Source organism: Rhipicephalus sanguineus, chromosome 2, assembly GCF_013339695.2.
Source record: "Rhipicephalus sanguineus isolate Rsan-2018 chromosome 2, BIME_Rsan_1.4, whole genome shotgun sequence".
In the NCBI taxonomy this organism is placed as follows: domain Eukaryota; kingdom Metazoa; phylum Arthropoda; class Arachnida; order Ixodida; family Ixodidae; genus Rhipicephalus; species Rhipicephalus sanguineus.
This window is the reverse complement of record NC_051177.1, coordinates 238043265-238187443: the sequence shown is the minus strand read 5'-3', so window position 1 is coordinate 238187443 and position 144179 is coordinate 238043265. Positions and strand designations below refer to the sequence as shown.

The 144179-nt window shown below is 48.5% G+C and overlaps 2 protein-coding genes and 1 long non-coding RNA gene across 3 annotated transcripts in view; 2 read left to right on the top strand and 1 right to left on the bottom strand.

The window, feature by feature from the left end:
• The window catches only part of LOC119382320 (putative nuclease HARBI1), a 9326-nt gene extending 4379 nt beyond the window's left edge, over positions 1-4947 (top strand). Inside the window, exons 2-3 of the mRNA XM_037650021.1 lie at positions 4442-4499; positions 4604-4947. Of these exons, the coding sequence (XP_037505949.1) occupies positions 4442-4499; positions 4604-4947 (402 nt within the window). The remainder of the gene's footprint in view (positions 1-4441; positions 4500-4603) is intronic.
• Positions 4948-45605: 40658 nt separating this feature from the next.
• On the top strand, positions 45606-86171 carry LOC119382319 (elongation of very long chain fatty acids protein 7-like). The gene is made up of 3 exons (XM_037650020.2): positions 45606-46006; positions 74938-75138; positions 86127-86171. Exons 1-3 carry the CDS (start codon positions 45611-45613, stop codon positions 86169-86171), a joined length of 642 nt encoding a protein of 213 aa, XP_037505948.2. The 5' UTR covers positions 45606-45610.
• Positions 86172-88757: 2586 nt separating this feature from the next.
• LOC119381503 (uncharacterized) lies at positions 88758-98316 on the bottom strand. The gene is made up of 4 exons (XR_005181488.2): positions 98069-98316; positions 95558-95696; positions 91066-91186; positions 88758-88997 (listed from the first exon to the last, which is right to left on the bottom strand). It is a non-coding gene; the product is annotated as an uncharacterized LOC119381503 (long non-coding RNA).
• Positions 98317-144179: the final 45863 nt, after the last annotated feature.

Below are 144179 nucleotides of genomic sequence, written 5' to 3'. Positions count from 1 at the left end.
TCTACTCGTTAGTTATACTACCGATGGACACCGATGGGTTCCAGTTTCCACGTTCGCTACGTCACCATGACCTCGAAGCCTTCACGACGACCCATGTGCAGGCCACTTGGGGTTCCACAAAACATACAGCCGCGTCAGGAGACGTTTTCTTCTGGCCTGACCTCTCTACCTTTGTAGCCAAGTACGTTGCATCTTGCCCTCTGTGCAACGACGGAAGAGACCTACATCGTGTCCTGCTGGCCTATACAGCCCATCCATGTTCCGAGACACTTTCGCCATCGTTGGAATCGATTCTAGTCGGACCTTTCCCAAACACCAGCAGGTCATCGATGGATCGTGACAGCTGTTGATCACCTGACACGGTACGCAGAGGGCTCCTTACGTACTAGTTCTGCCTCAGATGTTGCCGATTTCTTTCTAAAACGCCATGTGTTCGTCATGGGGCACCTCGCGTCCTGCTGAGTGATCGCGGCAAGACTTCCTGTCCACCATCATTGAAGACCTATGCGGACTTGTGACACAGTGCATAAGACGACTTCAGCCTACCACCTCAAACAAATGGGTTGACAGAGAGATTTCATCGAACACTAACAGATATGTTATCCATGTATATCGGACCAAACCACGACAAACTGGGATACAATTTTGCCATTTGTGACGTTCGCCCACAACACCGCTGCCAACGAACTACTGGTTACTCTCCTTCTACCTCGTGTATGGCCGCACACCGACGTTCACCATCGACGTCTCTTTCTTGAATACTCCACATAACGCCTCGACACCATATCCGAGCAGTTCGTCTCAGACTTTGCGAACGTCGGCAACGTGCTCGCTCAATACAGAAGCCAGTCAGAAAGATCGCAAACAACGTTAGGATAGTTCTCATCGCGACGTCACCTTCAGTCCTGGGGATGAAGGCTGCTTGGACCCCTATTCGTACCCCAGGATTGTGCGACAAGTTCCAGTCATGCTTCATTTGACCATATAAAATAGAACAAACTTCCCTGAACTATCGTGTTACTCCCGCCGAGCCTCTTTCGGATCGTCGTTGCCGTGGTGTGAAACTAGTTCATGTTTCGCGTTTGAAGCCATTCGTTCGACTTCCCTTTTCCATCTAAGCCGCGGCCGGGCTGGCCGCTCGCGGGGAGGAAAGTTAGTGTGAGCATTATTCATGCGCTTCATCTTCTCTCTGTATATACTCTCATCACCACTCTGGCCCTGGGTTGAGGGGCTCCCGCTCGGTGGATAAAAAAGAAGAGTTGTGTGACCTAAACGTTGCTTCACAATAATATATATATATATTTATATAGAGCTGAGTGAAGTGGACGAACCAATGAAAAACGATGCTTATTGCCAACGTTGCGGCCGGGGCCGGCGTTCGTCAGGGCACACATGCATATGACTGTAATGCGTACGTCTAAATAAGGACATGGCAGGGGGCGCCCCATTGTGCATTTCACTGCTAACAATTTTTACACAAAGGCATTCACTGTTAACAGACAGATATCAGACATGCGCAGTATTTGTATAGTGATAGCATAAATAGCGAAGTAGCAGTACATATTGAAAATGTGACAAAGCAAACCCAAACATAAAATAGCGATAGTATGTAGGGTGTTGAAATATCACCACACTTGTGACACAATGAAAAAATAAAAAAATAAAAATAAATCTATACAATGTTGATAAGTCACATTTGTTTGCAACGAAATGTACACGAGCAAAATACCAGCGTCGACGTCACATTATGATAGCAAGTTTACATGCGCATTCTGGTCACCTGAATGATTGGGCTGATGTCACCGAAGATTCGATCACGGCAGCAAACAACCGTGCACGCGCACTACGATGATTAATTTATCTCTTTTACTGGCAAAAATGTTAACCTGCCCGGATTCTCGTTGATCCGAGATGCTATGGCATTAAACTATAAATCAAAAAGATTCGCGAACCTCCCTTTCGTAGTGCGATTTAAACCCGGATTCGAGTATTGTGGCGGTTAGGTTGTCAAAAGAGTGGCCTGGCGCAGCGACGTGCTTGAACAGGGGAAGGCTAGGCAGGCCCAAGACATGCGACTTATGATATTAAAGCGCAATCGGTAAGGGGTCTCCGTTGGCCAATGTATTGGGTTACACGTTTGAGCATTCTAGCAAGTAAATTACATTGCTCGTGTCGCAGTCGAAATTGCTTTTATTCTTAAAGTAACGTTTGATGCAGCGCTCCTAACTATTTGCGATGTCGTCATTTGGGGGCACATCTTGCAACGTGTCTTGTTACACGGAGACATCCCACATGGACAGGCGTGTTACTTTAGATGATGTTAGTATGACCCGTAGGTTTCTTGATCGTCGATAGACTGCTCGTGGAGGCTCCGGAAAGACGTCTTTGAGACGATTACTCTGCATAGTATGTTATAGTGCTTTTTAAGAATGACGTTAACATTTGGAATCGACGCGGAATGTGTCAAAACTAAATTGGTGTGTTTTCGTTGCACAGTTTGTTCACCCGGTTTTAGAAGCGCCCTGCGGTCCATCGCATCGGCGCGCATGATCGCGTCATTCACTATCTGAGGCGGATATTTTGTTCAGTTAGGGCATCGCGAAGCCTATCGCAGTTTTTAGCAAAGTCCGCATTTTCAGAGCACAGCTCTTGAAGCGAAGTGCTTGACTGTAGAGGTATACTAGTTACAATTTTAACATGGCTGCTTTTAAAAAAAGATATCGGTGAACGTTGGTTGGTTTCCTGTATACCTTGGTAGCTATTTTCTCGCCACATAGCGACACTGTGACATCCAGAAAACATATGGATTTCATTGAGTACGATTGCGAGAAAGTAATGGACGGATGAACGTTGTTGAAATCTGCAATAAAGTCAGGAGTTCTGCTTCGCCATGGTGCCAGATGAGGAAAATGTCGTCTATAAAACGTTTATAATAGTAGGGCTGTAATTTACGCGTTGAAAGAAACGAGTTTAGTTGGCCCTATATATTCGCGTAATGGGACCAATTTTGGTGCCCACTGAAGTGCCACTGACTTGTAGTGTACACCGTCGAACTCCGAATTGTTAGCTCTAGGATGAGTTTTAGTAATGTGGCTAACGTAGAGCTATCAACAGATTTGTCAAGGGATGAGTCGTCGTAAGCATCTACCACTGCACGAATGCCGTCGTCATGCGGAATGTAGGTAAAGTGAGGCGAACATCTAATGTTACCAGCAGTGAATCACCAGGCACATTTAGGTCGATAATGCAGCCAGAAATGGGAAGTGTCCTTAGATAAGATGGAAAAGTGGGAGGAAGCATACTAATAAGGGCTATCGACATAGCTTGAAAGCAGTTCAGTGACACTACCAATGCCTGACACAATAGGGCGACCGGGTTATTTGGCTTATGTATTTTAGCAATAAGTAAAACCTTCCTGGAACAGGGCTGAGAGGGACTAGTGAATGCTTTGCTTTATCGGGAAGTGTCGTCCAATATTAAGTGTTTGATTGCGTCATTAACAATGTCCTTAAACTTATCGGTCGGGTCGTCATCGAGTCGTTTGTAAAATGTGTCATCATCTAGCTGCCTCCGAGCCTCACAAATGTAGTCCGTCGTGTCATTATCACTACTGCGCCTCCCTTATCGGCGGGTTTAATTACGATGTCTGGGCGTTCTTGTAAGTTTGTAATTGCATTTCGTTCTTTGAGGGTCAGGTTCCTTTTGAATGAAATGCGGTTCCCATAAGCCTGTAGTATGTCACGTTGGACAGAAGAAATGTACATATCGAGGAATTTATCGCGCTAGTTGGCGGCGTCCAGTGTTGACGGGAAGACACATAGTGCTCTGGAAGACGAACGTTGATGGAAAATTCGCTAATCTCATATTTCGTGCGAATCATCTAAGTCTTTTACCAAGTTAATTCATTATATCCCCAGTAGCAGGGCAGAAATTTAAGCCTCGAGAAAGCACACTCATTTCCGAGTCGGATAAAACCAGCGTTTGAACGTTTACTACGTTAGGACTAGGTGATGGGCTATCTCGTCTAGAATGGGATGGTTCGACGGGAACTGAAACATCACTCGTCAGTGGCTGCGGAATTATATGGTCACGTAGCAACTTTCGCTTCTTCTCTTCAATTCCAACTGTTTCCTCTGTTCGTACTTAACGAGCGAGGCCGATTCAGAAGGATCCAACATGTGAATTTTACGTAACTGTGTTCACTGTTTAGTAGCGTTTTGACAGCAGAATATAATGGTCGATGATGACGCGCATGAGAGCTAGAGAGGCGTTCTTTAACGTTTCGTTCCATTTTTCGACGTTGCTTTGTGACATTTTGGGAGTTGCTGGTTGGAGCGAATCAGAAGTCCTTTTGGCACAGTCAAGGCATTAAATAAGTATTTAGCGTAGATGCGTGAAGTTTGTATTTTACGCGTTTTTTCTATTATTTTCTAATTTTAAGGAAGCCACGACTGTGGACAGCGTTGTCGGTATCAGATGGTATCAGTCATCCTTCGAAGGTACAGTACGTTCTCGCGTTACAATTTCGTAAAGGGTAGCGGTGAGTCTAAGAAGCACTTCCAGACCTTTTTCGTGGTGAGCGTCCTGATTCTTGGTTCAGCAGCAACTGCGGCGTATGTAGGGTTCCGTTGCGCAAGTGGCTCGGTGCAGCATTCTGGCACAGCAGTTCACGAGGAGAAGGTACACGGGGCGAGGACGCATGTTCCCAAGGACCAGGTTGGCAGGCGTCAGAGGCTTGCTCATCGGACCACTGGCATGTGGTCTAGCCAGGAGGAAGACGAAGCATCAGTCGCTTCCGGAAGCACAGCTGTTGCTGTGGCCAGCCATCAGTGCAACACCCTCGAAGTTTGGGTGAAGGCCGTCCGCCGCGAGGACGCGCCCGACGGAAGCCATACCAAGGCATGGTCCAGAAAGAACCCGGGGAGAGCGACGGCAGAAGCTCCGTAGGCGGTCGTTGAAATCGCATGCTTCACGGTTGCAATGGCGGACAAAGGCTTCATTATGCTTGTCGTGACGGCGGTTGGTACCAGTGGGAGTAACAAAGTTGCATAAATCCTGCTTATCTTTGGGTGTTCCGCCAGAATGAGTTCCAGCCGGGTCTTGTACTTGTAGAATGTTACCGTCCGGTACTTTGAACCAAATCGTTGTTCCGATGTGAAGAACCAGGTTCTGTTGAAGCGGCACAAAGTCTAAAAGGCCTTGTACATCGCGTATCACAGCGCCAAACTGTGTGATGAACGCAGGAGTACCTTCCCGAGAGGGTCAAAGTGCTGGAACAGTACTTGGTTTGGGAGTCGCCTATCACAGCAGTAGAAACTCTAGTCTTCGGAAATTTTCCACTTGATCGTTTTCGATGTCGCTGCCAGAATCCATAGATATTGGTATATGTAGAAGGTCTTCCTGGATTCGGTAGAATTATAGATGCTGAAGTGAAGTGGACGAACGAACGAAAAACGATTCTTATTGCCAACGTTGCCGCCGGGGACCGGCCTTCGTCAGGCACACATGCATATGACTGTAATGCGTACGTCTTAAATAAGGACAGGCAGGGGGCGCCCCCATTGTGATATTCACTGCTAACAAATTTTTACACAGAGGCATTCACTGTTAACAGACAGATATTCCGACATGCGCAGTATTTTGTATGGTGATAGCATAAATAGCGAAGTAGCAGTACATATTGAAAATGTGACAAAGCAAACCCAAACATAAAATAGCGATAGTATGTAGGTGGTGAAATACACCACACTTGTGACACAATGAAAAATAAAAAAAATAAAAATAAAATATACAATGTTGATAAGTCACATTTGTTTTGCAACGAAATGTACACGAGCAAAATACAGCGTCGACGTCACATTATGATAGCAAGTTACATGCGCATTCTGGTCACCTGAATGATTGGGCTGATGCCACCGAAGATTCGATCACGGCAGCAAACAACCGTGCACGCGCACTACGATGATTAATTTATCTCTTTTACAGGCAAAAATGTTAACCTGCCCGGATTCTCGTTGATCCGAGATGCTATGGCATTAAACTTATGAATAAAAAAGATTCGCGAACCTCCCTTTCGTAGTGCGATTTAAACCCGGATTCGAGTATTGTGGCGGTTAGGTTGTCAAAAAGAGTGGCCTGGCGTAGCGACCTGCTTGGACAGGGGAAGGCTAGCAGGCCCAAGACATGCGATTATGATTATTAAAGCGCAATCGGAAAGGGGTCTCCGTTTGGCCAATAAAGTTCTTCAAAGCAAAAAAAAAATGTATTGAAGGTTACACGTTGAGCATTCTAGCAAGTAAATAACATTGCTCGTGTCGCAGTCGAAATTGCCTTTTATTCTTAAAGAAAATTTGATGCAGCGCTCTTAACTATTTGCGATGTCGTCATTTGGGGGCACACCTTGCAACGTGTCCTTGTTACACGGATGACATCCCTCATGGACAGGCGTTGTTACTTAGATGATGTTAGTATGTCCCGTAGGTTTCGCGATCGTCGATAGACTGGTGGAGGCTCCGGAAAGACGTCTTTGAGCGATTACTCGGCATTAGATTTATATTATTAGTATGTTACTAAAACTGATCCTAGAGCTTAACAATTTTGAGTTCGACGTGTACACTACGTAAGTCAGTGGCACTTCAATGGGCACCAAAATTGGTCCCAATTACGCGGATATTTTATGGGCGAACTAAAACTCGTTTCTTTGTGGAGATAGGTTGCACTAGTCTTACCTACGAGCGCGACCGTTAGGGACGCGACGGCTCCCTGCCGCTGCGTGCGACGACGCTGCGTGCCGGGTTTCGTCGTTTCTCCGACACGTGCGCAGAAACCACGCACGAGGCAGGGTAACAACAACAACGGTTATTAACCCGAGATGCAGCACATGCGACACTCACGCGGCTTGCAGGCGTATAGGAACTCCCAAGACCGAGCAAGTACGCTTGCATACGGCGCCACGACTTCACACAAAGGCAGCAGTCGAGCACACGAACGAGAAGCCGCCTGCTAAACAGCGCGTCAACCTCTCGTCAAGGCCTGAGAGCTCTCCTGCGGAGCCATCCGTCGCCAGACAGAAGCGAGCTCAAGGGGGAACGGGTTGTCACTCGCGGCCAATGAGAACACCCGCGTTCGCATGACGTAAGCTAGCTTGGTGGCCTGAGCATGAGCTGCCGAGGCATGCCCGGAAGCGCTCGCGCGCCGAGAAGCCGACGCATGGCTCGCACCACAAGAGGCCTGGCGCTGGCCGTGGTCGCCATACTGCCAATTAACGGCGGTCCCCGGCGCTCGAGCCGCGCGAGCCCATCACAGGGAACGCGCTAGCTGGGGTAACGAGGCGCCAAAGGGGTGCGCGCTCGATTCCCACCATTCCCCCCTCCTAAAGACCAAGGCCGCCTGTGAAAGAGGCTGTCCGAGGCCAAGTGGCAAGGTCAGCTCAGCCGCAAGGTGGCTGGCCAACGGGGCAAAGTCAACGGGGGGTGTCGTCTTCCCGGAGGTCACAAGTCCATAAGTCGGCGGCATGGCCACGCAAAAGTTCCACCGAATTTCCACCACAGTTCACCAACGGGGAGAGCCCATGCCGGGAGAAGGTCCGCAGCCAAGGAGGAACGGGAAATACCGGCACGAGGGCGGTCAGCTAGCCCGCTTGAAGTTCACCGGGCTGAGAGGTTGTCAGCCGGGAGTACAGCGGTGGCTGCAAGTTGCTTGCGGCAGCCAACCGCCGAAGTCGCTGGGACGGGGGCCACACAGGAACAGCAAGCTGGAACAGCAGGCAGCCAGGACGGAGGCCGAAGCGACCACGCTCGGACCTGGGCCACCCACTTGCGTGGGCGTACCAGCCGCCGAGGGCGGCCGCCGAAGCTGCCAGGTGGATCAGGCCAGTGGTGTGGTGGCGTCACGCCTGAAGGAGGAACGAGCCACAGCAGGAAGGACCAGGAACATCAGCCACAGGTTCAGCGACAGGCTGGGCGGCCCAGTAGAGCCAGGCGCATGGAGACGACAGGGCGACGCAGGAGTGGACAGAAATGTCCCCGGCATAGCCGGCTTGCCAAAAAGGGTGCCTGCCTGACAGTGCTGCCCCAACAGGAGGCGCTTGCTAGGTTATGGCTTGGACAACACGTCAGAGGGTATTTTCGGCCAAGAGGGCCTCTACCACTTCCAGACGTGTGCCACCGCACCTTAGCGCTTATTCTCCATTCACTGTCATGGTGTGGAAAAAGTCCAGCTATTTGTCAGTGGAGAAAGGTTGCTTACGTGCGTTCCGCAGGTTGTACCGATGGCGTGGCTTGGAGCCAGCCTTCTCACGGTTCTCCTGCGTTCGGCGACCGCCTCCCCCCCTCCCAAGTCGTTGCTGCGGGCAACGAAAGGTTGAGGCCGGACGTTAACTGGACCGCGACTTGGCTCCCTTGGGAGTCAGCCAGCTTGTACACCAGAGGCGACACTTTGGTCTGCACTCGGTATGGGCCCAACCACTTGGCCGACAGGGAGGCAGAGATGCCTTTGGCGGCGTCACTCAAGACGTGATTACGCTGGGACGAGGTCGCCGACATCGTAGTGCACTTCCCGATGCGACCGGTCGTATTGAGCCTTCTGTCCAGCTCGCGCTTTGCCAGGTTGGGAACGCGCCAGGTCGAGGGCTGCGTCCATCCGTGAGCGCAGTTCCGCCGCGTAGCCAGACGGGCCCGCGTTCGTGGCGGACGCCCCGCTACCGCCCCGCAGACACGGTCCATGGGGTTAGGCAGCTCTCTCCCGAAGTTGGGAAAGCGGCGTGTACCCGGTTGAACGGTTCACCGTGGACCGCAAGGAGAAGCCTATCTCGTTAAGACAGGCATCCCAATCCCTGTGTTGCTGCGCAAGGCGGTCAGCAAGGGCTTGAGGCCTTCGTTTTATCCGCTCAGTCGGGTTGGCCTGTGGGTGATACGTGGTTTGTCTTGCGGGTGCCTTAATGTCTAAAGGCACCACGCATCCACAAACACCTTGGCCGTTGATATTTTATTTATTTTATTTATTTATTTAACATACCTTACAGGCTCTCGTTAGAGCATAGGGTAAGTGGGGCTTACAGAAAAAAAGAAAGAAAAATGAGAACGTATACAGTTCAAATATACAAATAAATGCAACATAACAGCGACACTAATAACAGTAATAGAACATTGATTACAAGGAAAATACAGTCACCAAGTATATGCACATCCATAGCAAATGTCTAATGAAATGATGCTAGGTGTAGTGAGAGAGTAGTTTCTCGCGGAACGCGTTGTTGTGAGTGACTGAAACATATCACGTCGGGAAGATCATTCCACAGTGAGATTGCCTGTGGCAAAGCAGATAAGTTGAACGCGCGTGTTCTGCCAAAAATACGCCTAAAGCTGCGCTGATTTCGCATGCGTGCAGACATGCGATCCGGTGTGTGTAGAGGGAAAGCGCATGGATTTCTGCTATTAAGTGTACTTGTGAAACAACACAAGGAGCGCTATCTTGCGGCGGATATCCAATGGTTGTAAACCGATCTCGCGTTTAATTTGTGATACACTGCTGTGACATTGGTAGTTCTGAGTGATGAAGCGGGCTGCTCTGTTTTGAATGGCTTCGATCATCTGTATTAAATAGTGTTGATAAGGTGACCAAACTGGTGAGGCATATTCTAACTGTGGACGTACGAATGTTAAATAGGCTATTTTGCGGACGCTCGATGTGGAGTAATGGAGATTTCGACGTAAATAACCTAGTGTTTTGGATGCCTTGGAACAAATGGAAGTTATGTGGGAAGACCATGAAAGTTTAGAGTCAATAATAACCCCTAGATATTTGTATGATGTTGTTCGAGATACTTCGCTATTTTTAATTTTGTATGAAAAAGTGGAAATCGAGGTTTTTCGGGAAACCGACATTAGTTTACATTTTGAAGTGTTCAAGCTCATTAACCACTTATTACACCAACTGCAAACGAGGTCTAGGTCCACCTTGAAGGGCCTCATGATCAGAGGAAGATGTTATGATTCGATAAATGACACAGTCGTCTGCGAACAGGCGTATACGGGATGAAATGTTAGTCCGGCAGATCGTTGATGAAGATTAAGAAGAGTAGAGGGCCAAGGACGCTACCCTGCGGCACTCCTGAAGTGACTTCTGCGATATCTGAATGAGAATCATTTGCAAATGTGAGCTGTTCACGAAATGAAAGAAAATTTCGGAGCCATGATAGCGTTAAGGAGTCCAATTTAAGAGGAGACAGTTTGGAAATTAGACGACAATGGGCGACATGGTCAAAGGCCTTCGAAAAATCGAGGAAAGCGCAATCTGTCTGTGTGTTCATGTCCAAGTTAGTCTGTAGATCTGTGGTGAATTCAAGTAGTTGTGTATCGCAAGAGAAACCTTTCCTAAAGCCATGTTGGGTGGAACTAAAAAAATCGTTTGATTCAAGATGACTGTAAATGTAAGAAGCAATGATATGTTCTAGTAATTTACAGCTGATAGAGGTTAACGAGATGGGACGATAATTTTCAACCTGATCTTTACATCCTGCTTTAAATATGGGAATAACTTTTGCGACTTTCCAGTCCCTAGGAAGCTGACCGGTACACAAAGACTGTCTGAAAATGGGAAATAATATTTGAGAGGACGTGGGAATTGTATTTTTTAGTATCTCTGAATTGATATTATCTAGACCACTAGAAGTAGAAACTTTGAGGTTGTTGATTAGTTTAGTGATGCCCTCTATGTTAATATCTACGGGTGCCATGAAAGGGTAATCAAGTTCCGGAAACTCAGGAATGCTAGAATGATCTTCCCGTGTGAAAACAGAAGAAAAAAATCTGTTAAATGCACTTGCACACTGGTCTCTTGGGAGAGGTAATTGATTTTTGCCTTTCAAAGTAATATCTGTCACAGCAGAAGCTGGTGATAATTGTTGCCAAAATTTTCTGGGATTGCATTTTAATAATGAAGGTAGGTCATGTTTAAAATACTTGTCTTTAGCAGTGAATAACGCAGAAGTATAACTTTTAAGACATTCCTTATATGAATTCCAAGCAGAGGCACTACAAGCGTGCATCGCGGTCCTATACAGCCTTTTTTTTCGATTCCTCAAAGTTCGCAAATATTTGTTAAACCATGGGTTTCTCTTATCATTAGATATGGCAATTTCAGGGACGTATTTGTCGACTAATAAAGTAATCTCATCTCTAAACAATGACCAATTTTCATCGACGGTACGACTTGGCAATGAGGGCAAGAATGTGCTGTGATAGAATTCTTCCAAGTCAGAATTCATACAACTATAATTGGCCTTACTGTAGTCTCTAATCACTTTTTTAGTTTTATCCGCGACTTTGAGAGGAATGTTTATTGATAATTGAACGAGCTTATGGTCACTAAACCCTTCAAGGCAAGAGATTTCACCTACATTATCGGGATCTGTGGTAAGTAATAAATCCAAAATATTATTGCCCCGTGTTGGCTGGTTGATTATTTGAGCAAATTGAGCAAAATTAAAATCAAGGGCAAAATTCACAAAGTCAAGAGACATTTTTGAGGTGGATGAACAATTGGTCCAGTCAATTTGTGGTAAATTGAAGTCACCAAACAGATAGACATTATTAGTGCGGCATTTCTCAATAGCTAATGTGGTGCTGCTGCGAAGGTGATCTATAAATTATGGTTCAGAATCGGGAGGACGGTAACATACGCCTACTAGTATTTTAGTGGCACAAATCGTGCACGCGACCCAGACAATTTCTAAGTTTGAGTTTGTATCGATGACAAAAATAGGTATCGATTTTTTTATAGCAATAAGGACACCTCCCCCACGTTTGCTTTGACGATCACGCCGGAAGACGTTATAATCGGCATTCCCGTGAAGAATTTCACTGTCATGAACATCCTGAGTAAGCCATGTTTCAGTGAACAGGAGGACATCAGTTAGGCTATCTTCTAAGAATGAACAAATGAGATCACGCTTGCGCAGTAAACTGCGAATGTTAGTAAAGGAAACACATACAGCCGGTGCAGATTTACTCCGAATTTCTCTAGAGACATGCGCACGCCTATGCCTCAGCTATCTAGCAGACAGCTTGACTGCGTGAGTAGCACTATCATATATGTACGTTTTATCGCCCATGCGCAGACGATCAACGACTAACTTGTAGGGCTTGTTTTCATTTTTGGCAAATTCGATTAGCTTTCTTCTGGCTTGTAGCGTGGGTAAAGAGAAATCTTCACGTACTGAAAATGTCGATCCCTTTAGTTTATAAGCTGAAGCAATAACGCTCTGCTTATCTTTAAAAAAAGCATATTTTGCTATTATAGGCCGGCAGGGCCGTACCCAGGAATTTTTTTCGGGGGGGGGGGGGGTTTGCGTGTAGAACGGCTGCCATTTTTTAGGATTTATACTGGCTTATTTTTGTGAATAAATCAAGTACATCGCTTACTTGTAATAATTCGATGGTACTTTTCAATTATTTGTACCCAAATAAAGAAATTGGTTTGTCAACCTCAAATTCTGGTTAAAGCAAGAAATAAGTTTGGACAATAGCACCACCAAAGCCGGGGACACCGCGACCAACGGCTCCTGATGAAGTAACACAATGTAACCACGGTACAAAAACGGTATGTATGTGTTACAAGCTGCCACTCTAGCGTCGCCAGCGCGAAGTCGGCGACGGGAATGGCAGCAGGTTAGGTCGTTCCGTACGTAAGCAGAGACAGTGAAGAGATCAGAGACGTGTGTGGGGAAAAACAAAACTCTAGTGATATTGCAGCACGAGGAATCTAGTACAACACTTAATACCAACAAAATACATATAAAATCAATAAATCAGCTTACAAGAGAGAAGTATTACAAACTACACAAAACTAACCAACAATAAAACTACAGATGAGAAAGTCCGAAGGTATAAACAGGTGAAGGGATACCTGTGATGACCGGCAGCGTTGAGTCCACGACGATCGGATGCAAGAAGTCAGAGAGAGTTCTGGCACAACTGCGATGTCGGCGGTGTTGCAGCGCTGGTGTTTCCGGTAGGCTAGTGCTTGAAGCCGATCTCGGGCAGGTTGAACTTACTCGAGATTCAAGTACCGATGCCTACGTTACAGACGTTAATTTCGCGTCACAACTAGACGAATGGCTAAGTTTAGGTGGCCAGCCGATACGGAGCCACAACCACTTAAGGGATACTTCTTGATCTCCTTCTACACCATGTTGGTCAGCAACTAGACTGCTTAGCAAGGCGAAATCCTGCGCTTAAATCGACCTCCGTGTCCCCTCATTCTCGTCCTGGGGGAAAAGAGACCTCTACATGGGTCCAATCATGCACGTTTCATTGTTAGAAAACTCCACCCTAAAAATATATTGACCGCGTCCCTTTTAATTAGGAGAGGGTCCTCAACTGAGCGAGAGTGACAACCTGTTGGGGTTCTCTCATACGCTGTCCACAAGCAGTTTTGCCCGTGGGAATGGTCAGTTTCCTTGGTTTCAGCCGGTGCGTCTTGCAGTCTACAGCTGGTTCGGGGTGCATCGCGGCCTTTGACGACCCTGCCGACGCCCGCCGTAGGTACAAAGGATCAAACATCGGCGACTAACGTTTGAAGAGAACCCCCATTCAGTACTTCCCTGCACTAAAGACCAGTCTTTTCATGAGCGAACGGTTCCACCGGTCAGCGGGGGAGTGGCGGCGCCCGTTAATTTGCCGTTACGCCGGGTCCGCAAAAATGGCAGTCCGTGACAGTATGTATGCAAGCAAACAAACCAGTCGCCCGACATTCCGATCTTCTTGTTACCGTTCGCACATTCTGCTTGCTGGATAGTTTCCTCGTAATTGCGAAAGAATAGAAGGGTTGAAGCTTGGGCTAGCTGGTTTAGCTTTTAATCGACTCTTGAAACATAGAGGGAAGTTCAAACGAGGAAGTTTTCCTTCTCGGCAACTTGCAAATTCGGTGAGGACTTGTTCTGGGGTCACTTGAAGTTCTCGATGGATGCTGAGCAGTGCTAGTCCGGTCAATCTGTCGTTGTTCATATGATTTCGAAGGTAGCTCTTCAGCCTTCTCAGTGTGGAAAAGTCCGTTCCGGGGTCGACGTCGACAACGGGTAAAGTCGCCAGGATAGAAAGTAGGCTGTGGATGTTCGGAAAAAAGTCGCGGTTGCACATCTCTAAGGCCTGTAAAGCACAAGCTGGGCGATTCTTTTCTTCGATCTGGCAGCATTTGTTCACCCACAGTGTGAACTCTGCTTCGATGACATTAGCGGAAGGAATGTCGCCAAGGTACAACTGCACTGCATCATCAATATCAGAAAGGCTAGCCGATGCGCAGAATTTCGGCAGCAGCATGTTAAGGCCAACCACGACCTTCTTATGGGCATCGACGGTCTCTTAATTGATTTTCGAAGTCAGCCAGCAAAGGCAAATACACATTCCTCCGGTAGTACTCTTCGGGAGTAGCAGAAGGTACGTTGCTTCTTTGCATCTGCCTTCCAGTGATGCGTGGTAGGGCCATCTCAACATTTGTGATCTTCAGCAAAGAGAGCGACTTCAGAAAAATCTTATTAAATTCCGTTTCCGCACTAGCCCTTTTTGTGGAAAGAACGTCTATAACATTCTTTACGTGATCGCACGCTTGAGCCGCCAAGTCACAGTCAATTTTTTGAAGAAACTTGCAAAGTGGCAGTGTCAAAGAGAAGAGGTCGCTACAGATCTGAAGCGAAACGACAAACTCGGGCTTCGTAATGGCATTGAGCAGTTGAGAAGCTTTTGATGAAGTATCAGATGACGCGGCCTCTTCTTCCAAATATTCGAGGAATTGTACAATAGGCACGTACAGTTCAAGGAAACGCTGAAGTGCATCGTGACTCTCTACCCACCTTGTGTGCAAAGGAGAGAACTGATTTCTTTTTTCTTGTGTTAAATCTTCTACTTTGTCTCGCAGTTGGTTCGTCCTCTGTGGCGAAGCTCTCACAAAACGTACAGGTTGAGGATACAGTTCCCAAACAGTTGCGGATGCTGGGGAGTTTGGCATGCGTGAAGCAGAGCAAGGTTCAACGAGTGGGCGCTACAATGCACGTACAACGCTTTGAGCGCTGTTTGACGAATGAAGGCTTGAACACCGTTAAGGTGGCCGCTCATTGATGCCGCGCCGTCGTATCCTTGCCCGCAAAGTAGGTTCAGGTCAAAGCCATGACCTCTAAGGCTGTTCAGGATTGTGCTCGCCAGCTCCTTGCCAGTGAGATCGTACACGGGAACGAAATCTACAAAATCTTCTTTAAGTATGGGCACTCCCGACGTGTCGTGTCCAACGTACCTTACACATAGGGAAATGTGGGCGGTGCGAGATATATCAGTGGCCTCGTCAGCTAGAACTGAAAAACACGAACCTGAGTTGACGTTTTCAACTATCTTTCTTTGTATGATTTTACCACAGAGGGTGATCAACTCATTTTGAATTTTTGGGCTCGTGTACAGCGCATTCGCCGGAGATGTTTCCATGTGAGCTCTCAAGGCGGCATCTCCACATTTTGCTCTCATCCTAAGCAGTGCGCGGAAATTTCCATCATTTTCAATGGCAGCACTTCAGACATATTTATCGGACCAGAGTCGTCTGTGCCGCGAAGCGGGTACTTCTTGCCTGCCACAGAAAAAGATTGTTTCTATTATTGGCAGCAAGTTCTTGCGGTTTTCTTCCGCCTGCTTTTTAAGACCGTGGTCAAGTTGTGTTAAGATGTCATGCTGTGAGCGGGACCGGACTGCTAAAAAGTTCTCCGATAGCGTTGTTGACATGGCGTGATAACTGCTGGATGCGTGGCTCTTAAAGGCGTCCATGGCTTTCTTGTAATTGGTGAACTCCTTAGTTACAAAACAGCCCAAGCGCTGGTGCTCCCCTTTTCCTGCACACTCGCTTGCGAAGACTACGCAATATTTGCATAATGCTCCTTGAAGCTTCTCTGAATAAACAAGCCATGGGTAACGATCTACCCAGTGAGGTTGGAACTTCAGATTCCTTTTCCCTGTGGCTGGATAATCATAGTTAGCCGGAGGGGTCCACGGATTGAGCAGCAGCTTCTCCGTCGTCTCTGGATCATTACTTATTGCTTTTCGAGACAAACAGTCCCAAGTCCAAAATATTCGCACTCGTCGCACAGAGGGGAGGCGAACCAGAATGTGTAGGTGCCCATGCCACTCACCTTCCTTGGGCATTGCCCAGTGGTAAAGGCGTCACTTTGCCCAGCGTTGACTGTAGAACAAAGGTCACTTGGAGTTGCACTGCGGCCACCATCATTTTCCGGTGGCGCATGGGTGTCCTGCTTGTGTTCGTTCTCAGGTGATTCACATAAACCGGTGCATTCTCCTGAGTCGCTACAGAAGTTCCGACGCGCTTGGCTTTCCACCAGTGCTGAGGAGGGCGAAGTTTTATCCTTCGAAGGAGGCGGTTCTTCTCCGTCCGCTTCATCGGTTCGAACTTTCTTGAAGTAAGACGCAAGACTCCTTTGCTTCGTTGTTGCAGAGTGTCTTTCATTTTGCTGCCGCAATCCTGTGCACGCACACAGAAGTGGCCAGTGGCTCCAAAAAGACGTTTGCGACTGCTTCGACTGCCTGGCGTGAACGGCGGGCGATGTTTTCTTCCTCTCTTATCCACTTTACAGTGGCTAGAATGTAGAAGTGTGATGAACGCGCCGGCTCCCGCGTGGCGCATGTGTTTTCTGAACGCCGCTACAGCTGGTGTGCATGCAGGACCATTATTGTACTCCCGCTGCAGCAAACTGGATTAACGCTACTTAAAGACCTTTTCACAGAAGACTCCATGGGCACTCCATACTCCCCTTAATATACGTGAACCCCCCAAGAATGCACTGCCGAGACATTTGCACTCCCGTGGTACAGTCCAGAAAGCAGGTGTTGCTCCGTTCCTGTGAAAAAGTCACCTTTTCACAGACGGCTCCCTGGGCGCCTGCATAATTCTCTCTGGGCTGCGCTAATTAAATAGCCGTGACCCCCCAAAAATGCACTTTGTAGGCTGTGACGTCAGCCTCTGTACTCCCGCGCGCAGCCCAGCTTGGGCGGCGTTTTTTCTCTCCTGTGAAAGTTGACCGCTGGTGCCGGATTGTGTGCCGGCTGTATCCTCGCTTTGTGTGCTTTGTAGGAGGCGCATATACCTTGTGTGTACAGAAGAGGTAGATTTCCTTGCGTGTGGTTAAGGTTGTTCGAAGTTGCTCGGATATGCCAGTCTTTCAGTAGATGTCATCTTCGATGATTCGTTTCGGTGGCGAAGACTACAGTTTGAGAAAAGTTACCCTGCAGCCTGCGTCCTCGGAATGCGCCGCTGAGTTTTTCCGCTTAGGGGTTTCGTTCCCTGGCAAATTTGCGCACGTCGTGTTGGTGTTGCCGTTGCTGTCGAACTGTTTACTTTCACAGAAGGAGACGCGCTTTTCGTAGAAACCCAAAGCCGACACGTGCGGTCCGCACAGACGGATAACTTCTCCAGCGGCAATGCACAAGGAAAGCATCTGGAATCAATAAAGGAGCTGCTACGGGGTGAAAGACGAAAAAGGAAAAGACTCGAATGAACGCGAGGGCGAAGTGCAAAGCTGTACAAATAGGGCAGGTGCGCGTGCGGGGGAGGGAGCGCTGAGGTGTTCTGGTAGGTTTGAAGAAAGGAAGAAGAGGGAAGCAATGCCAGGAAAGTTGCAGTGTAACTTTGGCAGCTGGGGGTCGCTGTGAAGGCGTGTAAATATTTTAGTATCACCCGAAAAGTTAAAGCATCAAAAAAATTTCGGGGGGGGGTCAGAACCCCCTCAACCCCCCCCCTAGTTACGGGCCTGTAGGCCGGTGTTTGCCAACAGCAAAGCGACCAAGTCTGTGAACTCGTTCAAATTGCGCGGCACTTGTATTCTTCTGTAGTTTCTCCGAGCAAAATTTAATCACCTTCTGCTCAGATGCATTCCAGTCCTCGTTTTCATCATCTTCTATTCCAAAAAATAGCAAGTTACAGCGCCTGAGTCTGTTTTCCGTGTCATCACATCTGGATGTGATTTCCACGAGTTTCTTAGAGATGGAGGACATAGCGGAACTCGAAGTGGCATCTGTGGTACATGAGGAGTGTAGACTGCCTTCCAGCTTCGACACCCTCTCTGAAAGAAGCTTGACCTCAGCGTTCGTGTTTATATGGCCTTGTTTATGCCCCTGACCTCCTCAAGTAAAGCAGTTTGAGTAGCTTCAATTCGACGCACTGTATCGAGTACCGCACTATTCGACTTGGGCTCAAATGTAGGAGAACCGGTATTACCTTCGAGTACTGACACTATCCGATATGCTTCTCAAATCAGCTTCTATGCGCTGCACGAGTCGACAAAAACACTACTCACATATTTTTCCATTTGGCTCCAGGCCCGGGATTTAACTCGACATCACCCGACAACACAAGCAACAACCCTAAGTAACGCTGAGTGCACATTTGACAGCCCAAGATAACACTCGTTTCATAGCACTGCAAAGTTCAGTGGGCACGACAACGCAACAAGACAGTAGTCATTGCTTTTACAACATGAAGCATTTGCGAAATATCTAACCTGGAAGAGCAGCATAGGTAAGTGCGCCGTTTTCGCTGCGGTGCCGTGCCCAAGGAAGGTTGGTCTCGGTGTGCGTATATATGTGTTCGCTGCGGTGCACATCCCAATGGACGCGTCACTGTAGCGACCAGGGCTGCTTGGCGACGCTCGTGATGTCGAATGAACTTGGCTGCACGGGTAGATCCGATGCTGCAGGCGTCAGTAGATCCATTCGGCTATTAATCCAAGCATTTGAAAGTCGAAGCCAAGTTGAAGCAGGGCAGGACACAGGAGAGCATCGCCTGGAAGAGCGCATAGGTAAGTGCGCCGTTTTCGCTGCGGTGCCGTGCCAGGACGCATTGGACGCATTGTCCGTGATCAACTCCGCCGGAAAGCCAAAGCGGGTAAAGACATCGGTCAACTTGTCCCAGATTGCGCGTGCCGTTAGCTTCCGAAGGTGAAACAGCTCGACCCACTTCGTGAAGTGATCTGTGACAGCCAGGAGAAAAACATGGCCTCTCCGGCTTCTTGGGAAAGGTCCCATAATGTCGCAGGCCGCGACTTGCCAGGGTTGTTAGCTGTCGATCGGCTGCATGAGCCCGGGAGGCTTGCCACCACGAGGCTTCACGCATTGGCACACGCGGCATGAGCGAGCGTAGTGAAGGGCATCACGCTTCATGCCAGGCCAGGTAGCAGAGCGGCACAACTTTTGAAAAGTCTTAAGGCCACTCGCATGTCCGGCCAACCGCGAGTCGCGGAAATAGCCGAGGGTGGCTTTCCTTAGACTGCGGGGTATCACCACCTTGAAAGACTCCTGGGGAGCTTCTTCAGATGGGACATAGCGCAGGAGAACGCCATCAGCATCAAGCAGATACGAATCCAACATGCCCGCAGCAATATCAGTCTGCGTCCGGCACTCGGCGCCGACAGCAATACCAGCTGCCCGTTTGCGCCCGGCGGCTTGACCACCACGCTCCTCTGGGGAGCTCAGCTCTGTGAGCCCATCAGCACATTTGCTAACAAAACGGATCGTCCTGCTGTGCCTTGAGTAGGTCCTCTCTGCTGAAGATGATACCTGCGGACGTGACAGGGTCTACCAGGTATGCGTCCTCACCCGAGGCGGTCGACTCGAAAGTCACTTTCGGCCGTCGGGTTCGCGCCTTTCGACCCACTGGAGCCAGGGGCCCGGAGTCTACTTGGTGCAACTGCTCATGGGAGAGGCGGACACAAGTGTCGGACGCCAAAACGGGGGCACGCGACAAGGCGTCGGCCACGACATTCGAACTCCCTTTCCGGTAGCGCACAACAAAGTTGTACCGCTGCAAGGTCAACGCCCAGCGCGCGAGGCGGCCCGAGGGCTCACGCAAGCACTTAAGCCAGGTGAGTGCCATGTGGTCTGTCTCCACCACGAATGGCACACCGTCGACGTAGCAGTCGAACTTCCGGAGAGCAAAGACTATAGCGAGACATTCCCGTTCAGTGACGCTGTAGTTGCGCTCGGCGGCGTTAAGTGACCGGCTCGCAAAGGCGACTGGCCGGAGGACGCCGTCGTGCTCCTGAAGCAGTACCGCCCCGAGACCCAGGTCGCTCGCGTCCGCTTGGACAACGAACTCCCTGTTGAGGTCGGGCAGCTTCAGATCGGCTGTGGCCACTAGAACATGAGATAGAGCCTTGAAGGCTCGCTCTTGCTCTGGCCCCCAGCTCCATCGTGCCGACTTTTTCAACAGTGCGGTCAAGGGCGCTTGGAGGTCCGCGCAGTTTGGGATGAACTGTCGGTAGTAGTTCACCATGCCCAAAAAGCGCCTCAGGCCCTGAATGTTCGCCGGCGCCGGGTACTCCACAATGGCACGTACCTTCTCCTCGCACGGAAGAACGCGACCGCTCTCGATGGTAAAGCCCAATAGTGAAATGCGAGTCTCAGCTATTTGAGCTTTCTTCGGGTTCAAGGTCAATCCGGCGGCACGCAACCTCTCGAGACGTCCTCCAAGTGGCGGAGGTGCTCCTCGAACGTTCGAGAGAAGATGACGATGTCGTCGAGGTACGCCATGGCGTGTTGCCATTTAGCGTCCCCGAGAACGCGGTCTATCAGTCTCTGGAACGTAGCTGCAGCTCCAGAACAGCCAAACGGCATGCGGGTAAACTCGTACAAACCTCTGTGGGGGTGAACGCAGTTTTCTCCGCGTCAGCCGGCTCCATCTGAACCTGCAGGTAACCGCGGCTAGCATCCAAGTGCTGAAGTAGCAAGCACCGCCTAGCGCAGCCACGATCGAGTCAACGTTAGGCATAGGATAAGCATCCTTCCTCGTGACCTCGTTCAGCCGGCGGTAGTCCACACAGAGCCGGTGAGAGCCGTCTCTTTTGGGAACCATTACCACCGGTGAACCCCAGGGACTGTTTGAGTGTTGGACAACTCCGGTCTCAATCAACTCATCCAATGCCTGGTCAATTGCTTTCCTTTTTGCCGCACTGACGGGGCGAGGATTGCATTTCCACGGTTGTGCGTCGCCTGTGTCAATCCGGTGCCTCACCAGAGAGGTGCAACCCGGGCGTTCCGTGAACATGTCACTGAAACGTGTCAACAGCGACGACAGGCGTGCCTTCTCATGTGTCGACAAGCTGTCCGGTAAAGGCGGCAGCGAGCGATCCGAGCTGCTGCTTACCGGGGTGGTCACCGGCGTAGCCGAGACCTCGTCCACCACGGTAGCGCTATGCTCGAGAGAAAGCGGTAGGCACGGACCGTTTTCCGCCGCGCCGGCCAAAGGGCCAGTCTTGGCGCCGGAGTGAGAGACACGGTGAGTAGCACTGACAATTGGGCGAGTTGGTACAGATGCATGGCTTCAGAACGGCGCAACAAGGAAGACGAAAATACGAAAGATCACACGAGACACAAGCGCCGACTCACAACTAAAGTTTATTCAATATCACAGAGCAGATATATACACACACGTGGCCACACACACGTCAAAAAAACAAAAAACAACCAAAAACCCAAAGCACGTTAACCTTCAGGTACGAAGATTTCTTATCCTGTAGCGCAATCGAGGGACAGCTGACACAAGCTGTTTTTTAGTTTGAAGTTCCATGCCTCGATTACTTCCCGAGTCGCCTTAGCATGATGCCTTGAATGATGCTAGTGAGGCTAAACTGAGGCGCGCAGCCGCACTTCTGACATGCTGAGAAATGTGCGAAAAAACTATCACAACGTAGGTTGGCCGCATGTTCCCTTAATCTCACGTTAACACATCGGGCCCGTCTGGCCTACATAAGCAGAGCCGCAAGACAAAGCGGCAGACTGTAAACCACATTCGTGGCACAACTGATAGCCGGATTTTTGTGCTTAACAACCTACACCTTCTCTCTTTTCTTTTCTTTTTTGCCTCTTGCCTGTCTCTCTACACGTTCGCAATAGCCCCTAATTTGTTTGGTACCGAAAAAACCACTTCCACCCCAGATCTACGTGCGACATTTTTCAAACCATGGGACAAAGCATGAACATACGGTACAACGGCCCACACATTTCTTCTTTTTCTCATCGATTTGTTCTTTCTTTGCTTCCTTGCCCTCCCCTTGTTTTACTGCTCGAATTAACTTTTTCACAAGTACGTGTCAAAACATGATCCGGGAACCCCGCACTTTTTAACCTACCGACCCTGTCTTGACACACTGTCATTATTTTATGAAGGCACGTCTTATTAATAGCTGACCGTAGAACAGAGCCAGCAATGCCATCTTTCACAATTTTTGAATGGCCAGTACGAATAGCTCAAAATTTCTTTTTTAGAACGTGGCCAAAACTCCCAACAAATGTGATCATGAGAGGCGGACAACATCAAATCAAGAAACCGCAGCTCGTTCTGCTGAGGAGCCTCATACGTGAATTTTAGACCCTTGCCAACCCTCTTGAAAACGTCAAGTACGTCACCCAAGTTCTGGAGCTTTTACTTTCATCTACGATTACAAGATAGTCATCAACATACCTAAAAATTTTTACACCACACCCACCAAGTTCCTGTTCAATATCTTCATCAACGCAACCCAAAAATATATTGCTCAGAACCGGGGCAATCCTCGACCCGATACAAATACCTCTCTTTGCAAGTACAGCTTACCCTCAAAACCTATAACAGTGGATCTTAAATAACAGCTTAATAATTCTAGGAAGGAACTGACAGAAACACAGCACTTATTGACAAATTCACACTCATCATTGTACAAATCAAAGCATCTTTGCACACATCCTATCAATTCCCTCTGCGGTATAGAATAATATAATCTTCTGCATCAATACTAAACATACGGAATTTGCCTGGTTTGCAGTTTTTCAAGTAATGCACAACTTCCTCTGAATTAGACACCATGAACGGATCCTGAACGTTTAAGTGGTTTAAGCATTTCTGAAGAAACTGAGACAAGCACAACTGCCAAGACCCTTTTTCAGAAACTACCGTTCTGAGCGGCAAAGCGTCTTTATGTGTCTTTACAGTGAAAAAAACCTTCAAGTGCAAACTTTTTGCCTTCCTCACACTAGAGGCTACTTTTTCAATACCATTAGCTTCCAACAATTCAACAGCCTTCTTCTTAACCCCCTCCAATTTGACAGACACCGCTTTAAAGTTCTTGTTTATAGCCACAAAGGCTTTGTCAAAAAACATGCTTTCAGGTAACACAACAAAAAAGCCTTCCTTGTCCGAGACAAGCGCTCTAAGATCACGTTTAACCAGGAAATCAACCACGGGCTTAGTATTAACTTTTCTACGGCGACTTTTTCCTGAATTGGCAATAACATCAACACTTCATCGATGAACCGAGGTCTAACATCTTCTGGCACAAGTCGAGCAACCGACCTGGAAACTGTCACCTTTTCTGCCGGGGACAGCGAAGGCTCCGTAGCAAACTTAGGGCCTTTTTTCAGAACTTCTAAAATGGATTCCGGAACAGTCTCACCCCCAAGCACCAGGACTTCTTTTCTGGACCAGGATGTCTTCTCCTGGAAGGTAGACCCGACGGACAGCATTCCATAATTGGTCGGCTGTTCTGTCGGCGATAATGCACCATTCTCGATACCGTCGGTACCCTGGCCCAGTCTCTGTTTCACCGCACGCCACACGAAGGAAATCCTTGAACAGGCGGCTTTGATGCCACCACTCGGAAATGGCGATCTTGGTAACCCTCCTGATATGACCTCTTGAAGGCACGTAGAATCCACACAACGACTGAACCTCGGGAGGGCATATGTTGTATCGGGCGTGCCAAGAGAGCACTCGTGCCTTGCACATACATATGGCGATGAGTGAAGCCACGTATGCTGGGTTAGAAAGATTAACTTTGTTAAACAAGTAAGAGCCCGATGTACTAGAAATCACGTTGAGTAGCACTGACAATTGGGCGAGTTGGTACAGATGCATGGCTTCAGAACGGCGCAACAAGGAAGACGAAAATACGAAAGATCACACGAACACAAGCGCCGACTCACAACTAAAGTTTATTCCATATCACAGAGCAGATATATACACACACGTGGCCACACACAACGTCACACAACGTCAAAAATTCACGTATGAGGCTCCTCAGCAGAACGAGCTGCGGTTTCTTGATTTGATGTTGTCCGCCTCTCATGATCACATTTGTTGGGAGTTTTGGCCACGTTCTAAAAAAGAAATTTTGAGCTATTCGTCTGGCCATTCAAAAATTGTGAAAGATGGCATTGCTGGCTCTGTTCTACGGTCAGCTATTAATAAGACGTGCCTTCATAAAATAAATGACAGTGTGTCAAGACAGGTCGGTAGGTTAAAAAGTGCGGGGTTCCCGGATCATGTTTTGACACGTACTTGTGAAAAGTTAATTCGAGCAGTAAAACAAGGGGAGGGCAAGGAAGCAAAGAAAAGAAACAAATCGATGAGAAAAAGAAGAAATGTGTGGCCGTTGTACCGTATGTTCATGCTTTGTCCCATGGTTTGAAAATGTCGCACGTAGATATGGGTGGAAGTGGTTTTTTCGGTACCAAACAAATTAGGGGCTATTTGCGAACGTGTAGAGAGACAGGCAGAGGCCAAAAAGAAAAAGAAAAGAGAGAAGGTTGTGGTGTTAAGCACAAAAATCCGGCTATCAGTTGTGCCACGAATGTGGTTTACAGTCTGCCGTTGTCTTGCGGCTCTGCTTATGTAGGCCAGACGGGCCGATGTGTTAACGTGAGATTAAGGGAACATGCGGCCAACCTACGTTGTGATAGTTTTTCGCACATTTCTCAGCATTGTCAGAAGTGCGGCTGCGCGCCTCAGTTTAGCCTCACTAGCATCATTTCAAGGCATCATGATAAGACGACTCGGGAAGTAATCGAGGCATGGAACATTCAAAATAAAAAACAGTCTTGTGTCAGCTGTCCCTCGATTGCGCTACAGGATAAAGAAATCTTGTACCTGAATGGTTTAACGTGCTTTGGGTTTGGTTGTTTTTTTTGTTTTTTGACGTTGTGTGTGGCCACGTGTGTGTATATATCTGCTCTGTGATATGGAATAAACTTTAGTTGTGAGTCGGCGCTTGTGTTCGTGTGATCTTTCGTATTTTCGTCTTCCTTGTTGCGCCGTTCTGAAGCCATGAGAGACACGGGCCGAGGTGGCCACGCTTTGTCTCCTCTCCTCCTGCTCTCTCGTGGCGCCCGGCGACTTACGGGCAGCCGAGACCACGGGAGGTGTAGCGAATGGCCGTAGGGCGCCGGAAGGGCGGTCCCTGTAGCCTCCGCTCGCGACGTCTATCACGATACCCGTGTGCGCGAGAAAGTCGTGACCAAGAATCACGGGCACGGAAAGACCCGGGAGATGCACGAAGCGCTGTCGGCGCGCGCGATTCTCCCAGCGCACAACCAACCGCGCAGCGCCGCACGAGGTAGCGGTACCGCTAGCGAGATGGAAGGCAGTGTCGCAAGCTCGAATGCGGACAGAGCGGTCGCGCAAATGAGCCATAACCTCTTCGCCGAACAGCGAGATCGAAGCCCCGCTATCCAGCAACGCCGCAAACTCTCGACCAGCGATCGTAAGGGCGATGAACGGCGCCGGCGTGGCTGGAAAGTCATGTCCAGCGCGACACGCCATCGGTGCCAGAGGTTGGGTTACACCCCCATGCTCTCGTACTGCTGTAGCCGCCGGCGATGGGGAGCTCACCGACGGCTCACCCCGTTTCCCGACGGGCGAGCAGGCCGTTGCGTCGGTTGGGGCGCGTTGCATGATCGCGTGGTGTGGCCACGCTCATGACAACGGTAGCAGACGACGCCTTTTCCCCCATCAGTGGGGGATTTTGGCGACCCTTGAGAGCTAGGAGGCCTCCGTTCGCTAGCCGCAGGGGGGGCTCCGCGATCGGATCTCTTCTCGTGCATTGGGGCACGGGGGTTCCGTCCTCGTTCGCCCTGCAGTGCAAAGGGGCACGCCCGGACGTACGAGTACGGGTCGAGAGCGCGGTCCGAAACGTCCGGCGCGTCTCGTTGCTCTCTCACGGCCGAGGCCACCTCGTGATTAGGGGGATTACGGGGTGACGAGTCGCCACCAGCCCACGCACAACGAGGCTCGAGAGAAGCGGACGGCGGTGGCGGCGGGCGGTAGGCTCTCGCCGCCAGTATGTCGCCCTGAATGCGCTTCGCATCGGAGGCCAGCTCGTTTAGGTTACGATAACGGGCGCTCCGAAGGAAAGCGGCGAAGGTTGGATGAGCCTGGCGAATGGCTCGCTCTACCTTCTCAGCGTCTGATGCCGTAGTGTCGGCAAGGAGGTAGAGCTCCTGCAAAGCCCGGACGTACTCGAGAAGAGATTCGTCGGGATGCTGTGTTCGAAGCTCTAGCTCGCGACGCATGCGGCGCTCGTAGTCAGGAGGAAGGAATTCGCTACGGAAGAGCGCCTTAAACTCCTCCATCGAACGAGCCTGGTGGCCGACAAGTCGGTACCACCACGCCGCTTGGGCTGTCAGCGATACAGGCAATACGCTACCGAGCATAACGCTGTCGCTCAGCCCCATCGCCCGCTGATAGCGGTGCAGCGCCTCGAGGTACTCTGTGGCACTCATGCGGTCCGAATACCCGCTGTACTCAGGCAGAGGTACCCTTAAGCTACTCGGTACGCTTGGCTGAGGGGACTCGGGGTCTCCCTTCAAAGCGCAAGGCTGCGAGCGCACCGCTTCAAACAGAACGTTTAGGAGCTGCGACGCAGCTGCGTGCAGCGGTGATTGCTCCGAGGCGGGCGCGGCCGTAACAGGTGGGCGCGCCTGTTCCCCAACATGCGCGTCCGACCGAAAAGGGCCAGTACACGGCATGGAGGAGGGTAGGGTTTGCGCTCCGACTGGTGCTGGAGGCCTCACGCGACTGGCAAGCGGGTCGACAGCGGAGCACGGTGGCCAACGTCCGTCGAAAACGTCGCCTACGCGAGTCTCCGGCCAACGAGCGTCGGTGAACGCGGCGACGTTGTCGGTTAAGCGAGCAGGCTCGCGAACGACATCGTCAACCCTTCGCGCTCGCGACCACGGCGGGTCAGTAAGCGCGTTCCCGCCAACACCTGAGTGCCCCCGGTAGGAAGGATCGGGTGCGGCGATTTGAGCTGTCAACCGTGCTGCTGACGGGGAAAGGCCAGCGAGCGGAGACTGCGCCGGGGACGGGCCCGTAAGCGCGTGAGCCTCGAACAGCTGATACAGCCCGTTACTGGCTTGGCTAGGACTGTGGTACTCGTTCAAGCGGCTCGCATCACTGTAGGGGGCCCCGAAAAAGGGATCTCTCCCGGTGAACGCAAGCAGAGGGTCGCCGAGAGGGCCGTACCCCGTGCTGTCGCCGCCATCCGCCTCGAACGAGATCAAGTCCGTCGCCACAGGATCGAACACGAACGAGCGCCTCGAGGGGGTCTGCTCTGAGGCCATGCCGAAACCAAGTTGGGCGCCAGTTATGTGGAGATAGGTTTGCACTAGGCTTACCTACGAGCGCGACCGTGTAGGGACGCGACGTTCTCCACTGCCGCTGCGTGCGACGACGCTGCGGCCGGGTTCGTCGTTTTCTCCGACACGGCGCGGAAACCAAGGGTAACAACAACAACGGGTTTATTAACCCGTTGTTGTTGTCACCGGCTGCCACAGCGACGCTACTCGGACAAAGCCAACGAATTTTCTACGAGGGGCGTGAACCATCATTTGGCAGCAGCGGCACGACCAGCGAGCACACGCCTAAGATTTCACTCCATATTTTACAGCCGCAACAGGAGAAGGCGCTGTGACTGAAAGCACTGCTGATCCGGGCCGGCGCACATCGGTATTCGTGTTGGCATCATCCTTTCAACGAAAAGAGAGGCACAACGACAGATTGCGCTGTTGACGTCACCGGCTGCCACAGCGACGCTACTCGGACAAAGCCAACGAATTTTCTACGAGGGGCGTGAACCATCATTTGGCAGCAGCGGCACGACCAGCGAGCACACGCCTAAGATTTCACTCCATATTTTACAGCCGCAACAGGAGAAGGCGCTGTGACTGAAAGCACTGCTGATCCGGGCCGGCGCACATCGGTATTCGTGTTGGCATCATCCTTTCAACGAAAAGAGAGGCACAACGACAGATTGCGCTGTTGACGTCACCGGCTGCCACAGCGACGCTACTCGGACAAAGCCAACGAATTTTCTACGAGGGGCGTGAACCATCATTTGGCAGCAGCGGCACGACCAGCGAGCACACGCCTAAGATTTCACTCCATATTTTACAGCCGCAACAGGAGAAGGCGCTGTGACTGAAAGCACTGCTGATCCGGGCCGGCGCACATCGGTATTCGTGTTGGCATCATCCTTTCAACGAAAAGAGAGGCACAACGACAGATTGCGCTGTTGACGTCACCGGCTGCCACAGCGACGCTACTCGGACAAAGCCAACGAATTTTCTACGAGGGGCGTGAACCATCATTTGGCAGCAGCGGCACGACCAGCGAGCACACGCCTAAGATTTCACTCCATATTTTACAGCCGCAACAGGAGAAGGCGCTGTGACTGAAAGCACTGCTGATCCGGGCCGGCGCACATCGGTATTCGTGTTGGCATCATCCTTTCAACGAAAAGAGAGGCACAACGACAGATTGCGCTGTTGACGTCACCGGCTGCCACAGCGACGCTACTCGGACAAAGCCAACGAATTTTCTACGAGGGGCGTGAACCATCATTTGGCAGCAGCGGCACGACCAGCGAGCACACGCCTAAGATTTCACTCCATATTTTACAGGTTGGTGAACATCTTTTTGTGCCATTGTTCTGCCCTCTGCCGCTGCTGCCAAGCGTTGGTGTGTAGTTGAAGTGTGAAACTGCAGTGACATGTCACAATTACGTTGTTGTTCATGCCGTCTTGAACCAGAAGACGGACGCCCGCTTCTTGCTTGTTCAGAATGTAAATTCGCATTCCACCTAGGTGCATGCTCAGGCGTTTCGGAAGAAGCGTACAAAAAACGGGGGAAAAAAACATGGAAGTGCGATAAGTGCAAGACCGGTGGCCAGAAATCTGGTACTGATGCGGAAGGGGTGTCAACTGATAGCATAGTAGCGCAACAACTCCACTCACTAGAACTTAAGATTGATGCACTCCTAGCTCTGCCAAGCAAGCTCCAGGCAATGGAAACAGCTATGCAGCTTCTGTCAAACAAGTTTGATGAATTCAGTGAACGACTGCACGCCCAAGAAACAGCAACGAAAGACTTGTCGAAGAGAGTCGATAAGCTAGAGAAAAGCAAGGTAGATAAAGATGTGGCTGTGATGGCACAAGATTTAGACAAGCTAGAATATCGTAGCCGACGTATGAATCTAGAAATACATGGCATTAAGGAAACTGAGGGTGAGGATCTTCTGGCAAAATTGAATGAAATTGCGAAACAAATATCACTTCCCTCCCTGACCCGAAGTGAGCTAGAAACCATCCATCGGCTACCCGCTAAACCAGGCAAGACTCGTGGCATTATTGTGCGCTTCTTGAATCAGGAAACGAGGGACAAGTGGCTCTCAAAGCGGCGACAGCTCAAAAGCGAAAACAGTAACACGTACATTTGTGAGAACATGACTCGACAGGCGCGTGAACTGCTCACTATGACCAAAGAATGGGCTAGGAAATCGGGTTTTGCATTCGTATGGCATGCCAATGGTAAGGTGCTAGTGAGGCGAACAAATGGCGAAAGAGCAGTGGTCATTCGAGGAAGCGAGGACATAACACGTTTATCATGAAGAGTGGTATCAGTTGTGTACTTCTCTGGTGATCCAGTCCCAAGATGTCGTACTCACCATCCGAATTCCTACGCGATCTTCCAACCTTAAGAAGCTGCTCTGCGCTTTCGGTTTTTCATTTAAATGCCAGAAGTTTAAGAAAGAACTTTGATGAAATAAGCATGTTGTTGTCGGAAACTAATTATCCATTTGATATAATTTGCTTTACTGAAACATGGCTCTCATCAGATGATGATTGTATTTTGATTGACGGTTATGAGTGCATTTCTGCATGCCGATTACGAAAGCGTGGTGGTGGTGTTTGTGTGTATGTCCGTACAAACCTCCCATATAAAATTGTTGCTGAGTTTAAGGTCGTAGGTGATAGCTATGAGTGTATAATGTTAGAATGTTCGAATGTGTTATTTTCTGTTATTTATCGCCCTCCTTCTGGTTCAATAGAAAGTTTTTTGAATTTCATTGAAAAGTTACTGGAGAGATCTCTAGATTCTCGCTTACAAACTGTCTTAGTAGGTGATTTTAACATCAATGTGTCACTAAATAACCCCAGCTACGTACGCCTAAATGAACTAATCGAAGCATATGGTTGTATGAATGTAATTAGCACTCCAACAAGAATAACCGCCACGTCGGAAACAACGTTAGACCTATGCATTACAAGTTTCGATTCTACTGATGTCAAAGCAGGTGCAATTACTGCCGACATCAGCGACCATTTTCCAACATACTGCTTCCTACCAGGCAATCGTGTAATCAAAAGTAAGGATGAAACGCTTTTTAGGAGTTACTCTAGCCGCAACATTAAACTTTTTGAGAACCTTATCTCTAGAATTGACTGGAGCACGGTAATAGAAGAAACAGATCCTAATAAATCATACAACACTTTTTTAAAACACTTGACATCTCTATATGACGAGTGCTTCCCTCTTAAGCCATGTAAGAAACACGGAAAATGCAGAAAACCATGGGTGACAGTGGAACTATACAACAGAATTAAAGTCAAAAACAACCTTTTTCAAGTTTTCCTGTCTTCCAGAGATGAAAACGATTTACGTAATTACAAAAAATTTCGTAATACACTGAACAAAGATTTGAAGATAGCCAAGACGGAATACTATATTAGCAAGTTTACCACTCATTCAGGAGACGCGCGCCTGCTGTGGGACACAATAAATCAGCTTATTAACAAAAAGGAGGTGTCCAGACGAATAAAATTTGAAAAACCGGGAATGAATAAATCAGAAATTGCTGACACTTTTAATAAACACTTTTTAACAGTTGGTGAGTTTACAACAGACCGCACGGAAACGTATTGCGAGAACTATATAGCGTCAAATCACCCGTCTAGTGTATTCCTCTTTCCTACTGATCAACATGAAGTGGTAAAGCTAATCTCGTCATTAAAGGATAACTGTGCTTGCGGCCCAGATGACATTAAGCCAAAACCTTTAAAGGCTATAAGTCACTTTATCGCTACACCACTAACGCATATTTATAATTTGATGCTATCTTCAGGTGTTTTTCCCGATCAAATGAAACTTGCGAAAGTAACTGCCATCCATAAAGGTGGGTCATTTGATGAGCTCAACAATTACAGACCTATATCTGTACTCTCTGTGTTCGCGAAAATGGCTGAACGAGTAATATATAAGAGGATTACGGGCTTTCTAAACGCAAACAATATAATAGCAAAAGACCAATATGGATTTTGCAAAAACAAATCTGCTGAGTCTGCTCTACTCAGCATCAAAGAATACATACTAGACAACATTGAAAACAAAATCTATACACTAGGAATATTTCTGGATTTTAGAAAGGCATTCGACAGCATACAACACGATCTTCTTTTACGAAAACTTCCGTATTACGGCATTCGGGGTACCACTGCTCAACTAATACAAAGTTATCTTTCGTCTAGAAAACAATATGCCGTTGTAAATAATACACACTCTCAAGTTGAACACATTAAGTATGGTGTCCCCCAGGGATCGATTCTTGGACCTGTCCTATTCCTGCTGTTCATTAATGATATCGTAAATATCGAGGGACACAAGAAAATAATATTGTACGCTGATGACACAAATGTATTTTTCGCAGGTTCAAACGTATGTGAGCTATATAAAGAAGCTAACGTTTGGATGGAAAAGCTAAATTTATGGTTAAACGCAAATAAACTTCAACTGAATATTGCTAAAACAAAGTACATGTTCTTCAAGCCTAAAGGAGTAACTCATATACCATGCACTCCAATTTACTTCCAGAGCACCGAGATTCAGCGCACAAAAACGATAAAATTTCTAGGAGTTCTATTCCAAGAACAACTTTCTTGGTCTCCACACATTGACGCGATAAAAAAAGATCTTTCCAGGAGAATCGGCATTTTAAATAGACTGAGATACTACGTCCCAACAAATGTCAAGCTACAGATTTACTACGCTCTAGTACATTCACGACTAACATACTGCTCCTTGGTGTGGCTCACAACGACCGCCACAAACCTTAATTCTCTGTTGATATTACAAAAACGTGCTATACGTGCAATATCTAACACTCCCCTTTGCGAAAGCGCTCGACCATATTTTAAAATGTACAAAGTATTGCCTATAAAACTGTTATACAGACATAAGCTTTGTCTAGAGATATTACACCAGTATAGACTAAATGCATCACTATTCTTGGAAACATATTATGTGAAACAAACACCATACGAGCTGAGAAAGAGCTTAATATACAAATATAGATCACGAACGAACTACGGTGACCAACGATTAGCTTCACAAATTCCAGACATATTAAACAAACACCCAACTATACTACATTTACTGGAAGATAGAACTTCAGCTAGAGCATTTAAAAAAATAACAAAAGAGTTTCTAGTTGAACAAAGTGATGCTTTTCTCGATTTTTAAAATTTGTTATTCATTGATGTTTTGTACTCGATGCACCTTGTTCATTATTGTCCCTTCGCCTGTTGTTTGTTTGTTATATTCTAATTTGTCTTGTAGAGCAACTCGAAACCCTAGTCAAGAAGTTTCTTGTTAATTTATTTGATAAAAAACATGCATTAGTTTGTATTTGCCACCACTCGAATAAGGACTCTGTTTATATTTCAATGCTTTTAGTCATACTTCTGGTAGTTCTGTTCCACTATGGTACCCGTGTAAGAATTTTCTGCGTACTGTGCATACTGTATGTTTCTGCTTTGCTGCCAGGGTGGCACGACCCAGTCAGGCATTTACTTAGCCTTTAGTCGTGTCCCCCAAGGCAACGTTGTTCAATTTTGCCTTGAATAAAGCAAACCAAACCAAAAAACCAAAGATGCAGCACAGTGCGACACTCACGGGCTTGCAGGCCGTATAGGGAACTCCGCAAGACCGAGCAAGTACGCTTGCCTACGGCGCCACGACTATCACACAAAGGGCAGCAGTCGAGCACACGAACGAGAAGCCGCCTGCTAGAACAGCACGTCAACCTCTCGTCAAGGCCTGAGAGCATCTGACGCGGGCAAGCCCGCGCCAGACAGAAGCGAGCTCAAGGGGGAAGGGGGTTGTCACTGGCGGCCAATGAGAACAGGCGTTGCGCAGTGACGTAAGCTAGCTTGGTGGCGTGAGCATGTGAGCATGTCGAGGCATGCCCGGACGCGTGCTCGCGCGCCGGGAAGCCGACGCATGGCTCGCACCAGACAAAGAGACCTGGCGCTGCCGCCGAGGTCGCCATACTGCCAATTAACGGCGGTCCCCGGCGCTGGAGCCGCGCGAGCCCAACACACACGCTAGCTGGGGAACGAGGCGCCAAAGGGGTGGGCGCGCTCGATTCCCACATCTTTCAACACGTAAATTACAGCCCTACTATTATAAACGTTTTATAGACGACATTTTCCTCATCTGGCACCATGGCGAAGCAGAACTCCTGATTTTATTGCAGATTTCAACAAGGTTCATCCGTCCATTACTTTCTCGCAATCGTACTCGATGAAATCCCTATGTTTTCTGGATGTCACAGTGTCGCTATGTGGCGAAAAAATAGCTACGAAGGTATACAGGAAACCAACCGACGTTCACCGATATCTTCATTTTAAAAGCTGCCATGTTAAACATTGTAAGACTAGTATACCCTACAGTCAAGCACTTCGCTTCAAGAGGCTGTGCTCTGAAAATGCGGACTTTGCTAAAAACTGCGATAGGCTTCGCGATGCCCTAACTGAACAAAAATGCCCGCCTCAGATAGTGAATGACGCGATCATGCGCGCCGATGCGATGGACCGCAGGGCGCTTCTAAAAGCGGGTGAACAAACTGTGCAACGAAAACACACCAATTTAGTTTTGACACATTCCGCGTCGATTCCAAATGTTAACGTCATTCTTAAAAAGCACTATAACATACTAATGCAGAGTAATCGTCTCAAAGACGTCTTTCCGGAGTCTCCACGAGCAGTCTATCGACGATCGAGAAACCTACGGGACATACTAACATCATCTAAAGTAACAACGCCTGTCCATGTGGGATGTCATCCGTGTAACAAGACACGTTGCAAGGTGTGCCCCCAAATGACGACATCGCAAATAGTTAAGAGCGCTGCATCAAACTTTACTTTAACAATAAAAGGCAATTTCGACTGCGACACGAGCAATGTAATTTACTTGCTAGAATGCTCAACGTGTAACCTTGAATACATTGGCCAAACGGAGACCCCTTTCCGATTGCGCTTTAATAATCATAAGTCGCATGTCTTGGGCCTGCCTAGCCTTCCCCTGTCCAAGCACGTCGCTAGGCCAGGCCACTCTTTTGACAACCTAACCGCCACAATACTCGAATCCGGGTTTAAATCGCACTACGAAAGGGAGGTTCGCGAATCTTTTTTGATTCATAAGTTTAATGCCATAGCATCTGGGATCAACGAGAATCCGGGCAGGTTAACATTTTTGCCAGTAAAAGAGATAAATTAATCATCGTAGTGCGCGTGCACGGTTGTTTGCTGCCGTGATCGAATCTTCGGTGATATCAGCCCACTCATTCAGGTGACTAGAATGCGCATGTAAACTTGCTATCATAATGTGACGTCGACGCTGGTATTTTGCTCGTGTACATTTCGTTGCAAACAAATGTGACCTATCAACATTGTATAGATTTCATTTTATTTTTTTATTTTTTCATTGTGTCACAAGTGTGGTGATATTTCAACCGCCCTACATACTATCGCCATTTTATGTTTGGGTTTGCTTTGTCACATTTTCAATATGTACTGCTACTTCGCTATTTATGCTATCACCATACAAAATACTGCGCATGTCTGAATATCTGTCTGTTAACAGTGAATGCCTCTGTGTAAAAATTTGTTAGCAGTGAATATGCACAATGGGGGCGCCCCCTGCCATGTCCTTATTTAAGACGTACGCATTACAGTCATATGCATGTGTGCCCTGACGAAGGCCGGTCCCCGGCCGCAACGTTGCCAATAAAGCATCGTTTTTCGTTCGTTCGTCCACTTCACTTCAGCATCTATAATTCTACCGAATCCAGGAAGACCTTCTATATATATATATATATATATACGGTGAATGACGGCGGCCGCTGACGGCGAAAATCAGCTGAGACTCCATATAATTGCTATCGCAATAAAAAGTTATTTCAGCTCTGGGTCCCCCTATTAAATACTTTTTTGTTGGCCTACCACCTTAATGTGCAAGGTCTTATTTAGCATGATCTTATCTTAATTATGATTTTCTTAAATAGCATTGTTCTAATTACGGACAGCTTAATTAGCATGATCGGTTCGAATTAGAACTGTCCTAATTAGCGCGATACTAATTGGCAAGGCCTTAAGCGAGGTTTCAGTTAGCATGACCTCAATTAGCGTGATTATTATATGGCTTGGCTTAATTAGCTGGATCTTAGCATAGCTTGGCTTTAATGGCTTGAGTAAGCATGCGATTGACTAAAAGCATGAAGGAAAAAACGAAGAAAGCCAGAGAGCGTGCTGGCCACTGATAGTTTCTCGTCGACTCCAGACGGCATAAAGGCTTAAAGGGACCGACAACTGATTTTTCTCGACCCATTTTAGGGGCGAAGCTCCTTAAAGCGGCACCCGTTCGTCCCCGTCGTAGTGCGTAACCAGTCTTAACGCTAGTACCAGATCTTGACCTCCAAGGTGGTGCCGGTGGGAGATTTCTCCTGTGCGTTGTTGAACAATAAAAAATTCGCAGCGTGCGCGTTAACTAAAAGCCGAATTTTTCTGTCTCTCATTCCCCATTAGCAGCCATTGGCATGTTCCAGTAGGAAACGTTAGTAGAAGTAGAAATGTAAGTGTTAGCTAAAAGCCGACATATTCTGTCTCTCATTCCCATTAGCAGCCATTGTTTACCTCCAAGGTAGTGCCTAGTGAGATTTCTCCTGTGCGTGATTAAACAATAAAAATTTTGTTCAAAACGCCGTTGATTGATGAAGTAAACCAACGAAAGACGCCAGATGTTTTCTAAAAGCAAAACGAAAAGACGCCAGATGTTTCTAAAGCAAAACGAAAAGATGCCAGCTGCTTAACGAAAGACGCCAGATGTTTTCTAAAGCAAAGGTTTTCTTAACAATGAAAATTCACAGCGTACATGTAAAATTAAAATGAGCTGAAAGTCGTCATAACTCTCATCGAACCTTTAGTATAAACGCGCCCGATCTCACGTCGGTGTTGATGTACCGGGCAGAATTCACGGAGGATTCACGGTTTACCGATGAACCTCCGCAGCTTCGCCCACTCATCATCATTCACTCCGTGGATATGCTGCGATTTTTTTTTACGACTCGACGGAAAGCTCACCCTTCGCACTGTTTGTAGCCGCAGTAGTTAATCCCAAAAGCACGTAGTTATTTTACAAGCGGTATTTTAACTGCGAAACATTTCTTAGCGAACTTCTGCGACTTTGAGCGTATCTATCTATCTATCTATCTATCTATCTATCTATCTATCTATCTATCTATCTATCTATCTATCTATCTATCTATCTATCTATCTATCTATCTATCTATCTATCTATCTATCTATCTATCTAGCCGCCTAGGAATTTGTGCTCTCCTGGCCGTTTCGTTCATGGGGTGCATACCAAAATTGGTATGGCATAACCTGACTGTATGGCAAACATAAATGACAGGTCATAACATGAAAATCATGACATGCATGTCATGTAGAGCATGATTTACATGCCACAGTCTTGGTGCTCTTGCGGCCGTTTCGTTAAGTTGATATATACCAAAATTGGTATGGCTTGACAAGAGTGTATGGCGAACATAAATAACAGGAGTTATTATGAAAATCATGACACGCATGTCATGTATAACATGACTTATATGCCACGCTCATGGAGCGCTGGCGGCCATTTCGCTAGCTTTATATACACTAAAATTGGTATTGCGCGACATGACTGTGTGACAAACATAAATAACGGGAGTTAATATGCAAATCATGACAGGTATGTCATGTACAGCATGACTTACCAGCAACGCTCATGGTGCGCTGGCGGCCGTTTCGTTAATTTCATATATACCAAAATTGGTACGGCTTGACAAGAGAGTATGGCGAACATAAATAACAGGCGTTATTATTAAAATCATGACACGCATGTCATGTATAACATGACTTATATGGCACGCTCATGGTGCGCTGGCGGCCGTTTCACCAGCTTTATATACACTAAAGTTGGTATTGCGCGACATGACTGTGTGACGAACATAAATAACGGGAGTTAATATGAAAATCATGACAAGTATATCATGTATAAGAGGACTTACGTGCAACGCTCTCGGTGCGCTGGCGGCCGTTTCGCTAGCTTGATATACACCAAAATTGCTATTAAGCGACATGACTGTGTGACGAGCATAAATAACAGGAGTTAACATGAAAATCATGCCACCCGTGTCATGTACAGCACGACATGGTGCGCTGGCGGATGTTTCGCTAGATTGATATACACCAAAATTGGTATTGCGCGACATGACTGTGTGACAAACATAAATAACGGGAGTTAATCTGAAAAGCATGAGAGGTATGTCATGTATAACACGACTTACGTGCAACGCTCATGGTGCGCTGGCGGCCGTTTCGCTAGCTTGATATACACCAAAATTGGTATTGAGCGACATGACTGTGTGACGAACATAAATAACAGGAGTTAACGTGAAAATCATGGCACCCGTGTCATGTACAGCATGACATGGTGCGCTGGCGGCCGTTTCGCTAGCTTGATGTACACCGAAATTTGTATTGCGCGACATGACTGTGTGACGAACATAAATAACGGGAGTTAATATGAAAATCATGAGAGGTATGTCATGTACAGCGTGACATACGTGCAACGCCCCTGGTGCGCTGGCGGCCGTTTCGTTAATTTCATATATACCAAAATTGGTACGGCTTGACAAGAGTGTATGGCGAACATAAATAACAGGCGTTATTAAAATCATGACACGCACGTCGTGTATAACATGACTTATATGCCACGCTCATGGTGCGCTGGCGGCCGTTTCGCTAGATTGATATACACCAAAATTGGTATTGCGCGACATGACTGTGTGAGGAACATAAATAACAGGAGTTAACATAAAAATCATGACACCCGTGTCATGTACAGCGTCACATAGTGCACTGGCGGATGTTTCGCTAGATTGATATACACCAAAATTGGCGTTGCGCGACATGACTGTGTGACGAACATAAATAACAGGATTTAATATGACAATCATGACGCGCATGTCATGTAGGGCATGATTTAGACGCCACGCTACTGGTGCGCTCGCGGCCATTTTGTTACCTGGATATATACCAAAATCAGTATGGCATGACAGGAGTTCGTGTCGAATATCACGCATCGTATACGTATACCAGAATGTACGTTTCATTAGCATGACATATACCAGATTGTACATGCATGCATTCATGACAAACTTGCTATATATAGTGAACTAGATGTCACGACATAAATGAGTTCGTTTGCTTCAATGACAAACAAGACTGTATATGCAGCTCTTTGCTGGCTCCTTCGCATTTCATCGATTCCCACATTGCGTGGGATCTGCCGGCTTTTTACTTCTTTTTTTTTCTTATTTCGTGCGATAGTGGTTAAGGACACCGGCGGCGGCGGCGGCAGACAACTACGTCGTTAACAACGGCCGTTGAAATGATCTCATACCAGCGTTCACTGTAACATTTTCATGGCGTCATCTGAGTCGTTTCTTGCGCGGCTGTGTTGTGTGCGAAGGTCACGCACGGAAGGATGGTGTCCCACATCTTGTGTTCAACGTCGACATACATGGCCAGCTTTTCGGCGACGGTCTTAGTTAGACCTTCGGTGAGGCCATTGGTCTGCGGATGGTAGGCAGTGGCTTGTTTGGCTGTATCTCAAGATCGCCTGAGTTCGGTCAGCAGTAAAGGCCGTACATCTACTGGTGATGGGTACCTCTGGGGCGACATGACGCAGGATGACGTCCTCAACGAAGAACTTGGCTACCTCGGTGGCACTGCACTTGTACAGGGCACTTGTTTTGGCGTAGTGGGTGAGGTAGTCGGTAGCTACGACGATCCATTGATTTCTGATATGTCTACTATTTTTTAATGAGAAATGAACGCTATTATTATTATTATTATTATTATTATTATTATTATTATTATTATTATTATTACTACTATTATTCTGCAAGTTCACAACGGGGACGGCCTCAGTAAGTCTACCTCGATTTCTTGGAAAGGTCGGCGAGGAAGTTCGATGGGCTTCAGAAGTCTGGCTGGCTTAGAGGGTGGTGTTTTCCCTCACTGGAAGTCTCGGGAAGTCCTTACTTAACGGGCGACGTCGGCAGTGAGGCCAGGCCACTTGTAGTTTTCTTGTGTCATCGCGATCGTGCGTGCAAATGCCAGGTTTACAGCCGTTGGCTCATCGTGCAACGCTTTCAGAACCTCTAGACGTAATGCTGAATGCTGTAGGGGGTCTGGGCCAGCAGCCGTCCAGAATCCCTCAGGGACGAGGCAGACACCGAGTGACACGTCTTCTCTGTTCACAGGCCCGGCCACGACTGATCGTCAGTGGCCGCTGAGCCCTCCCAGCTATTCCTCTTTGTCCTATTCTCTAGGCCGGCTCCGCCGCTTCCGGCGCTCCCCATACTGCCCCCTCCCGCCCCGGTAAAAGTTGGGAGAGCGAGGTCATGGTGGCCACTAGTGGCCATGGCGGACCAGGCGTTGCGCACGCAACAAAGCGCCTGCAGAGTCTGTCCATTTTCTGGCCTCGGCAGCCATTGAGGCTGCCGTAGCGCGGCTGCCCTGCATGCTCCGTGCGCTGGGCTTGGGATGCTCCTTGGCGGGCGTCTTGCCAACTTCGACTGCTGGCTTGTGGTCGGCGCGCGTTTCGAAATTAGTTTTGGTTTGTGAACCTTCCGTACCTCCTGTGACGGCCATTTGATTATTCGAGCGGCCGTCACAGACTTACAAAGCCATTTGTTAGTGAAATTCGACACAAGCTCCCTCGGCGAGTTGTTGGAAAAGCTGGAAAGTGACGAGTGCTCACCTGAAGACGAAGACGCCATTTTGACTGTGAGGGGCACATAAAAGGTGCGACGTTTACACAGGTGCAAAAACGCGAAATGACACTGCATAAAGCAAAACAAATATAAATATCTCTGTGGTGCGCGATGACGCTCTTTTCAAACAGCGTCCCGTAGAAAATAAAGTAATGCTGTCTTTTCTTTTATTCTCACGTCGGAAACACGGACGCAATTGTGGGACTATAATCTTCAGCGGTAGCACATGCGCAGTTTGGCTCTCTAGCCTTCCCTTCATTGCCATGAAAAGTTGTCCGCGAGTATAGCAGACGACAGCTGCCCAGGACTGCTGACAGTGTGCATGCGCGTATTCTCGTTCATTTCGCCGCTGTGCTCTGTTGTACAGCGCTTATCAGCTCGGCGGTCGATGCTCGCGCGTTCAGGTTAAAAAAATTGGCGGCTGTACATTGAGGTCTGTGGTTCGTCGTCGTGCGTTACGGTTAAGGCCTGAACACACGTACGCGTTGCAGCGCGTCAACGCGTGACTTTTTGACGCGGCGCCGCGCCGTCTCCCTATGGAGCGGGAGGGCGCGCAGCTTCGCGTAGCCGCGCGCCCTCTCCCTATGGGGAGACAGGGCGCGCGGCTACGCGAAGCTGCGCGCCCTCCCTCTCCATAGGGAGAGGGCGCGACGCCGCGTCAAAAAGTCACGCGTTGACGCGCTGCAACGCGTACGTGTGTTCGGGCCTTTAGGTCGTAGCGTCGAATCACGGCTGCGTCAATTTTCTTCGATGCTGCCTCGTCATGTTGTCAGGTCTTGTTTCGGCAAAGTGTCCTCACGAAGGCGTTGTCTGGTAGGCGGCGAGCTTATATGTGATGATTCCCGAATCGTTGTCGTTGTCGGCAGAGGCGAAGAAGACGGCACCATTAAAGACGAAATTCTTTATTGGGCGAACTCGTGCCAAGGAAACGAAAAGTCAAAGTACACGCGCTGTACACTGGTAGCGCCGTACAGAGCGTTGGCCGCCGGCAGTCTGATCTGCGGTAACGCGCGTCGGCATTTTGCATGCGGCATCGAAGATTCCAGCCCTATCGTTGGTGGCCGCGTTAGTTCCAGAATAAACTCTACTGTTCGCATTGCGCGTTGAAGCTTATCAGAAAATTCTAAAATAATCTGGAAGGCTCCTGGATAGTCGGGCGCGGTTTGCGCAAGGCGGTGGTTATTCGTGTAACGGACCGGTTGCATAAAAATAGAAAAACAAGCGCGCGTGGCAATAATATCCCCACGTCGTCTTCTCAACTCTCAGGGAGCCCTCTGATGCAGAGGACGTGTTCATTGAACAGCAGTTTATAGGATTTCCTACTTCTACCGTCACTAAGGCAAATCATGGCAAATCATGGCATAGGTGAACTCCTACCAATTAAGTCTGTGAAAGCTCTTTTAGCGTTGCTTTACTAGAGATGATGCGCGTGTTAAGCGTTGCCAGGTTCAACTTTCCTTCCGGCATATTGCTGAACTCCCAAGGAGAGGCACCATCGGAGGGATCGTCTGCACGTGCCCTGGGGAAAAGGCACACGAGGAAATAGAAAGGCAATAATGAAGACGAACTGCGAAGGAGTAGTAGTTTATGCGCTCTCGAAAATGTGAATAAGTCAGGGATTTTGCAAAAAATAAATGGATTAGAATTGTTGCAAACGTTCCCAGATAAAACCTGCTAAAGAGCTTTTTCACAAATATGAAGTACTTCCGGTTAAAAAATTGTATGCATATTGTTTATCCGTAGCCTTCAAACATGAAATTTTCAAAACACATTCTTTTTGCGACAGGTTTCGAATTTATGAAAACGCGAACGCACGCACACAACTAGTCAAACTGGTGAATGGCTTGTTCAAACGTATAAAGAACAATACGGTTGACACTTGTTAGAAATTGAATTGCCACGACTTCTAAATAATTTGTGTAGAAAGAACGTCGTTCTTGAAAACACTACTAACAAAGCAATTTTCGAACATTTCCTTTACCAAGATGTTCAATATTACTACATAAATCATTATTTCTTGTTTGAGTACAGTATTAACCTACTGTTATTACGTTATATTTCTATAATATGCTGACCGTCTACTCTAGTACATTGTACCTGATGTTGCATTTTACTTTCATCCATTTTGTGTCCGCGAAATTAATTACGGAGTCGTATATCGAAGAACAACTTTGGGCCGTCCAGCGAGCCGAGGAAGCTGCCCGAGCCCAAGGGCTCGCGGCCGAGGCCTAGGCCGGGGTTGAGGCCTACCCCAAGTAAAGTTCGCTGGACTTTATAAATAAAGTTATTTCTCTCTCTCTCTCTCGTATTATTATGTCTAGCTTTCTTTTCTGCTTATTGATGTATTTCCTTGTATTATACTGCTTACATTGTATTACAGCTTTCTACCATGTCAAATGTTCATTATGCCTTCTTTCATGCGGCTGCGATACCTCCAAGGTGTATTTTTGTTTGAGGTGTCCACGGCATTGTAACAAGCTATCGAAAGATAGCTTTTACCGCGGCCTACTCGGCTATTATGTTTTGTTTCGATGGCGAAAATATACTGAATTGTAACTTTCAGTGGCAGTCTGTCCGTGTGCAGTGGTTTTTTGCACCCTCTGCTGTGTTACGATTCTCACCACCGTGGCCGCCAGGTACACTGCAGCTGTTGCAGTCTGAGGGCCAGAGTGTCATTACTGGCATCATTCGAACGGTGATTGTCCAACAATTCATGAGAGAGTCCAGTTTCTGTTCGGCGAGATGATTAGTTGCAGGAAGAAAGCGTAACATGTGCATTCCTTCCGGTATATTGTTGGACTTCCAAGGAGAGGTAACATCAGAGGGATCGTCTGCACGTGCCCTATGGAAAAGGCAGACAAGGAAATAGATAGGCAAGCATGAAGACGAACTGCAAAAGAGTATCAGTTTATGGGGCTTCGAAACTGTAAACCTCTAAATTTGCCGAGCGAACCTGACCTATACTCGCTGACAACTTTTCTTGGAAATGAAGGCAAAGCTGCGGGGGTGGAGCTTCTGCACATGTACTTCTAGGCGAAGTAGTCCGGTTTGCGCGCGCACCTCGTACAACTGTGGAATGCTATCGCGTCGCGGCATAAGTGTTGCACATCTGCTTAGGCGAGCGTTTGTGGGTAAAATTCGTCACAAGTCTCTTAAGGCGAATAGACGAAAGAACCAGAATGAGGCGGACGCTCACGAGAAGACGCAGACGCCATGTAGAGTTTGAGGTACACGTGAAAGGCGCGACGCTCTCACGCGTGCAAAAGCGCGAAATGACAACTTCTAAGTTTAAACAAATTATCTCACCGGTGTGTGGTGCATCGTGCCTCAAGGGGCTTCCTGTGCATAATGAGGAAGTTTTCATTTATTTCTTATCATATAGAAAGCATGGACGCAATTGTGGGGCTACAATAATTAGTGGTAGCGTTCGCGCAATTCGGCTCTGCAACCTTCGCTTTATTGCCAATAATGTCCGCGAGTACAGTTCGTTCGATGGTCGCGTGTCGGAGGCGCTTGAGGCTGGATATCGTTGACCCGCCTTAAAGCACTGAGCTGCCACCGGTTTAATATAGTAGGTAGGAAAGTTGTGGTAGCTTTTAGGCTGGCGGCACGCCATGGTGGGCCCGTTTTCGCTCAGCTATTTCGCTTTGCTTGTTAATGCGTTCTCCGACATGTCGGTAATAGCTGACGAGTGCTGTTGACAACATATCTCTTCGTCAGAACAATGCCAGAAGGCCGCATAAATAGCTTTAGTGTTTTAGGGAGGAATAGACAGGGTGAACGAGTCCAGCAGGTTACGACGCAAGCAGAGGAGGAGAAACGTACTGGACAAAGGCTGGATTTACAAGTGAAGTTCGATAAAAGACGGTATTCTCTAGAACACCGCCGCGCGTGCGTTGAAAACCAACACAGCAGGAATCATGTGAACATAAAGACTAACCCGCCCCATCTCCTTTCTAACCGGGCCTTAACACGTGCAATACGTGATGACATTAGAGTATTGTCAGATATTGAAATTCCTCATCTCTGCGATGCCCCTAAGAGTCACTCACAAATAATTCAGCGCCCAACTTCCTCACATGGAAAGCATGGCTTATTTCTTTTTCCAGCGTATTTGCAGCCTGCGCGAAACCATAAGACTGTCATCGTGTACTAACTGGCCTAGAAAACTACGCTACTAGGGGGGAAATACCGCGCGTTGTTGGAGGCTGAATTCTTGGTCGGGGTGCCATGGTGGACTTCGTTACATGCACAAAGATGCGCATAGTTACACGCGCATTACGCGAAAATGACGCTGCGATCTGTCGCGTGTGTTTATGGCGATTTCTGAGAGGTCTCACTGAATGTTCGGAATGCCATGTTTAAGAGGCCCAAGGAGACTGCGAGAAACCACATGTAACCTCCTGAGAGTGATCTTAATTGCGCGTAAGCGCTGTGTTTGAGGGAACTGCGAGAAACACCTTTGACGGAAGCACGATAAGACAAGCATGGTCTTCCAAAAGGACATGCTTCTGGGATAGGTGGTGCGTATATTGCTTAGGTACAGAAGACCGAGGCGCGAAATACATTTCTTGAAAAAGGGAGAAGCAGAAGAGAAGACAGAGAAGCGCCGGCGCTTCTCTTGTCTTTTCTTCAGCTTCTCCCTTTTTCAAGAAATGTATTTCGCGCCTCAGTCTTCTGTACACAAGCACGGCCGTAGCACTGGATGACCGAGTGAGATCAGCGTGAGGCAGTGCAGTATAGGCCGGAAGTGTGCAGCTCCTCGCCGGGCCAAGCACCTACTTTCGAAGAGGCCAGCCACCCTGGCATTAGCACCCATGCTTGCAGGTGCACATCTTTGAAGTACATAACTGTGCGTACCGATGACAAGGATACTAAAACGGAAAAGGGGAAATACCTTGTATGAGGGCTTCTTTCGAGATTTAGTGATGAATAAGTGTCCTACCTAGGACAGCATATGAAGTGAACAACATGTCAAGCCACGGAGGACTGTGAAAATACGCACTACGGTGGCCGTGCCATGCGCCTCGTATTCAGGTGTTCATTCACCGACAGACGTGTCGCTCGGCAGCGGGTAAGTTGACGCGGTGAAGCACCTGAAGGCGATCCCAAAGTAATTCGAAAAAATATTGCCGAAAATGTTGGAAATGTTGTACATTAATTAACGTAATTGAGGCTAGCGATTACGCTGCTGTGTACACTGAGCTATGTTTAAGGTGCTGGCGCAGTGAGTAAACATCTTTTGCTGTATGTACATGTTTTCTACCGCCACTAGAACGTACAGCAATGGCAGTAACTATGTTTACCGCGCAGCCCTCAGGCATGACGTCGTCGCGCTGGTTTCCGGATCCCGACCGAAGATCAGAGGGCTGGTTCCTCACAGGCAGCGCAGCACCGCTGATGGCACTGCTAGCAGTCTACGTGTACACCGTCAAGGTACTGGGGCCACGGGCCATGAAGGGCCGAATGCCGTTGCACATCAAGCCACTGGTGCTAGCGTACAACCTGTTCATGGTGCTCAACTGTGCCTTCTTCCTAGCCGAGTTCGTGCGGCTAGCGTTTATCGAGAACGGCTACAGCTTGTTGCTGCAGGAGGTCGACTCGTCTCTGCGGCCAGCCACCATGCGGCTCGTGAGCCTCTCGTGGTGGTACTACATGTTTCGCATCTTTGAGTTCACGGAGACCATCTTCTTTGTACTGCGCAAGAAGTTTGGACAGGTATGTTGGCCTTACTGTTTCAACTCGATTCGTCAATAGAAGGCACTTGAGGGCCAGAAATTTTGAAGCGCGTGGTTGCTTGCTCTTTGGTGCGACCGAGGCAGTCAGTTGTCATATTTGCAAAATGATTGCACGTAGGACAGGCCGAAGCACTATAATATACATTTTCTTGAAATGATTAAAAGTAAAAATACGAAACTTACAAGACAAATTAACATCTTAGGGACATCTCTTTCAGGCTATATCGCGTGCGGTAATTATTTTCTAGGAAAGCAGACCGCCTGAAGTGTTTTGACGTTTTGCTCATTCTACTTTTCGAAGCTTATGCACATTGGGCATTTAAATCGCTGGGAACCTTTTCATGCTGTCACACAAGGTAAGCAAATAAATTATCGTGCCCATATTCTCTGCACGGATTGTAACTGTGAGAGAGAGAGAGAGAGAAACGAAGGGGAAAGGCAGGGAGGTTAACCAGTTGGCTACCCTACACGTGGGGTGGGGTAATGGGGCCATGATAGATAAGATAGGAGGAGAGATAGAAAGGATGGTTGATCCCTCCGTCATAAGAATCGGAATAACACGAAAGTAAAGCCTGCCCTTACAGAAGCAACTGTATGTTTACTGTACATTGATATAAGAGTTTGTACAATGTATATTGATGTCTGGCAACTATAGCACCGTCTAACGTGGATGCACCCACTTCGATGACTGGTGGTACATCTCCATTCCGACGACTAACGTCCATGTTAAATGATTAAACAAAGCCTTGTGGTAGCTGTAGTAGTTAACGGTGAAAGCGTAATCAGAGAACGAGGTGCGATAGCCAGAAGAGCGTCGCATATTGGACGCAGAACTTAAACGCCATCCCGCGGCATGTTAAAATGTGATTGAACACCACGGCCGGACTAGAGGGAATCGCAAAGCGCGTCGTGCCGCCCTGATAGCCCGGTCCCGATTTTTCTCGGGACGAGCGCGTGAGCGGGGAACGCGGTGTTACAGCCATGTGAGGCAGGCGTGCGTCGCAGAGCTATTTTTGGTTTGGATTAGCGTGATGCTATGAGCGCGGCCGACGCTTTTACGATGCTTCACAGCCATATATACCCTTTAGGAGAGTGGTGGTAGGGGTTCGTTAGGAAAGGAAGAAGGCACCTAATTTCTGCAGCCGGGAGCACGGCGCAGTGCCTTGATGGCCTGGAGATCTTGGAGGGGCACCTTCTCGCGTGTGACGTCAGAGCGGGGACTCCGCTCTCAAGCGCGCTGCAGCAGCCACTGCTCCTGTATGCGGATCGTCTGCTTCAGGCGGGAACTTCATCGAACGAACAGCCTCGCGACGGGTAACTTACGCCTGCAACGAATGTTTTCGAGTGTAATGTTGAACTTGTTTTAGTTGCGGCCCAATCGACAGGGCCAAGAAATCCCCCGGATGGCCGACGAGCGCGCCGATGCCACCAACCGCATTGCTGCAAAGAAGGGGAAACTATGTGTGAGTGTTCTCGCTCATTATCTTGTCTTCGCCGGCCGATACTAATTAGCTGGGTGTTTCTTTCGATATTTCAGTAAGCGTGCCGTTCTCCAGCATCTACAAATATGTAGAAAAGCTTGTGAAAGGTCGCGGTGCCTCATCGAGGGCGAGGCGGTGTACGACGCAGGCCACGTTGTTGAATGCGTGGCCGAGAACGTCAACGGAGATCGCATCCCCGTCGCAGCTCTCGTCCTGCAAACAAGCGCGCAAGTGCCGCCTTGTTGCATGCACCCTCTCCCGCCTGACGATGCCCATGATCACAGTCTGTCCCCTAATTTTGGTTCGGTAAGCACGATATTACGTCGTAGTTCATAATAATATCACACAGGGCCGTCTCATGGGTACTAGAATATAACAAATAGTTAATCGCTGATTATAACACGCACAGGGCCACAGAGATTAACGTGGCAAAGGCAAGCTGGGTCCAGTTTCACGCCACGAAGCCTAACGAGTAGCTTAAAGAGCTCCGCTTTTAAAAAAGTGTCTGCACTGCTTCAGGTGAAGACTTTTAGAGAATTTGCATTAAACAGCGGCAACAGGTTTCGCTTATGATATTATGATAAGCAGTCCGCTAGGCGCGCGCTTGCCTTCACAAGTAAAATACGTATGTACACCATCCAAATGCAGCCGTAGTATCAGATATCCTGCGCCGCTCAGCTGAGCTGACGAGGCGCGCTTACGTGCGAGGCGATTCGGAGGCCGCGTCGTCGGCTGCTTGTCTAGGGGCCTTCGCGGCAGGTTGCTACACAGCACTTGCTGCACACGGTCGATAAAGGCGTGGGGCGCATTCCCATTCTTAGATTGACGATCCACTCCTTCTTCAGCTTCGGGTCCCTAGGGTAGTTGTGAAAGCTAACGCCTTTTTCACGAGCAGACGAAGTACACTGAGGCACAGAGCAGTACTTCACCACTGCGCAGCACTCGCCGCGGAGACGTAGCCGACGAAAGCGCGCGAATCCCCGCTCTGACGTCATACAGGCGCCGTTCGCAGCGCCGCCATCGGTCGCACACAAGGCCAATAGGGGTGGGGGTAAGGTGATTCTTCATCTCGCCTCTCTTCGCGCCCCGCCCAAGCACCGCCCTCTTTTCGTGACGTAAAGCCCTCTCTCCTCGCCGGCGGCGGCAGGCGGCAGTGGCGGAGTTGCTCGCTGAATTTCGTGGAAAACGGATGTGTCGCCCGCGATGCCTAACGGACTAGTCCTCGTGCCTCTCGCCGTCGACGCCCTGTGACGGTTCCTTCGACCGCTATGCCATGCGCGTCTCATCGGCAGGACCTTCGCCGCCTCATCACCGACGCGTATCGTGCCCCTGGCTGAATCGTGGTCCCGTCCCTCGAACTCCTGTGACCAGCTCCATCTCTCCTGTCTTCTCTTCGTCGCGCCTGCCAACTTCCTATCACTTCCTTCTCCATTTTCTTCTACTTGTCTTTTATTCCCTCCTTACTCCCACCCCCTACAAGGCGCTGAGCCGTGCTCCCACAAGGGCTGCAGAAAAATAGTGCCTTTTTCCTTTCCTCCAACCACGCATTCATTCGGCAGTGGCGGCAGCGCTTGAATACCCTACGCTTGCAGCGCGCGGATGCCACGGCTGCGAGTCTGTGCGAGGAGCCGGCGGCGCGCCGCATTTACACGATTGCTGAGGAGCGCGCGTAGGTCCGGTCTCGCGCGCGTATTCATGACGACTGCTCCTCGCATTCATGCGTGAATTTGTTGCGTGCGATAGGCCGTTGTTGCGCGGTGGGCTGCTCAAACAGCAGCGCGCAGGGTTTCCGCTTTTTTAGGCTTCCCCAAAAAAAGGAGAGACGACGCCTTTGGATTAGAAACATCAGACGCAGCAAATGGACCCCGACCGACTGCTCCGTGTTATACGATATACGTTCTTGAGTATTTCGCTTGAATATTGCTGGTATTGCAAACAGCATACCATTAACACAAACTTATTGTTCGTTGTGCAATGGAGCCCTTTCAGGTGCACGAACTTTAAAAATCATTTGGTCACGCTGAAAAAAGGAGTTTTATGGTTCGCGTTTCAAACGCTTGGGCACATGGAATTTTGCAGCGATCACGCTATAAGCCTGATGTGTTGCGTTTACTTAATTTATCTCCCGTTCTGAGCACGGGCTTGGGATGTTACCGTGATGTTGTGAGGGGAAGATTTCTTTCGATATCGCGGGTTAGTGCTGCCGCGCGTCAGCTGCGGCAGTTATCTGGCATGTGTTGTACGTTATGTGGCCTGCGTTTCTATAACTCTCAGCCTATGGTGTCATTTACCGCTGTGTTGCCGCTTGTGTACATGCTACCGGTTTCACGCTTAATTCGCGCATGCAAATCAATCCGCGCCTCAGTGGTATGCGAACGTGCCTTGCGCTTTTTAGTCATGCACGTATAGTGCACAATGTCTGTGCTCGTGCAGGAAGCTCTTCACTATAGCAAGGGGCCCTCATGTGCTGGAGGAAATTTCGTGATTAGGAAGTATACAGCGTGACGAAGTTGAGCAGAAAAATGATTTTCTAAAGTAAACCAACATGATGTCTGCTATCACAGACTAGCAGAACGAAGTATTGTTATTATTTAACACTCGCCTTCTAGGGGCCCTGCAGCTGCTCTGGCGAAAACCTTAAATGCCACAGAAAACGTGAAAATTGACCGCCGGCGTCGGCGGTGTCAACACGAGAGATGTGAAAAATCATCACGCAATGACGTCACCGTATACGACCAAAGCGTGTGACGTCATGATGACGTCGAGTAACGTGACTTTACGCGATTTGCACTGCCTCCGTGATCGGCCCACCGATCACGGAGGCTGTGCAAATCGGCGAAGTCATGTGATGGCATTATCAGATGACGTAACGTAAGCTGACGTCAACGTGAAGCCATTGTGACGTCACAAATTCTAGCTATCTATGACGTCCTAGGGAAGTCATCACATGATTTTTACTGCCTCCAAAACCGGAAGCGTTGCAAGCTTTCTGCTCGTCCCAAAGTCTTGCACTGCCTCCGTGATCGGCGGGCGATCACGGAGGCTGTGCAAAACGCCGATATCATGTGATGACAATATCACATGACGTAACGTAATCTGACGTCAGCATGACGTCACTGACACGTCACAAATTTGAGCTTCTATGACGTCCTGGTTACGTCATGACATCATTTTTACTGCCTCCAAGATTGGAGGCGTTGCAAGCTTTCTGCACGTCCCCGGTTCTTGCATGCCTCCGTGATTGGTGGGCCAATCACAGAGGCTGTGCAAAGCGCCGATGTCATGTGATGACAATATCAGATGACGTAACGTAATGCGACGTCAGCATGACGTCGTTGACACGTCACCAGTTTGAGCTATCTACGACGTCCAGTGACGTCATCACATGACTTTTTGCCTCACTCGTGTTGGCGCCGAAGCCTCGGGACTCCAGTCAATTGCCGCGTTTCATGAGGCATCTAATGCGTTCGCCCTGAAAGCAATGTTTTAATGACCATGACGTCAACAGCGCGAATTCTGCTAGCGTGAAGACCCCCATACTGTTGAAAGCGCGAGCATGAGAGATCCGATTTGGACTTCAGTGATCTTGCTCACTCGCCGGTACTCCGCTTCCGAAGCAAGTAAAGAAACCAATGTTATATGTATAGTACTCTTCACAGTTCAACTCCAACTTCGGAGCGAGCATCATCGCAGGGTCGAAAAACTTCTCACGAGATCACTGTGCAGAGTAGCGCTAGCCGAACCGTACTAAACATCTTCAGCGTCAGAAACAATTCTAAGCGTCGTTATTATTGAACCTAAGTTCAAAAAAATTAATCAAGAAAACAAACCAAAATAGACACAAACCCACAGGTCTTCGTAGCACGATAAGTCGCCGATGATTACGATACTCCCTCATGCGAATTCTGAGCACAGCTTTGTGTTGGGGCAACGCCAACTGTGTTTGAAGTTCTGACTATCCGCATTGGAACATTCGTTACATATTGCCACAGAAACTGCCAGTGCTCGAGTGCTATACGCACATCATTCTGTGCATTGGAGGCGTCACGAACCGAGCGAAACGTTGACATCGGCATCCCGGTCACGACAAGCGAGACAGTCGCAGCGCACCCGCCAGCCTTGCATGCGCACGAGCTCCGACCGAAGGGCGAGCGGGCGTGACGGAGGAAGAAAGCAATTTTAGAGGCCAGTGGCTCGTAATATTGACAGACCCCGCGTTCGCTGTCTTTGGTTCTCGTTCCCTCTATCGGTTACGCCAACGACGTCATCGGCGACGCCGATCAACGCAGGAACGGACGCCTAAGAGCCGCGCTCTAAAAGCACAGCGCGTTGCGTAGAATGTCGTGGACTCGAATCGGCATAAACAACTCTAGAAGTCAGTTTCTCGATGATTTGGACACAGATAATTCTCTCCAAATTCTTCATTAAACTTGTATAACAATGTCCTTGCACAATTTGTTTCGCCATTTGCTTAGTAGCGCTAGATTTCACGAATGAACAGCGCGTACATAACCTCAGCCGTGCGCCCGTAGCGCGGGAAGACTATATATGGCGGACGGCGCCGGAGCGGAGGCGTGGCGGTGACGTGAGCGTCGTCGTCGCCGCGCCGCAACGTCACTGCCCCGCCCATTCGCGAGACTCTCCCCATATACGGCTCTGCAACGCTTGGGCTAAGATCGCCACCTCGCGCTGTGTTAAGGCATTGACAAAATTTAACTTCTTTTGAAAACGTGCCGAATGGGACGGACGTGTAACGCGTTGCAGGTGCTAATCGCGGAGGCCGCAGTAATGACGAATTACTTTACTTTACCGCTCCCAGAGGGCATCACCACCCGCTGACCGGGAGAGTGGTAGTTATAAAAGGCGCGTTTGTAAAGCATCTAGAGTATGTGACCGTGGCGCAGTGAATAGCGTGCCCGGCGTCTCCTGTTGCGGTCCGTGTGTTCGTGGGTTCGATGCCCGTTGACGGAACCTTTTTTCTTTGCCATCTGATCGCGTAAATTTTTTCGACGTCATTTCTGTGACGGAAATACGTCACTGAAGTCTTGGCGAACCCCGGCATAAAACACTTTCGTGTTAAAAGAAGAAACGAACAGTTAGTGAGAACACGAGCTCGCGCTGGTAGCTCACGGACGCTCGTCAAGTCCGCTCGCCTTGAAGTAGTGCAGCAGGGCTTTCGTGCCCTTGTGCATGCACGAAATCGCGGGCCAAGGATTTTCTTTTCTAATAACCCTCTTGCATCCGGACGATCTAGTTTGGCTCCTAGAACACGTCATTGAGTTTGGTAGGATGGGCAGTGGCATAGAATGTGCTCAATCGTCTCCTCACAGCCGCATAAGTTGCATGCCGCACTGTTGGCCATTCCGAAGAGATACGAATATGCATTCGTAAATGTCACACCCAACCGCGTGCGACACCGCGAAGTTGCATCTCGACGGGAGAGTCCCCATGGAGTAGGCTTATCTACGGGGGGGGGCAAGGCGGGTGCTAGCCCCCCCCCCCCCCCCACTTTCAACAGTTGTCGCTGTCTGCTGCACACTGGGGAACGAAACATTGTGGCGAAGTTTTCGTTGAACACAGCAATAACTTCATTATATAGAACAATTTGTGCTACGCTTCTTCTGTGAAAATTGTCTTCCGCGTCTCACGACCCCGCACTGTAGGCTCTCTGCGGTGCAGGCCGCCTATGCGAATGTTACGCGCCTTGTGCTCCAGCATTCTAAGGGAGGCTACCGCTGAGCAGGGGCACTATAAAGTTAGAACAGTCTGTGAGGCTTTCATTCTGCTATACCGGGCCTGAAATTTACATCGTCGCCGACGCGAATACGGGCGGGGACCAGTAAGCGCGTTATGGACTGATGAAACGCTCTTCCAGTTTCTGGATATTCATCTTTATTCATCGAAAAGGAATAGCATCGCCGCTGCTTTGGGTCGTTCAGAGTGCACAAGTGTTAAGCATGTTAAGTGTCTTTGCTGGGCCGAACTGGGACAGCTAAGAAAGGTTTCCGCTTTAGTCTCCGATCAACCTGCTTCGCCTTGCTTATCATATGGTAGATTACAGCGATCGCGGCGGCTTGCAACAAATCGACGACGAATGAGGCCGTGCATGGTCTTGAGCACATTGAGAAGTACAGCTTTCAAGCTTGCCCCGCAACTTTTTCTACCGGACCAGGAAGATCGTAGAGGTCCGCGGTTCTCTGGACTAAGGAGACTGAATTGACAGCCGGGCCTTCATGAAATGCGTTCAAAATGAGACACTTTCCGGCTATTTCGAAAAAGTTTAGCTATAGTTCAGCATAATAATGCGATGCTTAATGGGCATACGTCATTTTAACGCTGCTTGATTTCACAGGTTTCTGACGTCCCGTAACAAGCAGGCAATATTATGGCATACCAAAAAATTTTCGACCAATCGCCAAGAACCAATGATCAAAAATATGCTGCATTGAATATAGTGTGTTCGCTAATTTTTTCACGCGGTCGTACATAAGTGGTCACTACGCGACTGATCATTTTCGCGTAATTTGTTGCACCGCGTTGCGAGCAGGTGTTGTGTGCATGAGGCGGAAAATTTCGACCAACCATAAACAGCTAACGACCAATGCAGAAGGAAACGATTCGGGGTATGTTAACGTTAGTGGGAGCGCTCGGCGGCTGCGAGCATTCATAGAAGAGAACGATGATCACGTGTGCGCTCGTGGCACGCGGCGGCCGCTGGCAGCGGGCAGTTGCGGCCGAGGCTCGGACCAGTAAAGATGTGTCCACTGTTGTCTTGGTCTCCTTCCTGAGGGGTTCTGGGCTCCGAAACCCCTACATCTGGCGCCCAACGGGTAGGACCCCGCCCCATCATGTTCCGCCTGGTCATCGCCCGCCGGATCCCAGCAGCTCCTGATTTCGGCCCCCGGCACGGTGATATCGCCTTCGAGCAGCTATGGGCGCTGAAGCGGGCGTTCCTGGACATGGCCGCCTACGGGGTCTACGACCTGGTCCCCCTCCATCAGCCGGTCGAGACCCTCGTGTGCCTCTGCCTTTCCGGGAAAATGACCCCCGACGAGCAGCGGCGTGCCATCATCGCCCTGGAGCACCTCGGTGCTTCCATCGGCATCCCGCTGCCCGTGCAGGTCAAGGAGGCTCTGGAGCGCTCGTGTGGCGAGGCGGCACTTAAGGCCGACAACGAAAGCGCCGACGCCGCGCGCGCTGATGAGGTCGGCGTCGAGGCTCGTGCGGGCTCGTGCGGCCGGACGGCACCGCGGGAGGACAAGCGACGCGGTGGCGACGCATCGACCGCCAACGAGGGTGCAGAGACCAGGAACGACGAGCAGCACACGACGGTGGACGAGGAGATCACCGAGGAAGAGGCCGAAGACTCCCAGGACGGCGAAGGCGAGTGCGACCGGGGAAACATAGAAGAGATTGCCGAGGAGATTGACGCGAAAGAGACAGGCCAGCTGAAAAGGTGGGCGCTGGTGTTGTGCTGGTGGATTTCCGGAACGACGACGATGGCGTGAAGGAAATGGACGGTGCGAAGGAATATCTTGGAGGGCGAGAGGAAAATGATGGAAAGGCGGAGGAGCTGAGAAAGAAGCGTAAAACGAAGAAAAAGAAAAACAGCGACGGGAGAAAAACAGCACACGAACCGCCGCATGGTGACGAGGAAACCCGAGAGTCCAAGGACTGTGCAGAGGCCAAGGGGTCTCGATGTGGCGAACGGAAGGTAGCCAGGGTCGTTAAGCAGGAGGAATACGAGGAGAAGTGGGAGGCGAAGGCACGGCCCAAGACGGCGAGTGGGACGAGAATATGGAGTGTGTGAAGGCAGATGATGCAGAGGTCATGGATGACGTGAACGATGTCGAACATGTTGAGGGGGTGAAACCCGAAATCGCTGAGCCGACACCGGTGTACGCCGAGCGGGTCAACAACGGAAAGTACAAGGACGAAGAGGAAGACCGAGACTACGTCGAGATGGAGATGCATCAAAGACGACCTGGTACCGACATCGACGAGGGACGAGAAATGAGCGCCGCAGGGATCTTCTACGGGAACGTCGCGCCCCCATGGCTGCCGAGGCCGCCAGCGTTCGAAGATTACTACGCGGAGGAGTGGCCGCCACCCAGACGCGAATGGTCCGAGCGGCTACAACGGCAAAACTCGACAAAGCGGTACGTCTACTACGACAACAGCACCATGAAACGTCAGCGCCAGGAGGCCTACTATGACTACTCTGGGCTCACTAGCTCGGTGGGATCGGCTCTGCACCAAGAGCATCGGCGTCCCATCATGCTACGGCAGCCCATGAGGTCCCACAAGGAGTTGTGGATTGACACCGCTGGGATGTGGTCATATGTGCCACGTGCGGTCCGCCGTGGCCAGGGCTAGTTGCTCCATCTCCGTGGCACCTCCTTTCCCCTATTTCACCGGAGGGGAGGGGGCAGTGTGGGAGCGCTCGGTGGCTGCGAGCATTCATAGAAGAGAACGATGATCACGTGTGCGCTCGTGGCACGCGGCGGCCGCAGGCAGCGGGCAGCTGCGGCCGAGGCTCGGACCAGTAAAGATGTGTCCGCTGTTGTCTTGGTCTCCTTCCTGAGGGGTTCTGGGCTCCGAAACCCCTAGACGTTATAATCGCCCACATTTTTTCAGCAGAAATTTGGGCTTACACTATTAGCATAGGTGCATTTCCTTCGTGGGGCCAGAACGCCCTCCAAGCAACGTCGCAAATGCAAATACGTTGAGTATGATCAATCTTATACGCCTCTAATACCATAAATTCTTATATTTTAAGGGAAACTTGTGGTTTTTAAGTTAAGAACAATGGTAATATAATAATAATAATAATAATAATAATAATAATAATAATAATAATAATAATAATAATGCTAGAAACACTATTTCGACTAAGAGCGAACAAGGCAATATATAATATACGCAAACCTGAATATGCACAAGAATGTGCAGTATAAATTAATGCAAAAAAATCACACCATCTCCCGCTAAAGGGGACCATGAGGCGATGCGAAGCAGTGTTTCGACATGAAGAGCCCGCGTTTCAGAGGGGTAGTGGTGAAGGGAAAAGGAGAGAGGGGGAAGAGAGAATGGGAGGGGAGAGGAACGAGGAGAGGGGAGAGGTGGAGGAGAGAGGGGTAGGGTAGGGGAGAGTGGAGGGGGAGGGGAAGTAGAGAGGGTTGTGCATGCGCAGTATTGGTGGTCAAGCCGCACACCACCACCACCACCGGATTGAACTCCGCTATAAGATGCTTCACATCTAAAAGAACAGGTGCACTCATTGCTACCTACATTATAAACCCAATTATCAGTGAGCAGCTATTAGACAGTAAAGGAATGCCATTGAATGATGCGAATCTATTAGTGGAAAGGCCACCATGAACTTAATTGTATTCATGCATAAAATTGCGTGGTTAATGCATAAAAAGTGTTGTTTGTAATACTATTACACGCATAACGCGCATAGAATATGTATGGTTGTCCCAGTGTATGCTACGTAAAACTGACTGTACTTTGTGGTGTCTGAGATTATCGCCGCTCTCGGAACACACGGAGACAGTTCACGCGGTCGTGCAACAACACGTACACTTGTATTAAACACTTTTACAGACGGCTAGCTCGCCTGCCGAATCTAATACACAACTAGTAACTTGCTAAATAACCTTATACAATGCTAATGAATACCCGGAAAACATAACACACACTCAAGACAACATAAGACATACAATTCACCGCGAATGCGGCGTCGCCGATGCACGACTCACCACGAGGGGCCCGCGGGAAACGAGCCGTGGTATCGTCTCCGACGGACCCACCGCGGGAGACGTCCATCCACGCACGCCGCCAAACCCAAAGAGACTTGCTGCTGTGTTCTGTCCACCGGCCTAGCTTCTCCCGCAGGCGGCGCCACCGCGCTAACCCTAACCCGCGCGAACACAGCGCCACTACTCGCTAGGACGCCATTTAAACTACCTGCGGCCTATACGTGATACGCGCATGCGCCTTGAGGCGCAAACGGCTTTACAGGGGCTGATAGCACCCCCCACAACTTCTTCTATAGTGTTATTAAACACAGCCAAGTAAATTATCATTGTATATGAACATGTATATGAACAGTGCATGTCCGCCAGTGACAGTCTCCCATAATCGTCTATTATTGAAGCTAGACTGCCTTAACATAAACCGAAACGTTACCAGCTGGATAAATAACTTTTTGTGTAAGCGTTATCAATTCGTGACTGTAAATGATCCTTCATCTACATTGATTGAAGTTAAATCCGGGGTACCACAAGGCTCAGTACTTGGACGGATACTGTTTCTCATCTACATTAACGACATTGCTAAAAACCTGACATCTATTGCTCGATTATTTGCCGACGATTGTGTGATTTATAGACAGATTACTAACCGAGACGACCACACTGCTTTACAAAAAGACTACATTTCTACTTGGTGCGATCAATGGCAAATGAAAATTAACACTTCTAAAACAAAAGTTATAACGTTTACAAATACTACCAACCCCCCGCTGAATTCCTATCTAATTAACGCAATGCCAATAGAACACGTTTCATCAATAAAGTACTTAGGCGTTCACCTTCCCGCCGATCTGACATGGAATGCCCGCATTGACGCAATAACATCTAAAGCATCTAAAACACTTGGATTCATTAGACGCCACTTACATCAAGCTAACTGGAAGACAAAACTTACAGCATACACCTCACTGGTTCGATCTAAAATAGAATATGCCTCATTCATTTGGAATCCGCACCAGATATACTTAATTAACCAACTTCAATCTCTCCAAAATAAAGCTGCCCGATTCATAACGAGAAACAACTTACGTCATTCGAGCATCACTAATATGAACCTCCCATTACTAGAGAAAGAAGACTTCTAGCACTGCTATGTCATTTTCACAAGCTTTATCATAATCATTCGTCATTTGCTCCCACTTACATATTGCCTGCTATTTCGCTATTTCCGCGCCTAGATCACCCTTTCAAAGTTTTAGCACCATATACGCGCACTAACATTTTATATAACTCGCCCCTGTTGTGTGCCATCCGTCATTGAAATGATCTACCACACGATGTTGTGTCTATAAAAAACCACGACGCGTTTGTAGAAATGTTAAAAAATTCGATTAATATTGTATAAAAAGACAAAGAAAAAAATGTTTTTTATCATTTATTTTTTTAAGACCTGTATGCCGAACCTTGTAAATTATTTTGTGTGCGATAGTGTTCATTATTGTTTGCCTCGCTTATGCTGGTGTTAACAAGTGTATTTCTATTCAAATGTAACCTCACCCTCACCCCGTTTACTGTAACCTCCCCTATGTAATGCCCGGCAAGGGCCTTTACGGTATGTGAATAAAAAAAGTCACATCAAACTAAGTGCGAATGAAAAGTCCTCTCTAACGTACCAGCAGCGCTTGTGTCCGTGTCGTCTCTCTTGTGGGTGTGTGTTCGCGCTGTTGCCACCTTAACCTCTCTAACAGTCTCTCTCTCTCTCTCTCTCTCTCTCTCTCTATATATATATATATATATATATATATATATATATATATATATATATATATATATATATACCGGGTGTCCCAGCTATCTTTAGCCAAGGGTGTAAAACTACAATATTAGAGGCAGGCGAGTGAAATCACTTGCAAATTACTGACAGGCACCTTGCGCACTACAGACAATATTTTGTTTGGTAATTAACTAATTTGTTAATTAAGATTATTTAATTAAATTGCTGAATATTGACTGTAGGCAAGAAACGCGGCTTCCAAAGTTCGAGGGCGTCTTCAGAAACCCCAATTCCATTATTTGCGATAAAGAAAGTCTCACGTATACCATTTTTTCCAAGCTGCAAAGAAAGCCCGCGAAATACAAAAAGAACCACGTGACTAGCGCATTCGCCCGCCGCGAGAATGCTGCCCTCAACCATGGTTTGAGAGAACGAAATCAGCTGCGGCCGCGACTCGCGGCGGCTCCGTTGCAGCGGTAGGGCGATAAGTCGACGGTGGTTTTTTTGGCCCGCGCCAGCCAGTTGGCGCTCGTGACGGTGCAAGTTGTAGCGAGCGCGGGCCAAGAAACCACCGTCAACTTATCAGCCTACCGCTGCGACGGAGCCGCCGAATCGCGGCCGCAGCTGATTTCGTTCTCTCAAACCATGGCTGAGGGCAGCATTCTCGCGGCGGGCGAATGCGCTAGTCGCGTGGTTCTTTTTGTATTTCGCGGGCTTTCTTTGCAGCTTGGAAAAAATGGTATACGTGAGACTTTCTTTATCGCAAATAATGGAATTGGGGTTTCTGAAGACGCCCTCGAACTTTGGAAGCCGCGTTTCTTGCCTACAGTCAATATTTAGCAATTTAATTAAATAATCTTAATTAACAAATTAGTTCATTACCAAACAAACTATTGTCTGTAGTGCGCAAGGTGACTGTTAGTAATTTGCAAGTGATTTCATTCGCTTGCCTCTAATATTGTATTTTTAAACCCTTGGCTAAAGATAGCTGGGACACCCGGTATATATTAAAGATACAGCGACAGTCAAGGCGGGGCCGACTCTCAGCGCGAGTTGCGTTCTCTTCGAAAAGAGCCGAAGAGGGCGACCCACTAGAAGGTGTTCGAGAGGACGACCCATTACCAAGTTCGATCGCTTCGCTACAATTACCCCTGGTACGAAAAGGGAGCCGCCTGGTGACCTAGCAACTTGTCACTATGAGGGGGTCGTGGTAGGGCTTCAGGCGCTCCACGTTGACAATGTCGCGCCCTCGACGGTGCATGTCCGAAGATGGTTCTATGCGTTTGATCAGGTAGTTGACCGGGGATGTGCGTTCGACGATACGGTAGGCGCCTGCCTATTTGGGCAGTAGTTTGGAAGAGAGGCCAGTTGCAGTGGTAGGGACAGAGAGCCAAACGAGCGCTCCAGGGAGGAACGGGGGCGTAGAAGTGGTGGTGTCACCACGAATGCTCTTCTGCCGCTCTTGGTTATGCGTAGTGAAGGTCTTGGAGAGCTCACGACACTCCTCAGCAAGTCTGGCTGTGGCAGAAATAGGCGCACATTCAGAGCTATCCGGCTTGTAGGGAAGGATTGTGTCGATTGTGTGCGACGGGTGCCTGCCATACAATAAGAAAAAGGGTGAGAAACCAGAAGTGCTCTGAGGGGCGGTATTGTAGGCGTACGTAACGAAGGGCAGAATGGCATCCCAATTTGTGTGGTCGGCGGCGACGTACATCGAGAGCATGTCGCCGAGCGTGCGGTTAAAGCGTTCGGTGAGGCCATTCGTCTGCGGATGGTAAGCAGTAGTTTTGCGGTGAACAACGTTGCACTCTTTGAGAATGGCTTCGACGACTTCCGACAAGAAGACACGGCCTCGATCACTGAGCAGCTCCTGGGGTGGACCGTGACGCAGCATGAATCGGTGGAGCAAGAAGGAGGCCACATCGCGCGCTGTAGCCGCAAGGAGGGCGGCAGTTTCAGCGTATCGCGTGAGGTAGTCGATGGCCCAGCGGTTACCAGCGGACGTCAGAGGAAGTGGCCCGTACAAATCGATGCCAACGCGCCCAAATGGCCGGTCAGGGCAATGTAGTGGTTGCAGACCTGCCGGCGACAGGTGCGTTGAAGTTTTGCGGCGCTGACAATCGATGCAGGAGCGAACAAACTTCTGCACGTAGCGGTACATTCCTCGCCAAAAGTACCGTTAGCGAATGCGGTGGTAGGTTTTCGGTACCCCAGAGTGTGCACACTGCGGATCAGAGTGGAACGACTCGCAGATGTGAGAATGCAGACTGCGGGGTATTACTAGTAGCCACTGGCGACCGTCGCCGTGGTAATTGCGTCGGTGGAGGAGGTCGTCGCGAACGGCGAAATGGTGGGCTTGACGACGCAATGCGCGAGAGGATGGTGTGGCCGATGGATCGGTCAGCAAGTCTACCAGTGAGGCAATCCATTGATCCTTGCGCTGTTCGGTAGCGATGGTGTGAACGTCGATTGAAGCTACAGCTATGTGAGACACTGAGCTGTGGGCATTGTCGTCAGGCAAGGGAGAGCGGGACAGGGCGTCGGCGTCAGCATGCTGGCGTCCGTTGCGGTACAGCACACGGATGTCGTAGTCTTGCAGGCGAAGTGCCCACCGGGCGAGACGGCCTGAGGGATCCTTCAAGGACGATAACCAGCACAGGGCATGATGGTCGATGACGACATCGAATGGGCGACCATACAAATAAGGTCGCAACTTCGTAAGGGCCCAAATGATTGCCAGGCATTCTTTCTCAGTAACGGTATAGTTGTTCTCAGCTTTAGTAAGCGTACGACTTGCATATGCCACGACGTATTCCGGGAACCCAGGTTTGCGCTGCGCAAGGGCAGCGCCGAGGCCAACACCGCTGGCGTCCGTGTGTACCTCTGTAGGGGCCGCAAGGTCGTAGTGGCGTAGTATCGGAGGAGACGTCAACAAACTACGGAGCTTTGCGAAAGCGTCATCGCACTCTGACGACCACGAATTGAGGGGCCCATTGCTGCTAAGGAGCTTCGTCAGCGGCGATATAATAGTCGCGAAGTTGCGGATGAAGCGCCGGAAGTAGGAGCATAGTCCTACGAAACTGCGCAGTTCTTTGACCGACGTAGGTTTGGGGAACTCTGACACGGCCCGAAGCTTGGCTGGATCGTGGATAATTCCGTCCTTGGACACGACGTAGCCCAGTATTGTCAGCTGCCGTGCTGCAAATCGGCACTTCTTTAGATTCAGTTGTAGCCCGGCGTCACTCAAACGCGTCAACACATGCCGTAGGCGTTGAAGATGCGTGGAGAAGTCCGGGGCGAAAACTACCACGTCGTCGAGGTAACACAGACACGTGTGCCATTTCAAGTTGCGCAGAACGGTATCCATTATGCGCTCAAAGGTCGCGGGCGCATTACACAGCCCAAACGGCATGACGTTGAATTCGTACAAGTCATCCGGCGTGACAAAGGCTGTCTTCGGTCGAGCGTCATCAGCCATGGGGACTTGCCAGTACCCTGAGCGCAAATCAAGCGATGAAAAGAATTCTGCTCCTTGCAGGCTGTCAATGGCGTCGCGTATTCGAGGTAGGGGATAAACGTCCTTACGGGTGATCTTATTTAGTCGTCGGTAGTCCACACAGAACCGCACAGAGCCGTCCTTCTTCGCAACAAGAACGACAGGAGACGCCCACGGACTGTTTGAGGGTGGAATAACGTCGCGGCGAAGCATGTCATCGACTTGCTCGTTAATTACATGACGCTCTGCTGGAGATACGCGATATGGACGTTGCCGCAGTGGTGGTTGAGCGCCAGTGTCGGTGCAATGGGTGACAGTAGACGTGCGGCCGAGAGGAGTTTGCGAGACATCGAACGAAGAATGAAATTCTTCCAACAGGCATAAAAGCTGGGAACGCTCGACCGACGTAAGGTTGTCAGCAATCCAGGAACGAAATACATCAGCGGATGAGGAATCAGATGTGGAAACAGCACTGAGCGTACGGGAGCTGGCGCAGTGCGTGTCACCCGGTGCGTCCATAAGTTGTGCGTCTTCGAGGGGTTCCGCTCTGCCGAGACATTCCCCTCGCACCAACGTAACCATGAACGGGGATGGGTTGGTCACAAAAATATCCGTGTCGCCCTGAGTGATTTCCACAGTCGCAAATGGCACCAGCAAGCCTTTCCTAGTGAAAACGCGGTCACATGGAGAAAGAAGTGCAACGGCGTCGCAGAGACCGGTGCAATAGACTGACATAGCCGTTGACGAATTCGCAGGAACTGTGATGCCGTCTTTGACGAATACCTTGGTCGCAGCCGATGAACTGTCTGCCGGCGTCAAATGTGAGAATGGTGAGAGCTCTAATTTGGCTGGTGCGCAATGAATGACGGCGTCGTGGCGTGCGAGAAAATCCCATCCCAGGATGACGTCGTGAGAGCATGAAGAAATTATGATGTATTCGACGGCGTACAGAGCGTCCTGACTGATGACACGGGCTGTGCATACCGCCGTCGGGTGAATACTTTGGGCGCTGGCTGTACGCAGGGAGAGCCCGGAAAGCAGCGTCGTCACTTTTCGTAGCAGGCGGCTTAGTTTAGCGTCCATAACGGATACGGCGGCTCCAGTATCGAGAAGGGCAGATGCGCGAACACCGTCCACAAAAACGTCTATCACGTTCGATGGTCTTCGCTGAGGGCTTTCGCAGTTCGATAGCGTCGCAGCCCTTGCCTCGTGGACTGCGACGACTAGTTTTCCTTGTCGCGTAGGACCGGACGTGGCCGCATCGGTGACAGCGAGCGGCGTCGTGGTGACGGTGAACGGCGGGTAGTTGCAGCTGGGCGAGACGGCGGCGACGTAGGCGTAGGTGGGTCGTAATACGGCCGGTTCGACTGGATGGTGGCAGGCGGCACGTCTCTAGGCGGCTGCACGCGATTGCAATAGCGCGCCACGTAGCCGGCGTAACCGCATGCGAAGCATATGGGGCGGTTGTCAGGCGTGCGCCATCGGTTCGCTGGGGCAGGGCCCGCCCATGGTGCAGGACGGGATTGACGGGGCGGCAATTCATAGGACTGCATGGTGGGCGGCAGCCGTGGCCTGTGCGTGACGTCGGCGTAGGCTACCGGTACATCAGCTTCGAAAGAGTGAGGTCGAGTGGAGGCTTCGGCGTAAATGTGTGGGGCAGCCGTAGCGATTGATTGGGGTGGTCTTGCGGCAACTTGGGCGTAACTCAAAGGTGCAGGAGCCGGATGATGCTGGTGGTACTCGGGCATGACCTCCGCGATTTCCTGCTCAATTGCTCGGCGGAGGGGAGGCAGAAGGGTGGTCGACGGCTGTTGAGCGTACCGAGGGCGAGCAAAGTCCAGCAGAGAGAACTGGCGCGCGATTTCCTCGCGCACGAAGGTCTTGATCTCTGCGAGCAACGCGGAGTGGTCGGGTATGGTCGACAAGCCAGCAAGCTCGGCGTCGCGTGATGGAGAGCGACGGGTCATCGATCGCTGCCGGCGCAGCTCCTCATAGCTTTGGCAGAGCGTTATGACCTCTGCCACTGTGCTGGGGTTCTTGGCGAGCAGCATGGTGAAGGCGTCGTCGTCGATGCCTTTCATGATGTGCCTGATCTTGTCAGAATCGGACATGGTGGCGTCGGCTTTCTTACAGAAATCGAGGACGTCTTCAATGTAACTGGTGAATGATTCACCGGCCTGCTGAGCGCGTTCACGTAAGCGCTGTTCGGCCTGGAGCTTACGAACGGCAGGTCGGCCGAATACGTTGATAATGGCGGTCTTGAAGTCGGACCACGTCGTAAAATCGGATGCGTGGTTGTCGTACCACAGGCCCGCCACACCCGCGACGTAGAAAACCAGGTTAGTCAATTTTCCGGCCTCGTCCCATTTATTGAGGGCACTAACGCGCTCGTAAATGGCGAGCCAGTCCTCCACGTCGGTACCATCGGCGCCAGTGAAGACTGGAGGGTCGCGAATACGAGGGACACCGGGACATGTCGGTGCGGGCGAGGTCGTTTGCTGGGAGGCGTCTTGAGACATGGTAGGCGGCAGGGTACGGGATCGAAGAGCCAGGGGCATCGAATGAGGGCCGAAGTTGTTGTGAAGGCTTAGCACTCTCCACCAAATTATAAAGAGGTTTATTAGCGGCGACGATACTCAACAGCGACAGTCAAGGCGGGGCCGACTCTCAGCGCGAGTTGCGTTATCTTCGAAAAGAGCCGAAGAGGGCGACCCACTAGAAGATGTTCGAAAGGACGACCCATTACCAAGTTCGATCGCTTCGCTACAATATATATATATATATATATATATATATATATATATATATATATATATATACATTGTCACGTGGTCGTGACGTCGATGAAGACAGCAGTCGGCGTTTGCAGGATGAAACTGTTTATTTGGCCGAACTTGTGGCCGGAAAATGAGAACTATAACTACAGCAATACACGCTGTACAAATATAGCGGCGAACAGGGCGTCGTCCGTCGATCAACTGACAAGCGGTCAATCGCGTCGGCTTTTATACAGGCGGTATCGAACTTTCCAGCAATATCGCTGGTGGCGGCGTTATCTCTAGACAAAGCTGGAACGTTCGCGTGCGGGGCGCAATCTTATCAGAACGATCTACTATAGACGTGAAGCTTCTCGAACAATGCTTCGCGGACAGCGTCGAGCGTTGATAACCGTCCCTGCCGGTCAAACCCGAATACATCAAAACAAGACAAGAAGTGGGCGTGGCATTGCCCCCCTCTGAAAAAGCATCGTCCCGATGCTTGTGAAAGAACATAGAAGAGAGAAAAAAAACAAGTGCATACAAAATAAATTACAATAACAAAGGAAGAAAAATAGAGTCCCCAGGTTCGCTAACGCGCAAAAAACGGCTTAAGGCGCACGACATGGACGACTTCAGGTCGTGCGCGGCGTCGCTGGGAGCTCCTAATGCCGTCCGGGATCACCTCGTAGTCAAGAGCGCCGAGGCGTCGAAGAACCTTGTATGGCCCGAAGTATCGCCGAAGGAGTTTTTCGCTAAGCCCACGTCGGCGTATCGGCGTCCAGACCCAAACACGGTCGCCGGGCTGGTATTCCGCGAAGCGTCGTCGAAGATTGTAGCGACGGCTGTCGGTGTGCTGCTGGGTCTTGATGCGCAGGCGGGCGAGCTGTCGAGCTTCTTCGGCACGTTGTAAGTAAGCGGCGGCATCGAGGTTTTCTTCGTCGGTGACGTTGGGTAGCATGGCGTCGAGCGTCGTCGCCGGGCTCCTTCCGTAGACCAACTTGTACGGAGTCATCTGCGTCGTTTCTTGGACGGCCGTGTTGTATGCGAAGGTCACATACGGAAGGATGGCATCCCACGTCTTGTGTTCGACGTCGACATACATGGCCAACATGTCGGCGATGGTCTTGTTTAGCCGCTCGGTCAGGCCATTTGTCTGTGGGTGGTACGCTGTGGTCCGGCGGTGGCTTGTTTGGCTGTATCTCAGTATTGCCTGAGTTAGGTCAGCAGTAAACGCCGTACCTCTGTCGGTGATGAGAACTTCTGGGGCGCCATGACGCAGGACGATGTTCTCAACGAAGAACTTCGCTACCTCGGCGGCACTGCCTCTAGGCAGGGCCCTCGTCTCGGCGTAGCGGGTGAGGTAGTCTGTAGCTACGACGATCCATTTGTTTCCGGTATTGGACGTCGGGAACGGACCCAGTAAGTCCATCCCGATTTGCTGGAACGGCCGTCGAGGTGGCTCGATAGGCTGCAGAAGTCCGGCTGGCCTAGTGGGCGGTGTCTTGCGTCGCTGACAGTCCCGGCAGGTCTTCACGTAACGAGTGACGTCGGCGGAAAGGCGCGGCCAGTAGTACTTCTCCTGTATTCTTGCTAGCGTGCGAGAAACACCCAGGTGTCCAGCCGTCGGGTCGTCGTGCAGAGCCTGGAGGACATCTGGCCGCAATGTCGAGGGTACCACGAGAAGGCTATCGGCTCGAAGCGGTGAGAAGTTCTTCTTTAGGAGAACACCGTTGCGCAAGAAAAATGACGGCAGTCCCCGCGTGAATACCTTCGGAACAACGGTGGTCCTGCCCTCGAGGTATTCCACAAGGCCCCTGAGTTCTGGATCCGTTCGCTGTCGTTCGGCGAAGTCGTCGGCACTTATGATTCCCAAGAAGGAGTCGTCCTCCTTGTCGTCCTGCGGCGGTGGGTCGACGGGGGCGCGAGACAGGCAGTCAGCGTCGGAGTGTTTCCTTCCGGACTTGTAAACGACGGTAATGTCGAATTCTTGAAGTCGTAGGCTCCACCGTGCGAGGCGACCTGAAGGGTCCTTCAAGTTAGCTAGCCAACACAATGCGTGGTGGTCGCTCACAACTTTTCTGTTGTGGAATAGTTCGTTTCTGCCTTTGATAGCGACCGGCTAGCATAACTGATGACCCTTTCCTGCCCGTCAGTCTTCTGCACAAGGACGGCGCCGAGTCCTACGCTGCTTGCGTCGGTGTGGATTTCCGTATCGGCGTATTCGTCGAAATGTGCTAGTATAGGAGGCATCTGAAGGCGTCGTTTCAGTTCTTCAAATGCTTCGATTTGCGCCGTTTCCCACTTGAATGGCACGTCGGTCTTCGTGAGGTGAGTTAGCGGTTCGGCGATTCGAGAAAATTCCTTGACAAAGCGCCTGTAGTAGGCGCACAAGCCGAGAAAACGGCGCACGGCTTTCGTGTCGGTGGGGGGCGGGAAGGCAGCGATGGCAGCTGTTTTCCGCGGGTCTGGGCGAACACCACCCTTGCTGATCACGTGACCCAAAAACAGCAGCTCCTCGTATGCAAAGCGGCACTTTTCAGGCTTCAAGGTGAGGCCAGAAGTCTTGATTGCTTGTAGTACAGTGTCAAGGCGCCGGAGGTGTTCGTCGAAGCTTGAGGCAAACACAATGACGTCGTCCAAGTACACAAGGCAAGTGTGCCACTTCAGTCCAGCCAGCACGGTGTCCATAACGCGCTGGAACGTCGCAGGTGCCGAGCAAAGACCAAAGGGCATAACCTTGAACTCGAAGAGGCCGTCTGGTGTTATAAAGGCAGTCTTCTCTCGGTCTCTCTCGTCGACTTCGATTTGCCAATAGCCGGTCTTGAGGTCCATCGACGAAAAGTACCTCGCGTTGTAGAGTCGATCCAGGGTGTCGTCTATCCGTGGGAGAGGGTAGACGTCCTTCTTCGTGATTTTGTTCAGGCGGCGATAATCGACGCAGAAGCGTAGGGTTCCGTCTTTCTTCTTCACTAACACCACGGGTGACGCCCATGGACTCTTTGACGGCTGGATGATGTCGTCGCGTAGCATTTCGTCGACTTGTTTCTTTATGGATTCGCGTTCTCGCGTTGAAACTCTGTACGGGCTCTGCCGGAGTGGCCTGGCATTTTCCTCTGTTATGATGCGATGTTTTGCGACTGGGGTCTGGCGGATTCTTGACGATGACGAAAAGCAGTCCCTGTATTTCAAGAGCAGGGTTTTGAGCTGTTCTTGTTTATGCTTCGGAAGGCTAGGATTAACGTCGAAAACTGGTTGAGAAGCTTGGTTCGTCGGTGTTGGCTCGGAAGAATCGGCGATGGCGAAAGCCATCGACGTAGCCGTGATTTCTTCGATGTAGGCGACTGTCGTGCCTTTGTTTACGTGCTTATACTCGTTGCTAAAATTTGTGAGCATCACTGTTGCTTTGCCTCCCCGCAACTCTGCTATTCCTCTTGCGACGCAAATCTCGCGGTTAATCAACTGGTGCTGGTCGCCTTCAATGACGCCTTCCAGGTCTGCTACTTTCTGAGAGCCGACGGAAGTGATGACGCTGGAGCGAGGGGGAATGGTGACTTGGTCTTCCAGCACATTCAAGGCATGCTTCCCTGGCGGCGTGTACCGCGGTAATGCTTTTTCTGTAGATAGTGTTATCGACTTCGATCTGAGGTCGATGACTGCACCATGAAGGCCTAAGAAGTCCATACCAAGGATGACATCTCGGGAGCAATGCTGAAGGACTACAAAGCTTGCGGGATAAATCCGGTTGTTTATGGAGACCCTCGCTGTGCAGATTCCTGCCGGCGTTACTAGGTGACCTCCCGCTGTGCGGATTTCGGGGCCTTCCCAGGCGGTCTTGACTTTCTTCAGCTTCGTCGCGAACGGTCCACTGATGACGGAATAGTCGGCTCCAGTATCGACGAGAGCGGTGACGTTGTGGCCGTCGATGAGAACGTCGAGGTCACTCGTTCGTCGCCTACCGTTTCGATTTGGTCGCGGCGTCGGATCACGGCTACGTCGGTTTGTCCCGCTGCTTCGTCGTTGTGTCGTCAGGTCTTCTTCGGGCCGTGAAGTTTCGACGTCAGGGCTTCGTTCGGCTTGCGGCGTGTTCTTTAGATGTCGTTGCGGCGTTGTCGTCGGCGGCGGAGGATCTTCGGTATTTCGTCGTACAGCAACCGCACCTCCATCGGTTGCTGCCCTTAGTTTTCCGGATACGGGCTAGGTGACCGGCCCCGAGTTGGGCCAGTGTATGGTCGGCGTTGGGGAGAGACGTAGCGGCCTGGCGACGGCGAACGGGAAGGTTGTCGGGGCGTCCATTGCGTTCCCGCGAGGTAGTCGGCGATGTCACGTGGTCTTTCCCCTCGCTGTGGACGCGGCGCGTCGATGGCGAATCCACGCAGTCCCATCTGTCGGTACTGGCAGCGGCGGTAAGTGTGGCCAGCTTCTCCGCAATGGTAACAGAGTGGGCGGTGGTCGGGGGCGCGCCAAACGTCGGTCTTCCTCGGCGTGTATCGTTGGCCGGCTGGCGGGCGGTGTGACGTCGGTGGCGGCGGCGGTGGTGCCTGGCGGCGGAACTGTTGAGGCGGCGCGGCGTCTTGACTTGGGCGAGGAGGGGGGGGCGTTGCGTCGGGCTGCAGCAGCATAAGTCACTGCTTGCAGCTGCGGCTGCGCTGACTCGGGGGTGCCCAGAGGACTGCTGGATTTCCTCTCGGACGATGTCAGCGATCGACGCAACTTCAGGCTGTGGTGAGGGTAAGAGCTTGCGTAGTTCTTCCCGCACGATCGCTCGGATCGTTTCGCGCAGGTCGTCGGAGCCGACAGCATGAACAACTGGGTTGTCTTGAATCGATCGGCGATTATACTGCCGGTTGCGCATTTCCAACGTCTTCTCAATCGTCGTCGCCTCTGAGACGAACTCTTGGACTGTCGACGGTGGGTTCCGCATTAGCCCAGCGAAGAGCTCTTGCTTTACCCCTCGCATGAGCAAGCGGACTTTCTTGTCCTCGGGCATGGCTGGGTCGGCGTGTCGGAACAGTCTGCTCATCTCTTCCGCGTACAGCACCACGTTCTCGTTTGGAAGCTGCACACGGGTTTCCAGCAGAGCTTCGGCCCTCTCCTTGCGGACGACACTCGTGAATGTGGCAAGGAATCTTGTGCGAAAAATGTCCCACGTCGTGAGGCTTCGCTCTTGGTTCTCGAACCAAGTTCGGGCAGAGTCCTCCAAGGCGAAGTAGACGTGTCTTAACTTGTCTTCATCGATCCATTCGTTAAAAATGGCGACGCGGTCGTACTTCTCCAGCCAACTTTCCGGGTCTTCAGCAGATGATCCGTGAAAGGTCGGTGGTTCCTTTGGGCGCTGTAGCAGCACGGGTGCAAGCGGCATGGTTGCTGTCATTGTCGCTGTTGTGTTGGTCATGGTCGGGGTCTTCCTGGTCTTGTCGGGTAAAGGGCTGGTATTCTGGAGGTAGTCCTTGTGTCCTGCGGCTTGCTCGCTGTTCGGGGTAGGCGTCGATGTCTTCGTTGCGGCCCGACTGGGTTCACGGCCTGACGGGGGCGACCGGAACATGAGCGAAGCAGCACCTCCACCAGATGTCACGTGGTCGTGACGTCGATGAAGACAGCAGTCGGCGTTTGCAGGATGAAACTGTTTATTTGGCCGAACTTGTGGCCGGAAAATGAGAACTATAACTACAGCAATACACGCTGTACAAATATAGTGGCGAACAGGGCGTCGTCCGTCGATCAACTGACAAGCGGTCAATCGCGTCGGCTTTTATACAGGCGGTATCGAACTTTCCAGCAATATCGCTGGTGGCGGCGTTATCTCTAGACAAAGCTGGAACGTTCGCGTGCGGGGCGCAATCTTAACAGAACGATCTACTATAGACGTGAAGCTTCTCGAACAATGCTTCGCGGACAGCGTCGAGCGTTGATAACCGTCCCTGCCGGTCAAACCCGAATACATCAAAACAAGACAAGAAATGGGCGTGGCAATATATATAGATATATATATGCATATATATATATATATATATATATATATATATATATTATAAGGGGGTTTATTCACAATACCAAATGCCTGGGTTCAGCGGCTGAAAAACTGTCACGCGCGCTCTCGGCTCTTCGTCTTGGTCTTCTTCCACTCCTGCTCGATGCTGCCTCGCTGTCTCTCTTCCCCACTACAAGATATATATATATATATATATATGTGATGGTTCAAGGGTGAATGGGGGAAAGGAAGAGGAGGAAGACGAAGAGTTAGATTAAACTGGTGTTCTGACTGACGCCATGTCTCGTCCGTTACAGTAAGTCGACAGGATCTACCTCAACAGTATCTTGAGCCCACCAAAGAAGATGATCAGCCTGCCGAAATACACCGGAGCTGAAGACGACGTCCCTGTGGACAAGTGGTTGCGTCTCTTCGAAACGAAAGCGAGCAACGCTACCTGGTCCAAACGAGATCGCATCGACTGCATCAGCGAGTACCTGGAAGGTGAGGCATTCCGCTGGTACCTCACCGAGATTTTCGACTCAGAAGATTCGTGGGAAGGCATCAAAACAAGCATGATAGCGCGATTTGCAGCCCCCGTCAGCGACCCCTTCCGCCAATTCATACACTGCAGACTCAAAAGAGAGCAGCGCATCAGGCACTATTACGAAGACGCGCCTTGGTCGCCTTGCAGAGTTGAAGGACGTTCACATAGTGTCAGGCTTGACCGATGGTGTAGCTGAGGAGATTGAAACGCGCCTCGCTGGAATGTCGCTCGCCACCCCGGCCAAGTGGCTTGCTGCTGCGCTCCAAGTGGAAGACTCTGTCCAGAGGGATGCTTCCCAACGCTCGTCGAAGCAGCAGCTCGTGCAACGGGAGCCTCCTCCTACGCGGCGATGGACTGCAGGATCGACGCGCACCCCGCGCAGTGAGTGCCGACGGTGTGCATCTGCTGGTTTGCCAAATCAGTTTCACTGGCACAATGAGTGCCCTCGTCGTGAAATGGCGTCTGCTCTAGCTGATGACCAGGGAAACGAAGAGGGCGGCCCAAAGCTGCACTAATACGTTTTGGTGCGCTTGTGAACGGACAATTGGTGAACGCAACTCTAGATACAGGAGCCACTATTACCTGTATCAGTGACGCTGTGTTCAGAGAACTCAAGCTGCAATTGCTCAAGGATCCATGCATCCGTGTCCAACAAGTCACCTCAACGACAAAAACTTTGGGCCGCGTACACATACAGTTTGAAATAGGGAAGATAAAGCGGGCATTCCAAGCACACGTTCTCCAAGGCATGAAGACTAAATTCTCGCTAGGCCTGGACAACGCCTCCTTTTTCAACCTTTCCCTCAACTTGAATACCATGACTTTGCTTCAAGACGACGAAGCTCTACACAATCCCTTTGAAAATCAAAAGTGTGTCTTCAGTGCTGGTACAACACCGCTCCAGTCCATTGACGTCACGTACCTTTCACCGTCACAACAAGCTGCTTTGAGAGATGTGCTTCACAGTTACGAGGACATTTTCTCAAAGTCTCAGATGGACTTCGGATGTATTGCGGATGAACGACATTGCATTGTCCTCAGCAACAACGTCCCTATTCGCAGACCACCATATCGATGCTCCCCGGCAGACAAAGAGGAAATTGTCAGGCAAGTGGACCTACTGCTGAAGCAAGGCGTGGTGCGTCCCTCTTTTAGATGCGAAGTATCTTAAGGCGGAGCTCAATCCGGTGGTGATGGTGGTGGTGGTGGTGGTGTGCGGCGTGACCACCCTTACTGCGCATGCGCATACCCTCTCCACTCACCCTCTCCCTGTTGTCACCGATTCACTGTTGTCACCGATCACGCTGCCTTACAATGGCTCAAAAACATCAAAAATCCCCAGGGCCGTCTGCTTCAATGGTCTCAGAAGCTGTCTATGTATGACGTCAACATTCTACATCAAAAAGGCAGCGAAGAAGCGGATGCATTTTCTCGGAGTCCTGTGGTTCAACTCCTTTCATTACCAGAACTTCAAGGTTACCAGGATGACCGTCCTCGCTGCAAGTGCACCACTGAAAACGGGGTCATTATCGTGACACGTAAAGGAATTCGCAAAGTGTACGTGCCTCACAAGCTCCGACTGGGCCTTCTGCAGAAAGCACACTGCCAGTTCGGACATGTCGGAGTAAAGAAAACTCTCGGGGTGTTGTCACCGTACTACTATTGGCCGGAAATCATCACAGACGTTTCGTCCTACGTCCACCACTGTTGCATATGTCAGCGCTGCAAGAAGCCTAAAACCAAGAGATTCGGATCACTCGAGTCGCTACCACCTGCAGAACAGCCCTTCGATCTTGTAGCAATGGACACTATAGGTGGCTTTGCTGGATACGGCTCGACGAAGAAGTTTATTCACTTGGCAATCGACCACGCTACGCGGTATGTCTGGGCGTTTCCCCACAAAAATGAAACTTGTGACGCATACATTTCGTGCCTCGCCACCATCTTCGCTGCAGGGAAGCCAAAGAAGTTCCTCTCTGATCGTGGGCCAGCTTTCACTGCTGGCAAGCTCAAGCAATTCCTAAAACGCAACAATGTCCACCAATTGTTCACGTCCTCACAACACCCTCAATGTAATGGCATGAACGAACGTACGACTCAGACTATTGTAACCCGGTTGAAGTGCAAAATGAATGAGCAGCAGCAGAAGTCTTGGGTCAAACATCTTTCGGACGTTGTCCAGGAATACAATAGAACTCCACATGAAGTAACCCGATATCCACCATCCTATTTGATGTATGGAATACCTTCATACGATACCATTTTAGACACCCCGATGGAAAGTGTGCAAGAAGCAAGGTAAAGTGCAGTCAAGAACACGCTAGCTTACCATGAGAAGAACAAGATCATCTACGACAAGAAATTCCTACCACAACATCTTCAACCTGGCGAACTGGTGCTCTACGAAACACCTTGGCACCCAAACAAAGGAAAGCTCAGCTCAGTCATGTAAGGGCCTTACACGATCCTTCGTAGAGCGTCTCCTGTGAACTATGAGATAGATCGATGCGTGGCACCGTTAAGCAGAACTACTGACATTGTGCACGTCAGCAAACTGCGCCTCTACTATTGTCCCAAGAAGTTGACGCTCTCTCGGGGGGAGGGGGAAACGTGTGACGGTTCAAGGGTGAATGGGGGAAAGGAAGAGGAGGAAGACGAGGAGTTAGATTAAACTCGTGTTCTGACTGACGCCATGTCTCGTCCGTTATACATATATATATATATATATATATATATATATATATATATATATATATATATATATATATATATATATATATATATATTATATATATATATATATACACGGCCGATGGAGTGGCGGATGCTTGCCCCCCACCCCAATCGTGACCAGACTGGTACGCCGCTGTGTATCAATTACGCAGAGCACCGCCAGCGTGAAATCTTTGAGGATTCTTGCGTCCGAAAAAAGTGGAGAATGTTGTGTCGGCGTAGCTTCGCTATTGCTCTGCCGAAATGTATGGATGTACTACGTATCAAAAGTGTGATTTGGCATGGTATACAGCGATGTCTTGTCCGTTGACATGTATACTGGTTGAGTTTTTCGTGCCGACTACCAGGGAGACAGCGTTGAAGTAAATGCGCCATTTCCTTTCGGGTGTCTGTAGGTGAGCGGTCTGCACGTGGTCCACCACTGCGTAATCGCATGGAACATGTGGATCTGCGTGACGTACGGGGCCCAGGCGCAGACCATCTTCGTGACGTGCATGAACACACTGGTGCACTTGGTCATGTACTCCTACTACTTCCTCGCTGCACTTGGTCCGCGTGCCCAGCGGTTTCTCTGGTGGAAGCGGTATCTCACGCAGGTGAGCTTCCTTGAAGCGTTATTAAGCGAGAAAGCTTTCCGATGAAATTACGATACAGATACGGGCTCATTTCAAACTGCCATTGATTTTCAGCTGACACTTACACGACCAATAAAGAAACAAATAGTAGATGAATTTTACCAAGACGACGCACTACACAGGCCCACATTTATTCTTCAGCCACCCATATCAATTGCACCCCCGAAAAAGGCCAGCTCCGTGGGGGCCAGAAATAGGGAGGTCAAAATGGCGCAATTGTGGCCCTGGCGCGGTTTTTGGATTGCCTCGACAATTTCCCGCGTGCGCTATTCATCGTCGTGGAACAGAACAGCAGATTCCTCGAACTTGCGCTCGTGGCAATGAATGGGCAGGACTGCCCTCTTGCACTCTCATTAGCACGTTCCTGCAGCCCATGGTTAAGGCAGCAACAAGTGGGGCTTAAGTAGGGCATTCAGCACGAAAGTGGCAACTATATACACTATTTCTTCCATGCATTCTACGAACTGGTTTCAGGATATAACGCCTCATTTTCCTCTTGGTAACTGGACACATAGGAACGCATAGCCTAGACAGTTTTCACGGGCAGACATAACGACTTTCACAGCGACATTATTTGCATTCTTAAGATTCCGCGCGATACCATGAATATAGGGGATGATCGCCATCTTTCTGGCGTCATGGAACCTTGTGAGGCCCTCATGGACAGTCATTTCAACGAGCAATAGGTGTGCTGAAAATGTACAGCGTCATCATTCGACAAGCTCGTAAGTTTGATCTGCCATGCATTGCTGGGCGCGAAAACGAAACCAGTCGCATATCACAGCCTTTCAGGTGCTAGCTACTGGTTTTTTGTCTTCGTTCAGCGATGACTTCCCAATGCTTCGTGCGCTGCTAAGGCAACGAGGGAGCCGTGACAATGCCGGGAACAAGGTAACACTAATCTTAATCGAATGAATCAGTTACCTGAACGAAGAAAAAGAGCGTCCGCCGCGGTGGTGTAGTGGTTACGGTGCTCGGGTGCTGACCCGAAGATTGTGGGTTCGATCCCGGCCGCGGCGGTCGCATTTCGGTGGAGGCGAAATGCTAGAAGCCCGTGTACTGTTCGATGTCAGTGCATGTTAAAGAACACCAGATCGTCAAAATTTCCGGAGCTCTGCACTACGGCGTACCTCATAACCATATCGTGGTTTTGGAACGTGAAACCCCAGGTATTATTATTATGGCCACTACAAAGTAAAGCACCACACAGACCGACTGCTCGCGCTGCATAACCGAACACCCGCCGCCCAGTGTATAGAGGCACCGCATCTTGACCTGCCATATAGTGCCAGTGGGAGACTGCTACTCTGCGTGATTAAGCAATAAACATTCACAGCGTCCATGTACTTAAGGTGGGCTATGGGTTTTACTTAATCACACCGATCTGCTAGTATTGTTAGGACGCGTGAACTAGCGGAAGAAGTTGATTTCACAGCGTGAGTCCTACACAGTCTCCAGTTTACTTTCCGTCTCTTTTACCCGTCCTCTCACAAGTGTTGGAGTGGTTCTGACCGGTTTCGGTGCCGTGGTCTCGTGGCCGCTACAGCACTCTCCCCCTGGTGAGTTGCCGTACGGAGCGCTCTTAGAAATTGCTAAAGGGCCGGGCGGGAAGTGGTGCTTGAGCACCGTTCGCTGTGCGATTGTCGTACGAGTACCTCTTGAGCTTGAGCTCGGCCTAGAGCTTGAGGTCTTGGTGGAGGTGAGGGTTCGCTCCGTGAAGGCACCGCAGCGATGTCGCTGCCCGTGTGTGCCCGCTCGACACGGCAAAGCGACACGACCTCTTACCGACCAACACGTATGCACAAACACGTATGGACGCGCTGTGAGCCACGGGTCGATGTGCACGTACCATGTATCTGGCTGCCGTGGGTTTGCTGATTATATCTCGTAGACGATGTGCCACTACTTCGAATGAGCTGCGCGCAATCAGGGCTGGGCAAAGATACCTTGAAATTGTATCGCGATACAATACAAGATACTCAGGCAAGAAGTATTTGAGATACAGATACAAGATACCACAACACCGATTGTATCCGATACGATACATTCTAATTGTATCTTAAGATACTTCGATATATTCCAACAAATTGTTATTATATATCTGTATATATGGTAATGGAGCCCTAAAAGCCGATGCACAAAAATGTTCGCTTGAAAGTTTATTAACTGCGACCAATTTTGCTTCATTTGAATGAAATGTCTGCTAGTTTCTCAAAGGTTTTGTATTTCTTGCTCAATGTATATTACTTTCATTCCGAAACAAGTTATTGGGGTTGCTTTAGCTGCTTATCATGACAGGTCTTTTACACTTCGCTGATAACGGTTTTTGCTTGCCGCTATTGTAATTGGGTGGAGTCGATGCTCTGCTTGCCGACGAGCTAGCGGGCTACCATCTAATCACAAGAACTTCAGTGAGAAGCCTCCGCACAATGGTGCATATACCATTGTTAAGTTCTACCTTGGCCGTAAACGTATCACGGTTTTCGCAGTACCCGATCACCGGACAGGTGTACATCCGCGAGAGCGCTGCTAGCGGCATTCTTTTCGACGCATCGTGTTTACGTAGATGACATAAAACTGCAATTACTTTCATATTCTACTTATCTGCTCGCGTTCAGCGTTCGTTAGCGACGTACTCAGTAATGCGCGATCTTATAAAAAATGGTTGATCCCTCCGTCATAGGAATCGGAATAACACAAAAGTAAGGCGTGCCCTTACAGAAGTAACTGAATATTTACTGTACATTGATATAAGAGAGTTTGTACAATGTATATTGATGTCTGGCAGCTATAGCACCATTTAACGTAACAGTAGGGAGAGCTGGGCGAGTTGGTTTCAGGACATTCTTGGAAACATTTCGGCGCGCGCACAAAAGACGGAAACGAAAGGCGAGAAGACAAACGGGCGCGAACTCACAACTAAGTTTATTGAAGGAAGTACACGAAATATATAACCCAGGGTAGCTCAAGAGCGCATGTGCGTAAAAAGAATCAAACAAACAAACAAGCAAAACATAAGGAAACATAAGAAAAAACACATCATGACAGTAATATTGCAGAAGTAACTACATCGTGCAGCAGATTTTAAAAGTCAAGTGCTACTCAAAAAGGTGAACTCCTTGTCAGTTAGTGCAATCGATGGGTTGCTTACGCATTTATCAGCACACCTTCTAATGTGGAAAGCTTCAACTATTTCCCGAGTTATCTTGTCTTTATGATAAAACAAAATGTTAGTATCACACCACACAGGATGACATTGGCAGTTCCTGCAATGCTCGGCTAGATGTGTTTTTTCTTATGTTTCCTTATGTTTTGCTTGTTTGTTTGTTTGATTCTTTTTACGCACATGCGCTCTTGAGCTACCCTGGGTTATATATTTCGTGTACTTCCTTCAATAAACTTAGTTGTGAGTTCGCGCCCGTTTGTCTTCTCACCTTTCGTTTCCGTCTTTCGTGCGCGCGCCGAAATGTTTCCAAGAATGACCATTTAACGTGTATGCACACACTTTCATGATTGTTGGTACATCTCCATCCCGACTAACGTCCATGTTAAATGATTAAACAAACCCTTGTGGTAGTTGTAGTAGTTAACGGTGAAAGCGTAATCAGACAGCGAGGTGTGATAGCCAGAAGACCGTCGCATATTAGACGCAGAACTTGGTCGCCATCCCGCGGCCTGTTAAATGTGATTGAATACCACGGCCACACTAAAGGGAAACGCAAAGCGCGTCGTGCCGCCCCGGTAGCCCGGCCGCGACTTTAGGGGCGAAGCTCCTTAAGGCGGCACCCGTTCGTCCCTCGTAGTCGTAGTCGTAGTAGTCGAAGTGCGTAACCAGTCTTACGCTTTGACCTCCAAGGTGGTGCCGGTGGGAGATTTTTCCTGTGCGTTGTTGAACAATAAAAAATTCGCAGCGTGCGCGTTAACTAAAAGCCGAATTCTTCTGTCTCTCATTCCCCATTAGCAGCCATTGGCATGTTCCAGTAGGAAACGTTAGTAGAAGTAGAAGTGTAAGTGTTAGCTAAAAGCCGACTTCTTCTGTCTCTCATTCCCATTAGCAGCCATTGTTTACCTCCTAGGTAGTGCCTGGTGAGATTTCTCCTGTGCGTGATTAAACAATAAAAATTTTGTTCAAAACGCCGTTGATTGATGAAATAAACCAACGAAAGACGCCAGATGTTTTGTAAAAGCAAAACGAAAAACGCCAGATGTTTCTAAAGCAAAACGAAAAGACGCCAGCTGCTTAACGAAAGACGCCAGATGTTTTCTAAAGCAATGGTTTTCTAAACAATGAAAATTCACAGCGTACATGTAAAATTAACGTGAGCTGCAAGTCGTCATAACTCATCGAACCTTTAGTGTAAACGCGCCCGATCTCACGTCGGTGATGATGTACTGGGCAGAATTCACGGAAGATTCACGGTTTACCGATGAACCTCCGCAGCTTCGCCCACTCATCATCATTCACTCCGTGGATATGCTGTGATTTTTTTCTCGGGGCGAGCGCGTGAGCGGGGAACGCGGTGTTGCAGCCACGTGAGGCAGGCGCGGGTCGCAGAGCTATTTTTGGTTTGGATTAGCGTGATACTATGAGCGAGGCTAACGAGTCCGACGCTTTTACGGCGCTTGAGCTAAGGTCGCCACCTCGCGGTATGTTAAGGCATTGAAAAATTGAACTTCTATTGAAAACGCGCCGAATGGGACGGACGTGTAACGCGTTGCAATTGCTAATCAACTGTGGACATATCTACTAGCGCGAAAAACACAAAGGACGAGGTAAAGACGGCAGACAGGACACAGCGCTAAACTTCAACTGATCTTTTACTTCCACAAGACACAAGAAATCACAAGCTGCGCAGGAGGCTGCGCCACACGGAAGAAAACAGCCAAAAACGCCCCCACAAATGTAACTACATTTTTTTATACTTTCACATGCCCTAAGTTGATGAATCGTGTGATAACTAATTCAACGGTTCTATGCGCAGATTGCGGTCCAATTATGCGCACTCCTTGTTGCTGAGGGCCAGCGATGGTGCGCTTACACACCGATCACCCGCTTTTTTTATGCAGAAGGCCTCGTAGATCTCTCTGTCTGATTGCCCTCGCAACCGCCTGAGCACACGAGCGCAGTGAAGCTGTGCTTTGCACGCGCACCTTCGGCAATGGTCAGCAAGATGGCCAGCGGCAGCTACGGCACTGACGGATGCCCGGTGTTCCCTCAGACGGTCGTTTAAACAACGGCCCGTCTGGCCGATGTAGCACTTTCCGCACGACAGTGGAATCATATATACCACTGCGACTGAGCATTCCACGAAGCGCGTGACATGCTTTTTCCCACAGGCTCGAGCACCCTCCGTAGCATTCACCATACGGCACATCCCAGAAAGTTTTCTAGGTGCAGTGAAAACAACTGAGACGCCGCACTTCAGCACCCTCCGCTACGGAGGGTGCTCGAGCCTGTGGGAAAAAGCATGTCACGCGCTTCGTGGAATGCTCAGTCGCAGTGGTATATATGATTCCACTGTCGTGCGGAAAGTGCTACATCGGCCAGAGGGGCCGTTGTTTAAACGACCGTCTGAGGGAACACCGGGAATCCGTCAGTGCCGTAGCTGCCGCTGGCCATCTTGCTGACCATTGCCGAAGGTGCGCGTGCAAAGCACAGTTTCACTGCGCTCGTGTGCTCAGGCGGATGCGAGGGCAATCAGACAGAGAGATCTACGAGGCCTTCTGCATAAAAAAAGCGGGTGATCGGTGTGTAAGCGCACCATCGCTGGCCCTCAGCAACAAGGAGTGCGCATACTTGGACCGTAATCTGCGCATAGAACCGTTGAATTAGTTATCACACGATCCATCAACTTAGGGCATGTGAAAGTATAAAAAAACGTAGTTACGTTTATGGGGGCGTTTTTGGCTGTTTTCTTCCGTGTGGCGCAGCCTCCTGCGCAGCTTGTGATTTCTTGTGTCTTTGGAAGTAAAAGATCAGTTGAAGTTTAGCGCTGTGTCCTGTCTGCCGTCTTTACCTCGTCCTTTGTGTTTTTCGCGCTAGTAGATATGTCCACAGTTAATACGCACCAACTAGCCTAACTCACTTCTCTAATACAATTGCTAATCGCGGAGGTCACAGTAATGACCAATTACTTTACTTTACCGCTCCCAGAGGAAAACGCCACCCCACCGACCGGAGAGTGGTAGATATAAAAGGCGCGTTTGTAAAGGCTCTAGAGACTGTGACCGTGGCGCAGTGGATAGCGTACCCGGCATCTGTTGTTGCGGATCGAGCGGTCGTGGGTTCGATGCCCGTTGACAGAACTTTTTTTCTTCGCCATCTAATCGGGTAAATTTTTTCCACGTCATTTACCTGACGGAAATACGTCACTGAAGTCTTGGTGGTTCCCGGCATAAAACACTTTCGTGTTAGAAAATTATTTATGAGAGACCATCTGCAGCCCAGAGAACGTGTCAGACGGTTCTATGGTTGCACAAAGTGACGCGGGACACCGCCGCTATTCACACCATATTGCCACTTAAGCTCCGATTACCGGATGATTAGTAACAGTAAAAATATTTAGAGAATACTAAAAAAATCACGCCATATCCACGAAGTGAATGATTATTGAGGAGCTCGCTCGGAGATAATCGGATAAACCGTGAATGCTCCATACAATTCCTCTACTGTCATATAAAGGCGTCACAGGTTTATAATAGCGTTTATGGTCAGGTTGTTGTCGAACCACAAGCGGTCGCAGACCTTGCAGCTGTGGCCGAACGTGTGGTCGAGCAAATCGATTAAATGTGGTTTTGCCTGCGTTAATGTCATCATCAAGGCGCTCGAAGAACAAGAGGAAGAAGACTTTTCTTTCGCGCGAGCTGCACCTGCAGTGGTCGCCTATGGAACTAAGGTTACACTTACGACGTGCGACATTGCCCCAGCTTATGAACCTGGCGAGCCAGTTCCTAAAAATAAAAACAAATATGCCTACGTAAACTAGAAACGTGGTTCTGTATCAAACACAGCGAATAAGTATAGGAACACGATACAGGCGGCACCCCCAAGAGCTAATATTAATTGTTGCGTTTAACGTCCCTCAGCATTGGAGTACGTGGCACAAGACAGTGGCTAAGAGCGAAGTGCCATAGCACTGACACAACTAAAAAAGAAAAAAAAGAAACCGTGAAAACTAAATGTCCTCTGGGCGCAGACGTGTGCGCGTTTTTCTGTCGAGACGACGCGAGCGCCACCACGTGACTCTGCTCCCCCAATAGGGACGCTCAGAGCTTATCGCCTGCCCTCGCTCGAAAACTCTGGCGGAAAGATAAAATAATGTCACTGTCTTTAGTTTTAATCTGGTGGCTTAGTGGGAGTAGTATCGGCTTGAGAAGTGGAGTTCAACCAGCATTTATTGTTTCGCACCGTTGTGTTGCGATCGCAGTATCTTGTATCTTAAGACACACGATACATTCTTCAATGTTTCGGAAATACAGATACTGATACACGTCTTGCGAGAGGTATCGCGGTACAGATACAAGATACCGCAAAAGTATCTAATATAGAATCGAAGCAATTTCTCTGAATGATAAAGCGTGTTTGTCGGTCGTTCTCCGTATCCTCGTCGATCCCACGTCGTTACAATATATGTATCTGTGATACTGCCCAGCACTGCCGCCTTACACAATGCCTCTGCGAGGCCTGTGCGGCATTTGTAAATAAAATAAATAAAAAATGGTTGATCCCTCCATCGCAGGAATCGGTATAACACGAAAGTGAAACGTGTCCTCGCCGAAGTAGTTGAACGTTTATTATACATTAATATACGTGGGCTTGCACAATGTCTATTGGTGTTTGGCAGGTCTAGCACCGCTTTATGTCAACGCACCCCACGCTTTATGTGAACGCACCCACGCTGAAGCCTGGTGGCACATCTCCATCACGACGACTAACGTCCATGAACATGATTAAACCTTTGTGGTTTTTTCAGTATTGATGGATGTTATGAGCTACTTTCAGAGCTATTTTTCAGTATGAATGGATGCTATGAGCGAGGCTTGGGCTAAAGCCGCCACCTCGCTGTGTTGGCGTGGACAACATAACACTTCTTTTTGAAACGTGCCGGATGCGATGGCCGTAGCAGCGGTGCAACGTCGCGATGCCGGGGAGAACTGCGGAGGCCATGCATTACTTCTCTATCGCTTTCAGACGGCGGCACCACCCCGCGAACCAAGAGCACGTGAGAGGAAAGTGTGAGAGGTAAAAGGCGCGTTCGTGAAGCGCCTTGCATGTGTTACCGCGGCGCAGTGGTTACAGCGTCCGTCTTCTAACGTCGCGGACCGAGAGGTCGTTGCTTCGACTCCCGTTTACGGAACTTTTCTCCTAGTTTTCTCTCTTTGCCGTCTGGTCGTGTGCATTTTGCTGACGAACTTCCGTCACGAAAATACGTCATGAAAGCCTTGGTGGACTCCGGCATAAATTGTTTTAAAAATACTTTATTCGTGTTTATAAGCTATTTTCTGAGTCTCACACAACTAATGCTGTATGTAACGAGACCGACACGTACAGTGGCCATGGAAGAACTGATGTTTATTGCTTGCGCACCGGAAGTGCTCGAGCGCGTTGCCAGACTGGGTGGCGTACATAGACGGTCTTAGCGGTAACCGATACATCCTCTTTTCTTTAAAATTACGAGCTGATTACACAGTATGTCCTTCATAAGGTGCAAGAGGAGACTTGTTAATTCTGGTAGCCCAATCGGTGGGGAGGTCTTCTGATTCTTGATGACCGCCGCGGGGATGTATTATAACGGTGTTCTATAGCAGTCTCTGCTGAACCTCTTGGGGCCTGTACAGCTGGCTTCTCGGTGGTTTGTTGGCTGGACGACGCTCTAGGTTCATCTTCCCCCGACACTCCTGCTTGTCTAGGAGGTGCGGGAGGAAGGCATTCTTCGGCAGCCCTTGGTCCCACCATGGGCGATGATTCTGTAGGTGCTTCTAGTTGTCTGGGGGGCACACATAGTTCCCTTGCTGCTGCTGTTGATCTTGCGGTCACTGAGGGAAGGTCAACGCTCATGAATGCCCGTTTTGCATCGGCTGCTCCCTGCAGTCCTGACTGACTCCCCTCCCCCGTGTTACTAAGTCCAGTAGGGTGAAGCTGCTGTGGTCTTGAGTTGCTAGAGTATTTTATTTTCCGTAAGTCTTGGCGGTTCCTTCTGAATTCGCTTCCATCCTCTGTTAGCACCCTGTACGATCTGGGGGCCGCAAGGTCCAAAACCTTAGCTTTCGTGCCCCATTTGTTTCCAGACCAAATACAAACAGTGTCTCCGGGGTGGAGCGGCGGGAGATGCTGTCCTGTGTTCATATTTTGCTTGTGTTTTCGAGAGTTTGATAGCTGCCGTGGTGAATCCAAGCAAAGGTCTGGGAGTGGTGTTCTGCTGTTGCGACACTTTAGATACTGGGATGGTGAGACACCGTCTTCCAGTGGAGCGGCCCGGTAGTTAAGGAGGCCAAGCCAAAACTCCTCCTTTGACCCTGCCTTCTTGAGCAGCCTCTTTATGATTTGTACCCCTTTTTCCGCGAGTCCATTAGATTTCGGATAATAGGGGCTAGAGATGATGCGCTCAAAGTCAAACATCACTGCAAAGTTTTTAAATTCCTTGGCTGTAAACTGGGGACCGCCATCAGTGCAGAGCTCACGTGGAATGCCATAGCGTGCAAATACCCGCGAGAGTTTATTGATGACTTCACTTGTCGTGGTCCCATGCAACTCCTCAACCTCCGGATAGTTAGAGTATGCATCGTAAACGACTAGGTAATGCTTGCCAGCATATTCGCACAAGTCCGCTCCTACCCTGTACCAGGGTTGATTTGGTGTGTCTCGTAACAGCAGGGGCTCAGCGGGTTGTTTGTATGCATGTATTTGGCAGGTCTCACACTGTTCCACCATTTCTCTTATGTCAGCTGCCATCCTCGGCCAGTACATGAGAGTGCGTGCTCGTGATATGCACTTGGCCATGCCCAGATGCCCCCGGTGTAACCGCGAGAGCATTTCTTTTCTAAGCTCGGAAGGGATTACAACTTTGGTGCCTTTCATCAGCACACCTTCCACCACAGACAATTCGTTAGTGTTTTTCCACACCCCCTTGATAGGCTCTGTCGCCTGCAGATTTTTTATTACCTGCTGCAGTTCTGGGTCTCTAGCTGTGGCATCTTCCAGTCTTTGCTTTGTTCTCCTGCTGACTCGTTCCTCCAAAACACTGGTGGCGTGTATAGACGGTCTTAGCGGTAACCGATACAAATGCCATAGACAGTAATTAGCAACGGAAAATCTGGGTGGCATTTAAGTACTAATGCGTCAGAAGTCTAGGACTATATTACAGCTGCAATAAATTTAAGCATTACCGCGCGGTCGTCAAAACAATAACAGGGAGCTCATATTAGAGGTAGCTGGACTGCACCAGATACATGTACATTGCAATATGGGGGGGGGGGAGGATGCAACTTACGTTGCATGCCTCGGCAATGTCCCGTAGGGGTACCTCTTTCCGCTGTAAAATGCAATTTGAAACATCTGATGAAAAGGTTCCCAGATAAAGTTTTAAACTCATGCTTATTCTATGCGTTTCTAAAATTGCCATACTAATAGCACAGTTTAGCAGCATTCGATGCATGAGTACTGTGCTGATGTTCTGTCTTGTTCGTGATGACTAACAATATGTATAAAGTGTTCAAAAAGATGAAAGCAAAAAGAGGGGACACTACATGAGGGCTACGGCTCGTGTGGGGACCCCCATTCCGGTTTTCATCTGGTCAAGGAGTACGTCGCAACATTTGACAGCAAGACGGACTCTGAATTTGGGGACTACAACAGGTTGCTTCGTGGATGCCGACTAATAAAGTCCCAGATGTACGGCTATGCAATATTAAAAGTGCTGTGATAATGTTCACACCTCTGCATAATCCAGACGTTCCTGCTTCAGGTGTCGGTTTCTGTAGAGGCACGGGACTGACGGCACGACGTGGGAAATGTTGTGCAGAAAATCACCTCTTGATCACCTTTTCCAAAATGAATGCTGGATAATGAACATCAAGGAAGGGCAATAGACATTGGCAACTCCAAATATTGTCACGTGGTCGTGACGTAGACGAAGGCAGCAGTCAGCACGTCAAGATGAAACTCTTTATTAGGCCGAACTTGTGGCCGAGAAACTGAAAGCCACAGCAATACACCGATAGCGGCGAACAGAGCGTCGACCGTCGATCAACTGACAAGCGGTGAAGCCCGTCGGCATTTAAACATGTGCCGTCGAATATTCCAACGTTATCGCTGGCTATCGTGCAAATTCTAGAATAAGCTCGAGTGTGCGCGTCATGCGCGCAATCTTAAAAAACGATCTACAATGATCGCGAGGCTTCTCGAACAATGAGGCGCGGTTCGCGTTGAGCGTTGCTGACAGTCTTTGTGGCCGAAAGCCGAATACAGCAAAAGTGATAAAGAAACGCACGTGGCAATATGTCTCTAAAATGTCCAGATTAACACCACAGGTATTAACAGCTTGCTTTCCATTTAAAAACTTAAAGATGTGACGTGCTCTGAATTTGAGGTAGAGTTAGTCTGAATGTCGGAATTGTTAATGTTCCAAATAGCTTCTCGATTTTAAAGAGTTGCGCTAGAGCATTTCATGCATTTTAAAAACTCTTAGATAATGAACAATTGAAATGCTACCTACCTAATTCATGATGCAGGTACACTCCTGGGGTATGTGGATGAGCTTGCCAGGGCTAAATCCACTGGCTGAAAACAAATAAAAGGACAGTTTAAAAGAGACAAGAACTATGTCTGCAAAAGTCAGTATACAATTATTGGTTGTAAGAACCCTCTAATGCAAACGGTACATATTCAAACCAGGCAACCTGGTTACCTTGAAATTCGGGAGGTTAGTAAAGCGAGAAGGGAGGGAGTGGCGACAAATAAAACTGGCATGCGTTTTCATTTATTGTTTCTCGGGCCCACAGCGGCGTCATAGAAAGCCCTGGGTTATGGGTAGTAAAGTTTTTGTACTGGTACTCCTAAATATACGGCGCGTGTGATTACAGCGAAATGCACTGTTACCTGTAAGAGCTTGTCGCCGCTTCTCAATCTTAGTATGAATTTTCGCATGACGTTAATGCACAGCGGTGAAAGTGAAGAACATTCCGCACGCGATAGAACATGATCAGAAAATTTTAGAACCCAGCTGTCCTTCGCTATCAATGTCTTTACGCCATGGTGTCAGGCCATTTTTCGAGAGATTTATGGGCACGCCTGTACAATCGGTAGGATTACTAAAAACTCAGGAGTCTCCTCCGCTTCGAAGACCCAATAGCAGAAATTGCCGTTCTTTACTGCATAACAGTACTGACGCCAAGCTAACACACCGATTACCCAACCTACACTGTTAAAAATTTTGCCCCTTGTTTACGTAAAAAGCTGAAGGTAAAAAGTTGCCGATCACTTTTCCGATTCCCAAATAGGGCGATTTTCGTAAACGGAGTCTCCCTAGAAATGTTGTACGTATTGTCTCCTAGACACATTGTACGTAATGTCTTTTTAGGAATGTTGTACGTATTGTCATTGTCTCCTAGAAACATTGTACGTAATGTCCTCTTAGGAATGTCGTACGTTATGTCTCGAAGAAACGTACGTTGTACGTGATGTCACCTTAGGATTGTCATACGTAATGTGTCCTGGAAATGTACGTAATGTCTCTGAAAATGTTGCATGCAATGACTTGGAAATTTCGCACTACTGAGGAATATGAAATGTGCCAAATAGCGCACTTTGTTGCTTTACAGTCACCAAAGTGCACAACTTGACACCACACTGTACTTAAAAAGTTGTAATAATGGGTGCCGTGTGGTGAAGAAAGTTTTGGTGCTTTACATGCATTTACCGCAATGGTTATCAACTGATGCAAGTGGCAGCTGCTACTTTGCTGCGAAGAAGTTGTTAGAGAGAGGAAAAATGCATTATGCAGTGATGGAGACGAAAATTTCCACTGGATGTTGAACACAACAGTCACAAAGAGATGCATGTACATATTGCCCCTGTTGAAACAAATGCCAGGCTACAAGAGTGCTACTTCAGTGAAAATTGAAGTGTTATGGCACCACATACAAATTAATCGTACATAGTTTGGCTGTTTGAAGTCTAGGGTCTGACAACAGCTCGCCTGGTCGGGATGAAACTTTGGTGAAAACATTGTTGGACGCCAATCACAAAAAGTCTGGCAATCCCAAGAACAGATATTGCTGTTCAACTTGAACAAGTAATTTGGCAGGGCAAATATAATGGCACTTGTAGCCTAATATATGTTACAACAGGGGCAACATGTGCATGCATGTCTTTCTCATGACTGCTGCATATAACATCCTGTGGAAATTTTTTGTCATTATTACTGCTTAACCTGTGTATCCTCTAACAACTTCTTCGCAGCAAAGTAGAAGCTGCCACTGGCATCAGTCAATAATCACTGCGGTAGCTGCATGTAAAGCACCATAATTTTCTTCACCACAGAACACCCATTATTACAACTTTTTAAGTACAGTGTGGGGTCAACTTCTGTGCATTGGTGACTGGAAAGCAACAAAATGCACTATTTGGCACATATATTTCTCAGCAAATGCAGAATTCAGTGTTTCCCACAAAGTGTGGGACAGCACATAGCTGTGGCAGGAAGCATGCATACATACTACTTCTTGCCAAGTAAACAGTGAACATCCAGCTGCTCTGAACGCATAAAGATGGGGTTTATTCTGCCAAACTGTACGAGTATACTGTTCGCATTCCGGCTCATCTGAAAAGAGAAGAAAAAAAATATATGAGGACACTTGAACCAACAAAGAAGGCAATCTGTGCCGAAACTGAATTTTGCATCTACCTTGCAATAACAAATGAGCCACACAGCAGCAGGTTTATAATTTTGATGCATCCACAGCCCGCCCAAACTCATAAAAAAAGAAAAGGGCATGTGTACCTTAAACCCCTGCATGATTGAATAAATGTAGCGTTCACAGTAGAAAATCCAAATAACTTCTGTGCAGACGACATTAAAGACATGAGGGGAGACATTAAGTTCAGTTGAAATGCTAGATTACCATGTTGAGATAAGACGTGTAACTGTTCAAGCAAAGGGTGCTCTTGAAAGCAAGAAAACAAAGCAAAAGTGAAAATCAGATTTTGCACACTAGCTGTCGGACACGTGCAATGGCCGTGAACAGATTCGAACTGAGGCCGGCTGAGAAGGAGTGTCGGTTTTTGTCAAAAATGCCAAATTAAAAGAGCTAAAGAGGAGATAAAAACACGTTTTGTGACATTTAGCCTTTCTGCGTAAAACGAGGCACATGCAACATGAAATAAGCAAATCAAAATGTACGCAATGAGCTACTCCAAAGGTGCGCTTGTGAAACAAAGTGTCAGTTACCGCTCCCACATCACGCCAAGTAGTTTCAGGTGGACAGTGTTGCGAATTGTCCTTGGCTGTGGTGTTTTCACAAGTTAACTCGAAATGTAAAATGAGTGAGTGTTATAGGCAGCATCAACAGTCCAAGGCATTCGCTCAAACGCAGGCACATCGATGCTGCCCAACTTTCTCTCACAGCTTAATGTGTTACATAATATTAAACACTTTCCATTTGGAGTTCATAAGTAACGCACGTCCCTGCTCGTCGGGATCCAGAAACTCAACACCTGACAATGGAATCGAGGTCGCAGATGCTCCTGTTTATCATAATGGGGACGTAGCTTTGCTCTCTACTTGCTTATTCCTTGCATTGTTGCAGTATGCAGCAAAGCTAGCTACACAACCTCTCAGGAGCATTTTGCATTTGTGGCACTGACGTTGACATTTTGTGCTGCTTCCAAGCAACAGTTTGTCTCATTCAGAGTAACTTGATCAAACCGAGCACTCGATCGAAACGACCGCTAACAAAATAAACTACACCTCCAGCTTGTTCTCGCTCTCGGCTTTTTTCTGTTCCTGGCGACCCCGAGCTCGGACGCTTAGTAATGCAGCAAACGTGGCAAAGCAACTAGCACCGAGAATGAGGCAGCCTCTTACACTGCGGAAAGTATGCTGTTGCAGCAATGGGAGAAATTAATGAAGAGTGATTTGGTCAACTTAAGCAATTTTCTTTGCTAATACTGTCTGCCCTCTTGTATATTGTCTGGTTACATAGCCACAGCAAATAGCACCATGTATGTGCTTTCCTGCTGATGTCAATATGACAACCTGCAGTCTGCTGACATACACAGAGTCATTCATGAAAGAGGGTATGCGAGAGTGTGGCCGACGCTCAGTGACAGCTGACTAGAATGCACAGTTTGCTGCATGAGAAAGCACATCTGCTCAAGCTGTCGGCTACTGGGGGTCAAAATAAGCAGGCATGGCCAGGAGGCGAATGCATGCCAGACCACCGCCTACAGCTGGTAGAACAGTCTCTAGCTAACATAGGGCTCTTATGTTCCGTTTCCCAAAGCAAAGCATCCCCTCATATTATGAGCAATAGACGGGGCGGCACTGGTGCCCCTTGTTTAGACAAAGAGATACGAGGAAGCATGCAAGCGAAAAAGAATTAGGAATAAGGAATGTAAATTTGACAACACAATTCTGCAAATATTGTTAGTATATCTGAAAATTGCTTTCACTTATCATAAAGGTTGTCTTGTTCTGTGTGAAAACAAGTGCTTCAACATTCCTTCAATAAAAATGTTTATGATGGATCTCCTCAGACTGACCATTTCAGGCTTGTTAACCTATATATTCAGCACACCCTTATTGAATATCAGGCCCTACACACGCAACCAAAATATAGCAGGGATTACAAGCTCATCAGCAAGTAACACCAGCAACAAAGTTAACTTACATCTTCAGTGATTCAGTGCAATCGCTGTATCAGTTTCATTATCTTGCTGTCTGCAGCTGTCCTTGACTTGCGTCCATTTCCACATTTGCTGCCTCGCATCGGGTTGATATTGAACATCTCCCTGGAAGGCACAAAAATATGTCGTCTGGATATTCTGTTTGTTCCATAATACAATTATGAAGTCATTATCACATTTGTTCCTGCTTTCGAAACATCACAAGGATGTTTTATTTATAAGGAACTTTTTAATCCTCTTAATCTGTGATTAATACAGAGCCAATTGCCATGTGGCTTCAATGTTTTTTGGCTGACCCACCAGAATTCTTGAATAAAGTAAAAGTAAGCAATATGAATATTACGTCAAGGAATTCACCACGCAATTTTAAAATACAAAAGTTCACTTGTGTGTACCTTTAACCTAGCTCTCATGTCTGTAGCTTTTCCAACATTTACCCTTTGCAGTTGTCACTGCCATCAGCATGCACAGTGTGGTAACATATAAACATGAAAATTCAAAGATAGCACAAAGTTTATTTCACATCAGGACTAGTAAATGCACTCACGAGAGATATTTTTCTCTTTCTTAGTAATCTTGCAATTTTGATACTATTCAATGAATTGCCCTTGGTATCACAGTACTGAACACTGTTCATTTCCAGGCATTGAAACTATCCATCTCATGCCTTTGTCTACATGAACATAATATTTCTATGTCCCTTGTCTTGCTCTAAACAATTACATGTTACTTAATGTGCAACATAATCCGTTCATTCATGCCTGTGCAGAGACATATACGATGTTCACATATGTACAAACATCTAACTGCCATGTGGGCATAAGTCAGAATGCACTTTACATTCTGTGGTACCTTTGAAGTACTTCTGAAACCAAATGACTCATTAAAATGTGACTGAAAAACAAAAAGGAAAACACAGAACAAATGTCCAAGTAAAACAAGAAATGTAGTGTCATACTAACCCTAGCTATGATACAAAATGAAGGCCTGAATGCTGTCATTACACAGTAACACTCAGGCTTCTAGGAATAATGTTTTTGCAGTATGCTAATGAAGACAATGGTGCTTAATGAATGCAAACCCTGGTTTCCCTGACATCTTAAAAAAACACACAAAATCATTTGTCAAATCTGAAGCACTACTTATGTGGGGCTCTTCAAAATAAAATAGACACCTCAGAGCAGAGAAAACTGAAGATGATCTCTTTTGCATTCACCCTTGACACTTCTACGTCTTGCATATGCAGAAAAGATCACACAGTGCATAGAGGCCCTTGGCAATAAGATCTGATGATACGGAGTATTTATGTTTCACTGAATCTTATCACTAATGTTAGCTTTTCAATTAATGTGGTTCATAATTACAACTAAAGTGAGGCTTTACTTGGCCACCTACAAAGCAAAGGACTCTCCAGAAAATTAACCTTTAACCCTTTGACACGCTATGTACACAATTGTGTGCACCACTTATTTTTGCCATTGGTAACGACTAGGACTAATAGAGAGCAAGATACCTTAGAAGTAACCAGCGCGAAAAGCAAGACAACGCACACAGGGAGGAATGACAAGAAGCGCTGATCAAGATACGTTGAACAAGATACGTTGAGCTTTGGATCAAATGAACCTGCTGCATAATAAACTTTGTGTTCATTTAACTTCATTTTGCAGTGTACTGTTGTATATTATCAGTTTGCTGAAGGCACTACACTGTTCAACGAGTCGTTCGAAGTGCTCCTTCCTGCGAGCCATGCCAAAAGTATAATTTTTCTTCACTCCAAATGAACATACACAAAAACAAATTTGCACTATATTTTGGCGTAAGATTTCATTCTATTAATGTAAGAACGTAGCATGAATGACTTTACAATAAACAGATATTTATTACAATTGAATTATAATTACTATAACACACATAAATTAATGCATTATGACATTATTTTTGTTGCAATAGAATATCGAGTGCCTTGAAATGATGTATCAATTTGACGCATTTACAGACAGTTTTTCATTGGTGGCATCTGAAAGGTTTAGAGAACATGGAAATATTTCACCCTGTTTCTGTACAACACAACAATACGAATAGAACCAATGCAGTGATAAAGTTGGCTAATGAACAAAAGTTATTTGCAGTCAAAATGTTATGAACAGCACATATTTAAGACTTGGCAACTACTGAAGCTTGCAATTATGCACTACCAAGAACAAAATCCACAGAAGTTCACATGCCCTTTTGCTTTAAACACTGTGCTTCACAGAAAGAGGGAGCTTGCATTATGTATAGTTCAGTAGAAAAGTTTTTGAAGTGCTTTATAAAGAATAGAACTGCACGCTGAAAAGAAGTTAGTTGGACGGCTTGATGGGAAAAAACATTTTAACTTGTTTCATTCGTTCTGAGCATCTTAGTTCACCAAGGAAGGTGTGAAAAATATGATAAAAAAGTAAGCGAAAACGGCATCTCAATGACAGACAGTGACACAAGAAATCAGATTCTATTGAGACATTTTATGCCCATCTTTGAGTGCCTGTTGCTCATGAAAGTGAGGTCGGCTGCAGCCATTAGCGAGACATAGCTTCAGGTATGCTTTTTCCCATTTCTCTTTACGAATGCAGCTATTGATATCATATATCCTTAGAAAAAATTGAAATGCACTATCAGCAACGTTGCTGTGTTCACGAGCTCATCAGAAGAGAAGCTGGTGTCATTCAAAGATGACAAGAGAGTGACAGGAATGGTTCAAGTGATCACAGGAGCAACTTGTAAGCAGCACAAAGCATGTGACTGGAAGTCTGAGATTTCCATTGTAGAGGCTGTAACGAAGCATAAAAGCCTTGGCTCTTTATTTGAGCTTAAGGTATCAATGGTAAGTGTCCTTCAGACGATATCTTTTTGGGTACATGTCACATCACGCTGGTCCAACCGGCCACATTCTCTGTGACCCAGAACAGCAGGGTGAAGTGTGCCCAACTGCACGACTGTTTGCAAAGAGCTGTGAAGGTGCAAGCTATGCTGCAGGCAAGTTGCGACATTGTGTTTGAACAATATCACAAGCACTTGCTATTACATACTCTTTCCTGCCTTGGTGTTCCTCACATATAGTGTCATAAGTTTCTCAGTTGGATGAGTAAAATAGCGCACACTTAGACAGGGACAGAGTAAGCAACATGACACAAGCGCTAACAACAATTGTTTATTTGAAATAGCAGAGGAAGTCTTATGTAAAGGAACAGGTGAAGTGAGTGCACGTGTCACGCAGGCATGACTGCAAGCCATCTGAAATCGGTACAAAGGAATACAAGTTCCTTTTCGGGCAAACTAATATAAGGCGTTCCAACGCATCGTGTGCCTATCCACTGAGTCATTTCGGCTTCAATCATCTCACAGACTAACTTTTTACTTTTGACAATCACATGAACTTTATCGAATTCCTGCTGACATCCACATGTCGCACTGCATAACTAGAAGACCGTCTTTGTGCTTTTCTTGATTGCCACGGTGCTCTCTGAAATTATCATTAAGGTAGAATATCTCACTTGAAAAGGATCATTACACTGCAGCAGATTTAGTTTTTCTAGCAAGGAGCTAGAAATAGATTTTTGCTATGCTGCTTTCTCAGATATATTAACACGCAGAGGGCATTCACTTTTGTGTTTTTGCGCTGAAGAACAGGTCGCTTACTGGAAGCTGGTTATCCGAGAATGAACAGGTAGCAGTGGTCGAAATTATACTTCACGAATTATCTGCCCGCACCATCGAGTGCATTGTTGTGTAGCGCTTTACATGCATGATATTGTGCATAATCTCAAGAAGATTGCTGGTCGCGTTGATGTATCTGTTGTGTTTGGTGCCCCTCAAAAACCTTTCAGTCTTTGCAATAGTAGTGTTCCTAGGAAGGAGCTACTAGCGACATGCTCAAAGAAACATAGATGTACGTTTGTTAGATGCATTGATCATGCTGCGTATCGGATCCCACTGCATTACGGAAAGTTCTACATTAGCCAGTCCGCTAGATGCCTCAACGATCGTTTGAGAGAACACCGTTGCAATGTACAAAAGCACAAAAACGGTCACCTAGCTATGCAACTGTAGCACGTGTGAATGTCAGCCTGAATTTGATGGAGTTGACGTGATTGTGAACAGTAAAGAAAATGCAGTCCGTGAGATAATAGAAGCCAAAATGATTGAGAAGTTAGGCACACGGTGTGTTAGCATGCCTTTTGTTAGCTTGCCCGTAAAGGAGCTACCGATCCTTTGTGCCGATTTCAGATCGCTTGCAGTCATGCCTGTGTGACTTGCACACTCACCTGACACATTTCTGTACACAAGTCTTTCTCTGCTATTTCAAATATTCATCTGTTGATAGCGCTTGTGTCATGCTGCTTACTCTAAGTGTGCGCTATTTTACTCGCATTAAGTACCAACAAGCACAAGCTACTCTTATCGAACTGCCCATTTGTAGAGAAGGAAACCAATGCCTACCACTTAATATGGGCTTGTCCAGACCAGAGGAAGAATGCTCCCATCTTTCACAGCAAGCTGTCCCCTGCTTCAGTTTCTTGAACAGTCAGTCGTCTATGCTGGGTACATGCATTACAGATGCCACAAAACATTCCATAACCTGCACACAATAGAGGCCTTACAGTACACAAGTAGTACATATAAAACATGACGGCTTAACACAAGTATCTGTTGATACACCAAAACTGTCCATGAATGATGAGCTTAGGATGCATTAAGAGCAAATATTAGTGGAGTAATGGATTTTTGCAGACAATTTAATTATGCGTACATGTCAAGCTTTCCCACACTGGCGTACTAAAATAGTATGAAGAATACAGTTTGCCGAATAAGCAACTTGCACAGAAAACTCCATCAGCACTCTCATCACAATATTAAATAGATCAGTGTATGCTCTATGTACACAATGTATGGTAACGAGCCACCCTTATTGTACGACATCATGAATGTGAAGATTTCAAGATAGCTGAAGACTTAGTAGAAGTGTAAGAACACCAGAGGTTACAGCAAAGATTGAGCACTGTGTTGGCTTTTCTGTCTCCTCTGCTGCTCTTGCATGGTTTTAAATCTTGGGCATGTTTTGCCAACAAGCCCAGTTTTGAACTCTTCAAAAAAAAAACCTTGTTGCACTAAAGTCAATTCATATGCAGGGCTCGTGCTGTGCTCTACAAGTGTCTGTTCAATTCAATGAGCCCTTAATTCACTATGTTTCTTTTGTCCTTTCATAGCTATAGGGTCTCGTCCCGGTAGACTTGATGGCTTCAGGTAGCATGCAAGGATTCATTGGCCAGCTGCCAGCTCGTAAAGAGTTCTACAAGACGCCAGGATGGCCAAAAGTAGCACTAGCATGTACTGTTGGGATTACACACTGAGGTGCTCAATGGGATGGATGGGACAAGGACCACTGTTGCAGCTCCATTGTAGCATCAGACGCACTATCCAAAGGTTACAGATTCGGTCCCTGGCAGGAGCAAGTGTCTCTTTTGTTGACTTTAATTCCTTTCAATTTATGTAAAAATTACCACACTACAGTTAAAAACTAAAATAATCTCCCCTATGCCTTCCTTGGCTTCATTGTCTGTTTGCATTAGTAGGTTGTGTCTAACAAGAAAAAGTAGCCCTTGATCCAGTCCCCTTGTTTCGTCTGTTCAATTTCGTAGTGCTTGGCACGCCACAAAATCAGTATAACCACACTGTCCAGAATTCTGTGATCAGAAAACATGTAAACATATCAGAAATGACATTCTTCAATTTATAACTGCATAAACTAAAGCAGCACTGTCATCCCTTTCCCTGATTGATACATCTTGGTTGTGAATACTGCAAATAAGACCCCACTTCTGGCTTCATGCTTCTTTAGCAAAGTACAAAGGAAAGCGAAAACTACGGTACCACAAAATCAAGTAATGTTCTTGATACACCATCACATCCCAAGCCACTTGTGATAAGAAGTTTTTGCAATGGTGCTACTCCACTATTAAAAGAATTGGTATTAGAGAGAACATGTTTGGTTCATCAAACAAATATATGTAATGACAGGACTAATAATTGACACGTTTCTTCCCAGGCAAACACAGCAACAAGCAGAACATACGCTACCTTAATAAGCTTAGTTGAACTGACACACACGTCTGTCAATTATAATTTATATAGACATGCTGTACTACTTCCAATTAAGCTTGCAGTTATATGCACACTTACTGTTACTACCAGCACATAATATGATTCAGTCAAATGCATTGCCTTCTTGTAAGTTTTCTGCAGAACTAAATCAATGTTCTCAAACATATGGCCCGTATATCTCTAGCCAGCCGGCCCAGCCTGCATATGGCTGTCCTTGTCCGATATTTCCTTTAATTTATTTAATAAATACGCTCGTGAGCAACTCGGGCGACACTGATCTAAGAATTTTTTCATAAGGCACCCCATGTGGTTACCATACACTTAAACATAACAGTGAAATAAAAACTCGATACTTCACTATCGGCGTATCGATTTCGGTCCTTCTATAGACTATTTTACTGATGGTTTTTGGTGCCCACGTATTGGGCTGTTAACTTTGCTGTTTTGTATGTTGAACTAAACAAACAGTGCTACAGTACAACGCGTGCGCATGAAAACGGTTGGGTTGGTGCATTCGACGTTAAGTGACCTTGTTAATTCACGTCGCTATATAAAAAATAAAAAAAACTAATTTAACAGCATTTGTGGCCGCGCCCATGTGTCTTATGTAAAACAGTCTATGTATCAGTGTCGATATGTTTCTCAAAACCTGACATCAAATCTCCTTTAGAAATGACAAATATAGTTAAACACGCTATCAGAAAGTAGATGAAGAGGACGAGAACGAGGCTTGCTCGCGAGCGGCTCGGTGAACTGTTTTTCGCTCCGAGCTGTACATCTGCATTCATTTTCCATTCTGTAAATAAACGCGTTCAATCGTCACAATTGTGGTGCAGGTGCAGGGTATACTTTTGTGAAAAGCCGTACGTCCAGCGACCTCACCTCCGTCGGCCACGCCGGCTTTCCAGGTGGTAGAGATGAAAGGCGAGGCCAGTGAGATGATGACAGAGGCCGACGCGTGGTAGGCAGATCAAGCTGCGCACGGGCGGGTCACTCCGATGTTCGGCCGGTAGGCGTGCCGCTCGGAAATTGGGTTCGTGGGCCATTCTGTACATAAACGCGTTCTATCGTCAACAATATGGTATATGGGAAAGGCCGTCTTTGAAATGGCAACGTTAGTTGACAATTTTTTTCATGCCCCTCCCCCTCCCCATCTTTTCCCCTCTCAGTTTTTCACTGTGCCCGCCCTTGCGGGAGACTAAAAAATTTCGCGACTGCGGCCCCACAGCTGAAGCGAGTTCGAGACCCCTGAAATAAATGCTACGCGCCCCAACCTGTATTAATAGTAGTATGTTTTATATTATTTACTATTTTCAGTGTATATTACCAATAGCCTTTAGGGTATACGAATAAAAAAATAAAAACCTTGCGCAGCCAGGTTGAAATCCTCACCATAGAAGAATTATGCTATTTGTCATGGATTAATCGAGCGCAGCACAGTAGATGGTGACGCAACCAGCGATACATACGCTTCTGAGCAGCTTGACAAGCGTTTTGTGTCTATCTGCGGCCCCGTCTACTGCATTGTAGTTGATTTGCACGTTAGTTCATTATTACCGTTGCATTTTATTCACAGAAAATGCACGAGGCGACCAGTGCGTTTAAAAGCAGGCGAATTTTTATGGCGGCAGGCGATTGAACAATCGGTCCAAGCGATGACCTCGCGACATTAATTGGGGTTTTACGTGCCACAACCACGATATGATTATGAGACACGCCGTAGCGGAGGGGCTCCGGAAATTTTGGGGATCTGGTTTTCTTTAACGCGCACTGACATCGCACAGCACCAGGCTTAAATGACACAAATAGAGCAACTACTAGAAATGTATAACAAAACATCACAGAAAAGCAGATACTACCTGTAGCAGAATCCATACTTGCCTATCAGACAACTTTTCTCGTACATCATCACCGCTGTGCGAACACGCCACCCGGGCTGCCCTACCTGCATAAATGTCGTCGCACAATAGGATCACATATTTTACGTGCCAAAACCACGATATGATTATGAGACACGCCGTAGCGGTGGGGCTCCGGAAATTTTGGGGATCTGGTTTTCTTTAACGCGCACTGACATCGCACAGCACCAGGCTTAAATGACACAAATAGAGCAACTACTAGAAATGTATAACAAAACATCACAGAAAAGCAGATACTACCTGTAGCAGAATCCATACTTGCCTATCAGACAACTTTTCTCGTACATCACCGCTGTGCGAACACGCCACCCGGGCTGCCTTACCTGCATAAATGTCGTCGCACAATAGGATCACATATTTTACGTGCCAAAACCACGATATGATTATGAGACACGCCGTAGCGGTGGGGCTCCGGAAATTTTGGGGATCTGGTTTTCTTTACGCGCACTGACATCGCACAGCACCAGGCTTAAATGACACAAATAGAGCAACTACTAGAAGTGTATAACAAAACATCACAGAAAAGCAGATACTACCTGTAGCAGAATCCATACTTGCCTATCAGACAACTTTTCTCGTACATCATCACCGCTGTGCGAACACGCCACCCGGGCTGCCTTACCTGCATAAATGTCGTCGCACAATAAGATCACATAGTTACGCAATTTGGCGAGTTGAACTCACCTAGGCATCCGCTGAGGCGCACGCTTGTGCTTTACAGTCGCCGTCGTCGTCAGACAAGGCAATGGGCGGTGGACTGTCTTAGTAGATGCACTCGATTGAACCACGCAATAACCGTGCGTAATCAAGAAACGTGGAAAGCACGCCGATCACGCAGCGCTGAGCGCGCAGACAAAGCGACGAGCCCGTTGAGGCTACGACGACACACCACAGAACACCAACACAAAATCTTGACACACCTTTGGCCGCCCATTCCATCCCACACGCGATACACTTCCAGTCGACGACTGACAACGATGATTGGCACACATAATATCAATAAACACCGCAAATATACAAGCGCGGAACGAACATATCACGGCACCACCTTCGATTCCCCACGCCGGTACATTTTTTTTTTTTTTATCGCGCTGAACGCGGTCCAGCACGCGTGGTTTTGGTTTGAAGGGATTGGCTCTCGCGCGGCGGGTGATTTGAATTTAGTTGCGTTATATCTCTAATTATCAACTGACAGCAATGGTGACCCCGCGTGATATCAACAAACATTATAAGTATACAAGCACAGAGCAATTTTGTTGTGGCAGAATTTTTTTTGTCGAAAATTGTGTTTTTTTTTGTGTGTGGTCCCGCACGCACGTCTTTGGCTTGACGTGATTGGCTCGAGCGAGGCGGGTGATTTGAACTGAGTTACGGAGTGCACACTCCTTCTTGCGTTTTCTGTTCTCACTCTTCCCCCCTACTTTATCCTACTCTTTCGGTACCTTGTTGAGGCGCTGCGCCGTGCTCCCGACCGGGCTGCAGAAATTAGGCGCCTTTTCCTCTTCAAACCACTACCACCACCACTTTGTTGCCTTGTCCGCCCGCCCTGTGGCGTGGCGGGAAATTTAAAATGCTTTACGCGGATTTCTTTGATTTTTCATCCGAGGATGACAGAAATGGGCTAAAAAATTTTCCCACGGTCTCTGTTGTTGGGAAGCCAACTTCTTGTAGTGTGTTGCATTGTGGGTGCAGTGGCGGGAAATTTAAAATGCTTTACGCGGATTTCTTTGATCTTTCATCCGAGGGTGACAGAAATGGGCTAAAAAATTTTCCCACGGTCTGTGTTGTTGGGAAGCCAACCTCTTGTAGTGTGTTGCATTGTGGGTGCAGTGGCGGGAAATTTAAAATGCTTTACGCGATTTTTTTTTATTTTTCACTTCAGGACGCGCTGCATCTCGCAGGCTGTGACGATCGTCGCCGCTCTGCCCTCGCTACGTTACTCTGCTTCCTTCATGACGCGAGCCTAGTCTAGCGGCTTTGAAACGCGCCAAGAACACACCCGCACATACACACAAAACGTATCTATCTATCTATCTATCTATCTATCTATCTATCTATCTATCTATCTATCTATCTATCTATCTATCTATCTATCTATCTATCTATCTATCTATCTATCTATCTATGTAGCCGCCTACGACTTTGTGCTCTCCTGGCCGTTTCGTTAATCGGATGTATACCAAAATTGGTGTGGCATAACATGACCTTATTACGAACACAAATGACAGGCCATAACATGAATATCATGATATGCATGTCATGAACAGCATGATTTACATTCCACGGCCTTGGGGCTCTTGCGGCCGTACCGTTAGTTTCATATATACCAAAATTGGTATCGCGTGACAAGAGTCCATGACAAACATAATGACAGGTCCTAACATGCAACTCATGACCCGCACGTCATGTGCAGCATGATTTACGTGACATGGTCTCGGGGCGCTCGCGGCCGGTTAAATGAATGGATATATACGAAAACTGGTATGAGGAGACATTTCTGTATGACAAACATAACTGACACGTGGTAACATGAAAATCATGACATGCATGCCATGTACGACATGGTTTACATGCTACGCTCATGGCGCACTCGCGGCCGTTTCGCTAAATTGATATACACCAAACTTAGTGTTGTGCGATGCGACTGTATAAGGCACATGAATAACAGGTGGTAACATGAAAACCATGACATACATGTCATGTATGTCATGATATACATGCCATGCTCATGGCTCACTCGTGGCCGTTTCGCTAGACTGATATACACCAAAATTTGTATTGCGCGACACGACTGTATGACGAACGTAAATGAGAGAAGCCAATATGAAAATCATGACATGCAAGTCATGTACGACATGATTTACATGCCACGCTCATGGTGCGCTCGCGGTTGTTTCGCTAGATTCATATACACCAAAATTGGCATTACGCGATGTGACTGTCTGAAGAACATGAATAATAGTTGGTACCATGAAAATCATGACATGTATGTCATGATTTACATGCCATGCTCATGATGCATTCGCGGCCGCTTCGCTAGCTTGATATACACCAAAATTGGTATTGCGTGACGCGACTGTATGATGAACGTAAATGAGAGGTGGTAACATGAAAGTTATGACATGCGTGGCATGTACGACATGGTTTACATGCCATGCTCATGGCGCACTCGTGGCCGTTTGGCTAGACTGATATACACCAAAACTGGTATTGCGCGACGCGACTGTATGACGAACGTAAATGACAGGTGGTAACATGAAAATAATGACACGCATGACATGTACGACATGATTGACATGTCTTGCTCATGGCGCACTCGTGGCCTTTTCGCTAGATTGATATGCACCAAAACTGGTATTGCGCGACGCGACTGCATGACGAACGTAAATGAGAGGTGGTGACATGAAAGTAATGACATGCATGGCATGATTTACATGCCACGCTCATGGCGCACTCGTGGCCGTTTCGCTAGACTGATATACACCAAAACTGGTATTACTCGACGCGACTGCATGACGAACGTAAATGAGAGGTGGTAACATGAAAATCATGACATGCAAGTCATGTACGACATGATTTACATACCACGCTCATGGTGCCCTCGCGGCCGTTTCGCTAGACTGATATACACCAAAATTGGTATTGCGCGACACGCCTGTATGACGAAGATTAATGACAGGTGGTAACATGAAAACCATGATATGCATGTCATGTATGTCATGATTTATATGTCACGCTCATGGTGCATTCGCGGCCGTTTCGCTAGCTTGTCATACACCAAAAGTGGTATTGCCTGATGTGACTGTTGATGATGATGATGTGACTGCATGACGAACATAAGTGACAGGTGGTAACATGAAAACCTCACTCCACTTCGTTTTCTCATCCACACATGGCTATGCTATATATACATGGCTGTGCTATACATGGCCTCGCCTATACGTGACGCCAAGTGACATGAGACGACGACAGCATACGATGACGACAGCCCTGGCCTCTAAAGCGCTCTGCACTTTAAAAATTACATCTCCCGCTACAGGGAACCATGAGGCGATGCGAAGCCGGAGCACTTGCACGATCGCGTTCCGTTGGCGTTCGTTGGGCATGCTACCGACCTCGCGTCGTGGAACCCGAAGAGGAACGCTACGCGCGTCGTGTCTTCCCTCTAGCCTGGCCGTTAATTCTCTCAGGGCGAGCGGGGAACGCGGTCGTCAGGCGCGCGAGGGGGGGGAGCGTAGGAGAGGAGGGAGAGGGGGAATAGACGCGCATGCGCTCATCGCGGCGTTGCGCAGGAGAGGGGCACACCATCTCCCACTAAAGGGGGCCATGAGGCAATGCGAAGCAGCGTTTCGGCATCTCGAGCCCGCGTTTCAGAGGGGGGTGGACAGAGGGAGGAGAGAGGGGAAAAGGGAGAGTGGGGAGGAGGTCGGTGGAGAGGATTTACGCATGCGCAGTAAGGGTGGTCACGCCGCACGCAGTTTGAGCTCCGCCATAAGATGCTTCGCAACTAAAAATGCCATTAACGAAGAGTATATATATATATATATATATATATATATATATATATATATATATATATATATATATATATATATATATATATATATATATATATATCTAACACGTTCCCGTGCTTTCCGCCAAAGCACCTTGCCTAAAAAAGTAGCCTGGTAACGACGAGGGTTCTTTGGTTGGAAAATAACTTGAAAGGAAGCCACAACATTAATTAGAACTTAACTAGAACATTGATTAGCAATGGAAGCCAACTTTTACGACTTTTTAGCGGCACATTAAACAAGGAGACTCTTTCCGTATTTGAAAAAACTGACACGTGTCTGTTGGCATTTAGGTAAGTTTATGCCGTGTTTGCATAAAAGGTTAGCCATCCTTAAATTTTACGAACATTTTGTTCGTAGATTCTAAGGAAATTTCTTTCAGTGTATGAATGATCTTCGCTATGTCCCTCACGTTCATAGTGCACATCGGGAGTTGGCAGGTATTCATTGATCACACTTTTTTTCTTTTCAGTTGATAAAATAACAACTGCGCGAAAAAGCTATGTTATTTATTTTGAAGCGTCAGCCAGATGTCCAGTAGTGTTTAAAAAAATTAACATGGTAGTTTCACTGACTCGGGCAGTCCGTCTGGCGCCTTCACGGATGGCACGGCCGACCGTCTGCTTTTGGCCGGGTCAACGAAATCGCCGTCACTAAAGTGCGCCGAGCAGATCCTATACATACCTTTCATGTGACGTCACATCCTCGCGCTTGCTGCTGCGGCAGCCATATTTGCGAGCCACTCGTCGCTTGTCTGACGCGCGCGCGCTGCGAGGATCGGTCGAGCAGTGGTTTTCTCTGTCGTGACAGGCTTTTTGATCGCACATGCCACCATTTCCGAGTGCACAGCCGTTTTGCGGGGGCTACTTGTCGCAGTTGAGTGGATCTGCGCGTGTACAGTACAAAGAAAAGATTGAACTGTGCGAGAACGTCGATCCCTACACACTCCGCCTGGGAACGGACACAAGTGCCGACGTCAGCCTGTTGCCGAGTGTCGCTCACGGTGACATCGTGAACTACTTGGTATTCTCCACCAGCTTTGTGACCCTGGACCAGATGAAAGCCTACAAGCGTTGGAGTCCCACAATTATTTCACGAGTGGTTGGGTGAAGAGTTTGTCGGCGAAGAGGCTCGGAGAAGACAAAGTGCTCCTACTTGGAGAGGTAAGCGCAGAGATATTTTATTTTCACGTGGCTCTCAACTGGTTGTACATAGTTGTAAAGCATCCGCCGCGGTGTCTTGCTGGTTATGACGCTCGGCTGCTCAGCCCGAAGGCACGGGATCAATCTCGGAGACGAAACTCAGGAAAGCGCCCGTGCGATATCAGTGCACGTTGGACCCGCGGTGGTATCGAGCCCTTCACTGCGTAGCCCATGTGTTGCTTGTTGAACACCAGATCGCAATATTAGTTTGAATTTGTTAGTGTTTTGCGTCACTCACTAAGGGTTTTTAAAGCTTTCTGGTTGCTCCAAAAGAGTTTGCAAATACAGCGAGGTAGTTTAGTGGTGCTGTGAAAAAGGACTGATGTTTATGAGAAAAGTGTGCATACTGCACGAGAAAATGGAAACATTAAACTTGGAAACCAAGCACTAGTGAGTCAGGTAATAGTGAAAACCTTCTTCATGAGTAGTTATCGAAATGTTTAATTCTTTTTATGCTCATTTTGCAGGTGAACCACTCTCAAAGGTTGGGAGAGTGCCCTCTAAAGGTGTGGGTGCTGTGCAAGCAGTGCGGCGCCGTAGTGACTGGACACTGTACCTGCATGGCAGGGACTGGGGAGACATGCTCACATGTTGGTGCCTGCCTGTTCGCCATTGAAACAGGTGCCCGGCTCAACCAGTCGACAACTTGCACTCAGAAGGAGAATGCCTGGCTGCCGCCTTATGTTGAGAAGGTGAACTACAAAAGAATTAAAGACATAGACTTCAGTTTCTCGAAAGAAAAGAAGCGTCGCCTCGATGCAACAAGCATTGAATCAAAAGAATCCAAAGCGCCAAAGCAACGAAAAGGCATTTCAGCACCATCACCGACTGAGCTCGAGGAGCTTTATGCAGCATTCAACACTACAGGCGTTGTACCTGCTATATTTTCTCTGCTGCCTGACTATTGTGAAAGCTTTCAAGAACCTGTTCAAAGAACAGTTGCTCACCTGAGAGACCTCTACTCAGATACTCATGCAGCAGATGATCGGGAAACTCATGTCGCAAAAGCTGGCACTTTTACGTCAACGTTCATCATCAGGGAAAAGACTGTCAAGTCTGTGGAAGCTCGCACAAAAAACCAAAGCAGCTCAAGAGATTGGTTTTCACACCGGGCTGGTCGTGTGACTGCTTCTGTGATGAAAAATGTACGTTGCACAAGTGTTCTCAAGCCCAGCATATCACTTTTGAAAGGGATATGCTACCCTGAAAAGCGCTCGGTGAAGACACATGCAGTTACATGGGGGCTGACACATGAGCAAGATGCCTTTAAAGCATTTCAAGACAGCCAGCAAGACAAACACCAAGGCTTCCGTTGCGTGAAGGCTAGTCTGCACTTGAGTGCTGATTATCCGTTTGTTGGCACCACACCAGATGCTCTCGTCTGTTGCAGTTGCTGTGGCAAGAGCATAGTTCAATTTAAATGCCCATACTTGCTACGGAATGCTGAAGAACTAACAGAGCTCTCAGCTCCCAACTCGTGCCTCTGCACCATCAATGGCGTCATACAGCTGCGAGGGCAGCATGCTTATTATTTTTAGATTCAAACTCAAATGGCAGTGTGCCAAGTTTACTACTGTTACTTCGTCGTTTGGACTCCTAATGTTTTCTTCGTAGAAAAAATCTTGAAAGATGACGAGTTTTGCACCAGCATGATGGCTATACTGCCAAAAAATTCTTTGTAAAACCTACCTGAGGTGCTTAGCCACTATTTTACTAGGCCACTCAAATGTCCAGATGAGACGGCCAGTGAGGATGCGTACTGCTTCTGCCGAGGGCCAGAGACTGGCAAAATGATCGCCTGTGACAGTAGCTCCTGTCAGTACAAGTGGTTTCATTTTTCATGCGTTGCTTTGAAAAAAGCGCGAAAAACGAAGCGTTGGTTTTGCCCTGAATGTAAAGGCGCTAAGGAGAATGCTTGAAGGGGTACCGACAAGACAGTGTCCAAAATAAAGTGTTTTGAAAGCACATGCTGTTTCATTCTCATTTCTGGTGGTTTTATGCAAAATCTTCAGTATAATCAAAGAGTTGCATGCTTAGTGATTCTCAAAGCATGAAGAGGTGCTGTACCGTGAATGATAAATACCTCGCTGGCTTTGACAGGAGGTGGAACAAATAGCTTTGCCAGTTCTGAATTTTACGACGTATAATGTCCTTTTTATACGTCATAACTGCCACGTCATCAGACCTTGGTTCACAATTCAAAGCCTCTAGTAGTCCCCACAATAGTTCCCTCGGCCCAACGCTTCTTCAATGGCGTACAGTTTATACAGGAGTGACACAAAATGCAGACATCACAGAAGTTGCATCGGTGTCGTGGGAATTGAACTAACAGAAGAGTTGTTTTCATATCTTTTACTGCAAAAGAATTAGAGTGTCAGCAAAACACAAATACCACCAAAAGTCAATCGCACACTGTGAACCACTGAGTTGCAAGCATGTTAGTGCAAGTTTCCCGTGCTGCAAAGCATTCAGGGGGTGCAAAGCACTAAAACCATTGGTCTCCTCCTCGTTACATGCATAAGTGCCGGTCAACATACAAACCTTCCTTCATTAATGAAGCTTGCCATTTTGTAATAAATGTATTGATTGCCAAGATGCTTTCCCTACTTGTTCCACTTAATCCAGGTATACATATGCTAAGAAAAACTGACAAAAGTATCATACATCGTGTCCAACCATGGTAACACTAAATACACCCCAAAGGTCCTTGCAGCAGATGGCACTTGGTGTCAGTCATCTGCTGCTACATTTTCCTCACTACCGTTCTTCACTGTTGCAACTATTGAGGGACACAAGTTGCAGAGGGCGCAGCACACTGTCACAATCTTGTCAAGTGGAGTCAGTTCATCCCCCTCGCGACAAGAAACATAGTTAATCGGCACGGTAGACTTCAGAAACACAAACTTATTTCTGATCAGGCCAATAACATGATCCACGTGAATCCTAACATCTGCAAGCTTCCTTGTTTTTTCCACGTCTTCAGGAGACAGCTGCTTTTTCCCTTTTGTGTATGCTGGGACATGGAGACGCGCACAATAAAATCCAACACTGTCCTCTATGTTGAACCCCCTATCTGCGAGGACAACGTCGCCAGGAACCAAGTTGTCCAATAAGCCAGTATTCTGTAATGTGCTTATCACTGACGCGGCCTCCCCAACCTTCTGAAATGTGTGTTACTACACCCTGTGGCGCAATTGCAATGAGAAACTTTGCAGTGTTGCTTCCTTTATACGTTGACCACGTTTCACATCTTGAAAGTAGAGATGACGGTCTTTGAATTTTAATTTCGAAGCAATCGATAATTACGGAAACTTTAGACCCAAATGAATCAAAGAAAGCTTGTGGCATAGTACGCTGCAGCGCCTCACGCCCTGGCCAAGCCATCTGCGATTTCAGCCGACAATATGCACCGTGCAGCCATTTGTCAAAAATCCGCGATACTGTTGCTTCAGAAATGTTGAAGCGAAATGCAAGGTCAGTGTTGTGAAGGTTCACCTTGATTTTCATCACGAATAGAATGAATTCCTGGAATTTTGACAGGCTGTTGTTGATGTTGTGGGATACAGCAATCTCCACAAGTTTAAAGACAGCTAAGAGAACAGTAAAGTTTGCCGTCTCTGTGTAGAACATGACTTTTCTTTTACAACTCCTTAGCAGGGTGTCGGAACGAAATGTTTTTCGTTTCGGTTTTAGTTTCGTTCCACCGCAAAAAGTTCCGTTCCGTTTTGTTCCGGAACGAAAAAAAAATGTTCCGTAACGGTTCGTAACGCTTGTTTATGCAAAAATTTGAAGTTAAGGTAATCATTAAAAAAACATTGGATTTGTGATGTAGTTACTGGCCCTCCCCTTATAATAGGGAAGTGGGACAAGGGTAAAACACGTTCTTTGGAGCGGAAGTAACTGTACCGCGAATTCCTACTAACTAGCACAAACCAGTATTAATTCCAAAGTCATGATATTTATTGTCTCAAAAGAAAATACCAACTTTTTTGATGGGTTCAATGCTTTGTGTCAAGGGAGTGAGCACGATCTCAGAAGCAGCACGTCATTGAGTGTACTCCCTGATGTGCGAGACCACTGTTCTGATAAAGGAGATCGCCAGGCCTGCGCGGAACACGCGCACAGTCACAACGAAAGCTGGAAGAGCGGACTTTGTAGAGCCCGTTGGAGAGTTTCTTGGAGCAATAATACAAGGACACATGCAAGGTACCTACTACGCCATAAATCATCCCAATTTTTCTGATGTAGAGAAGTTCCCACTATGCCATTTTTCGTCATTCTTCATAGTCTCGTGGTACACGCTATACACATCTGTAAGGCATTATGTGCACTTTGAGCTGTGACTGATGATGATAAAGAATTATCGCTGAGCACTTTGCAGTGGGTGGGAAGCAGTGTTGCGGAATGGGCGCCTCCATTCCATTTCAATTCCATTGCGGGGAATTAGAACTTGCTGCAATTCCATTCCTTTCAATACCTCGGAATGAAAAAAACAGCCCATTCGCACTCTGGGAATGGCCGGGCAGTTCAATTCCAATCCTGTAATTCCTCGACGTAGGAAAGGCATCTTGATAGTTTTATCGAATTAAGAATGAACGCCCCATAAAGCTGATGTCATCAGATGCATTAAGAACTGCAAAAGTACGCAAAACACATTAACAAGGTCGAGGGATAGTTACTTGGTGACATATCTCGTGCAGTACAACCACCGTACTAATTCCCATAGGGGCAGTTATCCAGCTATCTATAGTATTTGCATGGTCAGCATGTTTGAACGAATGGTGGTGTTTTAATATTGTTTATGCTTAAATGTGCTAATGCCAAAATGACGACGTAGCGTATTTTTATGCTGACAAAAGTAGTATCCAAGAAGACTAAGCAGTTTTGCCACGCCTCTCGAGCGGTCGTGAATATGGAGAAAACTAAGATATGGTTGATGGGGAACAAAACCCTCGAGATCTGCTAGTATTAAATGGACCAGCGCACTTCTCGGGCACCTTGTGCCTTTGCATCGAATGCGCAAGACTGGCCGCACTGCTCGTCAGCACTCACGCTTGTCAAGCGCGCCTCGCAAGCATGGATGGGGTGAGAAGAACTTTCTGTGTTCGCCTGTGCGCAGGTATGCAATGTCTTCCTTTGTGTCGGGTACTAAACTGCTCGTGAGATAAAGATCAGGCTGTGCATAGAGTATTCGCCACTTTCGTGTGGGGGTTTCAATGGACAGAAATAACTTGTTTCTCCCTTTGGTATCTGCTGGGATAATGCATTTGTTTGTACACTACCTCACGCCTCGGTTTCTAGTAGGCGCGTTGTTTGTAAATGTACCGTGCTTGTAATCAGCCAAGCCATTTTAAAGATACTGCTTTATTGTTAATTTCGAGGCTCTGGCTTACTAATGTTTGAAGTTTGAAAAACAGCACGTAGACGAAAACGTGCTCTATTTTCGAAAAAAGGCGTAATTCAATTCCCATTCCATTCCGTACAAAAGGCGCTTAATTCCGTTTCCATTCATTTCCTCCAGGCGGTGGCCCCATTCCATTCCGGGGTCGCGAAAATGTGGAATGAGTCCGGAGTCATTCCAATTCTGGTGAGGCAACTCCGCAACACTGGTGGGAAGCATTAAACAACACACTATTTGCGCTACTAGCATTGTGTGATGACTGGTTGTTATTTTATTCTTCTGCCACGCTATATTACATATGTTAACATGATTCCTTGCCCGACATGACGCCTGTATAGCGTATTTTTGTGAAGGAGTTGCAAGCACCAGCATGGCACAGTGGTGGAAGACCCGACTGCCACGCAGAGGGCGCTGGTTAAAATCCCATCCGATCCTAGAAATTTGTTTCTCATTTATTTTTTCTTATCTCACGTGATAGCGGTTACGGGCACCGGCGGCGGCAGACAACTATGGCGCCAAAATCAGCTGTTGTGATCTCATAACAGCTTTCGCTGTAACAAACTTCAGCGCCGACAATGCCCTCTCTACGCTGGCCTGCGTGACAGGCACGCAAAAGTCCACTTGCGTTAATATAGACATCTCTGGTTGACACTGTTTTCGTTTTTCGCACAATTTCAACATACCTTTGCTTTGGAATTCCTGCCTGAGGTGCGAGCTAGTACTGCACCCTGAGATATGCTCACAATGCATGAGCTCAGTTGCTCCGCATTGGGAAGTTTTCTTGTGAACCGAAAAACGATTGAAAAAATTTCGGTTTCACTCCGGAACGAAATAACAGATAAAGTTTCGGTTACGTTTTCGTTCCGGTCGAAAATATCGTTTTTTTTTTCGTTTTTCGTTTTCGGTTTTCGTTCCGTTCCGACACCCTGCTCCTTAGTGACTTTTCCGAGATCTCAAGCTCCTCTTTCTCGACACGGGCGGCATAGAGGCTGTTGCTCCAGTAGCTGAATGTCTTCTGTGGTCATCTCTGTGCGCACTGCAACACCTGTTGTGAAAAAAAAATGCCGGAGATTTGAATGTAATAATAACACATGGGGTTTAACGACGCAAAATCACGGTGTGTGATTATGAGAGAGACGCCGTAGTGGAGGGCTCCGGTGATTTTCGAACCTCTGGGGTTCTTTAACGTGCACCTAAATCTAAGTACACGAGTCTCAAGCATTTTCGCCTCCATCGAAAATGCGGCCGCCGCTGCCGGGATTCGATCCCGCGACCTCCGGGTCGAGATTTGAAAGTGACGCGATAATTTTGGCTCTCCACAGAAACGCTTCACAAAGCGCTTGCAAGGCATTCGCCTACACGCCGGAAACGGCCTCGAACTTCACTAGCCGAAGGAAAAGTGTTAACTTACCACCTGTATCACTTTCGTCAGCGTCGGTTTCTCCAGTCGGGTGCGGCAAGAGTGGCCGATCGGCACACTGCTGGATCCCTATCGCTGCCGCCTCGGCCTCGGCACGCCGTTTCTGCGCTTCGGCTTACCGCCGCTTTACGGCGCGTCGTTTTTTCAAGGCGTCTGTGTCGGTAGGGGTCCGTGTTCTTGGCACTGTAGCCGAGGAGAAGCGACGGAGCCCAGTCAGGGTCCGTCTCGTCGAACAGTTAACTGGCTTTCCTACGAATGCAAAATGAAAAAAAGTTACAAAACTAACATTTTTGTTATATATCGCCGTTATCGCGCTGTGTAAGTCGAAAGCAATTCTTACCTGTAATGAAGTGCACGCCGCAGACTCGCAGGTTGGGGTTCTCGATGTCTAAGTCAGCATGTTTAATGCGCGCCAGCCATAACCTGCGCCGCTTCGTGCTCAACGCTTTCGAGCGCTCGCACTGGTTCTCCACGGTCTTCGGTATCGAAAAGAAGTGGTGGCCGTTAGTTGATTGTTTTCTCCCGCGGGTGTCCCTGCGGTTGGAACAACCAAATATCGCCCACATGACCATGGTGACAACACCAACTACACGGACTGCTTGCAACGACCGTGGGTGAGCGGTTCATAAGGTTCATATGCATGGCGGACACATATCCATTATTCCCTTCACTGACGTCAGTGCAAGTTATGTATAGTCGTGCACTTTCTCCCTGGGCAAACCCATAAGGCCTGGCCTTCGACTGCATTTCAAAAATTCTACCATCTTGAAGAAAAGTCGGTGTGAAAACCATAAATTTCAATGATAAATTAGCTAGTGTCGCAGTCGATTTATGCAAAAATAAACTCGTTTCGTCGTCTCGGCGCAGTACAAGTGTCATGCATCTACCTTGTACTCCGGAAACGCGTTCTTAATGGGTCGTGAGTGATTAGCATGAGACGAATTCAAAGCACACGTCCAGGCATACGGTTACACGAGAGACGCAAAAGTGAGACTACACGTTTCAATTAACATGTGTGCTGCTTGAGCATGACAAGTATTGCTGCAACATCGTGCTCTTCTCAAATATCACATATCCAAAAACGTAAACTTTGGCTTGCGCACTCACCTGTAGTCTTCGGGGACGCGGAAAAACATTGCGGTACTGTTTTTACTCACATTCTGGCACCACCGAACGACGCAGCCATGGCGGGCACGGTGCGTCCATGGCGGCGGACAAAGTGCACACACGACCTGCAGAATGGCCACTGAAACTGCCCACGACGGCCAATGCTTCCTTCCATATACCGTACACAATGAAACTTTAACGTGTTTCGGTTCGAAAATGCCTTGTAAGTGCGCCCGCGGCGGCGCCGTTATTGGACGGCGCAACTCTCGTCGGAAGCGCTGGCCTTCCGCCGCCGTGGACTGCAAGCGCGCGGAGCGGCAATGTCCCATTACTGCAAATTTCGGGATTGTGTGCAGATGAGTTGCGATGAAATCCAAAACTTTTCTCTACAAGTCTCGTGGAGTTCTTTCACCAGCCTTACTCGGGCGCGGTTTGCGAAAGGCAGTGGTAACGCGTGTAACGGACCGGTTACAGAAAAATATATAAAAAGAAGTGTGCGTGGCAATGGTTTCCGTAATGTATTCGTTTTATTGACCGTACGTCACGAGCGGTAAATTAGGCCGTGAATTCGAGCCACGATTATCGGACTCGAATTTCTCATAGCATCCATACCACTCCTTGAGCCCGCACCAAACGTGTAATAGCATTCCCAATGTTCGCGTTTCCAATCTATTCCTTCGATCGGTCTTAGTCACGGAGACCAGGCTAAAAACGCGCTAAGCAGCATCACTGCACTCGAGCAGGCAAAGGAGGCCGATTTCAACAGGTTTGGAAAGACGTGCAGACTAGCAAGGTCTCAGCGGTACGCCAGAATGCTACCACATTTTTACTCACAACTCCAAGTTTCGCCTGCTGACCTCCGCACTATCTTATTTTCTTGCTCTCCCTTTATGAGCATACATGACCTTGCGGTTATTCTTTCATAAAATTACCCATTCCTACCGAATCATTGTAACAGGTCTGCAAGAACCATATCTCACTTCACGCAGACTATAAAATCATCTTAGCTATGCCTGCAAACGCGTTCAATTACTCCGCGCTTCCACGTGTCATCCGTCTCTAGAATAGTATGCCCGATCACATTGACTCCCAGACGAACTATGACTGCTTCCCCATATTTTAGCAAGCAATTTCGCAAACTTCAGCGAGCCATACCGTGTAGCGCAAACAAAAAAAGATGAATTTTGTCAACTCTTGAACCTGCAGTTACCATCACAGCAAATGTCTTCATCTGCTCATATGTCACATCATATAACACGATGTAATGTGTAGTGCAGAATTGCTTTCTTTTTAACATTTCGTTTTGTCCGGCTGTTATAACACTTTGCATTTCTTCTTTTCCTCTTTGTTGCTCCCTCCCGTTTCCTTTCCTTCATTTTTTTTAGCGCAGGAAAATCCGCCGTGCTGTCTTGCGACCATGAAATGTATCTTTTTTTTTTTTTGGCATACCTGGTAGTTATTTTTCCTCTCTGTAATATTTATAACTGCATGGCACACATATTTTTGTAACTGAGTTCGTTTTTTATGATTACTATAATTATGTACGCGAGGAATGTGCCGTTCTTACCGTCTCTTTTTTGTGCGCAAGCAACGCACAGTTTTGTTAAATAGACTTGCGTTACTTGTACCTTTCATGCATCTTAGGCTGTTTTGTTTCCTTTTTAATGTATTGCTTCGCAATTGTTTCTTTTGTACTGTTTTCCAATTTTGTATTTTTATATACGCCTATTTTGTATAATGCCCCTCCCGCCCCCCTTTACTCAAATCTCCCCTTGGGACCTGTAAGGTACTTCGAAATAATAATAATAATAATAATAATAATAATAATAATAATAATAATAATAATAATAATAATAATAATAATAATAATAATAATAATAATAATAATAATAATGTGCTTATTGTTCTCATACAAATGGGGAAAGGACCACAGAGCACTACTTCATAACTATAGCTTGAGCGCGGCTGAGGCCAAACGTAATACATTCATACGAAATATTTGTCAGAGAAACCAAAACGCAGTCAACAAGCAAAATTGATAACACTGTCCACACAGTTGTAAGTTACATTACAAAAAAAGCTAGAATTGTACAAGTTGCAACAGAAATGAAATACTCCATAGGTATAACAGACACACACAAACAAAAACAGGAAGCCTATGCACTGCACCTCACAAAATATTTTTTATGTTCTTTAGGTGTTAGGTTAGTATGCGACTATCACCTGTTTCATATGTGTTTAAGATCGTTGGCAGGAGAAATTGCAGAGTATGGTTTCGTTATAATAACAGAGGGCTGAGCTGGTTGGTAAGTATTCATTCTAAAAAGACAGGGCGTGGAAACACGGACAGAAGAAAGAAGTCAGGAAACCACAAACGCCGACTAACAACTGAATAGATGCACAACGGCGGAAAAGAAAGAAGACACGAAAACTTATCTATCTGCGCATGCCCCATGCAATAGACGAACCTATCAATCCGGTACGCGTGGGGGCCTACGCGGAAGATAACTGTTAAGGCATCTGAGTTCATCTTTATGCAAGATAATCGACGGTTGGCTCACGCATACGCTACCACTATTCTCGATATGCATTGCCTCAATCATCAGACGCATTTCCTCATTCCTGTGTCGGTACAAAATGGCGCATTCATAGAATTTTGGCGTGCACTTACAATCTCGACAATGTAACGATAGATTAGAAGGTGGGCCTGCGGTTAGTAATCTTTTAAGTTCTAATAATCCCTGGTTAATGCAGCGGCCCTCCTGTCCTACGTAGAAGCGGCCGCAGCTGAAAGGAACCTTATACACCACACTTGTACGGCAATCAGTGATTTTGTGTGTTTTACAAAACAAATATCGGTTCGCTTCTTGTCTTTTACTCGCTCATTGTCCCTCTGCAGAGCGGCACATATCTTACCTAGCTTATTGGCAGCCGTGAAAACAACATTAACGCCGTATCTACTTCCTACTTTCTTTAGCCTGTGAGATACGCAATCAATGTACGGTATAACTACGACACGTTTCTTCCTATCGCTTTCTGCAACCATGCTCGTACTTGACATAATGGATTTCTTTAAACGCTCAGCGACGGTGACCACTGCATCACGGGGATAACCTACACCTAAAAGACGCGTAAGCTGTGCGTTAAAGCTATCGCTCATTTTGTGCTCACACGATTTGGTGAGGGCAAGACATGGCGATACCTTTTTTACAACCTTCGAGTGCTTCGACGAATAATTTGGTTTCCGTAGTAGGTTCTTGCATGAGGAACAGTCCCCTTATCGGCATGCACGGAAAAGAACGTTTTCGCGCTTAACGTTGGCCGTTTCAAACTATTCCAGAATGCCTACTGCAAGTACAGTTGCGAAGTGCCCCTATGCCATAATTATTCCTTTTTGCAAATTGACGATGTGCACACTACGCGTCAGTAAGGTGCCACGCGCATCTGCGCAGCTGCACACTTCATAATGGGGAGGGCGGGCATGGTCCGGCAGCCCTAAGTGTGAATTAGCATTGGTTTCTCAGAGCACCGTGGACAGCGCGTAGGGTCTTCTGTTGGGTGCATTTCCTTGAGGAAGTGTAAGTTCCGGTCTGGCGCGAGCTGACCGCTTCCTCCATAGTGAGTCTCTTGTGGCGGAGGGAGTAAACACGCCTGAGTCCCTCATAGTAATTTAAGACGGCCGCATGTTCAAATGGGGCTGGAATAGGCTCCTCCGAGGCAGGGCACAGCCTGTTGTGTACCGTCGAGCCACCCTGTCTGCCTATTGGTTCACTTCCAGTCCCATGTTGTCACCTGGTCGTCACGGTGAAGAAGGCGGCAGTCGGATTGTCAAAGACGAAACTCTTTGTTGGCTAACTTGTTCCCAGGAAATGAAAAGTACAAGCAATACACGCTGTACGCTGATAGCGGCTATGAAAGTCGTCGGCCGTCGGTAATGTGATCATTGGCTGAACGTGTCGTCTTTTATATATGAGTGATCGAATCTTCCAGCGTTATCGCTGATTCTCGCGTAGGCTCTCGAATAAACTTGACTAGTGACGTCCTGCGTGTTATCTTAACGGAACACTATGAAAAAATCGCGAAGCTTTAATAATAATTTTTGGGCTTTACGTCCCAAAACCACTGTCTATGAGGGACGCCGTAGTGGAGGGCTCCAGAAATTTTGAACATCTGACGTTCTTTAAAGGGTACTGAAACAAAATTTCGCCCCCAGATAGCCTGCGAGATCGATTCTCGTGAACATGCGTATATCATATACGAAATCTGAACAGCGAATACAGCTTGGAAGGTAATTTATATGAATTGTGAAGTTCGCGTGCCCGATCCAGCGCTATACGCCGCCCCTCGCGACATTGACATCATACAAAGGGACCTGAAGGGGATCCCAAACTTCCACAGTGTCACCACTGCGGCCGAGCTCCGATATGCCCAGCTAAATCATGACGTCGTCGCGCTTTTGTCGCGCTTGCACCAGCAGGCTACTCTATGGCGGCTGCTCACGAGTCCGTGCCCGCGGCAAACGTGTGGAAGCCTCAAGAATATTTTTGCCACCAGGTGACAATGACGGCGATGACGGCAACGACATCGCGCCGCACATGCTGCATGCGAAAGAACGCGAGCACACGATGCAGGCAGCGGGGAGTGCGCCACAGTTTGTGGCGTTTCACCCGATAGATGGCGTTAGTCATTCTGAACACGTCCGCGATAGAAATAAGTAAGAGACGGTTAGAGTACTAGTGGCAGAAAAGTAGATAAAGGACAAAAATAAATAATGGGGGGAAAATAAGGTCATTCTGCTTTAAGAGGCAGAGATATGGACCGTGAATTTATATTTTTTTGGTATAATAACATAATTTAATCAATGTAGCTAAGGTATTAGGCAAACATGAAACAAGGAAGCTTTTTTCTTTTTTTTTTCTTCGAGCCTGGTGGCAGACATGCCACCGCCCCGTTTTAAAGGGGACGCTCATAGCATCCATCCATCCATCCATCCATCCATCCATCCAGACAGGGCGTGCAAACACGGACACAAGAAAGAAGTCAGAACACCACAAACGCCGTTTGTGGTGTCCTGACTTCTTTCTTGTGTCCGTGTTTGCACGCCCTGCCTTTTTAGAATGAATACGCTCAGCTCTCTGTTATTCTAAGATGGCGTTAGTTGCAAAAGGTGGCTAGTCGTTCTTGGAGCTCTCCCCAACCGAATGTGAGAATGGTCGGTCATAAAGAGACTGTAATTAATAGTCTGTCGTGTGCTGCAGCAAGCGATGGGCCGTGTTATGACTAATAGGCCTCCAGCAACATATTGTCTCGGCTGGTGGAGGTGCTGGACCGCAACCCTGCCTGGCTCCACACTCCATCTGGGAGCCGTTCATCGAGTCCTGACGCGCCGTCACCTGTTACAACTCCCGTGCACCGCCTCAGTCGGCGGTTGCTAGGCCTCTCTCCTGAGCTGACCGCCTTCGAGGAATTGACTACCAGGCCTTTCGTACATCTGCCAATGGCCAACACCAGCCCGCCACAGGTTGCACATGGCACCTCTTCTCCCAATCCGTCACAGGTAACTCTTCTTCAGCCACTTGTACCTGATCGCTTCAGTGGTGCCTCACATGAAGGTGTTGAAGATTGGCTTGACCACTATGAACGCGTTGCCGACATCAATCAGTGGAATGCTCAACAAAAGCTTGCCCGCGCATATTTCACTCTCGATGACAGCGCTCACACGTGGCTTGAGAATCGACAAGGCCGTATCTTGACATGGAATGATTTTGGACAGCAGCTCATTGACACGTTTGCTAGCGTCGATCGTCGAGAGCGTGCTCAACAGTTACTAGATTTAAGAATTCAGAAACCTAACGAAACTGTGGCAATGTTTGCCGAGGACATGACACGCCTGTGTCGTAGGGCTGATCCCAATATGTCCGAGGATAAGAAGTTACGCTACCTTATGCCAGGCGTGAAAGAACAACTGTTCGCCGGACTTGTGCGCAATGCCCCAAGTACTGTGGCTGATTTTATAAGGGAAGCCACTGCCATTGAGCGAGCTCTGCACCAAAGATCCAGGCAGTACGATCGCCTGTGCACTACCAACCCAATCAACGCCGCCTCCATGACTCTGGACACTCGTTCTGCAGGCCATACGGTCCGCCGGCGTGACGCTGAAGCCGGAGAAGTGCCACTTTTGCTTTGAAGAACTACAGTTTCTTGGCCATGTTGTCAGTTACGCAGGAGTTCGTCCGGATCCTGAGAAAGTTGCCGCCGTCGCCCAGTTCCGTATACCATCAGATAAAAAGGCTGTCAGGCGTTTTCTGGGCCTCTGCGCATATTATCGGTGGTTTATACCAGATTTTGCACGCATTGCGTCGCCGTTAACTCGCCTCACGAGGGATGACGTTGCCTTTGTTTGGGGAGACGAACAGGAAACTGCTTTCAATGACTTGCGGCAACGTCTGCACACGCCTCCAGTGCTTGCCCACTTCGACGAGACAGCCCCTACAATGCTGCATACTGACGCCAGCAATGTTGGCCTTGGAGCCGTTCTTGTGCAGTGCCAGGAAGACACGGAAAGAGTGATCGCCTACGCAAGCAGAACTCTTTCACGCACAGAGGCAAACTACTCAACCACTGAAAAAGAATGCCTCGCCGTGGTATGGGCGGTTATGAAATTTCGCCCATATTTGTACGGCCGCTCTTTCAAGGTGATCAGTGACCACCATTCTATGTGTTGGCTGACAAATCTTAAAGATCCTTCCGGGCGATTGGCACGCTGGAGCCTTAGACTACAAGAGTTCGATATGACGATTGTGCACAAGTCGGGGAAACGACATACAGACGCTGACTACCTGTCTCGGTCACCGATAGAGTCAGCTGCTACTCTCGACGAAGACACAGCATTCCTCGGGATTCTCGACACGTCGGCTATTGCAGACCAACAACATGACAATCCTGAGCTGCTTGGTCTGATAAATTATTTAGAAGGACGAACTCAGAAAGCGTCCAAAGTCTCTGCAAGAGGCTTATCGTCATTTTCTTTACGAAACCAAGTCCTTTACAAAACGAACTTCTCGTCAGACGGACCCACTTACCTGCTGGTTGTCCCTACCGCCCTTCGCTTGTGAAGTATTGCACGCGTGCCACAACGAGGTCACCTCTGGGCATTTAGGCTACACGCGCACACTAAGCAGAGTGCGGGAGAAGTACTGCTGGCCAGGACTCGCCGCTGCCGTGAAACATCACGTTCGGACCTGCCTCGATTGCCAGCGGCGCAAGTCACCTCCGACGAAACCAGCCGGTGTGTTACAACCAGTCCAGGTCCCGCCAACGCCGTTTGGCCAGATCGGAATGGATCTTTTGGGTCCACTTCCTACTTCTAGTGCTGGTAACCACTGGGTTATTGTGGCGACCGACTACCTTACTCGCTACGCCGAGACAAAAGCTATCCAGAGAGGCACAGCAGAGGAGGTGGCCCGCTTTTTCATCTAGAATATTGTGTTGAGACACGGCGCACCATCGATCGTTATAACAGATCGCGGAACCGCATTCGCAGCAGCGCTTTTAGATCATGTGTTGGTGCTCAGTGGTACGATTCATCGTAAGTCGACAGCCTACCATCCACAAACCAAGGGACTGACCGAGCGGCTGAACAAAACCCTGGAAGGCGTGCTTTCAATGTATGTGGACTTGGAGCACAAAAATTGGGACGAAATTCTCCTTATATAACATTTGCTTACAACACGGCTAAGCAAGAAACGGCACGGATGACCCCATTCCGTCTTGTTCATGGACGAGAAGTAAGGACAATGTTGGACGCGATGCTGCCACACGAATGCTACGACGTCGATACGAGTGCCGACGTATTTACTCAACGCGCGGAGAAAGCCAGGCAGCTCGCACGTGTGCGAATATACCAACAGCAAGAGTACGGCGCGGGTCGCTATAATCTGCATCATAGACCTGTAACCTACGAAACCGGCGACAGGGTATGGGTGTGGACGCCTGTACCGAAGACGGGGACTATACGAAAAGCTGCTTAGAAGATACTTCGGGCCTTATGGAGTGCTGCGACGACTAAGTGACGTCACCTATGAGGTCGTCCCGGATATCCCCCACTGTACAAGGCGTCGCCAGTACCGACCTGAACTTGTGCACGTAGTGCGCATAAAGCCGTACGTAAGCGAGTGACATTGCGAGCGACTGTCACTTGTACAAAGCGCCTTTATGTACAACTGACCCGACTATAGCATCGGGGCGATGCTCTTTTAGAGGGAGGCAAATGCCGCGCCCGCTCTAATGCAGACAACGAAGAAGATTATGTGCGCTCGGACAGTCTCGCGGAACGGGACTCTGACCGAAGAAGAAGACGTGTTTGGTGTCTATGTTCTTGTCTATGCTGCTGCATAAAACGGGCTGCTTGCTCTTCTGCAAAACGTCTTGGTTGTCCGTTTACGGTGCACCGCGACAATATTGATCACGCGACCTTCAGGTCAGCAGTCGAGCACATTAAGCACTAGACCACCTCACCCTTTTTCTCGTTTTTTTTTTCTTTATCACTAGGCCACCATGGCGGGTCAAGCGAAGCTTCGCAAAACATTGTTGCGCGGCCTGCGCTAAGCGGTACTAAAAGCTGTTTGGTTGAAACCCGATCACATCAAGAAAAATGGCGCGTGGCGATGCCCCCCTCTAAAAAAGCATCGTCGCGATGTTGCAAAATAACACGCAAGTGAAAAAGTCACAGTTTCGCCTCAGGGCGAAGCAATGAGTGCGACAGCAAGAAATTGGGATGTCACATGAAGAATGGCAAGCAGCTAGAGACTTGCTGCGCGCTGCTCAAGCACAAAAGGACGCAGGAAAAGAAAACACACAAGGCCAGTGCGAAATAAGAACTGTCACAGCTTGACACTTTCAGCGCGCTGCTCAAACAGACACAAAGACACACGAAAAGAACGCTCAGGTATACGCAGGACGTTTCATTAAAGGGGTACTGACACGAATATTTTCAGTTGTCGTTTTCTTTGCGTCAAATGAAAGGTCAAGCCCTCAGGAGCCTAGAAAAGGTGTGCTCAGCGCGAGTGCGCCCTGAAAAAGTAACTACAGTATGTTTTTAAAAGCCAGTTTCGGTTCCTATTGTACCCTGACGTCACAGCACGGTATGAGCTTCTCGTCACGTGCTCGTACAAATACAGTGACGTTTCCACGGCCGCCCCGCACCATCCCCGCACCGTGGCTCCGTTGGTGACGCACAAGCGGCCATCTTGGAAGTTTTGATGATGTATAAGCGGTCATCTTGAAAGTTTTGGTACCTCACGTCATCACAGCTAGCCAGCCTGCTGCGTGAAGTCACCAGAATTTGTATTGTAGCCTGACGTCAAGCTAGTGTCGATGTCAGTAGGTGCGCCATGGAAAAGTTGACTTTAATATCAAATTAAAATATCTTATCAGCATTTGCTGAGCTCCACACTTGCTCAGAGCCGTCTCTGTATACAGGAGATTTGTATGGCAGAGTAAACTCGCCTTCGAAAAAAAGGTTTCAGTACCCCTTTAATAGTTCTTGCTGGGCGAGCTGGTTCCTTACAGATTAAGGAAGTAACAGCGCGAACACACACCCACAAGAGAGACGACACGGACACACAAGCGCTGACTGACAACTGGTTTTAATGGCAGAATGGCACACCTTATATACGCCAGAGTGAAGCATGGCAAAGTAAAAAAAGAAAAAAAGAGGCATGAACAACAAAGTTTAACAACGCACAGCGCCAACAACGCCAAACGGCCAACCAAGAAAAAGCAGCAAGGAAACCTGGCCTAAGACCCAGCAGCCGCATCTAGAAGATAAAACTCACAATCAAGGAGGGCAAGAGATAGAGCGCTAACGCACTTCTTATCAAGTTTCTTAATGTGATATGCTTCTAAACTGATACGTGCAGTCTTCTCTACACTCCTATCGAGAAACGTCCCCTTGAAACCGGGCCACACATCCTGTGCACTTAATGACATGCGCAACTAAATGTGCGTACTTATCATCTAGTTGTTGTTTTTTTTTCGATTTTTGTGCGTGTTCCCCCAAACGGTAATGACACAGGGCCCAGTTTCGCCAACGTAGAACATCCTACATGACATGACATGGGAATGCAATAGACCCCTTCAGTGGAACACTTGACGAACGGCGTTTGGTGGTTCTGCATCCACGTTTGCTGGTGTTGCAAATACGTAGGCACCGCTTTCCCAGCTCATTAGGGGCAGGGAAACAAATTGGGACCCCTTGCCTTCTTGCCACCTTCTTAAGATTGTGGGAAAGCTTATGAACATATGGTACAATCTCAGGCCTAAGGGTAGGGTAGCTAGAAGGCGGAGGTGTGAACAGCGGCCTCTGAAACCGGTCCCCAAAGTGCACCGATGCCGCAGGGGCGCTGTACGCAGGGGCGCCTGGTGTCGAGCCTGGTGGCACACTTGTCACCGCCCCGTTATAAAGGGGACGCTCATAGCATCCTTCTAGCCGTAGGATTTCCCCGGTGAGTAAAAGTGTGGCGGAGAGAGCAACCGAGGAAGAGCTAGTACTTGAGAATTTCAACTGGAAAGGAAAAATTCCAAAGCGCACTGCCGCGGGTTTAGATGGAATTCCCGTTAGCCTCATTAACGAACTAGGACATAACACTAACGAAGCATTGTTGACAGCCGTAGAAAAATGCTTAAAGGGGACACAGATACCGGACAATTGGCTAAAAAATAGAATGAACTTAATATATAAAGGCAAGGGAGAAAAGGATAAGATTCATCGGTACTATACAGATTGGCGATGCAAGGAGTAAAAATGAAAATAGAAACATGGGCAGAATATAACGATATTTTAGGAGAACTTCCGAACGGATCTCGAGTCAACAGGTGGTTAAACGATAACCTGTTTGTTCTCACTTAGTGTATAGAAATATCTAAAATAGAAAATAGGCCCTAGTACGTGGCTTTTCTAGACATCACTGGGCGACACGACAACGTTAATCAGGAAATGTTGCGGGATATATTTAAAGAAATGGGCATAGGCGATGACTGTATACAGCTTTTGACGGAGACATACCGAGAAAATACAGTTTGCATAGAATGGGAAGGAATGAGTAGCAAAGAGAACGATGAGATTAGCAAGGGGCTGAGACAGGGATGTCCTTTGTCCCCGCTGTTATTCATGCTGTACATGGTAACTATGAAAAAAGCGCTAGAAGGTAGCAACATTGGTTTTAATCTGTCACACAAACATGGTGGCGTCATGATTGAGCAGAAGCTTCCAGATTTATTTTATGCGGACGATATCGTTTTTTTTTTTTGCGGACAGTCGAGATGACATACAGCGGCTGGCGGATATATGCGGAAGGGAAGGTGAAGCTCTTGGATCAGGATTTAGTGTAACGAAGTGTGGATTGATGGTATTCAATAATCCCTGTGATCAGAAGATGTCAATACAAGGCCAAGAAATACCGAGGGTAAGCGAATACATGTACCCTGGAGTTGGGTAAATGAGAGTGATAGATACATGGAGGTACAGGAAAAAGCCTCGGCAGCAAATGGAAAGAGAAATGCTGCAATAATGAAGCAGAGAGCTTTGTGGGGGGTACGAGGTGCTTCGAGGTCTGTGGAAAGGTATAATGGTTCCGGGGCTTACTTTTGGGAACTCAGTGGTGTGCATGAGGGCAGAGGTATAATCGGGAATGGATGTAAATCAAAGGACTGTGGGACGCCTCGCGTTGGCAGCTCACGGGAAGACGACAAATGAGGCTGTATAAAGGGCGCTATGGGATGGGCAGGTTTTGAGGCAAGGGAAGCTCAGAGAAAAATAAGGTTCGAAGAAAAGCTAAGAAATATGAAGGAGAGTAGGTGGGCAGAGAAGCTGTTCCGCTATTTGTATAGGAAGACTACATGCGGACACGCAGTGGAGAAAAAGAACTAGGGGGCTCACTAGTAAATATACGGCTGGTAGTGTAAGCAATATGTCAACAAAGAGCGTATAGCGAAAAGCCAGAGAGGCGGAGAGGATTTACTGGACGGCAGGTATGGAGAAAAAACTGGCTTTGAATACCTACCGAAAGGGCGGAAATGAAATAAGGAGGAAGGCATTTTACGATAATTCAAGGGGAAGTGCTTTACTGTTTCAAGCGAGATCGGGTTGCCTTAGAACGCGTAGTTATAAAGCGAGATTCAGTAAAGAAGAACAATGCACATGCTGTGGGGAAGATAGGGAAACGGCGGAGCATGCTCTGATTGAATGTGGAGATATCCACCCACGTGTACATTTGGGCACGAGCCTACATGAAGCCTTGGGTTTTAGAGATGACAATAGAAAGCTGAACACACCCGCGATTGAAATAATAGACGGTTAGAGTATTGGGGGCAGAAAATTAGAGAGAAAGAACAAAAATAACTATTGGAAAAAAAATAAGGACATTCTGCCGTAAAGGGCAGAGAACTGGGCTGAGAATTTACGTTTTTTTTTTCCCTGTAGTAACATAGATTTAATTGAAGTAGAGACACTAGGCCAACACTAAGAAAAAGAAGGGGTAAAGGGAATTTTTTTTTTGTCGAGCCCGGTGCCACACTTGTCACCGCTCCGTTATAAAGGGGACGCTCATAGCATGCATCCATTCATCGTGGCGTTGAGCAGACGACGTACAGCGCAGCCTTGCTAGCGTCCGACGAACATGACTCACGCTATTTTTTGCGTGCTACACTTTCCAACGCTAATCGTTTTTGCTCAGCGCGTGCACTAATAGGGACGACTTCATCTCCTCCTTTCAAAAATCGCGTTCGTATGCATTATTATGTAGCAGGCTGCATACCGAGTAACATCGCGCGCCAGTAATATCGCTCGAGGCACTTCGGGCGCGCCACTCTTAAGCACCGTGTTATCCTTATTTTTACAGCGAAAGTTGTTATGAGATCATTTCAACGGCCGTTTTTGGCGCCGTAGTTGTCCGCCGCCACCGCCGCCGCCGGTGTCCGTAACCGCTATCGCACGAAATAAGAAAAAAAAAAAACGCCAGGCCTGCGCGGAAATCGCAGCACAGTCACAGCGAAAGCCGGAAGTGCGGCATTTCTAGAACCCGTTATAAACTCTCTTGCGGCTACTAATACAAGTACATTAGCAACGTACCCAATACGCCAAAAATCATAATTTTTCGGAAGTTGGGAAGCACCGACCACGACAATATTCGTTATTCTGCAGAGAAACGAGGTATCATCTGTAAGGCATGTGGGGAACCCTCGAAAATCGCCAGATCACCACCCTCGCCCATGTCAGCACCGGCGGTGACAAGGCACCACAGCGAGGGCCACTGAGCAGGCGCCCGCATGCAGACATGCTTTTGCCACGTACGTTCCTTATTATCACTTTTGTTGTATTCCGTTTTCGCCCACAAAGACTGCCAGCGACGCTCAGCGCGAACCGCGCCTCAGTGTTCGAGAAGCTTCACGAGATTAGTAGATCGCTTTGTTAAGATTGCGCGCAAGACGCGAACGCTCGAGCTTATTCTAGAACATGCGCGACAAGCAGCGATATCGCTGGAAAGTTCGATAGCGCCTGTATAAAAGCCGACGCGCCTCACCACTTGTGAGTTGATCGACGGACGACGCCCTGTTCGCCGCTATCATTGTACAGCGTGTATTGCTGTAGTGCTAGTTCTTATTTTCCGGCCACAAGTTCGGCCAAATAAATAGTTTCACCCTGCAAAGGCCGGCTGCTGTCTTCGTCGACGTCACGACCACGTGACATCTGGTGGAGGTGCTGCTTCATGATCCGGACGCCACCGCGAAGCGCTGACCCAAGCCCAAGCCGCGAGGAGGACGACGGCAAAGAAAACCCGGATCGTCGAACAAGCCGCAGGCAGAAGGGACTGCAGCCAGAGTACGGGCTCCTTCCCGAAAACACCAGGCAGCCCCAGGTCCCAACACCGACCGCAGCGACGATGACCGACCCCGTGCAGCCTGCGCCGATACTTCTCCGGCAGCCCAAGGAGCTGCCAACTTTCCGCAGGTCGTCATTCGAAGACCCGGAAACCTGGCTCGAGACCTTCGAAAGGGTCTCAACATTTAACAACTGGAACGCCGACGACAAGCTGCGCCACGTGTACCGTCAGATGGGGCTACGCGGATTCGCCGTCAACACGCCGCGCCCGCAACCAGGCGAACGGCCTCGCGACATCGACGACTACCTCACAGGCACACAGTGGCAAGAACGACGACCTTCCCGCTCACCGTCGCCCGGCCGCTACATGTCACCGCACCGCCGGCAGTACACTGGCCCAAACCGTGGCCGGTCGCCTAGCCCATATCCGGAAAACTAAGGGCAGCAACCGGTGGAGGTGCGGTTGCTGAACGACGAAATGCTGAAGATCCTCCGCCGTCGGCGACGACACCGCGACGAAGTTCCGAGCCCCCGCCGCACGCCGAACGACGTCGACGTCCTGAAGACGGAACTTTGCGACCGGAAGCATACCTGACGACGCAACGCGGAAGCAGCGGTGCAAACCGACATAGCCGTGACCCGACGCCGCGACGTAACCGCAACGCAAGACGGCGGACTAGCGACCTCGACGTTCTGATCGACGGCCACAATGTCACCGCTCTCGTCGATACCGGAGCCGACTATTCCGTCATCAGTGGGCCGTTCGCAGCAAAGTTGAAGAAAGTTAGGACTGCTTGGGAAGGCCCCGAGATCCGGACCGCTGGAGGCCATCTAATAACGCCGATTGGTGTCTGCACGGCGAGAGTCACTATCAACAACCGGACTTATCCTGCGAAATTTGTAATCCTACAAAACTGCTCCAGGGATTTGATACTTGGAATGGACTTCCTAAGTGACCACGGCGCCGTCATCGACTTAAGAACCAAGTCGATAACCCTATCGTCGGAGAAAGCGACACCGCCGGATACGAACCCATGTCAACATGCCCTGAACGTGCTCGAGGATCAAGTCACCATTCCTCCTAGATCCTGCATCATAATTCCCGTCGGCACCGAAACGGCTGAATGCATCGAAGGTGTCATCGAGAGCGATCAGGGTTTGCTGCTAGAGCGTGACATTTGCGTCGCAAGAGGCATTGCTCGGCTGTATGAAGGGAAAGGAAGCGTGGTGCTAACGAATTTCAGCCAAAATACAGACACCTGAGCAGGGGCACGACGATTGCGTACATCGAAGAAATCTTGGCTGTCAGCGATGCATTTGCCTTTTCAGATTCTGACGAATTTACAACGACAACCGCAATGCCTGAGCCATCCTTCGACGTAAATCCAAGCCTTCCCGCCCGCCAACACCAACAGCTCCGATGCCTTCTGAAGAAATACAAGGACTGTTTCTCGTCGTCATCACGGGTCCGGCAAACGCCCCTTGCTAAACACCGTATCATAACGGAAGAAAATGCTCGACCACTCCGTCAGAGTCCCTACCGGGTTTCGACGCGAGAAAGGGACGCCGTTAAGAAGCAAGTCGACGAAATGCTACGCGACGACATCATCCAGCCGTCCAAGAGTCCGTGGGCGTCTCCCGTAGTGTTAGTGAGGAAGAAGGATGGAACCCTACGTTTCTGCGTCGATTATCGTCGCCTGAACAAAATCACGAAGAAGGACGTGTACCCTCTACCACGGATAGACGACGCCCTGGATCGACTCCACAAGGCGAAGTACTTTTCGTCGATGGACCTCAAGACCGGCTACTGGCAAATCGAAGTCGACGAGAGAGACCGAGAAAAGACAGCCTTTATAACACCAGACGGCCTCTTCGAGTTCAAGGTCATGCCCTTCGGTCTTTGTTCGGCACCTGCGACATTCCAACGTGTTATGGACACAGTGCTGGCTGGCTTGAAGTGGCAGACGTGCCTCGTGTACTTGGACGATGTCGTTGTGTTTGCCTCAAGCTTCGACGAACACCTCCGGCGCCTTGAAGCTGTACTTGAAACAATCAAGACCTCCGGCCTCACTTTGAAGCCTGAAAAGTGCCGCTTCGCGTACGAGGAGCTCTTGTTTTTGGGTCACGTTATCAGCAGGGATGGTGTTCGCCCAGACCCGCGGCAAACAGCTGCCATCGCTGCCTTCCCGCCACCCAGCGACACCAAATCCGTGCGCCGCTTTCCTCGGCTTGTGCGCCTACTACAGGCGCTTCGTCAAGGAATTTTCACGAATCGCCGAGCCGCTAACTCACCTCACGAAGAGCGACTTGTCATTCAAGTGGGAAACGGCGCAAATCGAAGCATTTGAAGAACTGAAACGACGCCTTCAGATGCCTCCGATACTAGCGCATTTCGATGAATACGCCGATACGGAAATCCACACCGACGCAAGCAGCGTAGGACTCGGCGCCGTCCTTGTGCAGAAGACTGCCGGGCTAGCATCAGTTATGCTAGCCGGTCGCTATCAAAGGCCGAAGCGAACTATTCCACAACGGAAAAGGAGTGCCTAGCGATCATATGGGCTACATCCAAGTTTCGCCCCTACCTCTACGGCAGGCCCTTCAAAGTTGTGAGCGACCACCACGCATTGTGTTGGCTAGCTAACTTGAAGGACCCTTCAGGTCGGCTCGCACGGTGGAGCCTGCGACTTCAACAATTCGACATTACCGTCGTTTACAAGTCCGGAAAGAAACACTCCGACGCCGACTGCTTGTCTCGTGCCCCCGTCGACCCACCACCACCCGACGACCACGATGATGACAGCTTCTTGGGAGCCATAAGTACCGACGACTTCGCCGAACAACAGCGAGCCGACCCGGAGCTGAAGAGTCTAGTTGAATACCTGGAGGGCAGGACCATCGTTGTCCCAAAAGTATTCAGGCGAGGGTTGGCATCATTTTCCTTGAAAAACAACGTCCTCGTAAAGAAGAACTTCTCTCCTGCCCGAGCCAGCTACCTTGTCGTTGTACCTTCGGGACTGCGACCAGAAATTCTGCATGCCCTGCACGATGACCTGACGGCTGGACACTTCGGACTTTCCCGCACGCTCGCACGAGTACAGGAAAAGTACTACTGGCCGCGCCTTGCCGCCGACGTCACTCGCTACGTAAGGACGTGCCGAGACTGTCAGCGACGAAAGACACCACCCACAAGACCAGCCGGCTTCCTTCAGCCGATCGAGCCTCCTCGGCGACCATTCCAGCAGATCGGGATGGACCTCCTGGGGCCGTTCCCAACGTCGACTTGCGGAAATAAATGGATCGTCGTGGCCACCGACTACCTCACCCGCTACGCCGAAACAAAAGCCCTGCCCAAAGGCAGTGCCGCTGAGGTAGCCAAGTTCTTCGTTGAGAGCATCGTCCTTCGACACGGAGCCCCAGAGGTTCTCATCACCGACAGAGGTACGGCGTTTACGGCTGACCTAACTCAGGCGATCTTGGAATACAGCCACACAAGCCACCGCTTGACCACCGCGTACCACCCACAGACCAACGGCCTCACCGAGCGTCTAAATAAGACCATCGCCGACATGCTGGCCATGTACGTCGACGTCGAACACGAGACGTGGGATGCCATCCTTCCGTACGTGACCTTCGCGTACAACACGGCCGTACAGGAAACGACGCAGATGACGCCATACAAGTTGGTCTACGGACGGAGCCCGGCAACGACGCTCGACGCCATGTTACCAAACGTGACCGACGAGGAAAACATCGACGTGACCATCTACCTACAGCGCGCCGAAGAAGCACGACAGCTCGCCCGCCTACGGATTAAGAACCAGCAGACGACTGACAGCCGCCGCTACAACCTTCGACGACGCCACATGGAATACCAACCCGGTGACCGTGTGTGGGTATGGACGCCAATACGCCGACGGGGACTTAGTGACAAGCTTCTTCGACGATACTTCGGACCGTACAGGGTACTTCGACGCCTCGGCGCACTCGACTACGAGGTTGTCCCTGACGGCATTACGAACTCTCAGCGGCGCCGTGCACGACCTGAAGTCGTCCATGTCGTGCGCCTCAAGCCGTATTACGCGCGTTAGTGATCTGAAGGCTGTACTTTTCCTTTATTATTGTACTTTCTTGCTTGCGATTATTGTTTATTGTACTTTCTTTTTTTTGCTATTTATTGTTGCATGCATTGACCATAAGCACCCCCCCCCCCCATGTTCTGTTTTAAGCATCGGGACGATGCTTTTTCAGAGGGGGGCATTGCCACGTGCGTTCCTTATTATCACTTTTGTTGTATTCCGTTTTCGCCCACAAAGACTGCCAGCGACGCTCAGCGCGAACCGCGCCTCAGTGTTCGAGAAGCATCACGAGATTAGTAGATCGTTTTGTTAAGATTGCGCGCAAGACGCGAACGCTCGAGCTTATTCTAGAACATGCGCAACAAGCAGCTGGAAAGTTCGATAGCGCCTGTATAAAAGCCGACGCGCCTCACCACTTGTGAGTTGATCGACGGACGACGCCCTGTTCGCCGCTATCATTGTACAGCGTGTATTGCTGTAGTGCTAGTTCTTATTTTCCGGCCACAAGTTCGGCCAAATAAACAGTTTCACCCAGCAAAGGCCGGCTTCTGTCTTCGTCGACGTCACGACCACGTGACACTTTATAAGCGGGCACGGCGAACGGTCAAGGGGGAGTGCTCGGCGAACTTGCTTGAGGTGTGCGTGTGTGCGCGACGTGCGGTCCGCCGGGGCCAAGGTTAGCTGGACCGGCGCGGGAGTGTTCTTGGAAGTTTGGTTTTAGGCATTTTCATTTGTTGACCTAACAGTTTTAAAGCATTATTAATAAATGTTTTGCCGAGTTGCGTCGACGAGCGGCCCCAATTCGTTGGAGTGGACGGGGAACCCCACAACTGGCGCCCAACGTGAAATCGGCGCCGTCTACGGCCAGCAAGAATGGAGGCCGCGCTGCAAAAGCTGCTGGAGACCATGGAGCGCCTCGACGTGGCTTCCGCAGTGTACTGCGTGGCGAGGGGCCACGCCGAATCCGCAGCCTCTTGCGCGGCGAAGGGCGTGGTGGTCCCAACGATGAACTTCGGATGGCTGACGGCCCCGGTTGGGCGGAACTGCATGCCGGCGCAAGAGGAGCCCGAAGGCGAGGTGGTCAACGTCACGAAGAAGGACGACGGCGACAGCGGTGACGCGGGAATAGGCCAGGACGAGTGCCATTTAAAGGGAGACGTCAGGGATGCCGCCAGGAAAGAGAACGTTTTGGCTGCAACGGAAGGCGGAAACGCCACCAACGAGGGTGAGGCGGCCTTGGTGATGCAGACCGACCACATCGTCGACTTGAGCATGGGCGTGGCCGCGACGATGGATGAGAACCGAGCCGCCCCGACGTCGAGCGTGTTGACGTCGACACATGTCACTGCTTCCGACTGTACGACGGACGGCAATCAAGACCATGGCTTTGGTCGAGACACTGTGCCTCCGGTCGGGCAATGGATGGCGAAGAAGTATGGGCCCGAGAAGCACAACGACCAGGCCGCCGCGATGATGAAGGCGAGTACGGAAACGCCGATACCAGCCGCAGAGACCGGGAACGCGAAAATCGTTATGAGAATGGCTGCAGCAGCAGCTGTGGCGGAGACCAAGGATCCCGCCGAAGGCAGCAGCGCCGTGGCCACGACGGCCGCTTCGTCTGGGACAAGGGCTGCCAGCACAAATGCTAAAGTGACGCCCAAATCAGCCGCGGACGAGCAGCCTGTGGCGAACCTGTGGAGCAGCGGGCTGGCCAGCACCACGCCGGCAGCCGACCTGAAGCCGCTGGTCAGCAAGCGCGACGAGGTGATGCCCGCCAAGACGCCCAGCGCGCACAGTCACGGTTTTCAGCGCCGTGAGCACCGCCGAGCAAGCGGACAAGTGCGTCCAGCGCTTGCACTGCCCCGAACGAAACGGGAAGATGCTCTCTGCCGAGCGCACGAAGCACGAGCCCAGTGGTGCCCTACGTAAGCCTACGACTAAGACCGGAGCTGCTGCGTGGGGGAACCGCCAAAACCAAGGACGTCGTCAAGGGAGGCGGTGAGGCGACGCCTTCTTTGGAGAGGGGGAATGTGTGGGGAACCCTCGAAAATCGCCAGATCACCACCCTCGCCCGTGTCAGCACCGGCGGTGACAAGGCACAACAGCGAGGGCCACTGCGCAGGCGCCCGCATGCGACATGCTTTATAAGCGGGCACGGCGAACGGTCAAGGGGGAGTGCTCGGCGAACTTGCTTGAGGTGTGCGTGTGTGCGCGACGTGCGGTCCGCCGGGGCCAAGGTTAGCTGGAACGGCGCGGGAGTGTTCTTGGAAGTTTGGTTTTAGGCATTTTCATTTGTTGACCTAACAGTTTTAAAGCTTTATTAATAAATGGTTTGCCGAGTTGCGTCGACGAGCGGCCCCAATTCGTTGGAGTGGACGGGGAACCCCACAGGCATTATGTGCATTTTGTTGCTGCGATGGTTGATGACGATGAAGAATTATGGCTCAGTCCTTTGTAATGGTTTGGAAGCTTTAAACAACCCACTAGTTACGTAATTCATATTGTGTGACGCCCGGTCGTTATTTAACTGTCCCGCCACGCTTTATAACATATGTTAACCGGAGAAACGGAGAGCGAGAGAGAGAGAGAGGGGGAATTAACTTTATTGAGACCCTGAGGATGATCACGGGAGCCTTATGGGCTTCCTTGGCAACCAATAGAAGTGACACTTGCGAGGAACCCACTACGCTATAAATCATAATTTTTGTGAAGTAGGCAAGCGGCCACTATGCAATTTTTCATCATTCTGCGGAGAACCGCGGTACTCGCTAAACACCTGTAAGGCAATATGTGCACTTTGTGGATGCTGTGGCTGATGACGATGAAGAGTTATCGCAGAGACCTTTGTAATCGGTTGGACGCATTCAACAACACTCGTTTCGCAATTCGCATTGAATGAGGCCCGGCTATGGAATTCCGCGCTTGTGTGACGCTGGTTGTATTTACTCTTCTACCACACTACATTACATATGTTAATGTGGTTCCTTCCGACATGAAGCATGTATAGGGTCTTTTTTGCACCTGGCTCTGATGTAGAACAATGGGCTCCAAAGTAGAGGGCCCAGGTTCGAACCTCGTTCCGTCCTGGAAATTTGTTTATACGCGCGTTATATCTTTCACACATTCTCTTTCGCGCGGGCGGAGCGGGGCGGTGCCGCCGTCTGTGAGGTGTGACAAGAAGTAATGCTTCACGATCGACACTTACTAGCGCTTCCTCCGAGATTGCACGCGATATCGGAGGTAATGGTAAAGCGTCTCGATACCAGAGAGGTGACTGGCCGCGTTGGCGTCGCCGAGGCATCCTTGACGCAGTTACGTTCTTTGCCTTTGGCTTCGTATTAGCGTGCGTCGGCTCATCGGAGTAGTGCAGTTACGTGCACCAACGGATTTCTAATTGCGAGAGCACCGACTAACAAAACTGCTGCAATATGCGTTGCAGAAAGGACGCGATTTCGACGGGCGAATGTCGTGCCTTGGTGGAGGAGAGCCGCGCCTGCGAGACAGAGGCCAGCGGGACGCACGCGTTTGCGGCTCAGGCTACGAACCTCTACCTCCCGTGTTACTGAAGCGCAGTGTGTGTTATGTATGCATGAGCACAGGCGTCGGCTACCCATTACTAGAAAGCGCACCCCGTACCGTTTCTCTCTTTAATTGACGACGCTTTGAAGAAGCGCATAATGGGTACCAGTGCTGATTATGAGCTTGCTGATATCATCCTTACGCGGGATTCACGATTCGCTGTGTCCAAATATATGTTCACACCGTCAGCTACCACAACGGTTTAATAATGATCATGGGCGTTAGTCGTTCGCGATAGAGACATGCTGTCAACATGGGTGCATCCACGTCAAACGGTGCTATAGCTGTCAAACACGAATAGGCATTGTACAAGCTCTCATATATCACTACACAATAAGCACTACTTCTGTGAAGACACGTTTAACTTTCGTGTTATACCGATTCCTATGACGGAGGGATCAGCCATGTTTTTTTTCCTTGTTTTCTTATTTCGTGCGATAGCGGTTACGGACACCGGCGGTGGCGGCAGCGACGGCGGCGGACAACTACGGTGCCAAAAATAGCCGTTGAAATTATCTCATAACAGATTTCGCTGTAAAAGGAAATAATACAAAAATTTCCAGGATGGAACGAGGTTCGAACCTGGGCCCTCTGCGTGGGAGCCCAGTGTCCTACCTCAGAGCCATGCCGGCGCTTGAAACTGCGTTGCAAAAAGACCCTATACAGGCTTCACGTCGGGAAGGAACCACATTAACATTTGTAATGTAGTGTGGTAGAAGAGTAAAATATCAACCAGGCGTCACACAAACGCGAATTCTGTAACCGGGCCTCATTCAATGCGAATTGCGCAACGAGTGGGTTGTTGAATGCTTCCATCCCATTACAAAGGCCTCTGCGATAACTCTTCATCGTCATCAGCCATAGCATCAACAAAGTGCTCATAATGCCTTACAGGCGTTTAGCGAGTACCACGGTTCTCCGCAGAATGATGAAAAATTGCATAGTGGCCGCTTCCCTACTTCGCGAAAATTACGAATGATTTATAGCGTAGTTCGTTCCTCGCAAGCGCACTTCTACTGGTTGCCAAGGACGCCCATAAGGCTCCCGTGATCCCTTTCCTCAGGGTCTCAATGAAGTTCATCCCCCCTCTCTCTCTCGCTCACTCGCTTTCCGTTTTCTCCGGTTAACGTATGGTGTAAAGCGTGGTGGGACAGTTAAATAATGACCGGGCGTGACACAATATGAATTACGTAACTAGTGGGTCGTTTAAAGCTTCAAACCCATTACAAAGGGCTCAGCCATAATTCTTCATCGTCATCAACCTTCGCATCAACAAATGCACATAATGCCTTACAGATGGTACCCTCGCTTCTCCGCAGAATAAAGAATAATGTCACGGTGGGGTGCTTCCCAACTACCCAAAAAATATATGATTTGTGGCGTAGTGGGTACGTTCCTAATGTACTTGTATTAGTAGCCACAAGAGGGTTTATAACGGGCTCTAGAAATGCCACTCTTCCAGCTTTCGCTGTGACTGTGCTGCGATTTCCGCGCAGGCCTGGCGTTTTTTTAAATGCGAAGCATTTTTAGCGAACCTCAGGCACTTTGGCCGTTCTATCTACGTATCTATCTATCTATCTATCTATCTATCTATCTATCTAGCCGCTACGTCTGGGCACTCTCCTTGTCGTCTCCATAACATGTAATATACCAAAATTGGCATAGCAGGGGATCAGTGTATCACGAACACGATTCACTGGTCATGACATGAATAACGCAAAAACCTGTCGCCTACGTCATGAAACCCTTTCTCTCAGTCACGTGCGGCACATACCCGTAAACCAGAGTTAATGTTATGCGGGTATGTGCCACAGGTGATACAGAGTCGCAACCAACGCAGTAACCGCGAACACCCACATTTGATAATAATAATCATGCAAGGAAATTGATAATAATAAAAACCCAAAACCACAATATGATTATGAGGGACACCGTAGCGAAGGTCTCCGGAAATTTTGACCATCGGGTATTGTTTAACATGCACAGAAATCGCACAGTACACGGACATCTAGCATTTTGCCTCCATCGAAATGCGACCGCCGCGGCCGGGATCGAACCCACGACCTTCGGGTCAGCAGCCGAGCTCCTTAACCGCTACACCACCGCGGCGGACACAGGGAAAGTGAGGAGGCTGAAGACAGAACACCCCTAGAAGATGCTCAACTACCATCCACTCGTCCACGTGGTCCGCAACGTGGACCACGTGGATTACGCAGAAAGCGGGGTCAATATTTCCTACAATAAATATGCTGAGAACCAGGCCTGTCATCATTACCGGTGACTTCAACATTGATTTATCAAGACCCAACAAGGCTTGGTCCTTATACTGCGTGAAAGACAGCTCGGGTGGGGAGACGGCATCAAAACACCTCGCTGCCACGTCCACGACAGGAGGCATTATAGATCGTTTCATCGTAAGAGGCATACAGGATTTCCACCGGCTGCACTATACCTCACCCTACACTACACTTAGACTCATCATAGCCGCGATCACGAACGGATCCGGTTAACAAGTCCGGTCCAGCTGCTGGAGCTCACTAATCACTGTGATGATGACGTTGTCCAAGAAGTGTCAAGAACCCCTTCCATACATACAGACGGGTTCGTGAAACGTGCGTGCGTTCTCCGTCATAACGGACAAGCATAAGCATAACATCTGTAACTGTGACTGTAACGTACGTGCAGTGTGCCTGCGCGTGCCACTCGGCTGTGTACATATCTAGGGAAACTTTCCTGAATGAAGCTTAGTTGTGAGTAACGCCTGTCCTGTGCATCTGTGTTCCTTCTTTGTCCTGGGCCCGTATTCTCAAACGATCGCAAAAGGCGATAGTATCGCGTTTGGTGACGTAGAATTTGATGCGTTCAATAAGTAAAAAAAAGACTTGCCTGTGACGTCATTGTTGCAACTGGCCGTTGGTAGTACGAATGTCTCACAACACAGGAGTGAGCGCACCGTACGAGCGCAGAGCAACCAGAGTGCGGCGTTTTCGAGCGTGTGCTGCTGCTTCTACGCAGTGGCCAGGCTTGGCCTGCTTGGCTGTGGCTACTTGAAGTATAAGACGTGTTGAAAGTGCTTTCAACGTTTTTTTTGATTATTTAATGCACAGTTAATATTAAAGAATGCAACTTTGTATAATATTTAAGAATGCGTGAAACGTATTTCGTTGAGAGTTTAACACGGCGTACTCGGAGAGTTAAGCTGTAGCGTGCCGCCGCAGCGATATCGTCTCAAGATCTCAACACGTTGCCGGCTCGTGATAAGCTCGCGAGCAACGCAAGGTTGATGTTCCTGGGACGTTCAAACCACGAAAAAACACGCGCTGGCAAAGAACGAGTGCTGATAACACCCCAAGGTAATGCTCGATGAAAGCTTCAGCGTGAAAAATGCTGCGTATATCCACCGAGGATTGAATACTAGAAGCTACCGCCTACGTCACTGAAATGCTAGACTTCACCACGAACCGACGGTTAACGGTGCCTTCGTTTATTGCAAATATGTCGAGAGCACCGTCGAGCACCATGACGCAAAGTTGACGTCGGCGGAATTACCAGATGGCGCCCTAACTTTTCCGGTTTGCTCAATAGCCAATCAGCGCGCACCAAAGGCGATACTTTTGCGATTGTCGCCTTTGAGAATACGGGCCCTGTTCGGATCAGCGCTATCCAGTATTGAAGAATATAAGCGCTACATATCAGCTTACCGCGTCTGCTGTTGGTAACACCCATGTTGTTGTTGGCATCGATACGCAACTGTAAACAACTGGTTATATAATACATATGCGACTCTTCAACATATGAGTGTGCGTATACCACTTCCATATTTCTCTAGCGTCATTCCGTAACGTTTCGCTCAATGAGAAAAATTACGCTACAGTCACCATCCCGCGGATGCTTCGCATAACATCGATTCCCACGGTACGTGGGATCTGCCAATTTTTTTTTATCTTGTGCCCAGCCATTTTACAAATTGCAATTACGCATGCCTGCAACATATTGAAGTCATTTTCAATGCTTATTCATATTGTTAAAAACTGCCTGCACCTAATACTATTCACTGGCTTCTGGTCAAAACGTCATCATGACGGTCAGGGTACGTTTTGCCAGCGTACCCATGACGTGACGGTCATGGGTGCGCTGGCAGAAGGGAAAAAAAATTAGTTGAAAAGAAAACGTATTCGTACACGAAGCAAGTTTATTTTAACTGTGCAATAAAAAGTTTCTACAGAACACAGGGCTTAGCCCAATTGGCTTTCTTTTCTTCCTCGTTTTGGTTGACTCCTTTTAAAAGAAGTGCACACCGGCTTACGCAATAAAAGCGTGCAACAGATCGCGTTAACGTAATGTTATGCTCACTGCATGCCAACCTGTGACGCTTGCTCGATCTTTTGCCCCGTGTCTGCAACGGACTGTGCTAAAACAGGGTCAGCTTGTCATCAACCGACTGGATCAAGTCGTACGGTGCGCCTGGTGGATAAAGGAGTCCACCATGATCCAACTGCACGCGCGAATAGATTTAGAGTCCCATTTTCTTTGGTGATGAGGCAAGCTGCTTTGCAAGGTTCATTGATGCTAAGAATCTGCTTCCTTGTCACATAGCCCGCGATGTAATAGACAAGGCGGACACCAGTTCTTCAGCCTCAGCTCTCGGTATCGCACGAGCCCACTTCTCAAACAGCTCCTTTTTTTTCACGCCGGTGCTTGGAACAAAGGTGCTTTTTCTGCGGACGACCTGTACCTGGGGCTGTGCGAATAATCAATTTTGCACCAAATCGAATTCTAATTGAATACTATTCGAATAGTGTTCGAAAAAGGCAACAATTTTCAAAACAGTTCTATATTTCAACAATATTTTATTTGGAACAAACAGTCACAAACATTAACAAAGGAACATTACGATTAACTTTAACCGGCAAAAAATGCCACAGTTATGTAAACTGAGGTAAGCTCGTATAAGCAGCGACAGCCTACGACATATCTTTAACTGTACGTTGTTATGCAGTGGTTTCTTCAGAATTCAAGGCGGTACTTTGTCGCCAACATATAAATACAATGTTTGATGAATCAACCTCAGGAATCTCATGATGAGCATAGCAGATTGAGGACACTGTAGCTTGGCGACACTAAAGTTTTAAATAGAAGCACCTTCAGCTGTAATTAGTACGGCATCGATAGTCCAGTGAAAAATTCCGCTGCATGCATGTATCTTGGTAACCCAACAGTTAAAACAAGAAAAATGCTGCCTCGATGTTCCAATGTGTTGCTCCTTTAGGGTTTTTCCGCCAGTGCCAATTATTCGAAAAATATTCGGCATTTCGAATATGTGCTATTCGATTCGACAACCGGATTGAACAGAACACCATTCCATTTGTTATTCGAGCTTTTCGAACTTGACAGACCCCTATTTGTACCCAAAGTTGCAGTCAGGAATGAAGCAAGGAGGTTCAGCTTTCTTCGTCGCTTTATAGGGCATTATCCTCACAGCTCGAAAATCCATGTTGCATGTTCAATAAAAACCACGTGAAAGCTGAAAAAAAAAAACGATGCCGCGCTGCTGAGCGCTATGCTCCATTCGGGTAAAATCTGCGACAGCGGCGGCTGTCCCATGCAGCGCCCTAGAGTTGCTGTACAGCGCCCCTTGCACCAGCGCCCCTGGCGGCATCGGCGCGCACAGAGGCCCCGTCTGGCAAGGGAAACGCGCTGCGCTCAGCACACCTCCCCATTCTAGCCACCCTACTAAGGGTCTTCCGGTGGTCCTCGGCCGTTGTACGTCCCGTTCCACGTTTCAACTTTTGAAGGAGGGTTTCAGAAACAGCTGTCAAGACCGAGTTGGGGAACCCTGCAGCTGAAAGACGGCATACCTGATTCTCTAAACTAGGCATCATTTGATGCGGGCACAATTTTTCGAGAGCAGATTCCAGGCACATCAAAGCTATAGCTCTCCTAATTGTCTTAGAATACGCCGAATCAAAGGGCAGCAATCCCTTCTTAGCCCTCGGATAGTAGCCCCAGCAAGCGTGTCCATCGCAGAACGTTATTTTAAGTTCTAAAACCTGTAAAACCGACCGTTCGGGGAGTTCATGGGTAAAACGCAACCCAAGTCCTTGTGCACAAAAAACCGATAAAACTTCACCTACTGTAGAGTGTAGGTTAAGGTGGGCTGTTTTTTTTAAATCACTAAAATATCGTCAACATACATAAAAATTCTTAACACCGGCCCCCTTTTAAAAACTTGTTCTAGAGTCTTTTCAACCTTAGCAAGAACAATATCACACAAGATAGGGGCTACGCAAAAGCCTATGCAAACGCCATCGCGCTGCAAAAACGGCTGTTCGTCAAACGTTATGAAAGTAGAATTTAAATAAAACTGCAATAAAGTAAAAAAAATTATCAACGGACAAGCCGGCTGGGTTCTGGATGGACACGTCACCGTTATCTATGCATTCTCTCACTGAAACCATCAGTTCCTTCAGCGGAACAGAATAAAACAAATCCTGCACGTCTACTGAAAAACAATAAGCAACATCGTCATTACCCTCTAAAAACTTTGCAACTTCGGCAGATATTTTTTTTTCAAGAAACGGGTCGTCGACCACGAGAAGTTAAAGCTTTTTTAACAAGAACTGGCTAGCATTCCTCTACCACATTCCCACTTCACTAACTATGGTTCCAAAAGGGAAATTCAGGCTTATGGGTCTTGGCAGTAAAAAAATTACACCATTTCCCGCTAAAGGGGACCATGAGGCGATGCGAAGCCGGAGCACTTGCACGATCGCGTTCCGTTGGTGTTCTTTCGGCATGCTACCGACCTCGCGTCGTGGAACGCGAAGAGGAACGCTACATGCGTCTTGTCTTCCCTCTAGCCTGGCCGTTAATTCTCACAGGGCGAGCGGGGAACGCAGTCGGCAGGAGTGCGAGAGGGCGGCAGCGTAGGAGAGGAGAGAGAGGGGGAGGGGACGCGCATGCGCAGAGGGTGTTGGCATGCGCCGGTGCTCATCGCGGCGTTGTGCAGGAGAGAAATTCGGCATGTCTAGTCCGCGTTTCAGAGGAAGAGTGGTAAGGGGGAGGGGAGAGGGGAAGTGGAGAGGGGAGGGGAGAGGGGGGAGGGGAGGAGGGGACGGGAGAGGGGTAGTGGAGAGGGTATGCGCATGCGCAGTAAGGGTGGTCCCGCCGCACACCACCACCACCGGATTGAACTCCGCCATAAGATACTTCGCATCTAAAACACGCTCAGGCTTATTACCTCTGCTGTTAGTTATGTCCCTCGCAAGCGTACTGCAATCTAACCACTTACACAACTCGACAAACTTCGTTTTAACTCGCACTTCACATTTCTTCACGGGGACGAAATCCTTGTTTATCGCTGCCTTCGCTTTTTCGTTGTAGATTCCCTTCGGTGGAACGGCGAACCCGCCTTCTTTATCGGCTTGGACAAGAAAGCATGTCACCACGTCTTTTAACAAACTAATACGGTGCAGGTCCGCATTTTTCGGAGCAATCGAAGGCAATCGAGACCTTCAAGAAGACAGCGGTGCCGATTTTGTGTCCGTGTTGCTTGTGTGTCCATGTCGTCTTTCTTGTGGGTGTGTGTTCGCGCTGTTACTCCCATAATCTACGCAGGGCGAGCGCGAATTGTCACGCTTGCTACTTCAACTCGCCCATACTTTGGCTCTTCTAGCTAGCAGCTCAATTCTTTCGCAAACGCGGCCACTGCAGCGAGCAAAGTAACTTTAGTTTGGTCTATAGCTTCAACGCAAGCTTTGCGGTGAACAAAGTGTACGAAACTCCCCCTCAAGAGATAAGCGCGCGAGCGCGGTCGACCACACCCTGTATGTCAAAGTACAAGCCGGAGGCGCACGTGCCAGCTCCGGCGAAACACTAGACTGTTTTAGAATTGGGGAACTAAGAAATTTGCGAAGCCGCCAGGGCGCATGCGCAGAACGCAAGCCACTCTCGGTTTCTTGCGCTCGCGCTGTCCCAAGAACCCGTAGCACCCTCCTTTGGGCGGCGAACAAAACCGGAGAGCGTGCAACCTCAAGAAAGCAAAGACGGCGCTTGGCAGTGGCACGTGAAGCCACGGCTCGCGTTCCCTGATGGCGTCGATTTGGTCACTAAAATAAAACTTCATTTGGCTCTAGTTGGTACGTACTCCCGAGGCTAAAATTACAGTTGTTGTTGTTGTACGCTCTGCCACATGGCTCATACCCACTCCGGGGGATTGGCCAAGCATTGATCTTATTTTGATTTTGCGCAGACGTATTTCTTTGTCCTTCTTACTTCTCCTTGACTTCTTTGTCCCTGCACCCATCTGAATATGATTTCATCTCTTCGCATACCTAATACGCTATCATCCTTGTTACACATTTTGGTTTAGAGCGTTTGTTGTGTGCGCATGTGAGGTAAGGTTGCCTTACGCTTATATATGCACTGGCGCATGAAAGAATAAAGCAGTTGTTATAGTCAGCGCTTGTGTCGTACGTTTTGTTTCTTCGAGGGTGTCTTGTGCGTTTGCGCTGTAATTTTAGCCTCAGGATTCTGGTCACGGTGTCAGATATATACCGTGATTCTGGTTCAGTCGTCTCGTTTCTTCTCTCTTGTGGCATAAGCCTACAAGAGCCAAAGCATTCTCACTAGCTCATGCCACCACGAGCCACGGGACGCTCTTCTTTTTCCCTGGCTGACTGGCCACGAGTGGCGCGGCGCTACAACCCCAAAATGGATGTTCTATGTCCAGTACTTGCAAGCCTTCAGTAGGCATCATGACTCGACGATTTACAGTAGAACGTGATATGTGTGAGGTCTTGCGTCTAGTACTATCGAACGCAGCAATGTAGTTTAAGCTCACGTGTATCTTTTTAACACAAAAGTGTTTTATGCCGGGGTTCGCCAAGACTTCAGTGACGTATTTCCGTCACAGAAATGACGTCGAAAAAATGTACATGATCAGATGGCAAAGAAAAAAAGTTCCGTCAACGGGCATCGAACCCACGACGGCTCTGTCCGCAATAACAGATGCCGGGCGCGCTATCCACTAAGCCACGGTCTTTTTTTTTTTTTGCTTTATTGCCTGCTTCCAGACATAAACCACATCACAAACACATAGAATAAATAACATCAAATGTTGTCCGTCCTGCTGGACAGACATCAATTTTAAAATTCCTTGAGCACTGTCAAGGGTTCCACTCTCGATAACCACTCAGGTACAATCTCCTGCGTTTTCTGCAATTCAACAAATTTCGACATACACTCTCGAAAGTACATTCTTGCGGGCCTTGCATCTGGATCGCGGTGAAATCCTGCCATACGAGCCCGCCATAGACAGTGGAGGCCGGTTAACATTATTAAGACTAACGGCAATCCATTCTCATTATCTATTGGGAGAAACCTGATACCGTATTGATCTAACGGGAATTCCTTCTTGATTGTCCTCTGTAGTACATCCCAAAAGTACACGCCCTCCCAGCAATGTAAGAAAACATGGTCAATAGTTTCTGGCTTATTACAGATAAGGCAGTTAGTTGGGCCTCACCAAACATGTGGCATCAAGGGACGTTCCATTGTGACTAATATACACAAATTTCGATGTGTGCTTGAGTGTTGCGACGCCAGTCAAGGCGGTGTAGCGATTCTGCAACTCGATCTCGAAAAGGCGTTTGACTGCGTTTCTCATGTTCTGTTACTTGCCATACTAGACCACGTAAATGTCGGTTCCATACTCAGAGATGGGGTAGCTTTGGCATACCGCAACTGCACGACACGTTTAGTGGTTAACAAGTCATTGGGTGCCCCCATTAAGATAAAGCGATCCGTCCGTCAGGGCT

Excerpts from the sequence above, each read along its gene's own strand:
- LOC119382319 (XM_037650020.2), top strand. The coding sequence starts at position 45,611 with ATGACGTCGTCGCGCTGGTTTCCGGATCCCGACCGAAGATCAGAGGGC. Across the intron at positions 46,007-74,937 it reads TGCGCAAGAAGTTTGGACAG|GTGAGCGGTCTGCACGTGGT; the intron begins GTATGTTGGCCT and ends GGGTGTCTGTAG. Across the intron at positions 75,139-86,126 it reads GGAAGCGGTATCTCACGCAG|ACGTTCCTGCTTCAGGTGTC; the intron begins GTGAGCTTCCTT and ends TGCATAATCCAG.